General features: G+C 40.7%; 1 protein-coding gene across 2 annotated transcripts; it reads left to right on the top strand.

Moving 5' to 3' along the window:
• Positions 1–23,734: 23,734 nt before the first annotated feature.
• Positions 23,735–143,166, top strand: PARP8 (poly(ADP-ribose) polymerase family member 8). 2 transcript variants are annotated; one of them, XM_059492126.1, is made up of 27 exons: positions 23,735–24,089; positions 24,785–24,839; positions 78,618–78,655; positions 83,679–83,768; positions 85,152–85,222; positions 87,599–87,676; positions 92,258–92,352; positions 95,614–95,674; positions 96,723–96,813; positions 99,661–99,727; positions 101,107–101,232; positions 101,758–101,862; positions 103,441–104,005; positions 106,328–106,381; positions 106,485–106,580; positions 118,741–118,833; positions 124,753–124,878; positions 126,513–126,578; positions 127,867–127,934; positions 128,238–128,286; positions 128,987–129,099; positions 129,269–129,341; positions 130,271–130,340; positions 132,352–132,428; positions 133,385–133,454; positions 136,997–137,081; positions 137,699–143,166. In XM_059492126.1, exons 1-27 carry the CDS (start codon positions 23,999–24,001, stop codon positions 137,799–137,801), a joined length of 2,676 nt encoding a protein of 891 aa, XP_059348109.1. In that variant the 5' UTR covers positions 23,735–23,998; the 3' UTR covers positions 137,802–143,166. The 2 variants fall into 2 exon arrangements, with proteins under 2 accessions (XP_059348109.1, XP_059348110.1); XM_059492127.1 differs by lacking the exon at positions 101,758–101,862.
• Positions 143,167–144,179: the final 1,013 nt, after the last annotated feature.

The following is a 144,179-nucleotide window of genomic DNA, read 5'->3' as shown; positions in this document are numbered from 1 at the left end:
TGGGATAAAGTTATGAAGCACAAACTTTTCTACCAGCTATGTCTGGATGTAAATGAGAAAGTAAACACAGGGAATAATTAGAGAAAGCTGCAAACAGCTACATAAAGAGCTTTATTCTTTGTACTCACAGTGTGAAGCTTGATGCCAGTACACTGTCTTTACTATTAAAAAATATTTCGGGATAATGTAGATAAATTAACTAAATTCTATAGCTGAATACTGCAGCAGCCAAAGAATGAATACAAGTGCACAGGTCTCCACACTCATTTATTCCTGAAGAATTAGGAATGCTACATTACTTTCTTAAAACGTAATAAGGCCATAGGGCAATACATAATTTTTAAAATGTGAAGAATTTAATGGGGCATTTGCTGCTAAAGAAATTTAGTTTCTGAACTTGCGATAAAATGCTTGTAGAGCAAGTAACTATGCCTCTTTTCCCCTGCAATATTTCTTCTGAAATATATTCTTAACAAATGGTGTTTAGAACAATTTAATTGAGTAGTGTTGCCACTCCTCTGTAGATAGGAAGACAAGTGAGTGAGGGTCTTAACAATGTTTGCTTCTATGGATCATCCAGTGGGAAGCTCACATAATCAAAACTGCTGGTACCTCTTTAGATGAGACAGTGATATTTGTTATTCCAGACTGAAAGGAGGCTTGACTCAAGGATCTGTGCCCTCATAAACTGGAACATACGGATCTGTTCCCAGACTATCTGAAAAACAGAGACTGATGTTTGCATTATGAGGACCATTCCTTCCTGGGTAGTTTGTGTCCTTTCCCACTCGGCTGCCTACCCATCTCCAGAGTCCAGGTGTTCTAATCACCTGTATGTTAAGGAGGTAACTGAGACAAGTGCACCATGTTACATGGGCCGCTGTTTTCTAAAACCTCACTTTGTGATGAGTTACTTTGTCATCACATCAAATGTTTCAGCAGTACAGCTCAGCTGGCGTTTTTTAGGACTGAGGTGAAGTGACATATTCTGTACTTCTGTAGAAGGTTTATATTTTAGACCATAATGTTTATGTTCTTGTGCAAGGGGTAAGTAGACTGCTTGGCTCTTATCAGTGTTTGCACGATGACATTTGGACTTGGGAAGTGTTGTGGTTTGACACTGGCCCAGCGCCAGGCACCCACAAGAGCTGCTCATTCACCTTCCCCTCCTACAGCTGGGCAAAGGAGGGAGAAGGGAAAAAAAATTATTGAAGGCTTCATGAGTGAGACAAGGACTGGAAGAAATATTTCAAGGGCAAAACAGGCTCAACTTTAGTTGCAAAGTGAAATTTATTACTAACAGATTCAGGGGAGGATAATGAGAAGTAAAATAAGCCCATAAAACACCATTTCCCCCCAGCTCCTTCCTCCTTCTCACTGCCAGGGATATAGGGCAGGGGAATTTTGGTCAGTTCATCACCAAGACTTTCTTCCACTGCTGCGGGAGAGGAATCCTTCCCCTGTGAGGCCATGGAGTCCCTCCCATGGGAACAGTTCTCTATGAACTTCCCCAGCGTGGGTTTACTCCCACGAGCAGCAGCCAAACCACACCTGCTGCACTGTGAATCCCTCCCACGGGCAGAAACTCCTCCCAAAACTGCTGTGGTGTGGTCACTCTTCTACAGGGTGCAGGCCTGCAAGGACAGGCTGCTCCAGCCTGGAAGCTGGGCCCTTTCTCTCTGTTGGCTCTCCCACTGGATCACAGCCTCCTCCAGGCATCCACCTGCTCCTGCATGGGCACCTCCCCCATGGGCTGCAGGTGGATCTCTGCATCCCCCTTGGATCCCCACGGGCTGTGCATGGATCTCTGCATCCCTTATGGATCCCCATGGGCTGAGGGTGGATCTCTGCATCCTTAGTGGATCCCCACAGGCTGCAGAGGCACAGCTGCTTTGCCATGGTCTCATCACGGCCTGCAGAGGAATCTTGGCACCTCCTCCTCCTCCTCCTTCTTCAAAGACCTTGGTGTTTTCCAAGTTGTTTCCCTCACATGTTCTCACCTCCTCCTTTTCGCTGACTAGAAGCTGTAACCTTATGACTTTGTTTTGATTTTCTTGACATCAAGGTTTGGCTCTGCTGGACACAGTGAAAGCTTCCAACAGCTTCTCACAGGAACCACCTTTGTGGTCCCCCCACTACAAAAAACCAGGCTGTGCCAAACCAATACAGGAAACTTCTCAGGGTAGCTACAACTGGTCCGTGTGGTTTGCTCCATCCAGTCCTGTCCCCTCTCTTGAATCAGCATGTCACTTTGTGTACAGCTTTGCAAAACCCCGTTTCAAGAGTTGATCTAGTTGAAAATCACTTTTTATGTATATTTGATTTTTAGTTTCATTCTCTGCTTCAGCTCACTCTTTGCACAAGGTCAAATGGTGCACATAGGCAAAGGTAGAAGATAAGTGGACAGTGGAAGCTTGAACTGAACCGGTGAAATTTCATCATCATTTCAGGGGAGGAAGTGGGGAGGGGAAGGAAGAAACTGCTTTCTATACTATGCTGTAGTGGCTCTTGTTGACATTCACATTGAAAGTTTATTCTGGATTGTGTTTTTTTTTTTCCTTTTATCTCTTTATTATGTTTTTGCAATTGCTTAAAAATAATGCTTAAAAATTTTGCATTTTACAGTGATTTTGATTGATCATATTTTGCCCTGCTGGTTGTTCTACTTCAAGGAACATGGCCTTGAGAATACTAATGACTATGTCAATCAACAAGTTTCTGAAAATTAAGGACTTCCAAATTCCAAAGGTGCTCAAATTATGCCTAATTTTCCTGGACATTCTTCTTACTTATTCCTTCTTAGTAGAAGGAATAAGAATACCACTTATTCTTGAGAGTGGGATATGAACAATTGCTCTTTTTATCAAGTAACAGAAATGCCTTCTAAGGGAGACTTAAATTTTTTTATTCTGGTTAAATGCATGAATAGGTTATTTTTTTCCCAGTAGAACATAATCTTCTCCTTCATTGAATAATGTGGCTTGTGCATTCACTCCACATATGGGAAAGTAGAACTGAGTTCCTTCCTCTTCAGGAGACAGATTTAGGGTCCTGAAAAGAGTGCCATAAATACACAGCTCTCAGATGAGTGCATTTGCTCTGAGCTTGTAAAGTTGTCTCTGTCTAAACCAAAACACTGAGCAAGGGCCTGGGGTCCTCCTGGGGGATTTCAAAACAGTGGAGCTGAAGGTTCACTGCTCCTCTGTTCCAATCAAGGCAGAAAGAAAACCAAACCTGGATTCTGCCAAGTATTCCAGCTAGGAGCTGATAGAGTTTTCTAGAGCTAGGGTCCTTTGTTGAAGCTATTTCATTTTCTGTAAAATATTTACACACATGCCAATAGGCATTCCATAAATGTGAGGCATTGACATGAGGTCTCCTCAGGCCTTGTAACCCTGTATAAAATGATGTTTCTTCATAGGGCAATTTTATGAAATTTAGTTTTTCCTCAAATGAGTGTCCCAAAACAAAACTTTTTGTTTCAGGCTTAAAAGATCAATATTTTGTTAAATGGACCAGAACTTCTCTATATCCTTTTTCAATCTCCAGAAGGGTTGACAAAAATAAGTTTAGCTTTATAAAAACCAAATATGATTTACTGTTTTTGTTGATTCAACAGCCAAGGTGTCAGATGAAATGACTTCAGAATACCAAAAACCATTGCCCTGCCATTTTCATGAATATATGTATCACTTCTTAATTTAATCACCTTTCTGTGGACATCTGTTGAGTACTATATTGCTTCAAAATAGTTCACTTTAATATTCTTAATAATTTATTTATGGTATTTTTTGTGATTATGTTACATAATACTGTGTCTTTCTAGACTATATAAACAGAAAGGAATAATTTGCTGTCTCAATGTAAATCCTAATACTGGTACCAGAATTATCATGTCTGCCTAGTCAAGGGAGGAATTTGTAAATGTCTCCATGAAGATTTTTTCCCACTATTTACTCAGTGCTGCTCTTGTGACCATGCTTAATGAAATACAGAAATCAGACCTGAATATTTTAGAAGTCTATCCATCTGTATTTCTCTTTTAGCATTCTCTTTTCAGTATGAAATACTGTGGCAAGAGCTACATCTGTGTAGCTTACAGAATTCAGATTATGTAGGAAGATGAAAATCTAATCTAATAAGGGAAAAAAAAACCCCAAAAAGCTGAGAGTATGGAAGTGTCTATAGTGGCATAAAATAAATTCACAAAGATAAGAAAACCAAGGTAAATCTCCTTTTGTAACATTTTATCAATATTTTGCCCACCCTACCTCATACAGCATATGTAAAAAACTAAAATAAAGACAACGATGAGCATATTAGTAATTAATGCAGGCAGATGCAAATGCAAAAAGAAAATTTGCTGACACATTATCAACTGATTGTTTTACCCTTGAAATATTTCACAAATGTATATGTTTTCAAGATTTGGAAGAAAAAGAAAACAAATAAGAAAAAAATGTATTTTTATATAAAAATATAAAACCCCTGAAGTTTACACCTGGAAATCATTAATAATGACCTAGTACCAATTTTGCTGCTTTTCTGTACTACTCCCACATAGCAAGAATAGTATAATTCAGTTAGACTGTTTAGACAACTAGATACTTTATGTTGTGAATGTTAAAATAAATCGGTCTTATTCTATGCAAGCTTTAGAAAAACACACTGTAAGCTTTGTAAAAGAACCTTATCAGTCACAAGACACCTCATCTGCATTTTATAATATATTTAATTAGTACTTATGGGTTTTAGATGGGACAAAGTAAAGACAAAGTTCAACCAAAACAGATGGAGCTACAGCAGGATTTGTAAAATGGGTTACTTCACTGCTGGCAGCCTAGATCTCATTTAAGAGAAAGAATCAAAGCAGAGCTGAGAAAGAAAAGGAAAGCTGAAAAGGTCATATAGAAAATCTGAAAACACACTTAATCAGAAACTTTTTTTGCATGTTTTTCCTCAATATTTTTGTGGTTTTGAATTAATATGACACCCCTCTCTATGAGCTAAGGTAGAGAAACTGCCTACAAGAGTGTATCTTTAATTTCAGGATATAACCATGGTCTTACTGCATGTTTTGTGTATCAGGGAAGAAATGGAGAAGGTAGGTAATACATACACTGCTGTAGGCTTTGCTTCATTAGTTGTTGTGCCATAGAATCAGAATCATAGAATGGTTTGGGTTGGTAGAGACCTTAAAGTTAATCCAGTTTCAGCCTGCCTGCTATGGGACATCTTCCACCAGAGCAGGTAGCTCAGAGCCCATTCCAGCCTGGCCTTAAACACTTTCAGGGATGGGGCATCCACAGCTTCTCTTGGTAAACTGGGCCACTGCCTCACCACCCTTACAGTAAAGAATTTCTTTATGAAATCTAATATAAACAAACTCTCTTTTTCCTGTCACTACATGCTGTTGTAAGTTGTCTCTCTCCATCTTTCTTGTAGGCTCTCTTCAGGTAGGTACTGGAAGGACACAAGTCACCTTCTTATCTTCAGGCTGAATATTCCCAGTTCTCTCAGCTCTTCCTCACAGGAAAGGAGCTCAATCTCTTCAACCATCTTTGTGTTCCTCCTCTGGACTGTCTCCAGAGGTCCCTGTGCCTCCTGTGCTGGGAGCCCAGCTCTGTGTGCAGTGCTCCAGGCGGGTCTCAGCAGAGCAGAGCAGAGCAGAGCAGAGCAGAGCAGAGCAGAGCAGAGCAGAGGGGCAGAATCCCCTCCCTGCCCTGCTGCCCACGGGGCTCTGGGTGCAGCCCAGGACACGTTTGGCTCTCTGGACTGGCAGTGCCATGGCTGGGCCATGTGCAGCCTCTCACCCACAGCACCCCCAAGCCCTTCATATCCCAACTTCTTTTCTAAAGATATTAATGAATCTTTACAATAAGCACACTAAATTATCTTGGAATCCTTTTCAAGACTATATTGTATTTATGAGGGCTTGCTTTTAATATTAATTTAAATTAGATAGATAGATAGATAGATAGATAGATAGATAGATAGATAGATAGATAGATACTATTACTGGAACAGATTTACAGAAAATGCCACCTTTTTTAATACACTCTTTCTTAAAAAAAAATCCAACAAAGTATGGATGTGGCACAACTATGACTTGTTAAAAACCTAATTAATAATTTCATTTTAATTCATAACTTATCTTGCTTGCATCAGTGGGACTACTCATACTGGAAGCTTAGATATGCTTTGCAAAAGCATGGTCTTCATTAATAGTTAATACCCATGGACATTAATTTATTTAATCAGAAGCTAAAGTACTGACTTTACGATCTTTAAAAAACCTGAATTACCTAAATATTTCTTTTCTTCCAAGTAAAAGCCATCTCATTTTCTTCCAGTTATTTCATGAATTTTTATTAATTTCAGTTTTTACCTCCCCTTCTTCTCTTTCCCCTGCAACATTGTACATTTCCCTGGGACAGATATTTTTGTTTTACATATTCCACATTTTCTTTTTATATTTGCTATACTTGTGGCAATCATGAGCATGGCTTGCAAACAAATTGTTTGCATAACTACCAAAAGACATGGCCAATGTGATGAATACTTTACATGTTTGCCTGTGTTTCCTAACAGCTACAGAAATAAGCAAAACCCCACACAATACACTCTCTTCCATGATTTTAATGTTAAATACAATGGCTAAGCTATTCTTTATAAAGGAGGAAAAGCTACCTTAGCTCCTGCCACATGACACAACTGTTCTTCCAGATGAGAAACAGCCATAAAAGATGGCCTGTAAACGGTTAAAAAGATAAAACCCTTAGCTGTTGAGGCACTGGATGGAGGACTGTGGGAAAGTGACCAAGGAAGACACCCTTACGGAGTCTGAAAGTTTGGCTGTTGTATACAAGCTTGGGATGCCTTTGGTAAGAGTTAGAGGAGACAGTTGCATACGCTCATTAATTATTGTAAATGTCACTTTCTTTTATGTTTAGTTCCTTAAGATTAAAGAGAGCCTTGGTTTAAGAAGACTGACTGAACATTGCATTAACTCCCGGTTCCAGTCTTCTGAAGGGAACAAATGCAGGCACCCAAATCTAATTATCTCTGTGAAGTTAAGCAAGGTTGTGCAGCAGTGGTCGAGCAAACACTATATGACTTTGCTTGGCTACAGGAAAGAGTATAGCTGCAGCAGCACAGAGGCTCATCTTCCCCCTTCTTCAGCCTCTCATTTAGGGTTTGGTCAGAGATCAGTACCCCACAGCCTGCAGTGTAAATGTGACATGGTCTACTGATGGAATTAGTCCTCGGTTTTTAAGGGTTAATCTTACAAGGTGCTGAATGCTTCCCACCCTATCAATTCCATCTAAATAGGAAATACTTGACAATCCCTTTCAATTTGGGGTTACAGATTCCTAGTTAAGGTGAGGCACAGGCTGGCTGCAATGGAGGTTGAAGGAAAGCATCAGCACCTGATAATAGATGGTGACTTGGTGAATGATATTTACTATAGCAGAAAATGGACTTAACTGGTTATTTTTAGCAAGGTAAGTATTATTTATGGTTTCAGTACTTTCTGGCATGACTATTTGCTATTAAGAAATTGCAATCTGGATAAGAGAACAGAGTAGATTGTTTTAAGGTTTTTAACCATGTATTTGCTCAGAAACTGAGAAATTTAACATGTAGTAAATGCTTAATGCTGCACTTAATGACCCCAGAAATAGTACAAATTTCAGGAATTGTGTACTCTTGAGCCATTCACTAAACTTTTGGGACCAGTGTGTCCCTGGGAGCAGTGTGTGAACTGGGAGCAGTGTTTACAGGTCTCAGGGTCATAAATTCAGCTATCCTGTGTGCATAGCAAAGCCATCCAGGTTCCCTGTGAAGTGACTGGAAAAAGTAAAGCCCTTGGGAAGTTTATTTGGAAGAGTTGTAAAGAGGCACAGCCTGTGGCCAGGTAAGGGAGGGACCTGAAATTCTGCCTCTCCCCTGGGCTTATCTGCACCCCTGGAGACAGGTGCCTCAGATTGATGGGGAGGCTTTGTTATGCTCAGGCAGGAGGGTGGACCTTCGGCACTGATCACTGCTTGGCCTTAGGCTGTAACTGATAAGAGGCACAGTAAGCTCAACTTAATGACAGCCTATTACACACTCAGGACTCTCAAATTCTAGAGAAATATGCTACCTATCCTGCCGCAGAGTAATCGTGAATTGACGCCCCATCACTTCCATTACAGATCATTGCCTTTGTGCAGCCAGGAATGCCCACGACTTGTAGAAATAGCAAGGTTACTGGAAAGAGGCAAATCTGTTTAGGAACTGGCAGGTACTTAAGGGCTTCCCTCTGGGCTTGATGGTGACTGACATCACAAAGTTGTGTATATAAGGTTTCGAAATATTCCTGCTTGCCTGTCTTTTAAAACTCCAGTTTCTGTAAAAAAAAGTTCAATTTCAGCCCTTTTAATGCAAGCTGCTTATGCAGTGAGATACCACGAGTGGGCTGCAAAAAGGGTACTGACTGTATGCACAGGAGTTCAGAGTTGAAAAGAGGGAATAATGAGATGCACCAGGAAAAGAAATGTCCTAATTGTGTAAGAGTTAGTGAAGAAAGAAAACAAAATAGGGGAAGTGAGGCGAACAAGCAAAGACTGAAAGCTGAGCTGATACTAGTGAAGGAGGAAAAAGAAGAACAAGTTAAAACCATCATTACAAAGTATAAAACTAAGATTTACAATGAAATGTGGTGTCATTTGGGACTCTAATTGCATGCTTTACTAAACATTGCTAGGAGCATTTATCATGCCAGCAGCCATAGGTTTAGCTACTGTGGGCCTCGGTGCCGTCTGGAAAGATGAGCATTCACTTGAATGGAATGTTAGAGATCATTGTCATAGCAATTCAGAGCAATCCACACTACATCTGTGTATAGCACCTGTACATGTTTATGGGGGTTTTTTTGAGGTGACTATTTCGGCTGTTTAATACATACACTTTTTAAAATTATAAATAAATACAGTTATTTTGGACTGAATTGAAAAAAATAAGGCTTAGTCTTCTATCACTTCAATGCTCCCCCCCGCCCCATTACTATTAAAATTTAAAAAAAAGTAATGTGAGTTTTACTCCACAAGCTATGAGATAGCTTAAAATAATTCCTCAAAACTTACTGTGTGGATGTCAAGGGACAGAGAGAGAGAAACGGCAAGTGCTTCTCACAGCGGCTTGTGAGAATTTTTAGGGAGTTGTAAGGACGTGATAACTTGTTAAGTATAAACAATCTGCAGGTGGTGTTTTTCTACTTTGTCTCTCTGTTCTTTTCAAGAATGGTGTATGAGGAAGATGTTTTTGTTAGTTAGCTAATCAAATAGAATGTATCGTATCACTAAAGAAACCGTGTGGTTCTCTTGAATAAAGCCTTCTTTGCTCTTTCTACAACACTGCCTCATGCCTGTTTCTGTGCCGTTCTCGGCGCAAGAGTCAGATTACTGAGGGCTGGACAGCTGATATATATATAAACTATTGTTTCATATTGTAATTGAAAATATTACTTTTTAAAATCAAAAATATTTGAAGTTTTTATTAAGAATTAAACCAATACTTTAGGTCATGTTATTAATTACATTTTAACTTTTTTCTTTAAAGGAAATTACTTTTATCAATGGATCAGTGCTAGCTCACTCCAAAACTCAGTAAAGATGCTTTACTTACAGTGAAATTCAGTCTGAAATCCTGTTAAGTTCACTGTGTTAGTGTGTTTTAAGCCAAGTAATCACAGACTTGCAGTGATGACCCAAAGAAGTCAATATATTTGTAGCTTCACCAGGAAAACATCACTAAGAATTGCATATACATAGAGTGTCATTGACTACTTGGATGGACAGCAGTAATGATATTAAGCACAGCTGACTTCATATCTCCCTTAAAACTCATACAGGCTTAAAGAAAATTACATAAACTCTGAGTATTATTACATCATCACATCTATTACATCAGAATAGTAGAATGTAGTTGGTAATAATGGGTGGCTAGTGAAAATTATACCAAAGATGTTTTTATGCCATGTGTCACTTCTCTGTTAACGTGAACGGGTAAGTGTTGCTCCTACATCTCTCACACCTCAGTGTTGTGTTTTCAGGCTAATCACAAAACCAGAGCATGGGTCAGGCTGGAAGGGCTCATAGCAAGTCATCTGGTCCTCCCTGCCCAAGCAGGGCCATCCTAGACCGCATGGTACAGGATTGCACCCAGATGGATTTTTAACATCTCCAGTGAGGGAGACTCCACAACCTCTCTGGGAAATCAGAAAGCATTTCTTCCTCATGTTCAGGTGGAACTTCCTGGGCATCAGTTTCTGCCCATTCCCTCTTGTCCTATTGCTTGGAACTGCCGAGCAGAGCCTGGTCCCTGCTCTGACCCCTCCCTGCAGTCACTGACATTGATGAGGTCCCCTCTCACTTGTCTCCTCTCGAGGCTGAACAGGCCCAGCTCCTTCAGCCTGTCCTCAAAAGTTATCCCTTGGGAACTTACTAGCCTTGAGCTGGATGTGCTGCCTGGGCTCCATGTCCTTCTTGTCCTGAGGAGCCCTGAACTGGGCACATCTCTGCAGATGTGCCTCACCAGGGCTGAGCAGAGCGGGCAGGATGGCCTCCCGGACCTGCTGGCACTGCTCTTCCTAACACAGCCCAGGACACCACCAATCTTCTTGGCCACAAGGGCATATTGCTGGCTCATGGATGGCTTGCTTTAGAAATTACCATCATTTTACTGTGTTTTATGCCTTAAGAGTGCAATGGTTTTGGTCCTTTAAATGTTCTACCTCTGGAAGTCACTGTCTTAGGACACCTGAGTTTCACTCTACTGGTGACTGACAGATATTCCTGGACCTTGGAGAAAAATTAGAGGTTTGGTTTGGTTTGTACTACAGCTTTATTTGGAGCCTACAAAAGCAGAGAAAGATTTTTGTTGCTCTTTTGGAGTGTCAATAGCCATTTTGTGGTTTTGGATTATTTTTCTAGCCTCTGCCCTTTTGAATGCTCTCCCGCACTAGAGATATTAGATGCCAAATACCTCTGCCCTAAGTTGTAAGTATTCCCTACAATGGCAAGCTTTCAAGTTTGGTTTATTTTTTTAGTTTTCCCTAAGGCTTCTAGTGTGTGTTTATATGTCACATGAACATGTTTAGAAAAATATGTAAAGAGAGCTGGGGGGAGAACAGGGTGTCCTGATGCTTACTGAAATACTTCTAACAGCTTTACTAATAGGGGAGTTCATTTTCTGGCATAAAATGGAAGATATCTGCTTAGTCTAAAAAAGGCAAAACACTTTTATGAGCAGAATTTGTCTGACCTATGCATTTCCTCTCAGTCACTCTGGACACATTACTGAAACACATTCACTCTGTTGCTTCTCTTTTATTTTCCTGTGTTACATTTAGGGCCTGTCTTATCATATAAATTTTCTAATCATGTGCTTCCATTAATTTAATTTCTTTTCACTTCATTTACACCTCTGTAAATATTTTCAGGTTTCCAAATAACATAGAAGTTATTTGTGTTTCTTTTTTACTTAGCTCAGTACAATATAACTGAGCTAAGCTGAACTTGGGACAAAACTAGAAATTACATGAAACAGTTTTTAAGACTGAAAGCAACTGGAAAGCCATATTCTGAATTCACTTGAGCCATGACCATTACTTTCAAGGCCAACTGTTCTATTGCTCATGAAATTACTTGTAAAGCTCTCCAGGAAGTTTCTTCATGGCTGTGTGTCTCTGCTCCAGCCAAAACCAGCACAGAGGGTACATCCCCTGTAGAGGGATCAAAGCATGCATACAGACACCTTTGCCATAACACTTAATGCAGCGGTGCGTATGTGGCCACTAAGGCGAAGTCCGGCTAGCTGATGGTCTGTGGCCGACACCCCAGCTGCATAGAACGCCAGCCCCCCTTGGCGTCTTGGCCTCGGGCTGGGCTGGATCGCGGACTGGACTCACGGCGCTGACGGGATGAGAGGAAGGAGCCGCACACCTTGCTGGGGGTGAAGGTCGGTTTATTTGATGTCACAGGAGCACCAACCAAGGGATGGCACCAACCAGCAAAATGGCCCTGAGGGGCGCGAGAAGCAGGGTTTTAAAGATGGGGGGGTGGACAAGGGAGGGATCTGCAGCAGACCAATAGGGAAGGGTATCGGGAGGAGCTTAACATAATAGGCATACAGAAGTATCCAATAAATACAAAGTAAAGGAGGGGCCCCGGGACCACAGCCAACCACAACCCCCAGAGAGAAGAAGGTTCTCGAAAACTAGGAGGAGCGGGGGGTGATTGACTGGGCCCAGGGAGGAGAAAAAGTTTACTTATAAGGAGGAATAAAGGAGGAGAAATTACATAACTTAATCGACTGACAAGACCAGGGGCAGGGGTAACCATAGCAACAAAACTGTCAGGAGGGCTATGGCGGGAAAACTGGGGAGGGCAGAACTATTTTACATTGGAAAGGGGGGAAACAATACATAAAATGGGGGAGCAATACAAAAAACTTAACAACACACAACAACATCTCCCCGTTTTTTACCAAATAAAATTAAAATGAACGGAAAAGTCCATATGAACTTAAAGCATAGGGACCCGCGGTTGGTCCGGCCAGTCCTCGCCTTCCTCAAGCTGGAGTCCGCCCGCCCATAGATGGTCGAGGGGCGGTGCGGTCGCCCCCTCCTCATCCACAGCTTCTCCAGCCTCCGAGGAGAGGTCCTCCAGCTCGATGGGCTCATTTAGTGGAACGGTGGCGTGGTTCACATTTGGCAAGGCTGTCTTGGCCATCAGTCTTTTCACCAAACCATGGATCAAGGCAACAAAAACTAAGAGTATAATTAAACTCAAAACAACCTTACATACAGATTCTATAACAGAACTGGCCCACCCGCTGAGGCCCCAACCCTTAAAGATGTCCCCCAGCCAGTCAGATGTTTCAAGCTTCACTTGATGGAGAAGGTCTTGTAGACGTTTGATGGAGTGCCTGGCGTCCTCAGCTCTCGAGGACAGGTTCAAGCAGCAGAGGCCCTCAAACTCCTCACAATGATGGTGGTGAAGCAGCAATAGAAAGTCTATTGCTGCCCTGTTTTGGAGCGTCGCCTTCCTTGTTATTTCCTCGTCTGTGAGGAGGTCGTATAGTGCAGCTGAAGTAAGATTGGCTTGTTTAGCCACCCAACACTCCAGGCGGCCCAATTCACCTAGAGATTTCGCCACTGATACCCACGGCAATAAAATGGTAAAAGCGACGGATTTTGAATGAGACCAATGCATAATTTCGTCATCACAGTCCTCAGTGAGATCTTTAAGATCTCTTTAGATCGGGCCAATTCGGATGTGATGTTAGTCCTCTTCCAATTAACAATTTGGGTAATGTTGGGGGTAAACAGCATCAGCCTGCCAAAAGTGCACGGCCCTCCGACCAGACCAGAGGGGATGCCTGCCCACGCTTGGTCGCCGCAAATCAAAAACACTCCCCTGGGAAGGGCGTAAGGGGTCCATCCAGTAGTGGTGGGGCCACTGATCTTCAGCATTGCTCGACACCACTGATTCGCTTGATATTCTTTTCTGGTCTGCTGGACCACCTCACTGCCCTTCTCTATGGGGGTAATGGTGTAATCAAATTGAAAACAAATAGAAGAATTGGCAGAACCGAGAAGGTGTAACTCTGTGGGCTCGGAGGGTGCAGGATCCAGCCTGACCACTCCGTCTCTCCAGGCATTGGTGGAGTCAAAACTGGGGAGTATGGTGACGCTCCTGGCCAAAATAGGGGAAAGGGCAGACTGGAAAGCGGAAGGGAACTCGCCTGGAGAGAATGGGATCCCCACAAGGCAAGACGACATCGGGTCCTCTGCTGCACCGGTGTCAAGGCAGCTATGGTCTTGTCCCAGTGATTGAGCCAAGGCACGCCAGACATTAACCTTTGGCTGGGGGATGACCCACGGCTCCGAAGATGGTAGAAGGAGTTCGCAGGTCGTCAATATCATCAGTAGCAAGCCAGGGTTGGGAGCCAGTGATGACAGTGCGGGGGCCATTCGGGGAGATGTAACTGAAACAAAAGAAAGCAGTAAAAGTATAAAGAATTCACACAGATGGTTCTGCCTCAAACAACCAACTTAAATTTGACATTAGTGGAGAGAGAGCTGGAGCGGAGGAATAGGATGGAGCCTGCCACAAAAAGTCGAGAGGTGGGGGGGAAGAAGGAGGAGAGGGCTCCTCAGACATGGTAGAGAGTTCTGGAGAGAAAGATGGAGTTCGGTAAAAGGGTTTCCTCCGCCGCCGCCAACACGCTTGCCGGACCTGTGGTATCGCCTCCTTTTGTGTCCTCTGTTTCGGGACGAAGGGCCTGACCCATTTTGATGGTATCCACCGGGGACCTGAGGGAGTAGACATGCAAGCATATCCCCTCCCCCAGGTCACCAGGTCGAAGGGCCCCTCCATCCGCCAGGTCTCCGGATCCTTGACAAGAACCAGAGGCCTGTCTTTAGGCTGCAGCTGCTGGTGGCTGCCGAAATGCCGGACCACTGGAGGATTTTGGTTGTTGAATGAGCAGTTTAAGAAATTAAGAGTGTAGAGTGCTCTCGACAACCGGACGTGGGGGGTCTCCACCTTCACTGCCGCTTGCTGACAGGATAAGATCTTCTTAAGGCTCTGGTGGGCCCTCTCCACCATGGCTTGGCCTGTCGGGGAATAGGGGATGCCGGTCTTATGCACTATTCCCCATTGCTGCAGGAAGCTCCGCAGCTCCTTGGATGTGTATGCTGGGCCATTATCAGTTTTTATGGCCCTAGGGATGCCCAAGACAGCGAATGCCTGAAGCAGATGCTTCTGGACATCCGCGGCCTTTTCCCCTGTGTGGGCAGAAGCATAGATAGCCCCGGAGAAAGTGTCCACTGAGACGTGGACGTAACACAATCGACCAAAAGACGGGATATGTGTTACGTCCATCTGCCACACCTCACACCTCGCCAAACCTCGGGGATTAGCCCCTGCGGCAATGGCGGGCATCTGATCTTTTTGGCATTGGGGACATGTGGCCACTATTGCCTTGGCCTGCTCCTGCGTCAAATTAAATTGCCGAACCAGGCCAGGCGCGTTCTGGTGGAAGAGTTGGTGGCTGATCTTAGCCTGGCCGAACACATCTGGGAGTGGGCCCTGCGTGACAGCAGCCACGGCCAAGGAATCGGCACGTCGGTTGCCTTCAGCTATAAACCCAGGCAGGTCAGTGTGCGATCTTACATGCATTACATAAAAGGGATGCTCGCGAGGGGAGACTAGATCAACGAGCCTATTAAGTAACTCAAATAATTTTTTGTTAGTGACCTCTTGTAGAACTGCGGATTGAGCTCTGGACACTACACCAGCAACATAAGCGGAATCTGTGACCAAATTGAAAGGTCCTTGGAATCTCTGGAATGCCCTGACGACTGCGTCCAACTCAGCGATTTGTGGAGAACCCTCCACAACAGCAACATCGGTCTCCCACTGCTGAGTCTGAGGATCCTTCCAAGTCATCACTGACTTGTGGGATGCTCCAGACGCGTCTGTAAAAATTGTCACAGCATCCAGTGGCTCCCTGCTCTGGACCTTTTTTAGAAATAATTTAAACTCCGAATTAAATAATTTGTGGGCCGGCCGATCTACCGCAATGCGCCCAGTGTAACTGTCCAATGCAAACTGAAGATCTTCATTAGTTTGCAGCAGTTCCTCAAAGGTCTTCAATTTTAACTGGCCCGATTCCAATTTAATTGGGATATGAATACATGCAAAATCGCATCCTGCCAGCTCCCTGATCCTTGATCTTGCTTTGAGGATCAGTTTGGCTACCAACTCCTGTGGCCTTGTCATCCTTTTGGACCGGTGGTGGCTCAGAAAGACCCACTCTATGATTAAGAGTTTATCTCCTGAGCCTTGGTCCTTTAAACTTTCGTCCCACTGATGGATGATGCCATGGAGGTGTGGCAACTTTCCCAGTACAATGAATTTGAAAGGCAGACCCGGATGGTAACGGTGGGCCTGCCTGGCCGAAATAGCCTTTTGGATTTTCTCCAAAGCTACCTGTGCCTCTGGGGTAAGAGCCCTAGGGGAACTAAGCCCCTCTCCCCCTTTCAACAAATTGAAAAGGGGGGCCAGGTCTTCGGTAGAAATGCCCAGCCAGGGTCTCACCCAATTTAAAGACCCACACAGTTGGTGGACATCCGCTAGGGTTTGGACTTTAGTCCGAATGGCCAATTTTTACGGAACAGTGGTCCGCTTTGTAATTTCCAGGCCCAGGTACTTCCAAGGCGGCATCTGTTGAATCTTTTCCTGCTGGAGCTCGAACCCTGCAGCAACCAATGCATTGGTTGTCAGGTCAAGCGCATGAGCAAGTAGACTGTGGTCGGGCGCACACACGAGAATGTCATCCATGTAATGGTGAATCACGACGGCATCCCCGAGGGCTGTATGTATAGGGGACAACAGTGAAGCAACGTACCACTGGCAGATCACCGGGCTGTTCTTCATTCCTTGCGGAAGAACCCGCCAGTGGTAGTGCTTGGCTGGGGACTCACAGTTGATGCCTGGAACCGTGAACACAAAACGTGGGGCATCGTCAGGGTGAAGAGGAATTTGGAAAAAGCAATCTTTTATGTCTATTATGGCCAGATTCCAATTTTGGAGGAGCATTGCTGGGGAGGGCATCCCTGGCTGGAGAGACCCCATGTCAACAATTTGATCGTTAATTTGTCTGAGGTCGGTCAGGAGCCGCCACTTATCTTTGTTGGGCTTTTTGATCACAAATACAGGAGAATTCCATGGAGACATCGTCTCCATGATGTTGCCCTTTAGCAGCTGCTCCTGAACGAGCTCACTGAGCGCCTTTAATTTTTGTTTATTAAGTGGCCACTGCAAGACCTGTACTGGTTTATCAGTCAGCCAATTCAGTTTCCAGGTTTGGCGCTCCTCAGTGGCCACTGCCCGAAAAACCTGGGGAGCCTTAGGTAAGTCAATTCTGGCTCCCCACTGGGCTAGTAGGTCTCTCTCGCAGAGAGGCTCGGTGTAATCTAATACGCACGGGCGTACAGAAGCCAATTGCCCGTCTGGCCCTGTAATTTGAACAACGCTCCTTGATTGTTTGGCCAATTGAAGCCCTCCAACACCCTGAATCGTGCCGGCGGCGTTTTGCAAGCCCCAATGTGACGGCCACTCCCGAGAGGGAATGATCGTCACATCTGCCCCCGTGTCCAATAGACCCCTCACGATCTTTTGGTCCCTGCCCAACGAAAGCTGACAAGTCAGGCGGGGCTTCTCCCTCCCCACTACCTGCGCCCAGGCCACTGTCCCACTGTTGGAGGCGATGACTGCTCCGGGGACCTCTTCCAATGATCTTCTTCTGGAACTGGAATGGCCTGGGCAATAACTTGTCCTTTGGGGAGGAAGAGTGGGGGTCGGACACAGTACAGCCCTACCGCGAAATGGTCCCAGTCAGTAGTGACCAAACCCGGGACGATGTAAATGTCTCGCGGCGTGTGCTTCGTGTCCCCGACGACGGTCCACCTGCAACGTCCTAATTTCCTTAGCGACCAGGATGTTGCAGGTCGACAGACACCAGCTGTAAATTACAATTAGGGAGATGGAGGTCCCTAGTGAGCTGCAGCCTGTAAGGAGAAACAGAGGACATGGTGTTAATGGCAGGTTTGGGCTGAATACCACAGGTATAGTGTGTCATATCCGATAGGAAGGTCAAATCCGGCAATGCGTGCGGCGGTTCTCCCATCCCTCCTCCCTCCCCGCTGTATGTTCCATTGCCCGCCACACTTCTATCGTCGCACAGGGAGGGGCTGCGCTCAGGGCCTAGTTTTTCTGGGCCTCTTTCTCGTCTCTCTCCCGCTTCCTCCTATATTCGAGATAGTCCAAACGCATGGGGCATTGGGGCATCCAATGCCCTATTTTGCCACATAAGTGGCAGGGGTGGGTGGCCGCTGATCTTCTGTTGATGGTCCAGCGACGGGGGCAGCTTCCGCTTCATAGAAATCAGGCTCCGAGCATTCGGCAAGGGCTAGTGATGTTCTTTTGGGGCGCGATGTTAAAGGAACCATACTAACCACGGCCTCTATCATCGCCTCCACTGTGGGCCGGGGACTCCGAGGGAGAGTTTTGATGGCCTTCCTGCATTCAGTGTTGGCGTCGTTGTACGCCATCCTTCGCAGCATGCTCTCCCTCTCACTGTCCCCGGTCACCTGCGCCTCCACGTATCGGTAGAGGCATTCGATAAAGGCCATGTATGGCTCCTGCGCCCCTTGCCGAATTTCATCATCCTCCCACTGGGATGTCACAAGAACTAGTTTGTAGAAAGCTCTCTCAGCTGCCCTGGCGGCCTCTACCAGCTGCTGGGGGAATAGAGCCTTGGCCTGAGCTGCCCCATCTGCCCACTGCCCCTCGCCCACCAGATGGTCTTGAGAAATCACCAGACCATCCGCATCATGAGATGTTGAAGGACTCCCCCAAAGAATTGGGAGAACCTCCAAAATCTCCCTCCTCCATTCCGCCACCCAGACCCTAAACTCCATGGGTCTCGTGAGGCTGGAGAAGAGGGCCCTCAGGTCCGCTGGCACCAGATCTCCCTGCGCAAGGGCATTAGGGAGTATCCCCCGGAAGTACTCGGACTCCTGGGAGTAATCCTTCTGCGCCTTGCACAGTTCCTTGATCCGGGCCTGTGCAAACGGCACCCATTGGGCCTGGGAGCTCCCCTCTCCGCCTAGGTGGTACGTGACCGGAGCAGCTTCCAATAAAGGCGCCTGCCCCGGCTTCCGGTCATCCACCCCCACCCCCCCCCACCCCCCGCCACACAAAGCGTGGGAACCGGAAGGGGGAGCGTGGGAACCGGAATAGGAGGAGGTTGAGGCGGGGTCTGACAGAGAGGTGGGACGAGGGCATGGGCGCGGCACACCACCCCACTCCGCCCCCTGGGTGTTGTTCGGAGGCGGAGCAACATGCGAAGGAGGAGCAAGGGAGGAATCGATGGGGGGCGGAACTATGGGTGGGGTAAAAGGAGGAGTCTTGGGAGGAGCCGAGGGCGGAGGAAAGGGTGGGAAAGAGGGAGGAGCCAAGGGAGGGGCAACAGGAGAAGGGGTTGAGTCAGGGGGAAGGAAGGGGTTGGCTTTGGGAAGGAAGGGATTGGGAGGAGAAGAAGGAGCCGTGGCGGGAACGACCACGTGGTCCCCGCCATTTTGGACTCCATGGGAGCCATTTTGTGTGTCATCGACAAACCGGACAACCTTTGGAGAAACAACCGGGGACTTAGGGACAGGGAGAGAGGGAGCGGGAAGAGAACTCCAAGGGGCCTGGCCAGGGTCCCTTGAAGGGGGAGGCCGAGCAGGTCGAGGGGGAGCAGGGGCAGGATGGACCCCCTGCCTCTTGTCGGCCTTCAGGATTCCCCTCGAGGGCTCCTGCCTATGGGTAGAGGGTAAGGACCGAGGGGTAAAGGCAACCGAACTGGGAAAACCAGGGACTAAACTGGAACTTGAGGGACTTTTCTTCAATCCCCCTGAGGGTCGAAGTGCAGCGTGCACTCTGCGCGCCCAGTATGCCATGGTTGCCAGGTTGGTTTCCCCAGAGTCAGCGGCATTATCTAATTTGGCCACAACAGCTGCCCAAAACCGTGGCTCCTTAACAATCTCTGGGGAAACCTCAGGGAATTGAGAAAAGACCCATTTAGTCAACAACTTCAACTCTTTCTTGGGGGCCTGGTAACCACCCCCAAGCAACAAACCTTTAACAATATTATAGACTCCTTTTTGGATTTTTTCTAAGCCAGCACCCATGGCTCTCTTCTAAGTCAGGAACAGCCGCCTTAGAAGGGGAAAAAACCACGGATGTTCTGCCACCCGCCTGGAAAGTAAGAAAAACTAAAACACTGAAACGTCCGCCGCCAGCCCCTGCTCCCCCCACTGTCCCCAAGTCTGGGGGTTCAATGAGAGGAAAGGAAGGAATTTGGGGGGTGGGTCCGGGCCCCAAGTCTGGGGAAGCCGGCCCCACAGGAGAGGAAAAATAAAAAACGCGAGGGGTGAGGACTGTCCCCAAGTCTGGGGTTTCAGCCCTCAAGGGTAGAAGGCAGGGAGTCGGTCGCCAGAGCAGGGCATGAACTCCTAGGGGGAGTTAAAAAGACAGGGGGGAAACCCTGAGAGTCCCCAGGTCAGGGCCAGGGCTTACCTGTCCAGCGGCGGCGGAAATAAAATCCAGGCGGGGTCCTCATCCCCGAGGTCCTCCTCGATGGGTGCGGGGAGTTGCGACCTCGATCCCCAGGGAGCACTGCCCCTAAAACGGAGCCTGCTACAACCTGGGGTAGCTGGACGGCCAAAGGAAAATTGTATTTCCAATCCGCGGGGTCCGGTGGTCAACTGTCCAGAAGTCCACTTTGGGCCCCACGTTGGGTGCCAGCAGCAGCGGTGCATATGTGGCCACTAAGGCGAAGTCCGGCTAGCTGATGGTCTGTGGCCGACACCCCAGCTGCATAGAACGCCAGCCCCCCTTGGCGTCTTGGCCTCGGGCTGGGCTGGATCGCGGACTGGACTCACGGCGCTGACGGGATGAGAGGAAGGAGCCGCACACCTTGCTGGGGGTGAAGGTCGGTTTATTTGATGTCACAGGAGCACCAACCAAGGGATGGCACCAACCAGCAAAATGGCCCTGAGGGGCGCGAGAAGCAGGGTTTTAAAGATGGGGGGGTGGACAAGGGAGGGATCTGCAGCAGACCAATAGGGAAGGGTATCGGGAGGAGCTTAACATAATAGGCATACAGAAGTATCCAATAAATACAAAGTAAAGGAGGGGCCCCGGGACCACAGCCAACCACAACCCCCAGAGAGAAGAAGGTTCTCGAAAACTAGGAGGAGCGGGGGGTGATTGACTGGGCCCAGGGAGGAGAAAAAGTTTACTTATAAGGAGGAATAAAGGAGGAGAAATTACATAACTTAATCGACTGACAAGACCAGGGGCAGGGGTAACCATAGCAACAAAACTGTCAGGAGGGCTATGGCGGGAAAACTGGGGAGGGCAGAACTATTTTACATTGGAAAGGGGGGAAACAATACATAAAATGGGGGAGCAATACAAAAAACTTAACAATACACAACAACAACTTAAGGCACCTGCATGCCAACATCTTGTCAATCTTTACAAATTTAGGGATCAATTCTATGGATTCACCTTGACTTTCCAACACCTGCTTTTCAGTATTTTAATAAATGGAATGGCCTCAGGCTATGATCAAGCTTTTCCTCACTGAAGTCAGCAATTGCTGCCATAACTGTACTGAAGTCATCAGGTAAATCAATGGCCAAATCGACTTAAGAAAATAGGAATTGAAGAGCCACTAACAACAACAACAACAACAACAGAATAAATAACTGTACTTGCAGACTTCTTGTTCAATTTAGTTGATGCTGTCAAGCCAAACATACTAACTTTCTTGAACATTGTGTTTTTAGTTCGTGGATGACTTTTCAATTCACTGTTACCAAGCCTATGAAAAGAGTCTGAGGCTTAAAAAGGCAGTCAAGAATTGTGCTAATTGACATGACACTGAGAAGAACCCTGTGGTAAGAATAAACTGTAAGCAGAATTGTCAGCATATATATTCTGCAACTGGCTAATAACCTCACCTTTCCTGATCCACCTGGGAGGGATAACAGGCACCTTTCACTACAAGGTTCAGGACCAAAACCCCATCAGAATAAATCAAATTCTGATTAAGTCTTTAAACTGTGATGAAGAGGAAGGCAGCAAACATGGCTGCTGATATTCTAGATGGAAGAGGTAGAAAGACACCTCAAGAAGCAGCACTTCTTAACCAATGTTGGATCACTTGACAGAATGACAGTGTCTTACCATATTATAGTGTATTTTGGACTATAGTGACAATTTCTGTATGCCTTGGAAAAGTCTTGCTGCATAAAATCATAGACCCATAGAATGGTGTGTCTTAAAAGGGACCTTGAAGATCATCTAGCTCCAAACCTCCTGCCATAGGTTCCAGAAAAACTTCCTCATATAAATCTCCTGCTGAAAAGCATTAGCCTGGTGCCCCATCTGCTTTACCAAAGCAGAAGTAAAAAAGTATAAGCTTTTATGGTAAAAAAATTGATTCCTAACTGTATGTAAGTTTTATTCAAGGATAAACTCACATGAAAAGCAATCTTGTGCAGTTTCCACACTCATCTGGGAGTCTCCCTTCAAGATAAATTATTTTTATTAAGAGGCAGGAAGTCATATCATGTGATGGATTTAAAGCTCCCTTCTACTCCCTCCTATAGATAGAAAAAAATATGGAGTTAATTTTTCATAAAATACTGCTTGTGTTCTGTGTTTGAAATCAATAATACAAGATTAATAGAGACTTCCTAAATGAGAAAAAATACCCCACCCACTATGAATGAATAATCCATAGGAGCTGTTTAGAGCAGGGTGAATACATAAAACCGGAATTTTTGAATATTCTTTCAATTTTATATCAAACTCGTTTCTACTACTTTCAGACCTGATTTTATTAATTATATGTATTGCACTGGGGTGGAAGAATACACGGTTTTGCGGACTTGATGATTCCTTCCAAGTTATATTATGGTCATTACTTGTTCTGGACTAGAGCCCCAAGCCTGTACCTGGGATGAGCGCTCACTGCTAAGGACTGTACTACCCGAGCCCTCTCCCGAAGCCCTTAGGTCTGCGAGACAGTTTTGCTGAAGAATGAAGGGAGAGGAGCGCAATTAACACCGCGGTGGTCACAGAGATCCTCCTTTTACTGTTTCCATGGGCACGCACACCCGTGGGCAGGTCGGAGGGGGAGGCTGGCAGGGGACGGCACCGGGCCGAGGTGGGGCTGCCGGGCTGTCCTGCCGGCAACGGGCACGGCGGGGCACAGCCCTGCCCTGCTCCCGGCGGGCCAGGAGCGCGGCCGCCGCGGCACGGCAGAAGCGCGGAGGCGGGCGGCGGGAGAGCCGCAGCCCCGGCAGCGCAGCCCCGCCGCTCCCGGGAAGGGCGGCACGGGTCGGCATTCCCGCCGGGGGGCACGGAGAGCAGCGGGCCCCGCCGGCCGCACCCGCCCTTCTCCTCCGCCCCGCCGCCGCCGCCGGCCTTGCGCAACACGGCGCTGCCCGCTTCCTCCCGGCGCGGCCGGGGAGCCGCCCCGCCGCCCGCGGGACTCTTCCTGGCATTTCCCCGTTGCTCGGGAGGCGGCGGCAGCCTGTGCCCGGGGCCCGGGCGGGCGGAGGCGAGCGCCGGCAGCAGGGCCGGGAGCATCGCGCCCGCCGCCGCCTCCCGGGGCGCCCGCACGGCTCTGTGCATCCGCCTCTTCCTCCCCCCGCGCCGCCTCCGCCGGGGGAGCCGGCGGGGGCCGTACGTGCCGGGCCGGGAGCGAGGGGAGGGTCTGCGGCTCGGCGTCGCTGCAGCAAGCGCCGGCCCCGCCGCGCCGCCAGGGACCGAGTGCGGGTGCCGCCGCCGGCTCTCCGCGCTGTGCTGCTGCCGCTGCTGCTGCTGCGCGGCGATCGCCGCTGCTGGCGGGAGGGGCAGGGATGTGAGCGGCAGCGGCCGGGTCGGCTTGGCCCCCCCGCCCTCTTTTTTTTTTTTCCTCCTTTTTTTTTTTTTTTTTTTTTTTTTTCTTTTTCTCTCGCCTCCAAAAAAAGACCAAACCAGCCAACCAACCCCAAAAAACCCAGAGGGCGTGGGGGGGGCAGGGGGGGGATCCCGTGTCGCCGCCGCCACCCTCCGCTGGATCCATTGTGAGGAAATTGCCATTCGCCGGCAGCGGCGGCACATCTGGGCGGGCGCATCTGGGCAAACAACATCGGCTCCCGCCGACTGCCTCCAACGTCCTCCAACCGGCCGAACGGATCTCACCGGGCCGCCGGAGAGGCTCCTGCTCGTCAGCCCCGGGCTCCTTCTTTCGGGCTGAATCTTAAAAAAACCCTGGCAGCGCGGGGGGTGGGGTGGGGTGGAAATAAAGGCTGCTATTTTTTTCCCCTGGGATTTATTTCATGGGGATGTGTTCAAGACAAGAGAGGATTCAGAAGGATATTGACGTTGTGATCCAAAAGTGCAAGGCGGAAAAGGACTGCCTGTTTGCAGGTGAGTTTGTCCCCGGGCGCCAGGTTGGCGGCGCGGAGGCTCCCGTCGCCGCCGCCGCGCCCGCCCCGGACCGCGCTCCCGCCGTGCCCGTGCCCTTCGCCGCCGTTCCCGGCCGCGGGGCCGCTCTCAGATCCCGTCTTCCTCCTCTCCTTCCGAGGGCATATGAGGGCAGAGGAGACCGGGCGCCGGCCGGGCAGGGGCGGGCGGGCTGGGGGGCGGCATCCCGAGGCGGGGAGCGGAGCGGCGGCCGCACGCAGCAGCCCCGGAGCGCTGGGGCGAGCCCGAGCCCGAGCCCGGCGCAGCCCGCGCGGGTTCGCATCGCGGCTGCTCCCGGGCGGCCGCCCCCGGTGCCCGGCCCCGGGCCGGGGGCACACCCAGCCGCACACGGGGCCCGGTCGGTGCCAGCGGCCCCCGGGCATCGGCGGGGCCGGCGCGGTGCCGGCGGCCGTGAGCCGTCGCGGGAGCCCGGCCGTCGGCTGCCTGTTGCCGAGTGTGACAATGGAATTCCCTGCCGTTGCCATAGCACCGGGCACTTGTTGCGAGGGGCTGGGGGGAGATGCTGCATTTCCTCTGGCTCGCCCCGACTCCCTCTCTCCACCTCCCCCGTGTCGGGAGCTGAATGCTGCTCCGTAAAGCCTCGGCTACTTCAGCCGAAGTAAAGATAAGTTGTAATAAAGCAGCTCTTTGTCTTTCAGATTTCAGGTACTCAGACTCCACCTTTACCTTCACCTATATTGGAGGCTCCAAAAGGTACTTTTTTTACAGTAATGACTCCATTTCCTGGTGGCAGTAAAATGCAGTGGTTCGATAACGTGGCAGGTTTTTTTGTTTCCTTGTCTTTTGCAAAGGATGATTAAATCATCAGCCTTCGTGCAAACGTAAACTGAGGAAGAGGTGTGGAGGGAGGTGATGAGAAAGGTGATCCTAGTGGTGAAAGGCTCCTTCCTTAGAGTCCTGCTCTGTGAAGCTTTTTGTCTTTGTTTTTTTCCTCAATTTATGTAGAGACATAGAATTCCTGCCATATGTAGAACTATCAGAAACATTACAAAGGCATCAATGTATGGCGTAAAGTTAATTCATGTTAAAAAACTGGGAAAAGTTAAGATTGTAATGACAAGTAGGCCAAATTTCACATCAGCAGCTTACTTCAGTGCATGAGAGCCATATTTGGTCCCATGGCAGAGGCAAGGCTGTCTGCAGTTGACCAAATTAAATTCCCGAGACATTAAATGAAATGTCAGTATAACCTAGAAGGCTAAAAAAATGTCGTGTTGAATGTTTAAATAGTATTTTTAAGTGGATCCCAGCTTGTGGTCATAAATTGGATTGTACCTGTACACATTTTCAAAATATACTTCAGCATTCATTTGTTGTACTTGTCAGTTTTCAAAAGGAAATGTATGTAGAAACTTGAACACATTTTTCTGCTTTCCCTGATTGTTAGTTATAAGGTGCTAAAATAAAAGTGAATGGTAAGTTGGTCTCTTTTAACTAGATTTTTAAAATTTGATGTAGCAAGAGGTTTTGCTTTTATTTTTTGGTTCTTTTTTTTTTTTTAGATAATTCAGTTTCTCTCTACCTTTGTCAGTTATTTTTCTTTTGCAGGGTTCGTCACATTAAAGTGCTGCATTCTTTTGTATTCTTTGCAAGTGAACCTGTTAGTGGAGGCAGCACTCCCACAGCCATCCATTGATGCATCAATGCTCCCTCTGTGCATACTTTGGGATCTGGCTGTAGGACCAGACTTCCAGATGGTCCCCAGGCTCCCAAGGCTGCTCAGAAAAATATTTTCCCACCTCACTATCCTACCACTTCCTACTAAAGGAAAGGACAACTTCTTTCATTTTCAGTGAAGTAGAATATTTCACCCAGTATCTGAGAACCAATATTTTTTTAGGTTGGTCATAGTATGCTTTTTCCTTCAGTATTTTAATATATACTTTGTTTTGTTGTGGTTTTAAGACAGTTTTGAAAGGATTGATACTGAAACACAGGTCTCACGTGACATAAGCACCTTAGCATAAGTATGAATTCACAAAACCTGAAAGGTGTGGCTGCTCACTTTTGCAAGCAGGGCCTAGCTCTGGTGGGCTAAGGTGATAAAGAAGGAGAGGCATGTTAATTCTCATGAAAGGCAAGAAAAATGCAAAATCGTAAGTTCATAAGTTTTGTTTTAATAGATAGAAATGAGAAGAACGTAATCCATAAAGCACTGTCATGGCAAAGCATTGTATCAGTGGATAAATGTGATGAATGTGATAGGAACTATCTGCCATGTTTGTAACCCTATGATAATGAAACCACAAGTTATGTAAGATCTCAGCCCTTAAAACTGTACCTTTCAGATAAGAAAAAAAAAAGGGGGTATGGCAGAATTGTAAAAGTATAAAAGCCTGTGTAAAATAGACCACAGTCACACATGCATATAGAGGTGCTAACCCATGCATGTTCTCTTGACATCAATAAAGATGTGTGCTTTTCTTTACAGTATCTGCTGTGGAGTAGATTCCTCAAATCAATACAGTAAAAACTATTTAACAGAGACACCATTTATCATTTAACTAAAATGACTGAATTTGAAAGTTGCTTTGGACTGTTCTCTAAACCAAAGATCATAGAAAAAAACAGGAAGTCAAACCTGTCTATTGTTTCCATTTTCTGAGCTGAATAAAGTGAAAAGCCTAAGGGCATAACTGAGGGCAAACAAACTGGTTTATCAATGTTGAAATGAAATGTTGGCACTTGCTCAGTGAGAAACAGAACAGGGCCTTACATTCCTCAGCCTTGAATTTAAACAGGGGTCAGCATTTGCTTAGGAAATTGATGACTGTAAAACAGTCTCAGACCTCGATGATTCAAACAGAATTGAAAAGCAATCGTAATGCTTACAGAAATTGGTGGAAGTGGGTTGTTAGTTACAGCACACTCAAATTCCACTTTCCCTTTCACATTTTAAGCACATTAAGAAAGTGTCCTTTTAGGGGAGGGTTTTGTGTTCTCTGTGTTCCCTGTGTTTGTGTTGTGATTTAGGAAGTTGTTCTGTGTTATTCCTGGTGTACAGTGGTGTGCTGAGTGGCAAGCGTGCTGAGTGGCAAGCTTACACCAGTAAGCTCTCATACATATAAAGGGTGTAAAATGAAAGCTGTTCAGAAAATAATTTCAGCTTTGTACATCAAAGGTGTGTGAGTGGTTTCTTCTTGAGGAGGCTCTCGTGGAGCAGCAGCAGCTCTACTGCAATGTGTGCAGCATTTGGGCAAGTCTCCAGTAAGGGTCAACAGCAGTGACTTATACATGGTGACAGTTTAGGAGAGTGCAAGGTCATCCTAGGACCTTCTTTTTGGCCTTTGGGTACGAGCTTTTTCTTGCTGACACTGCTGCAGCTGTGCTCTTCCTGAGTCGTAACACCATTTTCTGGTTCTTGCTCTCAGGAGTTGTCCCAAAATGATAGAGCCTCTTTCAGATCATGGTCATCAGCCATTGGGCCCTGTTTCAGATACTCAGCCCAATGACTTTTGTTTTTCCAGTCCACAGGAGCCACAGGCATTAGAGTAATGCCCAGAGCAGTGGATGTTCACTGAAAGGATGTTCACACTAAGAAAAGGTCTGAATGAATAAGAGTAGAGGTGGTGTGTAAGAAAGATTAAAGTATTTTAGTACTTATTATTAGCCATGCCTGTAACTAAATTTTTCATGCTTTGTTTCCTTTAAATATTTTTTTTTTTTAGGTCAGTGTGTAATACGGACTTGGTTTAGCCATGGTGGTTACATGGAAGAGCAGAAGTCCTTGAAAAAAGGCAATTTGTTTGAGAAGCAGGATTCTTTGGCAAATGATGGCACTAGCAAGTTAAATATCTCTCTGGGTTTTCCTCAGCATACTGTAGTTGCCTCTAGTGTCCATTATGTTTGTTTATCAGTGGTCTTAAATTTATAAACCCGGAGCTAGACTAACAGTACATCAGGGTAAGTCCATGGAAGTCAGCCTACAGTTGTTTGAGGACCTAAGATTTCAGTTATTATGAGGACCTAAGATTTATTTGTGCTTTTTTCCTTCAAACTGCTAAGTTTACCTGTGTGAGATTTTTTCTTGGGACCAGCTTCTCAGGTTTTATCTGATTTTTCCCTTGTTGCTTGGATTGATTGAATAGCCTCTTCCTGCACTTTTGAAATATTAAGGTAGTACATAAGCAAGCTGCAGATCCATCCAAATAGATAAGTCTGATACAGAGGACATTTATTATTGCTTATGTGGACTTAACTTGTAATCCCATAGTAAATTAGTAGTAGTTCAGACAATCCTTTTAGAGGGTATTCCTTAATGCACTGTGTTCACGCTTCCAAATTATTAGATCTGTTTGTCACTGCAGAGATGTGACCTGTTTTGGGAAGGTTGTAATTAGCAATTTATTAGTGAAAGCATGTCACCATGCATAATGTGGGCACTAAGTAGAGGGCAGATTGTTTATCAATTTAATATGTTTTTATTTCCTTGTCAGAAAGCAATAAGTAGGATGATTTCTTATAAAAAGAGGTGTTCAGCCAGGTGCTGTGACTGTGCAAGATTTATTCTCCTTTAACTATATCTAGAAGAAAATTTAAAAATTAGGGTTTTTTTCCTGCAGGATCTAAAACAGATATTAAATTGTGAACATGTGCAGTTCTCCATTTTAAAAGAATCTCTAGTGTTCTTTTTCTGTCCCTGTATGAAACACTGTTCCTCCAGAAACCAAGCAGACTGAACAGATCTGCTGATCTGTCATCTTTCAGATAAAAATGCATGCTGCCCTGAAGTTGTTTTCAGTTTATATGTCATTTGACATGCTTTACATAGAAACAGTGCTTGGTTGTCCTGAAAAAAGATATTTTCTCTTTAGTATTTTTTCCACCCTGCTCTTTTTTTTTTCCCTGAGGCTAAACAAGGACATCATATCAGTCCTGAAATACTTCTTCATTCAAATACGTTCTTAACTCTCATTGGCAGTGAAGGACAATGACGATAAGGTTGTGCATGAGAACTGATAATGAGATCTAATACTGCAGCATATTGCAACTAGGTAACACCTGAACATGCAGATTCATTTTGCCAGCAAAGTACTCATCTCCTGTTCCTGCAGTGGACTTACATTCTGCCTTCTGTACTTCAGCACAGTGATTGTAACAGCGGCAGTTCTGAAAAAGCAAGGAAGTTTTGGTCTTTTATTTTTTAAATTATTTTTGCTTAAAATAATGACAGCTTGTTATCTTATGTGGTTTTCATTTTGAATATTTGGCTTTTTGTGTTTTACTCAGGAAGTTACTGTAGAATCAGACACTCTCATGTAAAATGATGAGTTACTTTCCATTTCACTGTAGTAGTGAAGCATTTCACAGACAGGGAGCTGTGCCACTGAAAGAGTGACTAAATTACTTGTAACTTTATAGCTAGAGATGAAACCACTATCTGAAGTTCTAGCACATTATGTCCACAAGGTGTTTAAACCACTTGAAAATAAATAGGTGCAGATAACCTTTTTCTCCCCTTTTATGGTATGCTCTATTGATTCTTCTGTGGATTTATAAAACCACCTACATGAGAGATTCCATTTGGTGAATAATTTTGAAATTCTGGTGTAATAATGATAGCACTGAAGTCTTTGGTACACAAAGTTGTAAAGAAAAACATGTTTGGGTAAATGATACATATCTTAATGTTGATGCTCATTTTATGTAAAATACAGGAAAAAAGAGAAAACTGAAAAACAGTTTTTAAACTAGAACATGAAATTGTGTCCATCAGAAAATCCCAAAATGAAGCACATTTGTTTGGTTGGTTTTCTTTATTTTCAAAATCATGTAGTTTTTCCAAAATCAGTGTCTTTTGGATTGGGCTCAGCTCCTCTGTCAGGTTTGTTACATGGCAGTGTGCTTACTGGCTGTGCTAGGATTGGAAGGGCAAGGTTGGACTGTTCCTTTTGGAAACAGTGGTAGCTTACATAAGATGAAAGTATGGCTTACCAAAGTGAGAACTTGATTTTAATGGAATTCATTGCCCTGACTGATTTTAGTTTAGATGTAATGAGTTTATTGCAGAGCCTAGGAAGGGCTGGTGCAAGCACAGTTCATCTCCTGGTGCTGATGGCTGTGTATGACTTTTGTGTTCAGGTTATTAAGTAGGTAATTACATTCTCTTGCAGTAAGAGAAGGGTGAAAACTAGATACACAGCTTTTACCTAGCCATCTGTTAATTGCTGATTCAGAATACCTGGAAATTTCTACATCTTTCAGTTTTAAATTTCCTATCAAATATGGCTTAACATTTTTTGCTATTACTACACCATTTCCTACACTGTTTCCATGAGAGAGAAGTCTGTGGTATGAGATAGGAATCTAGTTCAGCTATAAGATGGCAAGAATTGTGATTTTCATTTTTTCACTAAAGATTCTTTAGATAAGGTAATGTTGAATACAGCCTTGGGCACTCAAAAATAGCAGTTTTGGATCAGGCATTACTAAAACTTCGTGTTTAAAAACTCTTTCTAAGACAAGTGGTTTTTATTCTACAGCTTCTGTTAATATACCTTCATTCTAACTGTATGCTACTTCTAGTATTGTCTGTGTGCAGTACGTACATGAAACCTATCCATACATTTTTGTAGACAGTTTTTTGTTAAATGCTGCAAGTTCAGTTGGTGTGATTTAACAAATTACTCATCCTAGAAACAGATCTGGTAGAACACAATAGTAAGAGGGCATCATTAAGTCCAATGCTAAAAGGTTGTGAAAAGCAAAATTGCCACTACCATTCTACTCATGGTGATACTGAGCTCGACTTATTTTGCTGGGTTTGTGTCTGACAGCTCCTTCTTACCTTGCTATTAAAAAGTCTGAAATTAACTCTGTCCCCGTCACTGCATCATGTAATAAACATATACTTCAGGGGAGAGCATGATCTTGTGGAGATCCTGTTCAGGTTGGGTGAAGCAAGCTGCCCTCTTTCAGCTGCCTACTGTACTGATACTAAGAACAACTGCTTTACATTGTGAACCCCTTCCTTTCTGTGGGAAAAATGTGGTTTTAGGCATTTAAATTAATGGTCTAGTTTTCAGAAGTGTCAAGCTGCCTCACCACATAGCAGTCTTGGTATTACCATGGGTTGTTCAGCACATTTTAAAAGCATCACCATTTTTATTGCAAGTGTTTTTGCCATACAGATGTATGCACTGTTTTTTGAATGGTTTTCCAGCATGGAGTTGGGGAAAGTGCTTGAATGTCTTTACAGAAAACAATTTTAGTGACTTCTTTCTCTACTTTCATCACATATTTTAACATATTAGTACCTAAAAATAAACCTGTAGGGTGTCACTGTTAAAATGTTAATGTGGTACGACAAATAAATTTGAAAGCGGAGTTCACTCTGCCAAAATTAATTTAGATCATTTTCCTCTATATTGGGACTAATGCCATTTCTGCCTTTTCCTGTTAGTCTCTACTAATTTCCCATATATTTCATTGCTCATAAATAAAGATCTGAAGATACCTGTTGGCGTATTTTTTTCCGTGGATTACTTACTGTGTAGAACCTGAATTCTCATTTGAGTCAAACCACTCCCAAGTCAAAATAGTTTCAGCACCTAGAGTGAAAGTAAATTTAAACTTGCTGGAAGAGTTCACTTAAAACTAAGAAAGGGATGAAATGTGAGTAAATCTAAAAAATGTCCAATGTATAATTCTGTTTCAGCATTAAATAAATCCTATGGAAGAGGACAATTTATGTCCTCCTTGCTACGGGAGGGTGAAGATTTTTACAGGTATTTCATGGAATATGCCTCATCTGAGGAAAAGCTCCTTTTTAATGACAAAATTGACTCATAAGAGTAAACCTATTGTCCCATGTAGCAGTAGCTAGAAAGTCTTACTGAAAGAAGAGAGCCCTAGCAAGGTACAGAATTAACATCTCCTTCCCCTGACAGTCCTCTGCACGCTCACACAAGATAGCATCCATCCCACTTCTCTGGGCAGAAGAGCAAGAAAGTGCCTTGAGTAAGGAACGGGGGCAGTTGTTTCTTTGTCAAGTTAGAGTTCTCTGGGGTTTTTGCATCAGAAATTGTATTCCCCTACTGCTAGGGCATCCAAGTAAGCCATGGTCTTGCACATGCTCATGCAAGGCAGCAGCAGAAAACTGCCTTGGTCCAGTGCTTTGAGCTCCTTTCTTCTGTAGCTTGCTTGAAGGCAGAGGATTTGTGTGAGCCTGCCTTGTCTTCTCCTGTCTGTCACAGAAGATGGTGGCATATCCTGGCAATTAGGATGGAACTGAATTGTTCTGAGGGAAAGGTCTGTAATGCTCAGTGGGAGCCTGTCTGGAGCCAGGAATTAAGGGCAAAGGGAAAGCTCAAAGAAACTAGCTAACCCTTCAGATGTTTCCTTCCAGCCTCAAGGCATTGATCAGAAATAAAAAGGGCAACAGCATGTCACCTGGATAATGAAATATACTGTTTGCCAAAACAGAGTGCAAAAAATGGTCACATACCATTTGTAGAAAGGAGTATGTAATTAAAGGATAAATTCCTTTTGGATTGTGTAGCATTCTGCATTTCATCTTGTGCAGGCTCCTATCTTCAAATCATGTTGCTTTAAATAAGTGTTCCATTTTAAGCTTTTAGAGAAGAATTTTTCACATTAAGAGCCAGGCTAGAAGACAGCATTGCTTTGCACCATTAAGATGTCATCTTTCTGCCCAAAAAGGTGTTTGTGACAGACACTGGTTGTTCTCAAGTAGAAAAAATAGTCTATGGATTAGACACAGTATTTCAGATCATTAGCTTTTCAGCAAATTATTTTTTCTGTCTCTGTGTGTGTGTGTCTGTGTCTGTGTGTGTGTGTAATCACTCCTTCTTGCTTATTCTTCTTCCTTAATGCTGAAAAAGTCATCCTGGAATTCTCACCTCAGAATATTCACACACACAGTAAAATATTAAAATAATTAGGATGCTCTTCTGTCGGTCTGGAGTTGATAAAGGTGTTGAAACCAGGAAGAATTCCATTGTAATAAAAGTACCTGTTGATAGTCAGCTTCTTGGTCTGATTTACAGCTCTGAGTCTAGAGTGGTTCTGCTGATGTGATGAGGCTCACTTCTGTCCACAGTGATACTGCTGAATATTTGGCTTTGTGCTGACTACTCATAGTGAACAGTGATTTTTTTTTTTTTTTTAGTATAAGTGGGGGAAATTCTGAAGACCAGAATTCTGTTTTCTGTCACCTTTGCAGATGTTTTCTCATTTTTGTGTACTTTTGTGGATTGGAGAGCTGCAATCTATCCATGGAAAAAACTCTGTTTCATGCATGCTCACCAGGTTGCTGATGTTGCTGAGGGCATGGACAGATGGCCAGTTGTCAAACTCGTGCTCCTCTGTCTTTCTAGCCCTAGCATGTGAAAACCTGGTTGTCACAGAGTCATCTTTTAAGAATGTAATCTTCTGGGACACATAAAAAGCCTCTTTACCTGTCATTCAGTCAGAATCAGTATCAATTCTTAAGCTGAGTCTGGAAATGGTTCAAGATCTTCTTGTAGGTATAACCCATTAGTTAAAAGAGAATTGATGAGTTCTTCTCAAGGACAATTCAGTGAAAAAAACTAAAAGGATCACACTGATTTTGTCTATATTGAAACTGTGTGAAATCTGGTCATTTCAATATATATTTTTGCTGCAATGGAAACATAGGAAAAGAAAATTGTACAGTATTTCAGACCAAAAAGAAAGACATTCAAGTATTAAAATCTTCTGGAAAACCTACTTGGTTTATACTGTAGAGCAGAAGTTATGGGCACTATCAGTAGTCTTCTGTTACAGACAGGGACTTATATGGAGTAGTTTACTGTTTTAATGCAGTTCTATGAATTTTTCATGAACTCTTTCATGCATGGTTGTAGCTATAGTAGAGTTACAGCTGAAAACTGGACATGCTAATTCTGCTCTTTTAAGAAAGAATAATGTTAAAGAATTATTTTGCTGTGAAGACTTTTAACCATTCTGTAGGAGAAAGCTTTTTAGACTTGGCATAAAAATTTCAGTGCTAGGATTTTGTAGGCTCATGCTGAAGTAGGACTACTATTTTATCAGTGGGTGACAAGAATAGTGAAGTTGGATATGAAGTGGCAACATGGGGAACATAACCTTTGCCTTTGGTATGCAGTCCTGCTTTCTACATGTTCTCTGTGCCAGATTTAGCTGTTGATGGAATTTTTGCAGAAAACTTCAGTGTTGATTAAAGCATTAAGTAAAATAAAGTGGGGGTTAGCACCTACCGGTTCAGTTTTTGTTAAACTATTTTGCTGTGTAATCTGAGGACATTTACAGTTCCATGTTTTAGCTGTTCCATTTTATTTGTTCATTTTGGTGTTCTATTTTTAAATTATGTGTTGTGAGTGATTCTAATACTTGCTTGGTTTTAGCTAGATACAGTGAATTAGAAGAATTGCATTCTCCCTGTGAATCATAGATGGGGAGGAGGCAAGTACAGGGAGACTCCAGGCTCTTTTTGTATCTGAATTTGCATCTCATTCATAATCATTTACTTGCTGTGGTTTGTCCCTCTTGTGATGAATAATTGCTTATTATGCTGTTTCTGTGTTAAAATATCAATGATTAGGTATTAAAAAATATTACTTCACTAAAATGTATGCCTTTATTTAAGACATGAAGAAACACATTGATTCCACAGTTCAGCAGAAAACTGACCTTTGCCAAGGGCAGCAATCATAAAGAGATATGTTGGGTAAATATATATCTTCTATATCTAGCTCTGTCTGGCTTCAAGACAGATGTGGATGTGTGGAAGATGCTGGCCTCCCAGGGGGCTCCTAAGGATTAGGCACTGCTGTCTGTGAAGAGAACAGGAGTTGTAGTTAAATGAGTCAGGATAAAAATTACAAAAGCTATTGGTTTTATGGAGCACATAAATTGATCACCATTTGGGATCAAGAAAAGCTGGATACAGTCTTTACTTATTTACCCTATTAAAAAGTCATGATCAGCCAGCAGCACAGTGAGTCGAGTCTTTGACTGGAAGACCACTGTGAAAGGTGGCCTGTCTTGTGTGGCATGGCAATTTCTAAAGCAAATTTCCAGCATATCTCAGCGTGTGTAAGTTGCAGAGCTTTTGACATAAGTACTGAGCAGATCATCATATATTGCTGGCATTAATAAGTGTTTTGTCCTTCTTGTTGCTGCTTAGAAGATATTCCTGTCTTTATTTTGTTACAAGTTAACTTCTCTGTTGTACTTTTTGTGACATAACATTATTACCATATTCTCAGCTAATTGAAATTGACAAATTGCCATGGAATTTGGTGAAGTCATGCCAATTTGCAGCATTGCGGACCTGTCTATAATTGTATTTGTCTTGTTAAGGAAGTGTAAGTAGAGCAAAGCTAAATATAAATGTTATCTTCTTTGACTTCTAATAGAAAAGTTTAGTATATTCATGATTAGTTACATACCAAAGTGAAATTGCACATTATTTGTGTTTGCATTTAGGTGACAAGTAAGGACAAGTTGCATCGAGGCTGATGAAGTGAGATACAAAGTATGGTTTTTAGGAATGGCTTGAAGTGGGAAGGACCAAAATGATGCAGAGATGCCTGAAGTGACAGGGACTTCAGATGTTCTCCCACACAGGAAACAAGTGTTCCCAGCAGTGTGGTATTTGAGTCTCAGGTTTGCATGTGCTCCAACTTGTAGGCAAAGGCCAAGATACCACAGTAGTCTCTTTGTCTCTTTTTTGGTTTTTAGTGCTAAGCTGAACTTGGCAAAGCACTGACCAGTTTGTTTATAATGTTGGTGGTCCCATGGGATACCCCTGGCACAAGGAAGAGTTTATCCCACAGAAAATACCACCTCTGCATTCCCCCTTGGGCAGTAATGATGACTTCAGTCTGCAGAGATTAGAGAAAGTTTGACACCAACTCTGGCTATTTTCATTTTGGCTGTGCCACTGGGGAGCATAATCTCCTTGCAATTGTCTTCCTAATTCTTCCCAACTTGTAATTTTCCACCTTCTTTCTTACAGCCTTTTGTTTTCCAGAAAGAAGTGATTTATTCTAACATACTGATTAATTAATTATATATATACATACATATATATATAGAGAGAGAGAGCATTCTGATTACTGATTTATTCTAACAAAAACTTCTGGTTGTTGCCATTCATATTGTTGAAGCAGACAGACAAAACAGACATGAAACAGTTACACAAGTGTGTAAGCCACAAAGGTTAACAGCACAGAGCAGCTCTAGACCATGCATCTCCCAGTTCTTTTCAGTTTAGATTTAAATTCTGAAATGCTTGTTTCCTTTCTTTGGAAGTTTCACCAGAACAGTGGATGCACATGTTAGTTCCTGTATGGCTAGGAAAAAAATCCCCCAGAAATCACTGCTGAAATAATTGCAGCTGCTGCCTGAGTTGTTTGCTGGTTTAGGTTTAAAAGTCCTTTTAAGCTGGGGTGTTTTTCTGCACCTAAGTAAGTCTAAACTTACTTAGATGTTCAGAAGTAGTATTTATTTCAGATCTTTAACTGTAGATGCTGCACAAGTGTAAGAGGGAATTTTAGCTTGAACCAGTAGAAGCTGCATGCTCTTAGCATGATAGAAATTGTAAAATAGAATGGCAAAGGAAATGAACCCAATGTTGCCTACATGGTTTCCCATTTTTCACATTACAGGCTCCTTATGCTTTAACAAGCAACCTCTGTAGACCTTTGTGAATCTCTCTCCAGTAACTATTTTTTAATTCAGTTTCCCTAAATAAAGACAATCTGATATTTTGATCAGTAACAATGCATGGTTCATTAGGTACATGGTGCTCTTAATTGTCACTTTGGATGTAGAAATGTTCACTCATAGTACTCACTTTGGCAATCATGACAAATGTTCTTTTCATGTATTTGGTCAGTAATAGAACTGCTTGATAGTGACTTTTTATTCACTGTAATGTCTGAGCTTTTCCTTGGTTGGATTCTGCTTTGATTTATAATAGTGTAAGTCACAGATGAATTACTTGTCCTGTTAGTGGAGTCCTGATAGTGGAGTTTGACTAGTGTGAACAGCACACCTTGGGTATGTCTGTGATTTCTTTAAGGGTCAGGCTTGAAAACCAGGTTTGCCTGTTGTGCAGATCACCAGCCCCAAAGGCAGAGGGTGGATGAGGGGTGCCCTGCACACACAGGACCTGTAGTGCCCAGGAAAACTGCTGGGGGTGTACCAGTGTGTACAGCTGGAGGGGTGAGCCACGGAAATGGTGAGAGTGTAAAACTCCTTCCTGTGCGTACGCCCTCCGCAAAGGCTGCTCTGTCACACCTGCCTTAGTGCACTGCCATCCACCTGCAGGGACTGTCTCTTTCAGAGCTTTCAGAGCAGGACAGGGAGCTGCCCCAGGGGAGCCCTGCGGTCTGTGGGACAGAGCCTAGCAGTTTGCCAGGGGAGCCTGCACTTCCAAAAGGCTGCTCTCCTCCATTCCCTGGGCAAGTGGGACTTGAGGACTAGCGGCAGGCTGGCAGACAGCAAAACCCTGCAGGGCAGCTTGGTGGAAGTTGCGTCAAGTAAAGTAAAAATTAACTTCTGAAAAATAGTATTGAGGCTGGGGGAAACCTTTTGTTGTCAGCAAAAAGCTTGCCAGGCAAATAGAAGGAATTCTGTAAGTTCAGTATCAGTGAAATCTGGGAAGAAAGGAGCTGAAGAAGGATCACAGACTCTTTTTATTGCCTCTGCTTCCCAGAGGTCTTGGAGTCCTTCAAGTTAAGCATAAAATATTTGCTACTGAAGAGGAACTCTGCAGAAAGTATCTCTTTGGCATTGCTAATCTTATGCCATAATCCAGCATGAACCAACCTGCAGCACATGCAGCTACTCCAGACCATATCCAGTGTGTGCACACACATTGATTTTTGGCAAGTGGTGTCAGCTTTCTTGTTAGTATTCTGTCCTTTCTCAGAGGATTTATAGATCTGAATACATCTGAACTCTTCATAATAAGTATTTTTTCCCTTTAATCTTTTTTTCTGGTTCAAATCTGTGGTTTTTTTTAAATACTCATGCAAATGAGTTTTGCCCTTAATTTCCCTCCTAAGTTGTCACAGTGGCCCTGAGGCTGGCAGAGGTTCTGCAACATTGCTCAGGGTGTTGCTAATGTGTGGCTGAAGGTGGAAGATCCTTGTCACAGGAAGAGGTTCACTGTTTCCTCTTTGTTGCTGCTGCTGTTGCATGAAGGACTACAGAAGTGAAATCAGGAGGAAGTAGAGCAAAGAAAGACCACAGGTTGATATTTAGCTCTGTTACACCAGTTTAAGGTGCAAGCCTGCCTGTGTGGGGAAGGCATCTTTATTAAAGAGATTGTGTTACACAGCAAAGACAGAGTAAGATGCACTTTCCTCTACAATTAATATATGTTAAAGGACAATAAGGACAATGAAAATATCTGTTTTCTCATTATCTGTTTACCTCTTATCTTCTTTGAGTTATTTTAAATTTATTTTTAATGGCAGTAAATAATTCTGGCCAGAGTTTGAAGCCGGATGTATTACGAGCTATAGCAGTGTTATTTCCTTAAGAGATACAATGCCAGGCTTTGTATTATTTTAATGTGAAGGGCTGGGCATGACTAATACCACTCTTCGTTCAAACTTTCTACCTAAAATTCAAAAAGTAATATTTTTGCATCTGACTGATGTGTATTCAAGGCTCGGATAGGTAAAACAGTTGAGCTGTATTATCTACCCCTAATATCCTTAAGCTCCTTGTTGGGTGCAGCCTGTAGCTCTGCAGTAGCACATTATGCCGGTGATGGGGACATTAACTGCTACTGACTGAGAATCCTTTACAGCTCTCAAACTTCAGTGATTTCAATGTCTAATGATTGCAATATGCTTATGATGAACTAACTACATAATTGAAAAAATACTTGGTTGGTGAGGTGAAGGCTGAGTGGGCTGGGGTGGTGTTGGAACTTTCCTACCTAGATTGTTTCAATTTGAAGTCAATTGGTCAGAACTGCTGAGGTTTTTATTATTGTACTTGATAAGTTTCAGGAGATTATCACAGAAACATTTTCATTTTGCTGCTGATCAGTGTGTTGATTGAAATAGAATATATAGAAGGTATCTTCATTTAGCCTGATCCTCTCCACCTCTGGACTATGAAAGGAAACTGATGAGATGACATAAGATTAACTAAAGAGAAAGCACAGTTTAATTTCTTTTATATGGTCATTTTTTACCTTTAATGTTCCATTTTTTTCAGTTAAAATTTATTGGAGTAATTCAGGAAAATATTTAACTTCTGCCCAAATTTAATTTAGAAATAATCTCATTTACAGTTTAAATTTCTTTGATTATTTCTGTTGCTGCAATCATCTGCATAAAGTTGAAGCAATGATACTGTCTTTATTTACACTCCAAGAACCTAACCCAGTGTATCTATGTGTGTATCTTGGCCATCTGTCTAGCTAACCACCACCCACCCTGCCTTATGTTTAAGCGTAACATATATGTATTTACAGAGCTCAAAGTACTCTCTGATTCCTTAATATAATTTTCATTAAGATTGACCGTATCACATGGTCAATGTCATCAATAGCATTTTGAGTAATTCAGTTTGCATTATTTCATAACCAGCTGTTTCACAGTTACGTTTAGTAAGGTGGCAAATGAGCCTGCCGAGATGTCTTACAAAACAACGTGGTAGAAACATCCACCTTTTGAAATAAAATCTAGAACTTTATTTTCCACTGACAGCGAAGATGGATGAACATGCCATCAAGTGCCCGTGTGCTAGTAAGAGGGCAGTGGACATTTGGTCAGAAAAGCTTACACTTGTTGGTCTTTTGAATGATTTGAAAAGTAACTTACTCAGGTCTTGGAGCACCTGTCTCGTGAGGTGTACTGGAAACCTTTCTGTGGTTCCCTGTGCCCTGGATCTGACAGTATGGGCACCCAGCTCTGGGTGGCACTGTCAGGGTGCTGAGGAGAGGCTTTGCAAAGTTGTCCAGTAGGAAAAGCCGACAGACAGCCTTGTGTCAGGACTTGCACTCCCAGGGAGTTTAGGTGGGTACTTGGCTCCTGTCTAGAGTCATGTAGTGTGGATGTCAAGGGACAGAGAGAGAGAGACGGCAAGCGCTTCTCACAGCGGCTTGTGAGAATTTTTAGGGAGTTGTAAGGACGTGATAACTTGTTAAGTATAAACAATCTGCAGGTGGTGTTTTTCTACTTTGTCTCTCTGTTCTTTTCAAGGATGGTGTATGAGGAAGATGTTTTTGTTAGTTAGCTAATCAAATAGAATGTATCGTATCACTAAACAAACCGTGTGGTTCTCTTGAATAAAGCCTTCTTTGCTCTTTCTACAACACTGCCTCATGCCTGTTCCTGTGCCGTTCTCGGCGCAAGAGTGACAATGTAGCATTAGGTATCTGTGCAGGCCCTTTTTGTTTCAAAATATGACTACATGTTTTGTCCTAGTGGTTGCCCTCCATTCACTGGTGTATAATCTTATCTGTTCCCAGGGGTAGAGGTGTCAGGGTGCTCAACTGTGAGACAACACAATCCAGCCCCACAATTAGGCTGTACCACAATGAAAATAGAGCCTAAATATTTCTTAAAACCTCTTCATTGTCAGGTCCTTTCTCATTTTTTACCTTTTACTTTTTCTAAGCGTAGGTCTCAGGATCCTAAATCCTTTTGTAAGGATTTTTGGGTGTGAGTAATTGTGCAGGGCTGGTTGGATGCTGGCAGCTTGGATGAATGCTTTGGAGCAACAGCATAGGTGCTTGGTGGAGACAGCTGGTTAGGAATGGAGATGTCAAAGACATCTTTTTAATGAGCATTCAGTCTTTTGTCTCCTGGGTCATCTAAAGAGTTCTGTTGGTGAGGTGAAACTCAGCTGAGTCAGTCGACATGGGTTCCTGCATTTTTCAATGGGATTTTGCTCTAAGTCCATCTTTTAATACAAAGCAGTTGTGAGTTTCATGCCTTACTGTGGTGTTTTGAGTAAAATGACGGTGCATGTCCAGCATACTCTCTGTGTGAGATTCAGGTGCCCCTGAATTGTGACATCAGGCCTTTGACATCCTAAGATATATTTCACAGGTGACAGAATTTTCTGGGTTGAAAGGGTTTTCTACCACAAACATGGTAGAAACATGCTTGATCCACAAGGATCCTCAAGTCCAGCTCATAAATGAATGGCCCATATGGCGACTGTATTTAATCATTACAGAAAAATAAGAGTTGATTTTTTTCCCCTCCCCACAGCAGTAAAGTCTGTGCATTGTGATCGCCAAATCTATATATTTCATTCTGCAGCTTCACCTCAGGCTGCCTTGGTACAGTGTGGTTTATAACCTGTTTCTGCTCTTGCATGTTCTCGTCTTCTGATGGTATGTTTTAAAAAGGTTAGAGATAATGGAGGAGAAGGTCTGGATGACTTTGTCTTTCACAGCTGGGTATTGCACTGAGGATATAATGTAGCTTATGAACTCAAGCATCTGTATGAATGCATATAGTTGCGTTCAGGTACTTGAAATTAATGTTTCAAGTGGTGTCTAATAGCATGGGGAAAAGTGACATTGCATCAGCACGAATGTCTGTGGCTCTCGATGAGAAGTGCTGTTGTACCAGTTTTAAAGCAATATGATTATGCAGGTCTTGTCCTAATGTAGCTTTGGTGAATGTCTCATGGCTCAGTGAATGCTGTTGTCTTGTTACAAAATCTACAGATGAAAAGGTTTAGTGACATTAGGGGGGTGTCCTTGGCTTTACTGGAATGCTTTGGGATATTTCAGGAATTATGATCTTTCATTGCCTTTCATGTCCTCACACCTTTTGGCAGCTAGGCAGATTGGAAATGTGAAGTGGCAGCATAGCTCAGACTAGACACACAAAACCAGTGCTCAGGTGGGTGTGGTGGAGCTGCCCTACTGACTGGGAGCCAGGTATGGGTGCACAGAAAGGGTTAATTAGGAGACAGCACTGGAGAAACTGAGGGAAGGAAGATGGCTGGCTATTAGTAGAAAGGGCAGGGGGAGCCAGAGGAGATAAGCATGTGATTTGGAAGGGGAAATGGAAAGATAGGTGTGAGAGCTTGAGTCAGAGAGAAAATGACGCCAGTGTGAGAGCATGTGAAGAAAGACGGTGTCTCTGGGGAAAAGAAAAGTAACACTCTTGAGAAAAAAGGAGAGGAATGTATTATATTCTAAGAACACGTAGCATTCCATATTGATACGCTAGAAATAAAGGGAAGAATAAAGTTGATGCTTTAGGGAGAAAATGGACTAAACAACAAAATGGAGTAAAAATCAGAATCTGTAAGTGCATATGTACTCAGTGCTGCTCTGTAGGATAAGACAGGTTTTTTTACCATGTATTATGGAGAGAAGCCTGTATGGATAGATACCTGGAACATCATCTTGCTCTTAATATCATGTTCTTGATCTAAAGCTTGAGGCCTCCACATCTGGCAAATAAGTATATATTTTTTTCATTTGAGTAAAAGGAAAGTCTTAATTAGTCTCGTTCTTAGAAATAATTGGCCCATTTTAGATTTTACTTTTTTAAAAAAGAAAACTAAAGATAATCTGTTGGAGGAAGTGCCCCCTAAACATCACAGTTTGATAAAATCATAGGATATTTTTAATGGTGGCCATGATCAGATTCAAAATTGGATTTAATTTAATTTGTGTCCCTATAACTTGTAAGTGTGATTGCAAACTGTAATATAATCACTAGATGTAACTCCTGGCTGAACAAACATTTTCATTTCAGGCAAACAAAGTTGAGTTAATTATACAAAACCATTTGGATGTATATAGTGTAGGTTTCTTATTAAAATACTTTACTTTCTTGTCTTCAGTCTGAAAACAAAATACTTGCATATTTGCATGCATAAAGTTGAAGCATTTGTAGTGTTTGTAACATCTGTCAGTGGGATTGTAAATAAGGACTGTAATCCAGATTCACATAAATTTACTCATATAACAGGTTACTGCAGGGAATGATCAGGTAAGGGTTTGCAATGAGGCCTGTGGTGATTGGTGATGCCTTAGGATTTTAGCTTTTATATTTTTCATGTATTTGTTATGCTTCAGTTCTTTAGTGTATAACTAAAATCCATATCAAGTGTTAGCTACTGCTTTCCCATTTTGGTCAGACAAAACAACTCCTCTCTAGGCCTGGGAATCAAGGACACCTCACTCTCTCAGGCCCTGAGAAATGCAAACAAAAGTGATTTGGGGGGGAGCAAACTTGGAAGTAAATGACTGCATTACCTGAAGCTGTAATTGGAAAATTAACTCCCAATATGCAAATGGACTGAACTTATGAAAGTGTGAAAACCTGTGACCCACCATCCATTTTAGGGTGTAGCCCCTGGGTGGGCTCTGTCTGCCCTAAATGTACCTCAAGGCCCTTCAATAAGTATTACTGCTTTTTATGCTCTTATTTTTGTCTGGCCTCTGGTTTTAGGTAGTCCCAAAAAGGCACCAGCAGTAGTACATGGGAAATATGGTGAGCCACCTGGGGTGTGGGTCTGTTGCTGGTGTGTTATGTGTATTTTAAAAGAAGCTATCACAGTATTCCAAAAGTAACACCTGATACAAGCCTGGTTATTGTTGAAAAGATGTTATCCTTAATGGTTTTCAAAGTTCCTTCAAAGCTGAAGGTGCACGGTCGTTCTTGGACCTGCATGAGTTAAAATGGAGAAGGGAGATAAGAAAAGCACGTCGGGATGTCTTTGAAATTTTACATAAGTACTTACACAAGTGCTGTATGAAGTGCTGCTGTATGAAATCCAAGCTCACAGCATATACTCTTAGGAGCATCCTCCTTTTGCTGTCCCAGTGAATGCCACGGGGCAGCTCAGCCCCACAGGGCACTGCCAGTCACTTGGTGGCCCCAGCCAGAGTGACCCGGGGTTGGCTGTGCTGGCTGGGCCCTCTCCCAGACCCTTGCCCACCCCCAGCACTTGGTGCTGTATGAGCTCTGCACAGCAGTGCCTAGAAGAGCCCTGTGTTACCAGCGCTGGTTATATCAGAATCATGGAATGGTTTGGGCTGGAATGGACCTTAAATATCATCTTGTTCCAAGATGGGTAGGGACACTATCCTCTACAGCAGTTTGCTCAAAGCCACACCCAACCTGGTGTTGAAAACTAGGAGGGATGGGGCATCCACCTCCTCTCTAGGCAACCTGTGCCAGTGCCTCACCACTCTCATAGTGAAGAATTTCTTCCCAGTAACTAATCTAAACCCACTGTCTTTTAGTTTGAAGGCATTCTCCTTGTCCTGTTCCTATCTGCCAATGTAAAAAATCATTTTTTGTCTTTTTCATAGGCCCCCTTCAGGTACTGGAAGGCTACAGTGGGGTCTCCCCAGAGCCTTCTCTTCTCCAGGCTGACCTCTCAAATCGCTCAGCCCACACTCATATGAGAGGCTGAGAGGTGCTCCTAGCCCTGTGATGAGTTTTGTGACCTTCTCTGGACCAGTCCAACAGGTCCACATCTTTGTTGTGCAGATGGTTCTTCAACATCTTTCCAAGGAACATGAATTCCCTGTTGATGTTTTGCCATCTCCTTGCTGCACTCTCCTTCAACCCTACATGAAGGAGTTGGACTGGTCTCTTCTGGTCACATACCCAAAACAGCATTGTACAAGGTGTTGTGAAGAAAATTGACTCGAGCCCAGCCAAAAAATGTACAAGGCCATGCTTTCACATGTGCAATTCAAGTAATAGGTAACACATAAGCTAATAGGATATGTGTCAGTCTGCACTGACACTGGCATTTGTGGGAGTTTCTCTTCCTCCCAGAAGGAAATAATTTGGAAATTATTCCCAGCTCAGCAAGTCCCTTTCTGCCCTCACTTACAACATGTGAATTATGAACTGTTTCCTTGGAAATCAATAAAGTTTGGAGGAATTATAACAAAGCAAAAAGAATAAACTTCTTTCACCTTCTGTGCTTTCTTTCCCACATCTTAGACTGCAGATCAGTGATCCTTAATTGAAACCATTGCTACATATCTATTTTTGCATAAAATCCTTAAAATGTTTTAAAGTGAATTGAGGCATATTGAACATTTACTTATATCTGTTCCTAAGATTGCTTTAATTTCTATCCCTCATGTTTCATATAGGTCTAGCCACTAAATCTGCATGAAATTAAACTCTGGTGAAATGAGACACCAAATGCACTTTTCTGGGTTCAGGGAAATGAAGTCAGGTTGGGACATCATTGCGCATTTTATTCTTCAGAGGATTTGTTCATGTGACCAAGAGCTATTTTCCTTACTGATTCACTTTAAATTAAATGTTAGATCACTTCTGTTCAATAGACGTAGCAAAGAATATGTCTGAGAATATTGTTTAATTCAGATCTTCTTTCTTACTTCAAGACTTCTGGTGGCAATGGCAACCGAGAGTTGCATAGCACACCTGAAGGAAAGATGATTGACATTTTTATGTCGTGCATTTAATCCATCAAAGCTGAGACACTTCAGAATTAAAATATATGGTCCCATTATCTGTTTATGTTTCCTAAAGAAAAGAAGTGTCTGCTGCGCATCTTTAGAGCATCGACAGGCTGTGGGTTAGAAACGGCATCTGTCTCTGGAGGTAGCGTTGGGAATATCAACCCCCTAGCTCCTATCCTTTGAAGAGTTTCCTGTTTTCTGCAAGAGGAATAAGGTGTATGTAACTGGCAGCTGCCAGTGCTTTTTTTAACAGCATCCCTTCCAAACTGTTAAAAATCTGCGGCTGAAACTGCGTGATCAGTGAGGTCAGTAGGTAGTGACATTTGCAGGCAGAGCAGCAGCTCTGTTCCAGCTGTGCAGAATGCTGCATCTGAAGGGGAGGGAGGGTGTAATGGTCATGCTCTTAGTGTGCTCTCTGCTTGCATAGGAGTCCCAGATGTATATTTCCTGTACCAAATGTTAAACTCCTAACCTTTCTCCCATTTAACCGTAAGTGCTCAAATTCTGCTGGGAATGTGGCCTCTGTCTATCTGTAGATAGATATATGTTACTAAGTCTTTGGGTTTTTTAAATACTGCACATATTTGGCTACTCTTCCTGTGGAAGCTGAGGCCCTTCTTCACAAAGTAGTTCTCAATATTGAATACTTCTCCTTTCATGAAAACTGTTTCTACTGCCACCTTTTCTGCACAGAAGGCATTTTGTGTTGTAAATGTTGTTTTGGATAGAAATAGAAAATAGTGTTAGAAATACTTTGTCAGGAACAGATTATTGTATATCCTGGACATGCTCAGAATGGGGATTTAGCTGATCTTCCTTAGAGAAGTGAAATGTTCCCAAGTTATTATTTTGTCCTTGTCTTTCATAAAGAAGTCTACCTGGTCATCCGTGGTGGTTTTGAAATGCACTCTTGGCTCACCTTTGACCCAGCAGTGTCTCCCTAGCTGGATCAGGATCTTTCAGACAAGCAGTGTCTTGGCCATGTGCTTTAATTCAGAAGAGGTCTTTTGGAAACAGGTCAGGTGTGGTACTAGCTTCAACTCTTGGCTGGTGTGAGTGCTCTTCCAAAAGCAAGGTAGTGGGGGTGGCAGTGAGAAAATGGTAAACCAGGACAGTGAGTTGGATTCCAGGATGAAACAAGGAAAGCTGCAGGGCTGCTGTTAGCTCTGCTTGGTACTGTACAGACAGTAGGAGATAGTGTTTGGGTCATATAATAATAGCTTCTGCCTTTCTTTGGGTTTTGTAGAGGCTGCCACTCTTTTTTTAATTTACTGTGTTCCCTGGGAATGGCCACTCTGTAGTGACCGTTCCACATTTGGAACCAGCTAGCCTACAGGTCATGGAGCACCTGCTGATGCCTCAGACCCTGCACTGCTGATTAACATCTGTTTCCAGACCTTCATTACCAGGGAATTTTTATGCTTTAATAGGTAGCTGTCGAGTGAGAGGTGAAGAAGCAAGTAGAAGGTAGGTTTAACATGGGTTTCTTGTCTCATTTTGTCTAAATTTAGCCCATATTATACACAGGGGCTCATTGTCTTGTTTTCTTTGCTGCTGTGAACATCCTGTGGCCTTGAATCAGGGTCAGGTTCTTTGCTGATGTATAAACTACCTTCCCAGATTCCAGACTGATCTTGAAACTTGGAGCTTACTGGCTTGCTGGAAAACCCTACTTCAGCCTGACTTTGGCTTGGCACTTCTGTCCATGTGTCCGTCTCCTCAGTCTCCAGAGACCGCAGAGTACAACATTGGAGCCTGGACTCTTTATGCTGTTTGCAAATGATTTATTTCCAGACTTAACACTTTTTCCAGAGAAATCAGAAAAGCCATTGTGTGTTGAAGTAACCATGCTCATTACTTATTAGCTCTTAATTACTGTATTGGCTATTTTTTTCTCCCTGACAAATTAGTAGTTGTCATTTCTCTTCTTTTAGTGGAAGGAGCACAGGTCAGTGTATTTTGAGAGTGAAAAGCAGCTTAGACATAAAAATCTAGGCAGTTCATAAAGGCAGAACAGAGTTCTTATATTTTATGCACACAGATTCACCCACAGCACTGCAGACAGCATTTTCAATTTTCACTTGTGCCCTCTCCTTCCTTCTTTCTTTGCCATTTTTGCCATGCTTTCAGTTTTTGTGCATTTTTTTTATCTGTAAAAAACTACAGGCTTAAGATGCCCAGTGCAGATACTCTTTTTTCCTCACGCTCTCTCTCTTGCGTGTTGCCTCTGCCATCTTGTCCTCCTTTGGATTTTATGTGCCTGCATGGAGACTGTAAATTTGGAGGGGGGTATTCCTAATACTGTGCAGTGCTCACTTCCTCTAGCTGCAATAATTGTCACCCACACAGCCAACCCCACTCGGAATCACAGAGGTCCTGGGTCTGTGGGCTAAAAAGAGGGCTGAAACACTTGTTGGGGAAGGTGATAGCTCTGTGTAGCAGTTTTGAGGAAGGAAACTATCAGTTTCAAAGGCATGTATGGGCAGGACCTGTGTTGCCAGAATTAATGTGATGAACTCAGAAGATGTGTAGTTGTTTACATGACTTCACAACTGAGATTTGGCTGAAAGATTAGTATGTTCTAAGCAGCAGAGTTCCTGTTTTGTAGCACATGATATACAACTGTGTTGGTAAAATATTGTATCTCTTTTTTTTTTGTGCCTCTCTGCTGTCATATCCTTAACCTTTGTTTGGTCACACACCAAATGATAAGTCTGGTGAATTCAGTTTGTTGCAGAAAATATTTGTTCTCCCAAAAGCAAGACTAGACTATATGCCTGGTGGCCAGGCATGTTTTAAGTATCAGTTAGTACTTCAGTTTCACCAGTATTGCATGGGAATAATTTGATTTTACTTCATAGTAGTATTCTGAGATTAATTAGGTTATTTTGTTAATACAAAACCCTGACTGTTATAACTTGTCATTGTTGTGATATCTGAGGTTCAGGCAGCAAGAGCAGTTGCAGTTTCAGCACCAGATGATCTCAGTTTCTCCAGCTGAACACTGGACTCTCCTGCTGTGGCTATTGTGAGAATTGTAAGGTAGTCCATTTATTTGTCTAGCAAACTTTTCTTTTTCTTTTTTTTTTTTTCCTGTCTTTCCTTGAGCAACATTTGCATTCCTTTTTTTTTTTCTTTGGGAATATCTACGAACTACATATGCAGTTGGTACTTTAAATCTCTGTGGATATATTCCTTAGGACCTGACATTTCAGGGCTTAGCTTTTCGATGACTTATAAGGAGAAAATTTCACAGTTCATGCTTGTGGCCATGCAAGTTATTCTCTCAGGGGTTCTGACATTCCTTGATACATCTGAAAGCTTTTTGTTGCAGTTTTGATACCAGATGGGGAAAACATCTTCATAACCAAGATGGTCTCTCATGTGTACAGCTCCCCAGATTGGAAAATTTAAGGCAGATAATGCAAATACAAGGTTGAAATTAATGTAGTATTTAGGGAAATGTGGGTGCCGAGGCTGTGCAGTTTCAGAGTGTGGTTTCTCATTGTACGCAATCGAGCCTAACCCCAGACTGCTGCCCAAAGGGAGCCTTTTCATTACCTCCTGGTAAAGAGGAGTATACAGCTATATTAATTCTCCTTCACTTCCTCCAGTGCCTTGATTTGCTAGAGAACTGGTGATTATGGCTGCACAGTTGTTATATGCAGTACAAGGGAGAGATTAAATAGGTTGCTGGTTCTTGGGAACAGTGAGAGTGATGAGGGGAGAGAAGGGAGACTCTCTTGTTGGTGGCAGCCCAGTGTTTAGGTCAGATTAACCACAGTACAAAACTGCTCTCTTGGGTGTCTAATATTTAATAATATGTGAGATGTTTTAGTAGTACTGTAACTCACTGCCCTTGCTTACTTATCTCCCCTGTCAGTCAGACCATTTCATTCTCCCTTGGTTTCAGCTCGCTTTGCCTCGTCTGTTATATTTATATATTTGTCATTGCAGACATAGCTGTATGCCGCACACATTCTGATAGAGAAAGCCATGAGCCTCTTGCCTTGCTCCCCTGTGGTCTGGTTTGGATTTCATTAGGCATACACCTTCTGGTCCCTCCGATGCCCGGGATGTGATGCCTGCTGTAACATCTGCTCCCTCAGACTCGTGCGTTTGTGCAGAGAGCACATTCAGACAATCTCTCACTGTCATGCTGCAGCAGCAGGACCAGGCACGTCCTTGCTGCACACAGACCAGTTAAGGATTCAGGATCAGTTCTCCCACTAGGCTCTGGTTATAGCTGTTGGGGTGAGAATTAGCTATCAAAAATTTTCATACTCTTCATATTAATCACTGTAGGGCAGCAGTGCTGGCAATATGACTTCCAGCTATTTGTTTGTGTTTGTAAGGCAGGTAATTATGTGAAAACTAGGCAGGCATGTGAAGAGAGAACTGGGAAAGGAGAGGGCACGTTTTATTGATGTGCTTTGGATTTTCCTAATTATAATACTGCTGAGAATGGGATGGACTTTCTGAAGATAATGTGTACTGGTGAGAGATCTGGCTGGAGCTTTGAATGTAAGATTGAAAAGATTCTGTAACACTGAATCCAGCCTATTTCTGAGCAACTCTTTTGTGGTAATCCACTTGGTAAATGTATAAATCTCCAGAGAGAAATTGGTGACATGGGGAGATAGTTTTAGACACTTTCCTTTTAACATTAGATTATTTTCTAATTTCTGACCACACTGTAGTTAGTGAACCAGTATCTCTCTTGTTATTGCAAAAACATATTCCTTACATTAAATAGTTGCCCTTCCTTTTGCAATTTTGCCAGACCCAAGCTACACTCATCACTGCTTTGTTTTTGCTTGGCCTTCCTGGTTAGATCCCTCTACATCATTGTTCAGTTTGGAAACGGCTGTGAAGAGCCTTGACATCTTATTTCAGGCTGCAAAATAAACTCTGATCTTTGTCTTTGTACTTTGGGTTAGTATGTTTTTTGCTTTGGGTTATTGTGTTAGGGCCTGTTAAATCAGTAGTAAATGTTTGTTAACTGCACCTTTGACGAGTGTATATGATTAAATGAAAGCGACTCCTAAATGAGAGGGTTGTAACTGAAAGACGTAACTTCTTGTTCATGGTTGCTTTTAATTTATTCTGCTCAGTCTGAAAGAATTCAGCAGTTTAAAAAGTGGCAGCCATTAATGCTGTGGCATCTTAGTGTTTGCATTTTCTGTTGAACCATCCATTCTTAGTATTAGCAAATAGTGTAAATGCAGGAACTCAGTGTTCCCTAACATTGTGTAACATTATTGTTTCTTGGACCTGGCTGTTCCATTCTGAGAGCTAATTTATAGTACAGTTTAATGTATTGTACATCCACATACAGTAGGAGTGGGAGCGAGAACCTGTGGAGAGAAGTTTCTCAGTACTTTAAAGAAAGTATGTCTTGCACAGGGTTCTGCTAATAAAAATTGGATGAAAAATTTACTGTGGTGATTAAGGGCATGGCTGTCTTTTTATATAAAAATTGGAAATGTTAGGATAAAATTAAAACAAGTGTAAGTATGTAAGAATACGTGATAATCTATGTAGTTTGTTTTCAGACCTTACTGGAAAGTATCAATACATGGAATGTAGACACAGCTCCAAAATGGCAGTAGAAGTGCTTCCTTTTATCACAAGGCAAAAAAAAAAAAAAAAAAAAAAAAGCCACACTGGCATATTTTTATATTTTTTTTTTCATTGGTGTCTGTTTTGTACTTGCCTCTGATACACTATGCCTGATAGACCTATACTTGAATTTATATTTGAATTTATATTTACAGGTTACCAGCTTCTACTTTGCATATTAAAGAGTGCAGTGTACCCAGCTGCAGGCTGGGCCCTTAGCCAAGACTCTTTTCACATGTGTGTGCCTTTCTGCAAGGGCGTGCCTTCACTTCTCAATGCACATCTTCAGATTTGGGTTTCTGTATAACACAGATGTATTCTTTCTAAAGTCAGCTACTTGCTTATAGCAGATGCTCCAATGAGTGGAAATTATTGAAAGGTGTATTATTTAATATAATTCTCTTAATATAGTATTTTTTTCTTTCCTGTATTTTCTGTCTCATATTTGAGATGTTTGATTATGTAAACAGTGAATGTTCAGAATAAGCAGTTTTCCTCCATGCATTCTCTTCTCAACTGTTCTGTTTTACTCATGGAAAAATAACCTGTTTCCCATCTCTGTGCATTTTAGAGAAAGCAAGGATTACAAATCTCCTTTGTGTCTTTCAATACCTGTATTAAATCAATAGGTGCTCTTGCGTTTGAAATCCATTATTTCTGGACTGTTTATTGAAGTGGGACCATTTAGACTGTCATACTCTATCATATGGTGCACTGCTGTAGTTTTTCTTTCAGTTATGAATTGCTGTGAAGATAATTTAGCATTTTTGACATAGTCTATACTTCTGTTTGATTTGTCAGTAAAATATTACCATGTGTAGAAAGATTCATTAAGAAAGGAATTTTAATAATGCATGGAGAAGGTAGGGGTTCTGCTAATGAACAGACTCCAAAGCAACAAAACCAATTATTTAGCTAGGATCCATTTTAATGTATCTGTAAGTAGGCAAAATGTTAAAGTTGTTTGGAACTCTGGGATGTTAGTATTTATTCGCCTTAATAGCTTTGCTCTAATATAATTCAGTTATTATGGAGACAGTGGGATTTGAGTTGTGTGCTTAATTTCCTCACTTGACCAGTATAGCCTGTGTTCAAAGTCTTAGGGGATATACCTCCTGTATCCTTGGTTGTGATGAGATTCCTTTGCTTGCACTAGCATCATCATCATCATCATCATCATCATCATCATTATTATTATTGTTGTTATTATTATTATCAACAACAATAACCACTGGCACTTCAATTGGAATTGTTAATTTGGTGTCCTGATTTGAATTAAGAAAAGAGGGAGAATATTAATTTCATACAGAAGTCTGTGTGTTCTCTAATGAGGCTCATGCATCTCGTCCCTGTTAGTGCTTGTGTGTAAAAACTCTCGAGTACTTGGAAGTATAACCCAGAGAGGATTTTAATTGTCAAGTGCAGTTTTCAGCCAAATTTTGTTTTTGTTCTCCCGTGAAGAGGCAAAGAAGTCCCCTGTTATAGTGGTGCTGACGCCAATCTTAGAGGGACTGACTAAACTGAGGGGATGGAGCACTACTAGGCCTCCCTCACAACTCAGATCAGCCCTGCTTTGCCAAATACTTTGTTTTGTTTTTCAGTCATTGGCATTGACTGAAAAGTTGTGCAGGACTGATCTTACTTGCCTGGAAGTTTTTGTTTTACAGAAATAGTCATGCAAAGCCATTATGTTTCTTTTCACTGTTCAGTCTCCAATGGTATTAGGTATTGTAGTGAGGCTTTATCAGCGATTATCTGCAGGAGATTGAAATGATCGTCTTAGTGCCTCCTACCAGAACATAGAATAGGACTGCTGAATTTTACGTCTGTCACCTCTAGGTCATGTATCCTAGCAGGATGGAAAATAATTGAAAGGTCTAGATCAGTTATCTGTCCAGTGTATGTAGGTGAACCTACATTAAAGTCAGAAAAGGCACATCATTATATGCCTCGTGTATTTGCCAAATCCTGGTATGGCCATTCCCTTCCTGTTTGCCTTCAGTAATTCACACCTAAATCCACAAATTTTAGTCCAGTTTTGCTGTGTATTTGTGTGTTCAAATAAGAGACCTTGACTGAATGAGGTTGTAGCTTGGCTTGGATAGATAGTCTTGAAATATATATATCTATGAAAGACACAGGGAGCCCCATTTTTCACTGAGTTAATTATTGCTGAAGTGTTTAATTTAGACTCTTCATAATAAAACTCACTTAAAGTGATTTTTAATAATAAATTGTCTAATTATAAAAGTTTGTAAACGTTTCAGTTCAAATACTGGCCCAATATTATGTCTTTTCTTCCTTACTTGTTGTTGTTGACAAGGAAATGACAAAGCAAACAAATGTCACTGTTCTGGTGACCCCTGGACTTTTACTGCTGCACCCTTTGCGCTTGGTCTACCTGGCAGCTGAAGGCAGAAAAGTTTAAAATTCTTATTTCAGCCCAAGACATTTTGCACTTTGTCTCCTGTGAGGCTTCTGTGCCTTTTGTCCCTCTAGTGTTCCTTTTATTATCTCTTTGCAGTGAAATGTGGGGTTGGTTGGTTGGTTGGTTGGTTGGTTGTTTGCCTGGGGTGATGGACCATGTGCAAGGGGGACTGACACGGTGTTAAATGTGGGATGCTTACTCTGTTCAGGCCACAAAGGACATGAGGTTTCTCAGCTCCAGTTTCCAGGATTCACTAAGGCTATATAAATGCATTTCAGCTGTAAGATATTTGCCATTTTGATCAAAAACTCATCTGCATGGAGGGTGTGTTTCTCATGAAATTTTTTGTTCTTCTGCAGACATAATTTTCTGTGGTTAAATAAATGATGGGGAGTTTTAAAATCCATTCCATTTTGCATGATAAACTACAGCCCTTTTACAGCTCTGTGCAGATAATGAGAAAAGAAATGGATATAAAGAAAAGGTGACAAAATAAAATGCAGAAGAAAATTGGAAAGAAGGAGAGAATCTGATATGCAAATCAGGAAGAAAGATTTCATAGAGGAGTGAGGGAAAGCAGAACTTGACAGTCATTATAGTAGACTGAAATGAAGTTTGTATGTTATTAAGTGATTAACATAACATAACAAAGAGAAAAATGCCTAAGTAGTATTAAAGCAATGCAATTTTAAATGCACAAATCCTTAGCAAAATTAGTTTTGGTAATTTAATAAGTGAATGTGTATACTTTAAAATTATAAATGTGAACTATTAAAAAATGCATTGGAAATCTTCATTTTCTACAAAACTGGTAAACTCCTATTTGCATGGCCAGCAATGGTTTCCTAATGTTATTTTGTATTTGAAATTCAGTCTTTAGAAACTGTCAAATTAATGCTACCAGATTTTATTTTTATGCTAAAAATATAGTAACTTACACATTTTTAAGTTAAAATTAGTTAGCCTTGAATTTATTGCCACTTTATGGGGATTTTTTACAAGATAGAGAAACAAATTGGCATGAGATATGAACAGTATGTTTTTGGGCTGCTCAGTCCTGAGAATTAAATTGGTAGGGGAAGTGATAAACAAGTAATCTTTTGTTTGCTGGCTGTGGGTGGCAGAAGCCCCAAGTTGCCCAGGCAGAGCCCAACTGGAATTCTTCTCATCAAACTAAATGTTGCACTTCATCTAAACATTCTGCTTGTGCGGGAGAGGGACAAGGACTTTTTTCTTTATTCTTAAAAATAATCTCCTACACCCTGACAGGATCGTGTGCCATGTTTGCTATTGGCTTCTTCTGGTTTTCTTTCCAATGACTTTCCCCCTCTGCCACCTTTTCCTCCTATTAATCATTGTGAAATACACGTCAGCAAAGATGTCTCTGCCAGACTTCTGACCTCACCATATCTAAATGGGGTGTCAAGGGTGAAAAGTTTATCTCTCTGCAAAGGAGATAACAAGCTATCACTGAAAGTACAGGATTGTCATCCTGATCAGTTTGAAATTGAGGGGATGAGAAATAAGCTATTCTCCATTCTTGTTTGTGTTGGGGTGTAGGGGCATGAACGATTAAAAACCCTCTGAGACATGGATGTGGGGATCTTTCATATTCAGCAGAAGGGTTCTGTTCTGACCTGCTATTAAGAGAAATAAAGTATAATACAATACCTTGAAAGAATGATAAATCTTTAAACCCTATGCAGACAAATAGTTCTTCAGTGATAAATTGTTTTGGAAGTTCTCAGCTAAGGAGAGATTTGTTATGCCTGCAAGTATTTCAGATGAGTTATGACTACTCATGACTAATACAAAATCTGGACCCCGAATGAAGACATAGTTGGACAGTGGTCCAGTGACACCCAAGTTCTACTGATCTTCAGAAAATAGTTGTTTCTTATCTCTTGTTTAGCAGAGGATAAGTGCTTCATTATTATTTCTGTACTACAAACTCAAACAGATATGGTCTGTGTTTTTAATTACAGATTTACATGGTGGACGTGTTCCATTTATTGTGGCTTTATTCCTAATCCTGGGAGATACACGAAGAGTAATTTCTTCTGTAAGGTCAATATAGAACAGTAACTCAAACTACATTTTCTTGGTTTCGCACCTGCATTTGTCAAGATTTCAGAAATTAAAAGGTTCACCAGGAGTGATAAAGCCTCCATATATAACAGCTGTCAGTTATTTTACTGTGTCAGGAGTTTCAAGAACATCATGGATGTTTTGGAAATGCAGTGAACTTAGAAAGCCTTAGTACTTCTGATTTGTATTTACTTACAAAGCATAGGATCCCTTGAGGTAATCTGAATTTGGATAGCCTGCTCTATGAAGAGAGTAACTTTGCCTGTTGCCACACCCAGAAGTATTTCTTTTCAATGCTTGCTCCTTCCATGGTGACAGAGAACAAAGTGTACTGGCCTGCCCCTTGTCCAGCCTTATCCTCTCTTTTCTGTGACAGCTTCGTACTTCTGATGCACTAGTTTGCAGTTTGGAACTTCTCATGTGCCTCTGTTGTTTCTTTCTTGCTGTTGCTTGTTTGTTTGTTTAGTTTTGTTTAGTTCCTTCATCGTATCATGCACAGACATTAGTCTGTTTGGTGTTACCCACTTTTAGGACTGCATATAGTAAGAAATCCCTAGTTTATTCTCATGTTCTCTCTGGGAAGTAATCTATGGATGTGTATTTGGTAGTGACATGAGAGATGAAGAGTATGAAAAGGCATTTTGAGATCTGTGCTCAGATCAGCAGTCGCTGGGCTGAGGAGTTTATGCACACAAGAGACTGATTATTCTGTCAACATTTTTAGGGCTGCTCACCCAAGTGCTCCCTGAGAGCACTGCTCTTTTGGGTGTACCTGTGCTTGCTTCTGAACATTTTTGTCTCTGCCTGAAAGCACCTGTCCTCTCTCTTTGTATGATCAGACTTTGATCTTTCCCCCTTATAACTGTAAAATCACAGGCTGAAAGACTGTACTATCTCAGAGAGACATCTATGAACCATGTCAAATATTTGTTATCAAACAGGTTTAGCTGGACACCTGTGTTTTCAGTTGTTTTAACAGAGAATGGACTTGGTGCTGTGTAATGTTTAAACTTGATTAAATAAATACGTTTATCTAGTAAGTAAAGAGAGAACATGGAAAGGAATTCCTGCATTGTCACAGACACCCTTAGAAAGCAGTGACTTTGCAACACAGCAAAGCACTAGAGAAAATTGTCTCAAAGTAACAAACAAGAGGTACTTCAGTAAAATTAATGTATATTCTTATTGCATTGAAAATGAGCATATGTGGCTTCCCTCTTAAGCTAAGAATAAGGCAGATCTTGATTTATCAAGAAGTGTAGGACCCAGGATAGCCTGCTCAATGAAGAGCATAACTTTGCGTCTTGCCACACCCAGAAGTATTTCTATTTGATGCTTGCTCCTTCCACAGTGGCAGGCAGCATAGTGTACTGGCCTGCCCCTTGTCTGGCCTTGTCCTCTCCTGCCTGTGGCAGCAGGGAGGCACCCAGGGTGATGGCAGAAGGGATGCTAGGTGTGCAGGATGCAGCGTGGCTCTCCAGGTTCTGCTGCAGGGATACTGCATTCTGGAGGTGTTTAATAAAGGGGTACTGGAGAGGAAGCTGTGCCCAGTCCCTCTTATAACCATCTGACGAGCTTTCTGATCCCCCCTGAGACAAGCTTCCTCTGCACCCCCGCCTTTCAAAAAAACTCTGTTTTTCTGTCACCCTTTACAACTCACTAGAATTTCATTACTGCCCCTGCAGAATGCTTTGCTATTGCTGGGAAAGACTGAGCCTGTGCTGCTGAGAAACCATGAGTCAGCTTGCTCAAGGGAAGGAGGAGGAGGCAAGGAAATCTCCTTTTATGATGAATCTTCCCACACTTCCTGCTGTTTCTGTTTTGGGCACACTGGTTCAGAAGCTGTGGGCTGTTTTCTGCCTGGCTCTCAGTGTGTGAAAATTGTTCCTTTCCTAAGAGGGATCACCTACTTGTCCTGATATGAGGTGACAGTATCCCACGCCTTTCCCCATCTAGAACAAAAGGGATAATCTTTCATCTCCACTCGAAGCGAAGCACGGTGTCATGGGGGAACTAGGGCAGGAGAAAGCCCTTGCTGAGCTCTGTAGAGTTTCAGAGTCCAGCAATGTTAGAGAGGTTTTCTGAGTCACTCTTTACTCTGAGAGGCTGTTGTTTAGTCTAATCCTGTGGGATAAATATATTCTCATTAAATTCACAGGGGCTCACATCCTAACTTAACTAAGGCGTGACTGGACTCACAACACTTAACAGCAAAGAGTTATTTTGCAAATAGTATACCATACATTTGTGTAGGTTATTCAGTAAAAAACCGAACTTCTGCCTCTTTGCTTGGAAGGTCATATTCTGAGGGTGAGTACAACAGTGCTGAAATGGTTTTAATATAATATGATTCTGGATAAAAATGATGACAAAGAGGTAGCAAAACAGTGCAGTTCACTTGCTGGAAACATCTTGCAAGTGCTTCAATTATATTTCATGCTCGAGTTGAGAGCTGCTACAATAGTGACAGGAGGAGAAAAATAGAGTTGCTTCATTTCTTTTCTCCCACCCACGGACATTTCTCAGTGTGGAAAATGAGTCATCAAGAAGAGGTATTTTTACTTTGCAACAGACATTAGAGAAATGTTGATCTTCAGACAAGCTGTGTGTCAATCGATCTACTAGGCAAGAGGTCTGATCCTGCTTGCACAGACTTTATTTCTTTTGGAACCAAGGAGCAGCCAGCAGAGACTCCCCAGGATTCACAGTCAGCTCAGGTGTGGCTCCCACTGTGGCAGCTGTGTGGCACGGCTGATCTGCGGACTGGGCCAAGTGGCTGGGGTCTGAGTCTGCTTTGACAAAGCTGGGGTAGATCCTCAGCAGAAGCTGATGGTCGCAGGTGCCTCTGCAAGCCCTGCCCCAGCCCATTGGCAGTGCCATGGTGGGTGTGCCAGCACAGGGCCTGCTTGCCAGCTCTGCCTCAGCTCTGTCAGATATGGCCAGGGACATCTGTTACTTTTGGAGATGTAGACTGACGTATCACAGCTTTCAAAAAGGTTTTTAGAAGTCTCCTGTCACAAGTGAAAAGTTAGCATCAACTAAATCATGAGGTGGCCTCTTGGTTTGAGAATATAATCATATGGGATGTCTGGGCATGCTGCTTTTTGCCATCTGAGAATTTGAGCACTTAATCTACTTTTAATTTGTATCTTATTTTGGTGTGGAAGGCTTCAATATAATGTGTAACAAACACAGGGATTTTATCTGTCATTGCTAAAGCATTTTGCAGAAGGGGAATAGGAAACTTGAGGCTCAAAGCCATGTAAGGGAGTTAATCAAATCGATCTGCAAAGCGCAGATCTCATCCTCATTGCTTCTCACTAGACCACACTTTGATTCCTCTAAGCTCTTCAGAGGTGCTGGTGGCTCAGAGGATTGTAAAACAACAAACCTGCAACCACAAACTAGTATTTCTCACACCCAAGCTAGTATTTATCACCCAAAATAAGTTTTTCTGGCAAGCCAGTGTTACTGTTGAACTAATGTTTTTCCCTTTTGCTACCTTGAACTTTTGTTAATATTTACTCTCAGTCACCAAGTTTGCACACATCTGGAGGGCTTTCTGTGTTGTTCTGTCGGGTTTGCACAGTCACGTTTTGGTAGCAGGCAGATCACTACGGGGGGGCTTCTGTGAGCAGCTGGCAGCAGTCCAAGATGAATGTGCTGCTGGTCTATGATGGGCTTATCAGAAAAGGTATTAATACCTCTGTGATATTTAAGAAGGGAAAAAAAAGTTATTGCATAGATGTAATTGCAGCCAGAGAAGAGAGGAGTAAGAAGATGAGAGAGGAACAGCTCTGCAGGCCAAGGTCAGTGCAGAAGGAGGGGCAGGAGGTGCTCCAGGTGCCAGAGCTGAGAGTCCCCTGCAGCCTGTGGTACAGACTGTGGTGAGGCTGCTGTGCCCCTGCAGCCCATGAAGGAATCCAGGTATTCAGAGATCCATCTGCAGCCTGTGAAAAAGACCTGCAGTGAAGGAAATGGGTACCTGGGAGACGAGGAGGCTGTGACCCCATGGGAAAGCTCAAAGGAGCAGAGTCTAGGCAGACCCGTGGAGAGAGGAGCCCACGCTGGAGCAGGTTTCCTGGTAGGATTTATGACCTTTGGGGGACCCACCCTGGAGCAGCCTGTCCTTGAAGGACTGCACCCCATGGTAGAGAACTTGCCCATGGGATGGACTCATGTTAAAGAAGTTCATGGACAATTATCTCCCACGGGAGGGACCCATGCTGGACCAGGGGAAGGACTCCTCTCCCTGAGCAGTGGCAGGAGCAATGTGTGATGAACTGACTTAATCCCCACTTCCCTCTGCACCATTATGAGGGAGGAGGTAGACCCTTCCTCGTAGGAGGAGGGAGAGGTGGAGGAAAGGTGTTCTTAATTTTATTTTAAATACTGTGGTCTGATTTTGATTAATAATGGAATTAATTTAATTTCCCCAGTGCGAGTCTGTTTTGCCCATGATAGCATTTGGTGCGTGATCTCTCTCCCTGTACTTATCTCATGAACCTTTCCTTACATTTTCTCTCCCCTCTTCTCTTGTGGAGGGGAGCGATGGAGAGGTGTTGGTGGGCACCTGGCATCCAGCCGGGGCTAACTCACCATGATAACTGATTTTTGGAAGTTTGTGAGCTGTGAGGATTATAGTAAGGATATCCTTAACCATTCTTTGGTGGCTATATAGTTCTTTTTTGGGTATCACATAAAGAGTTGACACTTACTTGTGTAGATCCAGTGCAAAGACTGTGTCTGCCAGTAGCCAGTAGTTAATTGTGGTAGCCTGCCAAAGGTGAGGCTGACACAGCTTGGTGTCACTAAGTCCAGCAGGTAGTGGGGTTGGGCATGTACAGGTCTACATCTCTCTATGACTGCCCCCCATCCTGCTCACCAGCTAGGCCAGCTTGCTGCTCATGAGAGGCTTGCTGCTCATGCTTACCCAGTGCAGGGCAAGAAAACAGCAGTTCTGATGGCACAGGGCCACCCTCTTTTATTCCCTCGTCCCTCTGTTTCCCCATGCTTGTTGCTGTTACCCTGTTGCTCTGTTTTGCTGCCTTCCTTTGGTCGTTACCATTGCAGGACTTCAGGAGTTCCCAAGTGCACTTCCCAGGAGCCTGGTGAAGTGTCCCCTGCCCTGGCAGTAACCTTGCACTTTGGAAGATAGTGCAGGAAACACGTCCCAGTGACCCATGGTGTTGGGTGCCAGCCCCCAGCCGTGGAGCCAGCAATCCCTGGCTCACCTGTGGCTGCCCTGGGACTGCCCTGGTCAGAGCAGCTGCTGGCCTGCCTTCCCTGGCTGGTGTCACTGTGAATGGCCATGGTCACCCAACTGGCCAGCAGCCCGAGCCCATTGCCAGTACATCTGCTCAGAGCTCCCCCAGGGAGCTGCATGTTGCCACCAGTGGCTTCAGCTCTAGATCTTGTCATAGGTGTCCGTGGTGTGTGAAAGCTGTGGGGATTTCCCTCAGCTGCCGAGTTGTACTGACTCATTAGGCTGTTTCCATATGTTTTTATTTTTCTATTAATAACTTTTATTAATAACTTCTAATAATAGCTTTAATTTTTTCCTAGGCAGAACTGAACTCCTTGAACCCTTGCGTCAGTGTATTTAAATTGTGATTTGAGTGCAAACTGAATTTTTTTCCTCCTTTTTTTTTTTTTTTTTTTTTTTACTTCTTCTTTGGCTAGATCTCAATAGATTGTAGAGAAGACAGCTCGCTTGCATTTCTTGTCCTGTACTTTCACTTACTGAGACATCCCCTTGCCTGATCCTCTGTGAAGCTTTGTAACCACATGGAAGCAGTTTTTCCCTGTGGAAATGGATGTCAGGGCTCACACTGGATTTAGGAAGAGCTCTATTTAGAAATGTAATTGCTAGGCTTTCCCATTTCCTATTACTCTCCATGTCTTTCAGTCTCACATGTTCTCTGGGTTAAAGCATATCCTTTCCTTGCCCCCCCTGTTACAGAAGAGGGGCCAGCAGGGTGTACTCAGCTCTTTCTTTATGAAAGGACGTTAATTTCTCTCTGTGGATTTGAAAGAAGAGGTGCAAATAGAGAGACAAAACAACTTTTGCCTTAGAATTCTGTTTTTCTGAGGTCACTGAAGGGATTGCATGACCCTGAAGAGAAGAATGGAGTCCTGTTAAGTACTTTATATGCCTATAGACCTCCAGTTTCCTGAATCAGCTGTTCCCTTTTTTTCATATTCACATTTAGGTTTAGACTGTAGTTTTTGCTTGCACAAATACTTTGATGAGAACAAATACAGCTCAGTGGAAATACATTGTGAGAGTAGTTGTTGCCTATGTTTTCCTACTTTATTAGGCACATTTACAGTATGCTGCATTCTTGTTTCTCTTCTGATCTAATAAAGTAAAAATAGTACATCAAATTAAATTAGCTTCATTCTATACTTACTCAGTAGTAGATGAAGTGTCTTGCAGGATCTGCTTTTTATTTTTAAAACAAATAAAACAAATGAAATGCAGTTATTTCTCAGTAATTTCATTTCTTTCTAATTATAATTTTCAGAGGCAAGTGGTTTTGATATTAGAAAGATTATGCTGATGTTCACTAGGTTAGAATGACATGGTGAATTCACAGAAGGGGAGGAACAACAAATTGTTTGAGAGGTTGAATTTGAATTACCGTAATTTCTCATTAAAGCCTGGATTCATTAGTGAAGTATATCAAACAAGGGCAGTTTTCTTTCTCACATTTCAGTGTGATCTGTGTTGCAAAGAATGTTTTCAAAAGAAATAGAACTAATTGTGTAAAGCGAAGGATTTGTTTTTCTTTAGATTAAAGTCACACAGTCACTCTGTATGATCTTTTTCTTTCAATTTTGCTTACCAGTTTTCTATAGCATTGCTACATCTGTGAGCTCTGTGTTGGCTTTGCTGCTGCTGCAGAGCATTTGGCAATGTTGGGATGGTGGCTGGGGAAGTGTGCTCAAATTCAGTAAAGTCTTGTGTGATTGCGCTGTCCCAGTTGCAAGAGAGGTATAGCTATACCTCTTCTTCCAGTGGAATCACTTCTTGCTCCCATTGCCTCTTACGCTCTTTACAGACATAACATTACTAAAATGTCAATCTTTTAAAAATACAAACTAGTTACCACACATCTGGCTCTCTTTGCAGTTTAGTAAATGTGAGGACAGCAAAATCCCCTTGCTGTGAGACGCAGTGGCAGTTGCATGATCAGCTGTCGTGACCTGATGTTTAGTGGAAGTTTGGTAAAAATGCAGGAGTGTTCTGAAGGTAAAGCTCAAAGTCTTTATTTTATTGAAAGTGGAGTCGCTTCCATGTGAGCCTTTTCACTCTTCTGAAAAATGGAAGTGGCAGGATTTTGCAGTGTGTGAAGGAGCAAAGCTGTGTTGTCTGCATTACGTGGATTTTATTTTCATTGCATAATGTACTCATGGGTGGATACACCTAGCTAAAGTAGGCAAGTGGTCAATGTAACATTCTGGTTGGGTGTCTGATGACTTCAAAAACTGTAGCAAAAGTCAGCCAACCTACCTATTGGGAAATGGGTAGTAAATCACCTACTGGGATTGAAAGTATCTGTATTTGGCAGGAGACTATCAATGTGAAAGACTGGTACCCTGTGGATAACAATAGTTTTGGTGTCATTGAGGAACGTACTGTGGGGAAGGATGGTTTCTATCTTGTACCTGTGATGGAAGAGATCTTTTGTAATCTATCACAGACTGTCTGTGGGGCTTACGCAATTGGGTGTCATTGCTGAGTATTTGTTTCCCACTTGGAAAACAGAACCATCAAGGAAAATACCTCCAGGTAGAGGCCCAACCAACAGCACAGCACTCAGAAGGTTACAACCAGACCACATCCCATGTGCCACATCCGTGTGCACCCTACATCTCTCCAGAGATGGCAGCCCTACCATCCCACAGGGCAGCTGCGGCTGTCCCATCGAGGTGTTGTCCCAACACCTTTGATAGTGTTTCCCCAAGGGCAGAGGCCCAGAGAGAATGCAGCTGCAAGAACAAGAGCTGTGTCCTCTGGTGGTCCACCAGCTACAGAAGTTGGGAGGAGGAGGGGAGGAAAAGTTTATTTCTGTTCCCTTTGACTCAGAGTTTTGGATCTGAGTAACTTGGGGTGAAATAGTCAGGGGTTTGTGTGGTGGTGGTTGTAGTTTGGGGTTTTGGGGTTTTTTTTGTAAAACTTGAAATTTATTTGCATATACTACTAACTCCATTGTTATTGAATGTTGTTAAATAAAGCTTTTTATCTGATTGAGTAATTTAGGTTAAATTTTGTTTGACTTTTCCTTTGAGCACTGGGGATCTTGCCCTGGAAGGTGCTGAATAACCTTATGCTCCCACAGCCTTCTCAGTAGGAGCTGAGAGCACTGCACTGCCCCAGGAGGTGGCTGGATCTTCATGAGGCCAGGTCACACATAGTCTAGCATAATTTAAAAATAGGATGAAGGTTTTCAAACGTTTTTTAGTTAATGCGTCATGGCCCTCCTACAGTAATAGTTCCTATGGCTTAATATATCACCGTAAGTATTTTGTTTATTAGTAAAATCTTGCTAAATTTTTCAGGCTCTTTGTTACTCATGTCCTTTTGTGAAAGAAGGCTGCTATTTTTCCTTTTAATTTTGCTGGTGCAAATAAGTGGTACTGCTTTACTGTTCCATTTCACCACAGGCAATAATTTCAAATGGTTACACCACTTCTTTTGGGCTTAATGACACTGTCAGATGATGGAAAGTGAGTGACCTTTCAAAATGGAGTGAACTATAATCACTCTGCCACTGAGTTCCTGGTTTTCTGTTCTGGAAGAAACAGCCCCCACAGTGACCTTCTAGCACCCGAGGGGGCTGTGGGAGAGAGGGGGGAGTTTATTGATCAGGTGCTGGCATGACTCACATCACCAGTGCCTCTGTAATAAACAGTCCTGTAAGCAGGTGAGCAGTTTGACCCCTGCATGTCTGCTTGTCACTTCTCCAGGGGAATTCATTTGAGGTGAAAATGTGGTGTACCCACCACAGGTGCCAGTATACTTGACACTATGTTAACAATACTTGTGCCAGCATTACCTGAAGGTTTTTTCATGTGAATTCTCTTTCCTCAGGACCCCAAGCCTCAGATTTGAAAAACAGCCTTCACATGTGCTGATACTTAGGTTATTTGGGCTCTTCCTACTCGTAACTCTTTGTGGTTGGGTGTTTGTATGTTTTGTGTGTCCTGATGTGCCTGAGGTGACAGTCTGTATCTTGGCAAAACTGACCCAGATTTTAAGATGTAGATGGCTGAATCAGATTTTTTTAATCTCTATATTTAGGTTCCTCTGTACAATGGCCTCAGTAAAAACAGGATGACAAGCACTTGCAACTGCATTACTGTTTCCACTGATGCTTTCTGTGGAGTCTGGGCCACTGCTAGCTGAGCAGTCCTTCAAGTCACTGCAAATGTGTGTGGTGTCAGTGAGACATCCATCTTAGTGTCTGATCCTTCCTTCTTTCATTCTGTTGGTTAATTGGTTTTGTTCTCTTCAAGCCATCTAATTTTTCTTTACATTAATTCTTCATAGCTCTGTCTTTATTAAAGGCTCTGAGGAGATCTTCAGATTAAGAGCTCTGTTAGTGAAAGGCTTACTGGTCTTAATCTCACATTAGCAGAAGACTGACATTTTCTGGCTGTGTTTGCTTTCATTCTCTAAACTTACTAGAAATGCTTAATAATAGAATGCCTGATTACAAAACTTACACTTTACAGGTTGTTTCTCATCTTTTGGATGCTTTCCATATTTTGGTGATAATTTTGGTGGGTGAATGTGCTAAATAGTACAGTCAGAGCAAAGAGTAAGGAAGATGAAGGGAGTGCATCATCATGTTTGACAATTTTAAATTGCAAATTTGCTCATGAAGAAGAAGAGAGAAGGATAAACTTTCACTTTTTTTCCTGAGGGTTTTGCCTGTGAAGTTTCATGGGACCAGGATTTCATTGTGTGTTTTAAAAAGCATGTACCAAGTTTGAGTACCTTAGGATGAGTTCTGTTTTGCAATTTTCTCAAAGGTATTTAAATGCTGGTCTCATAAAAGGTGCTTAGGTAGCCATATCCCTTTTCAGATACCTGAATTTCTACTGAAATCTGCAACAGAATGGAAATTTTTGTACCTTAGTGAGTACATTGCATTATCTAAAATGGTGGGTATGTACTGATGGTATTTTCAAGGGAATATGAAGTTTAGTTTTCTAACTGCCTTTTCTGCACAATTATTGTTGACCAATTATTTTTAAAATCTGGACTCTAAGCCTTTTTTTTTCAAAACTGCTGATGGTTCCTGCTGATTTCTCTTGGAGATGTAGTGGTTCAGCACACATGAAAGGTAAATCAATGACTATAAGGCTTTGTAGTTACAGATCGCTTTTTGAGAAAGTGTGCATTTTTTCTTGCTGGGAGGCATATAACAAGACACAGCTGGGAATAGAACTATCTCTGCCTTTGCAAGAATACAGGGGCTTCCTAAACCATTGCTTCATCTGGCATGTAATTAGTTTTTTGAGAAGACTGGGATCTAATTAAGACTGGTAGAGAGTTTTATTAATTTTATCTTTACAAATTAAAATGGTATTTAAAATCTTAACTACATGTTGGGGTAGGGTACCAGTGTTACCTGTTGTTTTTTGTTCTATAGTTTGCTTAGCATTTTCTGTAGGAATGTCTGCCAGGCAATATTCAAATATGGTATGTTTGGATATAGTATAAAATTATAATTCTATGAACAATCATGCGTCTTGAAGCATTCTTTGGCTCAAGAACAGCCCATATATTTAAAATTGTTATTTATTAGATGAGCTGCTACTAAATATAGCTACATTAAAAAAAAAATTCTGTATGCTCCTATTGCTTTCTGTCAGGAAGAAGAAACAGATTGTGTGATATTCAGGATTAGCTAAAATTTGTGAGAAGGTGGAAGAACTGTTTCAGATCCTCGCCAATGCTGCCACTTCAAATGTATAAAAAGCTCTTGAACTGAAATTCCCTGCTGCCGTTATTCTGCACCCTCTTGAAATATAGTACTGGGTTATGCTTTGAATTTTTTCCCTGAGTCACATTGAGAGTTGTCAATGTCGTATTCAACCTACAACTTTGCTCTCTGAGCTACTAGTGAGAAAGAGAGGTAGCATTTTGCTCATTAACATTTTACTCATGGAAATTAGCAAAGGAAACACAGTTGTTAGTTACCTTGCAATTGCAAAATGTTTCCATTAATTTTACTTAAATTCCTTCTCCATTCTGGCTTTAAATGGTTATGTGATTAGCCCTCTACCCATTCCCTGGAAGACTAACTCAAAATTTAACGGGGTTCTCCATTTCTGATGCTCAGTCAAGTTATACCTTCTCCCCTAATTTCACATGGGTACGGCTTGCCATTTTTCCCTGGGCCGTTGTGTAAAAATTACACCCATCTTCATGCTGGCATACTGCAGAAGGTGCTGCAGTAGTCATGACATTTCCTACCATGCTTGCTCAGTGATTTGCCACACTCTGTTGACCCGGCTGTCTGGACCCACATAAATATTTTTGATCACTGTCCGTTCTTCCACATTTGTGGTTGTTTCTTGATGTTGGCTGTATTCCCCTCAATTTACTGACATCTTTCTAATTTTAAGGATATCAGGACTGAATATCGTGTTAGAAGTGTATCTGTGCCCTCAGACTGAAACTCTCGTACCTGAAAAGAAAGGAATAAAACCAATATTTCCTTGTCATCTCATACTGAATTTTCATTTTATTTGCTGTTTGTGAGTGCATGCTCTTCCATGACCATGGTATAGTGGCGGAGATAGGTATCCCAGTGAGGCTCCAAGTGTGAGGAGTGACCTACTCTGCTTTTCACGTTGCACCTTTCATCCCTGTAATTCTTGAGTCTTTTGGGCAGAGGAGACAAACTCCACTGGCATTGCCCCAGCCATGTAGCCCGTCCTTTTGTGTCTCTAACCACAGGAAACAGAAAGGCTTTGACCATGTTAGTGTAATGGGGCAGGAGGATGAGCCAACCCCTCAGGTTTGCAAGCAGTCCTTGCATCTGTGAGCAGGAACAGCAGCTGTTGCCTTGGATTTAAATGCGTGCTGGATATGGGACAGTGCTGTACCACAATATAGACATTTTCAGAGGTGCTGGACTTCATCATAATGATCTGAAGATGGGACTCTGTGTAACTGTAAGCAATAAGCAATAGAAAAATTACTGGCTGTAAATTTGCCAGTGGTCCTGAATTATGTGAATGGATTGTATTGGCATAAATGAATTACTATGGACAATTCCACAGGTAACATGTATTAGAACTCTTGCTCTGTAGGATTTTGTCATGTTGAATGTGTGCACTTTTGGTTTAGAATCGTTTTAAAAGCAATAGTTTGACATTCAAGTAATATATTTGGAAGTTAAACATTAAATTTGTACTAAGGATAATAGAACCTGAAAGCATGGAAAATAGAGAAAAGAATAATTTTAGTTCATAAATACAGTGTTTCAGCTCTACCAAGAAGTATTCATGTTTGACTTTAGAGGTGAGGGGAAAAGTTTGAGTTCTGTGAGATATATCAAAGAATGGATAAGAAAGAGTGTTTAAATTTGTTACTTTTTCCTTGCAAGCAGTGCCTACTGCACACCTCATTAGATAAATGAGCAAAATGCCAACTAATTAATGAATGTGTAGAGTGTTCAAAGGACAATGCCTTAGACTTTCCTCCTTTTCTGAGCACTGCATGCAAAGGAAAGGAGCTCTTCTGCATGTCAGGGATATAATGAAGTTAAACAGTCAATATCTCCAGGGATTTATATGGGCTTAATTTTTGGTTTTCATTACTGCTAAGATGCTGAAAATATAAAATTATCTGGTAAAATTTCCTATGTCAAGATTTTCTCTTCTTGGATAACTATAACCTGTTCAGTTTGTAGTTTACCTTGTGCTTTGGGTTTCTTTGGTGGTTGTTTCTTTTTTGTGTCCTTCTATTTTAGTTTGAAAAATAACAACATAAAGGCTTTGTACAGGGGCTGGACAGGGTGTTACTTGTCAATTGATCTGAATTGAAAATCTGATTACTTGAATTACAACCATAGGACCCTCAAAACAGACTTCTAGTGGGATCAATGTAGATTAAACCCTTATGGCTTTAAAATAAGTCTTAACTGGCTTCAAAAAGAGCATATCACAGTGTCTTCTAACAGCAGTGCTCTAAAATTAAAAGGTGGAAGCTGAAAAGAGAAAAAACTTTCTTCTCGAAAACCACTCCCAAAAAACCACCCACAAAACCATGAAGAGCAGCAAAAAAAAACCCCTGAAACCCCCCAAAAACCTTAACTAAAACAAAATCAGCCTCTAGAAAGGACATGGTGGAAGAAAATGGACCCCGTGATGTAAATAAGGTGGCCAAAGGCACATGATGCTATGTGATGCTCTGGCTGCTGCAGAGCTGGGCCAAGAATTTGCTGTCCTGAGCTGTTTTTAGTGCTCTGTTTCCTGAGGAAGACTGAAATTGGATGAAGAGCTAATGGGGAATACGCAGGAAGAATGCAAACCCACAGGATCTGTGGAGAGAAAGAATACAGACCCCACAAGTACAAAAAGCATCCACGCTGGGAGGAGGGAGCTGCACCTGGTCAAACAGGGCAGCTTTACAAACGGAAGGCTTTAGTAGTTCTCAGTGAAATGGTCAGATTCTGGTGCAGTCTGGTTGTGGGCAACCTGGTTTTGCACATGTAGACATACTTGTGTCACTACAGGACACGAAATAACACGATGCGAACACGGGACTCTCCAAGGTAAAAATAAGAGCATTCCATTTCGGACTACAGCATTTATGGATTTCTAAAAGTGACAGTGGATTGGAGGGTAACAGTGACACTGGACAAACTAACTCCATCAAATTTCTCCTGCTCCATAAAAGAATGCAAAACAATAAGTTATTTACATAAAGTATGTGAGAAAGTTCGTTACAAGAATGCAAACATCAGAAGGCTTAGAAAAACTTTAAAAAACAGAGCAACATACTTTATTGTACCTCCTTCCAAATGACACACAGCACATACATTTCTCCCCCCTCAAAGTGTTCCTGATTTCCTAATTTTACTTTTGAAAGTCCCCTCACGTTTGCTAAAGTAATGATCAATCATGTAGAGTTTGATGTAGTTACTAGAAGTTTTTGTGCCTTCTTCATTGGAGGCTTTGCTAAAGGGGAATTTTGGAGCTGCAGTTTTCTGTGCCCCCTTTATTTGAATGACATGCTAAATCCAGCAGGGCTTTGTGAGTAACATTCCCCATTTGATTCAGGTGCAATTCAGTTTCATGAGAAGACCACTAGCTGAATTATTCTTAGTGACAAATGCAAACTATAATAATTTTGACTCACTGACACTGCTCATCTCTCTTTGGAGTAGGTCTGATCTGTCATCAATAGATGTGCTTGGGACTTTTTGTATGTCACCACACACGCATATTCTCCATCATCCAGAGGAAAAGATTACTCAGAATCACTTGTTGTTCTTTTCTGTATAATTGGTGGTGCATCATGGGGAGTTACGATGTGTGGTGAAGGGGGCTTGTGCACAAATTTCAATTCTTTATGGGTATCTGTCTATATCTAGCAGCAAAAAATAGCTGTGACTAATGCTGGGTCATCAGCTGTTGGATCACAAAGAATACGGAAACTCATTGAACTGCAGTGTTTCAGGAGATCTAAAGTGGCCTGAATATCTGTAAAAAAAATTGCTGAGATGCAGACATGTGCATTCAAAACATTTTAAAGAGTACTTCAAAAAGTGTTTTAGAAATCCATGAAGATTGTTTCAATAAAGAATCTAGAAAATGGTATGGATGTGAAATAGTTGGCAATCCAGTTGTGTAGCAATATGCAAATACTAATGAAAAAAAAAGAAAAAGAGTGCTCAAAAAGGTTTGCATCCTTTGGAATACATACCAAAATTCTTAGCAAAGCAAGGAAGTACTTGTTTCTAGAAAATAACAGAAGTGTGGTAGGGGGCCAGAAGTCTCTTATTTTCTGTGCAACTTGCCTGTAATCTTCTTTGACAAGTACTATAGTCTCCCTTGGACTTCAGTGGGATTTAGTTCAAGTTCTAAATTCTGTAAAAGAAAATAAACCAATCTTTAATATTGTGAGATTATTCTTTCTGTGCTTGACTGACAGTCACTTTTTTCATAGCTGTGCAAATGTATGCATGAAAACCCAAGTCCACCTCCTTTTAATTTTTGTCTCATTTGTGGCTTCTGATGCTTTCTCCCAGAATATAAAGTTGTTTTTCGCTAATCATTAATGTATTTAATGGCATCAGTTTTAAAATCACTGCTTTCAAAAAAGGTAGAAGTCCTGTGCCTTGGTAGCTATTTCCCCATGTGAAAGAACAAAAGCCTGTATAATTATTTGTATTTTAAAAAAACCTTCTGCAAATTTTTATTTCCAGAAGTGTATTATGAGATAGGCTGTCTTGTATGTTTCTAACGGTCGTGACTCTAACATTGTTTGTCTGTCAGTGTGTTTGGAGATGCACATCACTTTGTGCTTAGTGTTTTATGCATCTGAAACATTTACTTAGTGCTGTTGATGGTTTTGTCACATTACTGAGACTTTATTGTAAGGGTATTGTGAGTGAGTGGAGTGCAGCACACACTGATTTGTACTGCCTAAGAGTATTCGTGGATTCACTAAGTGTTGTGAACTTTTTTTATTATTTCCCTCAGCTTTAGCAAGGCTTTGGCTGCTGTCTCTCCCAATACCTTCGTGGCAAGGTCAGGGAGTGTGGGCTGGACGGGAGAACTGGCTGATTGAGGGCTGGCTGAAGAGCTGATCCCAGAGGGTTGTGATCAGTGCCACAGTGTGCTGTCACCAGCGGGGTACGCAGGGGTCAGTACAGGGCTCGGTGGTGTTTAATGTCATCGGTGGCTTCGAGGAAGGGCAGATGCCTCCCCAGGGAGTTTGCTGATGACACAAAGCTGGGGGGGAGTGGCTGATACCCCAGAGAGCTCTGCAGCCCTTCAGAGGGACCCCAACAGGTTGAAGAGGTAGGCAGAGAAGAACAATCCAAAATTCAGCAGGGTCCTGCACCGGTGGGAGGAATAACCCCAGGTGTCAGTACAGGCTCAGGGCTGACCTGCTGGTCACCTTCATCTCCTGTGGAGAAGGACCTGGGGGTCCTGGTGTCCACAAGCCAGCAAGGCAGTGTGTCCTTGTAGCCAAAAATGACAATGGTAACCTAGGGTGCTTTAGGAAAAACATTGTCAGCAGATTAGGGAGGTGATTCTGCCTCTCTTCTCAGCCCTGGTGAGGCGCATCTGGAGAGCTGTGCTGAGTTCTGTGCTCTTCAGGACAAGAGAGACAAAGTGGGGACCCTTTTGAGAGACTCCTGGGGCTGCTCCAGTGGAAGATGACAGAGATGATCAAGGCATCTCTGTTATGAGGACAGACTGAGAAGGCTGGGCCTGTTGAGCCTTGAGAAGAGACCCCATCAGTGCCTGTCAGTGTCCGCAGGCTGGGGTCAGAGCAGGTCCAGGCAACAGGACAAGAGGCAACGGGGCAGGAACTGATGCCCAGGAAATTCCACCTGAAAATGAGAAAGATCTTCTTTTCTGTGCTGGTTACCAGGCACTGGCACAGGTTGCTCAGAGAGGCTGTGTAGTCTCCTATAAAGGAGATGTTCAAGGGCCATTTGGACACAATCCTGTGCCTTGTACTTTGGGGTGATCCTGCTTGGCCAGGGAGGTTGGACCAGATGACCCACTGTGGTCCCCTCTGGTCTGGCCCCTGCTGTGACTCTATGATATGTAACAGACTAATAGCACAGCTGAGGTTTGAAAAGGCCTCTAAGATCATCAAGCTCAACTCTTAACACATTACCACCATGTTCACTAGTAAACCATATTCCCAAGTGCCATATCCGTACACTTTTTGAATACTTCTGAGGATGGTGCTTCCACCACTTGCCTGGGAAGTCTGTTCCAGTGCTTAATCACCCTTTTAATGAAGAAGCAGAACAAAATTTGTGTTATATAATTGTAAATGTACATTTATAAATACATTCTAAAAGTCTCCATATTTTTTTGCTGGAGACAAAAGTGAATACTAGCAAGAGTTGTTTACAAAATCTGCCAGGTAAGAAAATGCAAAATGCTGCCATGGTTCTGTTTCTGAATATGAGCTTCAGTGGACCACTTCCTCAGCTGATGTGTGCCAGGTGAGATACAATCTTTTAAAAGCTCCAGAGTAGAAATCAAGATTATTTTTCCCATACTTCTATTTTTTTAAGAGCTCCACTGAAATGTAATGAAGTGTTTCTCAGCACAGCACTCATATATATCAAGTGATGGAGTATCTTGCTAATTTACTTGTTCATAAGCTATTGAAAAACCTGACATTTATCTTTCACTCATACTTGCAGCAGGTGAACACCAAATGGAGAGGTTTCATTAAGTTTCTTTGTCATAGCTGTAGTAATTTTCCCTTATTTATCATTTATTGTTAAAGTTATTTTGTTTGCTCTGTTTTCAACATAAAATGAAATGGTTTTCTCCAGGCTACGACTTTATAAGACTTGTCTTTTGGTGGTGCCCATCAAACAGGAGATACCTTTTTGCCATTGAAAATTGGTGCTTCTGGCTTGTAAGTCTCTTCTGCTGTTATTTGCATGCATGTAATCTACACACAAATTGGAAGAATGGCTTGACATTGGTGTCTTTTGCAGTGTGTTTAAATATTAGTTTTGAATTGTACTTCTCTTCACATAGTCTAATTCACCTAAGGTCAGTTACAACAAAAAAAATTGGGTTTTTTTCTCTGTTAACGAATCCCATTTTTTGTGTAAATAGTATACCCTAATGTTCATCTGGTCAATACCTAAATACCTTCATCTGCCGGTTCTCAAGGCATTTCTTCAAAGGTCATCTATTTCAGAAATGCTATTTGAAAGTTTTGTTTGGGTGCAATCCCACAGTTTGTCTTCCAAAAATCATAATTTCTACCCTGTATTTGTGATGTGATTTATTGTCAGGTTATAAGGTTTCAAAGTGGATCTCAGAATAGAGAGTGTTGAGAGTGGCTTGTGTTCATGGTGAAAGGCTTTTTGGAACCAGTTTTATTTTGTTTGAGGACAAAGGCTGGTCAGAAGTAAAGCAATATGAATGGTCTGGTTTCAGGATCAAATGCTGGTCTTATTGAAGTAGAAAAGGACACTAAAGGCTGTGACAGTAACAGGAATCCCCTGAAGAATTTGTAAGCATTTTCAAAGATAAGAAAACAAAAACTTGAAGATAGAAGTATTTACTGTATAATTATTGAGCGTTCATGCAATGTTGCTCTGCTGTGGCATGTTGTGTGCAGATACTGAAAATGTAAGAATGTTGTGAGTTCATAGCTAGTAAGTGGTGAAAGAATACAATTCCACTTGCATCTTCTGAGCTATATCTTATTCCTTTCTACAGTTTCACCCAGAAAAGAGTAAAAGCATGTTGTGTATATGATGTACTTTCAGAAATAGTATGTAGATCATTAAAGAGGTCCTTTGGCCCAAAGTTGTCACCAGCATAATTTTTTTTTCTTTTGTATGAAAGTTTCAGTCATATTTTTTTCATTTCACCAACTTGTTCAAAACCTGACTCTGGCATATAATCAATACCACAGTAACATTTCATATTTCAGGTTTATCCATAGCTTGCTTTGTTGAGCTTTAGTATCCTTCTTTAGTGATAAAATTTTGTGCTGATTGCATTACATCATTGATGAGCTAGATCTAAGATTTTGATGTATCATAAACAAAATCTCTTCTGAATTCTGTAGCTTCGGATGTATTATGGTTAAGTCCTATTTACTCCTTCTTTTGTATTTTGTTATAGATTGGCATTACCATCAGATTCCACATGAAAAATAATCTTGTTTTCTTTCTTCATCAAGTTTGCTAGAAAAAATATTAGGACATAAAGATCTGGCTCTAATAGAGATGACTAAAACTGGAATAGAAACTAGATCACAATTTCCACACTTAATAAGGCAGTAAGTCAGTTGTTGCCATGGGACAGAGCTGGTTGAATTGTCATGACTATTCCATAGTCATAAATCTTAGACTTGCACCAGATGCTTCACACTGTTCCTGCTGTGCAAAACAGCTGGAAGTTCAGCTTAAAGGATTTCTTTCTTAGAGAGAAACAATGGGTAGCATGGAGCTGATAACCCGAAACTGATGGGAAGCTGCATCCCAGAGGCAGCATTGCTGTTATGGCTTTAGGATGTGTATCTGATTATGGGGTTCGTATCATGATGGGTAAAACTGCAGTTCAAGGCTCAGGAAGCAATCTTACAGATGGATATAGGGAGGTGAAGCTGGTCGGTTTCCCTTTTATGAATGTGCTTTGCTGCAGTAACTTTCGCTTTGCTCTCTTTTTCGGTTTTCCTGAGTATTTTTCTTTGCCCTGGAGATGCAGTTTTGGGGTAACATTTTGCCTGGGAGTATAATCAATTAAGACTTTCTACTCCTTTTTAACTAGCTTTGAGAAATGGTAGTAATGTCAGATGAAGATGAATCTGCTTATTTTGTATTCAGTTGGGAAAGATTAATTTAAAAAATAGCAATTACATGGCGCATACCCATCTGGTTGATGAATTAGTTCTCCAGTGGAGATGAACTCTTGCATAATAATTTTTCTGTAGAAGAAATAGATATGGTTAAAACACATTGGAAAATTCTTGCAATGAGACCCCTGTGAGTAAAATTGTTACTAAGCCAAGGCTGTCGATGTTAATACTATTTCAAGCAATAAGAAGTCTACATTAAAAACATGAAACATGACAGTTCCCACTAATTTCTCTTGTAGTACTTTACTATTGTTAAATAACAAAAAATTTTACTAGGCCATTTCGAGTATGAAGCTTGTTCTAAGCTTAGGGGTTCAGAAATATATGTATTGCAGGATGTCTTCTGTAGAGGGTCAGAGTAAAACAGAAACAGCACCATCATGGAGGCTTTGTTTACACCCAGGAATTTAACTGTTCCTGTAGCTAAAGCAATATAACTGAATGAGCAATGGTGAACGTGTTTATGGGAATAGGAATAAATTATACTGCTGTAAGCTGTATTTAGTGACTGCAATAAGGGTGTGCTGAGGAGCTGCATTGCCAGAAGGAAAAATCATTTCCCTCACTGGAATAATCATGTTGTACTTCTATGTGAGGGCCAGGCCTAAATTAATTCCAGTTGCATTTGTGAGTTCTTAAATGAAAAAGCTGCTTCAAGAAAGGCTTTCTTTGGCTTTGGGAGGATTTGACACTGAGAGGTGTTGAACATCTGCATCTTCGCTGAAGTCTGTGCTGTTTAAGGTGCTGTAAGTCATCACAGTCGTGTGTTTGTGGCTTGGTTCTAAATCTTGTTCAAGTCAGTGGGAAAATGCTTGGGTGGCTGGAGGACAGGAAACCCTTGGGAGAACTTTGTTTGCCTGGCATATCTTGTTCTCTGACAACCAGGTGTGCAGGCAATAGGAAGCAGTTTATCCTGAGAGCAGAAAAATGTGCTGAAGGGTGACCGTGTGTAACAATCGCAGAGGAGAGCTCAGACAAAAATCCAAGTTTTGTTTTGTTCAGTAGTTTCATTTCCACTTTTTGCTTCCATGATCCACATATAACTAAGAGGAGTTGACGAGCTGAAGCAAAACACTACCACCTCTCTCTGGGGGAGGTGGAGTGGATTTATTCTCCCCGTTGCTGGATTCACTGGGCTCTGGGTCAGATCCCAAGTTTGAACAGTCAGGTTTGAGCCTATTTCTAGCTTGCATTTTCCTTAACCTTTTAATTTATTCCTCCTCACAAGACAAACAGTTATGTTGTTTGGTCACTAGTTTCCGTTTGGCAGCACCACAGCTGCTGCTGGCAGAGCTAACCACATGATGAAGAAAAAGGAAGAGAAAACTCAGTTCCATTGGGTTTCTGCACATGAAGACATTGACCAAGCAGAAGTTAGCTTTGAAATCAAATCCAGCTTCAAAGTTAGGTTAGTTTGCTGATGTCTTTTCCCAGCTGAATTTTGAGTATCTGCACTCAAGAGGTTGGGAAACCCTTCAGTCCCTGTTCTTGTTCTCAGTATTGGGACAAACCCATACCCAGAAATTCTGGAGGCAGCAAAGAGGTGTGCAAGCAGCCAGTCAAAAAAAGTAAGGCTCTTTCACTACCTCTTTCAGTAGTAGAAGGAAGAAGTCATGGTTACAAATGTTTCTAGAAGCTGGGGTTTGCTGAGAACAGGCATGCAGCTAAGTTCTTAGGAATTTTTTTGGGGTATTCTGGCTTTTTATCTGCATCACAGAGCAAAATTCTCTATATATGACTGCACTGAGATATAACATTTCCTTATTTTGGAATATCTCCTTATTTAAAATAGTGATACTATACATGGTGACAGATTATTTAGATTTAAATAACCCAGTCCTTAGGAAAAATACTCCAATATGAGGAGATACAGATGCTGCCTATTCAAAATATCTAAAACATAATTAAACCAGAGAAGTGATAAAATGTTGAATTTTTACAGTGATGGGATTTTAACCAGCAGTTGTGTGGCAAAATCCGTGGTCAGCTGTAATAAATGCTCCTTCTGCTTCAATTTGTGAGAACATTTGCAGCTGTTGAAGAAACAGGCATCTTTGTGTCTTAGTCAAACAATACATAAAATATTCCAGAATAGATGGTGTGCAGAAACAGGTGAGAGAGCTGTGTGTTAATAGATTGACTTGCAGAAGGAAGTGTGAGGGAATTGATGGCCTCTTACAGTCACTGGATTGTGAAAGTGGAACTCATTTAATGGAAATCCTTGAGAGAGAAACATTAAAAATCATACCTGGCTTCAGTTTCTTGTCTACATGGAAGCTGTATTCATGTCATTTAGAAAGATTGTATGAACCAATTTTCAACAATTTTTCAGCAAGTGCAATGCATACCAAAATTTCTCAAGAAGACTGTACTATCCTGCTTTGACTTAACTCACTACAGAGATGAGCCCACACCATATATTATTTAAATGTGTAAGTTGACACAATATATAGGATTTAGAATTGGAGAGAATATGAATTATACAACAGAAACCTTTCAGTGGGCTTCATAGTTGAATGTTTTTATTCCAGAAATTAAGACGGACACTAAACTTAAAATCAGAAGGACTTGGTGGGTAGTTAGATGGCTGAGCAAACCATCACGCCTATTTGTCCTGCTCTCAGCTGCGAGTTGAGTGAAGATCTCATTGGAACATAGGGAAAGCAGATGTAACTGAGCTGCAGAATCAGGATGGTGGTTTTGAGTGGCTGTTTTCTGATGAAACAGATTCAGGGAATCCACGTAGTGAAGTTGCTCTTCAGTGTGACTGTGGCTCTCTCAAATTTTAATTTGAACACAGATTGACAAAAGATATAGATACTATGTAAAATAAAGAGTTTTGATGGAAGGAAGGAGCCCAAGACATCCAGATCCTTGTACAACAATGAGAAAGACTCCTGCTGAGTCTTGAGTCAACTATAGAAACCAGATAGAGGAAAAACTGGGCTTTACGAGTTCTCTCGTTCTGGTGTTCAAAGAGTGACCTTTTTTTTTAAATCAGAAGTGAAATGTTACTCTAAAGGGAATATAATGCAGCCTTGATACTCCTTTTAAGAACACTGAAATCAGGATATGCCAGTTTAGCAAAGTAAGCTTTCAAAATGGGCATGACGCTTTTTATTTTCAGCTGAGCACTTCAAAAGCCATCAAAATAGATGTTACCTTCTGTTCTGGAAACTGTCAGGAAGCTATAAATAAGCATAAAATAATACAGGAGCAGGAAAAAGTGTTGTGCCAGCAGTTAATGTTGTTGTTTCTAATTTTGTTGTTGTTTTTTTTTCTTCTTTTTTACAGTGTGTCCTATTCAGTGCATGTCTCTGAGGATTACCCAGGTACAGTGCAACATCCTTGCCCGTGACACATGCATATACATGTTACCACAGTTTGCTATATACAAATGAGAATATCTGAAAGGGTGTTGATGTCTTCCGGGTGCATCTTGTACTAATCATTTTCCATTAGTTAAGATTATTTTCACGGCCACTTCCCCTTTTCAGGCATCATTTATCACCTGGGTCAGGGTGAGAACACAGGTTCACAGGTTGTAGCTTGGGGTGCTGGTGCCAACGGGGGTAGGAGTGAGAAAGTGCCTAGCTTCTCTTTGGCATGCTGGATGAAGCTGTATCTCTGAGGAGCCTGAGGAGGCTGGCGCAGGGCCAGCAGAGCAGTTCCTTGTGCTGGAGGCCCTGAGGAGGCTGCTGGTGCTCTCCAGGTTAAGCCTGCAGCTCTGTGCCTTCGGGGTCAGCCCGAGCCAAGCGCTCATGTGCAGCTCCTTGGTAGGACTGGCTCACAGAGGGGCTCCCAGCTGCCCAGCACAGCCCCCCTTCAGCGCTTTGAGCTGGGCTGGCAAAGGTGTTTGTGTACCCACGTGGCCAGTCTCCATGTGGTGTGTTATTCTTAGGAGACAGAAGCAGGTAAGGACAAAAGCAAGCTCTCCGGGAGCCTATTTCCCCGGTTTCCTTCACAAAGACACTGCACAGATACTACAGGCAGCACAGGCTATCAGAAGCAGAAGAGGGAAGTGGGGATGACCGGTGCTGTGCAAGTAAAGGTTTATGGTAGTACTGTTGGACTGCAGCACATTGTGCACCTGTGATTATTTAACACTGTAAGTACTGTGAATGATATGAAACCCTCTGGCCTTTTTTGGTCTTTATCTGTCGCTTTTCTGAAATGTTTCTCAAAGTATTGTTTCATTTAGAAACTCTAAAAAAGTGTGACTTTGATCTTCTTCACTGATAAGCAGCAGATTATGTCTCATCAAAACACCAGTGTTTGAAGCAGATAGACAAAGAAATCAACAGTGGTGCCAAATAAATGGATTCTGTGAAAGAATGCTAAAACCTCTATTAGATTTATTTTTCTTACCAGTAAAAACTGTGGAGGGGAATATTATTAGTCTATTCAACATTTAGAAATGGGAGAAACTGAGATTCATAAAATGCGCAGTCATACCAGTGATAAATGGATTTACAGTTTACTGCATTGAGCTGACAATGAACAGAGGGACAAATAGTTGAAAAAAATCTTCACCGTGTGTTATTAACAGTTTATTCCATTAAATATCACAAAATTTGACCTCTGGGAACTTCTAAGTAAATGGTAAGGTGAACCACTGAAACAGCAACAGTTACTTGCACAGCACATGGGAGCTCATTTCCTGGCCAACTCTTCTGTCTGATAGACCTCAGAATTTCCTTCTGAGTGTTATTTGCAGCATGTCCTGATAGCCAACAAGCTTGAGTGACTTTAGTGTCCCTAAAACCTGATGAATATTCTGTGCCATCAGGCCCTGTATTTTAAAGGCAGATAGCAATTGAATATTTCACACTGTAGTTAGTTTGGAGCAGAGAGTAAATCAGTACATGTTTACTGATTAAAATCCAGCCCTTCAGGCCTTTAGAAGAGCTGACTTCATTCACATCTCAAGCTTTTGCAGGATATATGTGTGCTTTATGATGATGATATGTTCAGTGTGTTGGGAGCAATAAGGACTTTCTGCCATTTTGCAGCTTTGATCATAAAAAAAACTCATTCTGACTCAATGAGCCCAAATATTTGTCACTTTTTTTTGTCCTAAATTTCTAACCTAATGTTATTGCTGACTGTGTCTTCCTTCTCTGACATGTGTCTTAAGGAAGGTTTCAGGAATATATCAGGGTGTGATGGTGTCAAGTCTGGGAAGCTCTGTGCTGATGTCCTCAGCTGGAAGGTGTTCTTCAAGTACTGCTGCAAGGTGATAGAGTTCAGAGCAGCATGTGCTCTCAAATTAAATTTCTCACAGGATAAACCTTTACAGATTAAGGTTTAAGTCCATTAGTGCATAGCCACAGCAAACTTTTATCCTGTGTAGATTAAGACTGTGTAGTACAGAGTGGATCAGATTTGTAAATCCAAGACAAGGCTGCCAGAGTTGATCATCTGATAAATTGCTAATGTGTGCAATAAAGATATGAAAGTAGGTGACATTAGGCCATGATGCAATTGATGCAATTCAGCTAAAATGCTACGACCAAAAGTAAATTTGGATACTAAATGAAGAGCCTTGGGTAGTATACATACTCCCACAGCCTGCTTTGCTGTAATGTATGCAGCATCACCACTTTGGTACTGACAACAGTGTGTAGCTGTTGCTGAATTACTTATTGAAGCATCAAAAAGAAGCAGCTGGGTTTTAAATTGTACCTATGGAAACCGTAATGTGATGTGACAACTTTCAATAATGGGAGGTATTTGAATGTTTCATATTTAAGAGTGAAAGCTAAAAATGTGCTCACAAAGGCAGACTGAGGACTTAACGGTAATAGTGCTGGGACAGTAATGTCTGAAAGTTACATATCTATTGCTGGAATTGTGAAAACATAACTGGAAAGTTTAGAGCCAGGTAATAACAGTTTCAGCAAAGTATCACTGTAACAATTTTCTCATAACATTGACACAACTGGAGAAAATAATCCTTCTAAGGAGCAGTTATAGAATATAACATCCATGAGTAGACTGCAGTCCCACTTGCATGAGTGTATCATGACTCCTGTGGGAACCAGCAGTGCAGCAAGCATTTTGCTAATGAATTTATGTTCAGAATTATTTGTGTTGGCTGACAGAAACTTGTAGAACTGCTATAGTCTTTTATCCCAGTGATTTGTGGGTTACACACCTTTTTAGACATTGCAGCAGAGATGGAGAGAACCAGTTTGGCAGCTCATAGTTTGCTGCATTCCTCTGCTAGGTCCAGACACTGTGTCCTCCAGTGAAGAGGGTAAGTAGTCCTAGGTGTCAAGTGTTAGAAACAGGTTGTTGAAGAAAGCAAATCAAAGCTATTATCTTAATTTCAAGTCTCATCATATCGATGGAAGGAAAAAAAAAACCCAAATAGCTGCTGAAAAGCAAAAGAAAAAAACCAGCTTGGCAGTGAAAGTCATGTTATCCAGCTGCCAAGAAAAAATTACAATGGATGTAAAAATACAGTTAAAATCTATAAAACCTGTAGCTGAGCAGTCCTTTTCCATATATGTATGTCTGTTCTGTACAGAACATACTCTGTTCCTAGTTTTCTGTACAGCAACAGGCTGTAGCACAATGATTCCCACTCTCCCTTCCATGTATGTGGTGTTAGGTCTTTTTAGAGCCAAATGATGGCCTCAGTTATCTCAGCTCATTAGACTCTATAGCAGTAACTTACACTCCCAAAACTGGGAAACAGATGTGCTTGTGTGGTATGTGCAAGGTGGACACGGATGTGATGGTGTCGAGATGGAGAATACAAACAGAGTCACGGCAGGGCTTCTTGCAGAGGGCAAGCTGCAGCTCTCCTGTGGCTGTAGCTCACAGCCCCTGCTGCCAATGGACAGAAGTGGGAGAAGGAATGAATGCTGACACAAGGCACCCTGCTTTGTTCACACAGTGCCATGGCTGTAAAACATGTCCCCGTGGCCAGTGTGTAGCTGAGCAGCCCCAGATGTTTTGTTGCGCCCACAGGAGTGCAGGCCTTGGGCCTCAGTGGTGTTGGCCTCCTGCAGCATTGCCTGCACACCGCCTGTGTGTGTGGAGCCAGCCCCAGATGCCTCGGATTGCCTCGCAGGACAGCATGGGCGTGGGAGTAGGCGAAGGTGTGGGGCAGGGTCAGAGCTGGTGGATGTGTGTGAATGTGGCAGAAAGGCTGTTTTGCAGTGGCAGCCAGGAAAACCCATCTGTGCGCAGGGTGTAGCTGCTGCCCTGCCCGGCCTGGCGCACCGTGCGAGGAATGGCCGCAGCCCCGTGCTCCCTCTTGAGAAAGGTGGCCAAGAGCTGCTGTGATGCAAAGGATTATATTATAATGCTTTGCTCCCAAGTAATGTTAACACCTGCAACATTTCACTGGGAGCACTCAAAAGCTTTTGGGCTGCAGCAGTATGCCTAAAATTGCGTGTGATTTCGTGCACGTTGCTGGTGTGGGACACAAGTGTTTAAAATTATAATATGTAAGTCACTTTATCTGTGATTATCCTAATTGTTGGCCTTTTTGCTCTAGAGCATAGGTTTCAATTCAGCCCAGACCATTAGAAAACAAAGTATCATTACTTTCATAACCACTTCAGCAATACATACAAAATTAGCTCCTGCAGACAGTACAGAAGACCCCGCTGCTTCTTGGTGTTTGTTAGGAAACATTAAGTTGGAAAGAGAAAAAAGAAACCAAAAACAAAACAAAACAAAAAAAAAAAAAAAAAAAAAAAACCAAACCCAACAGACACATTCCTTGGTCTAATCCCTACATTTTTAAAGAAAATCTGGTGAAATAGTTATAATATTCATACATACCAATGTTTAGGTTAAGTGGGAGGGATTTCTGTTCTCCCTGAATCAGGGTGAAGAAAGGTTATCCACAGATTTGAAGACACTTCAAATTACCTTTATGAGACTAGGCAAAATGAGGCACAGGTATTTGGCATAATTGGCTGTTAACACCCAGCTCTCAGTGCAGCTTTCACTCTGCTTATTAGATCTAGCTTGAGTTTTGGTGTCAGACATAGCAAAAACCATAGAACAAGTATTAATTTTGGGAAAAGTTGGCCACCCTAAGCCTTATGGGTTGGTTCAGAGCAGAGTTTGGTGTGATTCACAAAAGCCATGACATCACACTCTATGGTTTTGCTTTATAAAGTTTGGGTCTGAATCTCCTGTACTTATAATATTTTTCTTTTTGTTAACAATTTCAAGGGATGAAATCCAAACACACCAGGAAGGTGGTAGTGCTCAGCTTCCCTAAGCATCTGGGGAGTGGTTCCTTGTGACAAAAATCTGGGATAGGAAACATTGGAAGGGGCTGACAAAACACAATGGAACTTCACCATGCAAAGTGTTTTTCTTTTGTAGATAACACTTATGTTTCCAGTTCTGATAACGATGAAGATGTGTTAGTTACAACAGAGCCAATTCCAGTAATTTTCCACCAAATTGCTACAGGTAATCCTATATCTATGGAGTTTTATCAAATTCATAATTTTGGAGGAAAGCAAAGATGTTGTCTGAATGTAGAGGGATATGATGTTAAAGGGTTCAGCTGTACAGTTTGCTGTTTTCTCCGGGCTTGTTCTAGTAAGTTGTCCAACATTTTAGAATAGAAGAAATGAAAATATTTCTTCTGGGGATCACTACAATTGTGTGCAGAATGTATTTTTTGCTTTTAATGTCTTGCAGCCTGTGCTAGAGCAATTCCCCTTGAATACAGCTAGAGATGCTGAATACTTTCCAATTATGAGTTTTCATGATCACTTGCTTAAAACTTCATTAAATCTTCACCACTGCAGATGAAACAGTCTGTAACTGCTACTGCCTCTGGTGAATTACTTCAGGAAATGGTTCAGCTGCTTCACTAAATTCCGCTATAGAAAAATTTTTTGTTTTTTCCCAATGATTTTGGGGACCTTCTCATTATAAATTATTTCCTTATTTTCAAAAAGGTACATGAAAGGGTACATGTCTTGATATATGAAAGGGTATGCTTGTCAGACATACAGACACATTTTTATTGTATTTAATAAAGATTTGTGCGCACACTTCGTGGAGGCAGTTTAGATTCTAGCAGAAAAATTCTCTGATTATTTCAGGCTGCAGAATAAACTGCAAGAGCACTCTTAATTCTGGCAGGTCTTCAGATAGGAACACTTGACTTTGTACTAATATTATTATTATTATTATTATTATTATTATTATTATTATTATTATTATTATTATTATTATTATTATTATTATTTAGGACATTTTTTTCATAACAGATAATTATTTTGAATTCTACTGTGGGACCAGTATGATCTTCACTCTCTATCTCATTAATACTGATGTAAATCAAGAATAATCTTACTGAAGTTATTGCAGGGGGGCACACAATCTTGCTATTATCATCAGAAATTTGTGATAAATTTTACTTGCAAATATTTCTTTACTTTGAATAGAAATTAAGCCTGTAATTTACAATACAGTAAAAACCTATCTTTTATATAGAAGGTTTTGTTTTCCTGAGGGGTTTGATTTCTCATTCTTTTATAAATTATATTAAATTAATGAATGACACTAAATTGTAAATCACGAATTGGGAAAAACAAAAATCCTATATGGATCAGCTGAGTTTCTATTCACACTTTAAAGAAGTCTTCTGGGAAGTAGAGGCTTCCTAATTTTAGACTGTTGCATTGTCAACTCTTTGATGCATTTCATATCTGTAACTTTTTGTTCCTTAATTACTCTACTACTGCAACTAAGGATTCCTAGTCTGCATACATATGCAAAACTATTTTCACTTTTTTTTCCACACATATGTTCCTTGTTTTCCTTTTTTCTTTTTTCAAGAATTAAGAAAAACCAATGATGTCAACTATTGCTTATCCATAAAGTCAAAATTACAGAGGGAGAATGGAGAGGTATGTATTTCTTGTATGTATATTTAAACAGAAATTATTTTAAGGAACAAAAGAAAATAATTGAATATGAATATTTAGCTTAGACTTCCTATCAAAATGTGCTTGTTCAATCTGTGCATGTTTACATGTTTTAGAATGTTACCATATTTCTCTGGGTTTCATAAATGGATTAACCAGCAATTCACTTAGTTGGGATAGAGATTCTCCTTCTATCCTAGGAAATATGTTTTTGGTGTTTCATTTTTTTGTCCAACAGTGTTATAGACTCTTTTGGCCCTAAATATACAGCTGTCCTGGAAAGATGGATAGTGATTCCATTACCTTTTAGCCTACTCTGGCACATAAGACCACATCTCAATTACTTCCTCCTGGGTGCTCCTTCAAATATCCGCCAGCAATCCCACTGCAGACTCTAGACCTCTGTAGGACTCCTCTCACCACGAGCAGGGTCTTGAGTGTTAGAGTCTTCCAGGCATGGTGGCATTTGCCCTGTGCCTCTCGCACAGCTCTCTGGCCAGTCTCACTGAGGAAGAAGAGGCACAACGGGGAAACCCACACTTGGGGCTTGGCCGTGTCATGGCCTCAGAGAAGGCACCCAAGTGCTCCTGCCTCAGGTGAGGGGTTGGGCGTTTCAGGCCTTCAGGTGCTTGACCTAAAGTCTTCCTTTGGTAAGAGTGGGTGCTGAGTTTCTTAGCCTGGAAATGGGAGGTGAGCACGCCTGGGTGCTATGTGTATCGGGTTTTTTAGTAAATGAAATGTCATTTGACGTGAAAAGCTGCACTGAAAATACTTTGCTTCTTCTGCCTCATCGTTGTATTCATTGTATGCTCTGTGAACATAAGAAAAACAAGTGTGGGAAGAATTTACCCATTTCCTTAAAAGCCTGAAATATAGTTAGCTTCTGTGGCACTGAGTTTGAGCTTCTATTTTGTTTCTAGTTGAATGAGGGTACTTAAATGTGAAAGTACTGAGAAAAACACATTTATAAAAGAATCTCTTAACACTGATGATTTCTGTTGGCTAGACAGTTCAAGGTTTGGTTAGGATATGATGGGCTTGTCACTATTCTAATGTGAGAGTTCTGTGTGGAATTTTTGTTCAGTTGATTTCTGTTTTGAAACATACTTCCCTCTGAAGTAATTTTGGTATAAAACAAAGAAGACTTAAAGTTTTTTTTTCTATTTTCAGTGAAGTAGAAGCAGAAATTATTTTTCATGTCTTGACAGAAATTGCCATGAGATTGGGTGAATATACCTTTGCACTGTACGTATACATACAGTGAATAGAGCAGGAATTTAGAGGCAGAGGTAGTAAGTGGGATTACAATATCTGACCACAGAAATTGGTGATAAGTGTGTATACCTACTGACGTTTATGGATATGGAATTTAAGGGTAACTTCTGCTTTTTTGATTCATATTTCTGATTTCTATTCCATTATGGCATGTCTGTGTAGAACATGAGTAAGAAAAAAGGGGTTGAATGCATTATGTTCAGGTTGAAGTGAAGAATGATGATTTTACTAGGTGTTCTTTGGGGGCTACTAGTCACCATAGGGCCTAGAAATAACACGTGCATTGTGGGAAACAAGAATTACTCTCTCAAGCAATTTTATAGTTATAAGTAAAGGTTCTAGTGGTGGGAAACAGAATATAACATTTTATCTCATGCTGAGTTGCAGTCAGTACCAGGATCAGTTCAGTTTACTTGATATTATTCACACAGCAGCCTATTTGGAGCAGGCTTTACTTAGGTAAGCATAGGACTCTCTAATCCTTACTTTTCACTGTTTCAGAGAAGAGCTACTCAGAAAATTAAGTTTGAAACTTTCCCTGCAACAGGATGGAACTTCTGTTAAAAATAATAATTAAGCAGCAGAGTGTCAGGTTTTCACAGAAGGAACCATAAGATATTCCATGTTTGGACTTGTTTCCTGAAACTAGTAGGGTTTAATTATGAGAATAAAGTAAAATAAAGTTGTAGTAGGTTGCTGACACACCAAAAGATCTATGTCCAGAACCAGCCTTGATGAGAAAGTTAGGCTTCGTTTAGCAAAAGCACAGAGTAAAGTATCCCCACAAAGTCTGCTGAATTATCCAGTTCTTTAAAATACCATGCTGTGTTTCTAACCACACAAGTATTATTTCTCCAACATATATTCAAGGTGTTTTTATGTACCCTGTATTAGGTGCTTTTTTTATGTGATATTTCGTTATTCTTAAAATGGGTCCTCTGGAAAAATTATATTAAAAGATCTCCTAAGAAAGGATGCTGTGGGCTTATTCATAAAAGCATAATTCCTGTAGTTACATTTAGATCTGTACATGCAAGGTCAGCATATTGTTTCTATCATTGTTAACTTTCCTTTTCCATTAAGGAGTCACGTCACAGCAGCACAGTTGAAGAAGACTCTGAAGGAGATAATGACTCTGAGGAATTTTATTATGGAGGACAGGTAATGCAGGAAATTTTTTGCACAAGTTCCAGGAAAGTAATATTTGAGAGTTCTTATGCTCATTCCATTACAAATTTATGATATTTATTTTCTTATGTTTTTTTCAGTGTTGAGTAGAGCGGCATGTGTATGTATGTACAAAACATAGCATTTTATGGCATAAATATTGAATGTGTTCAAAGTTATAATTGCAACATTTTCAAAATAACATTACTTGCTTTTGCAAAGCTATAAAAATGGAAAAAGCAAATACCCTCAGAAAGCTTGAAAGTAGAAGCTACTTGCTTACTTCCAGGAAGCAGATAACTGACTCTGTAACCGCTTTCACCCCATTATTAATACAAATGGGAAGTCAGACTGGATCCAGATCTGTTTCCTTTTTGGAGAATGGCCATTTTTTAAAGTAAAGAGCACTGCATTTTTATGGTGAAAATCGTTATTACAAAACAATTTAGGTCTAGGCAACAGTCCATTCTTTTTCTGAGCTCTAGAGTAAAATTCACCTTGAAAAATGCTGCATATTTTAGATGATTGCACTGCTCTGTGTCTTTCCTTCTTATTCCCTCAGCAGAATTAATTCTTACATTCTCTTGTGTATTGGGCAATAAAATCTTTTCATGCCTTTTTCTTTTGCAGTGTGCTTTGCCCTGCTAATCTCTTTATTCAGATTTCTCTTGTTTTTTAGCCTCAATGTTGCCCCAAGGAGTCATTCCTCGCTGATGTTTATTAGAACTGTTTATTTCGATGAGCGCTTTAGTGAATTACGGTCGCTGTGGGTGAAGGTTGTCCCTTACCTCAGCCTTGAGGCTGAAGCCATCCATGCCCTGGGTGCAGAGCCAAGGCTGCAGGATCACGGCAGCCGTGCCAGCGGGGTGGGTCGGTGCAGAGAGCGTGGGATGCTGACGGGCAGGACATCGCTGAGCCTCCTCTCCTGCAGAGCCAACAGTGCGCTGGGGCTAGCACACAAAATTCATGTTGAGGTGCTGTACAGTTCAAAAAAACCAAACCAACAAAGCCCCACAAACAAACAAACAAACAAGCAAACAAACAAACAAACACCATGCCCTCGAAAAGCTATTAAAAGTTATATTGAAGCTTGAACTGAAACAATTTATTTTCATTGTTTGAAATAGCCAACATGGGGAATTGGCTCATGTTCGCTTTAGAAATGACTGCAGGAATTGCCTCCCTTCAGCTGCTGACTCCTACAGCCCCATGCTGGGGAGTGCTGGGGAGGACCATACACATAATTCACTGCAAAGAGAGAGGTTTTATTTTAATCTGCCTGAGAGGAAAAAGCTTCTGATCTTGTCCTGTAGTGATGAGTTGTGTGTACTCGCTTCATTTTTCAACTCTGAAGGAAGGGCAGTAACCTCAAGGTGAAGGAAAAGGCAGAAAACAGCTGGGAGTGCTTATTTCTTGAACCAGGGCTGATACATTTGGTGAAGGATGCCTGGCAGCGCCCAAATGGATTAGTAAATATTAGCACTGCCTGTGAGATACGAACACAGATAGCAGTACAGCATTTTGCAAGGCATAAAAGACCTGTGTAATAGACAAGACTGGTTAGAATTTAAGTGCCTGATATTAAAATGGAAACTAGATTATATTGCATTGTCTTCACTAGGAGGTAATACATGTAATGGAAGGAATGGCAAAAAAGAAAATCAGGTCTGCAATAAAAATAAAATATCAGTTGATTATTACTGTTTTGAATATAAAATATCCATAAACAAAATACAGTGAACAAGAAAATAAAAAAGGCCTCACAGAAAGTGTATTTAAAAAGAGGGAAAAAAGACATGTCTAATTTAAAATTTCATGGTCAAAAAGATAAAAGTCTAATGAAGATATTTGGAGTTAAAAAATAACACTGAGGACTCAGAAAATAAATAGGAAATCAGGTAATGAGCAAAGTTCCTTGAAAGACAAAAAAGAACAGTCCTTTCTCAAGCAGAGGGATTGTAGGAGTTACCAAGTGAGCACCAGGTGTATTGGGTAGACAAAAGATTTGACCATATACATGGGGAGCAAACAAGACAGGCTCCTTCCTTTGAGAGAAGTGCCCACAGAGAGAGAGGGGGCAGAAATACTGACTGTAACAAATAGAAGGGAGAGATGCCAGTGTAATTGTGTGCAGTACCGTTGGGAAGGATGGAGATCAGGATAATTCTCAGCATTTCTAAGTGGCTGCAGCTGGAAAGGCAGGAGAGCTGCTGCAGATGGAACAAGGCCCATGGAAGATGGCGTGTGGCATTTGATGGGCAGTGTAAAGAACATGCAACCTTTTGCTTGTAAATTAAATGTTTGTATCCACTTCCTAAGCACCTGCTTGTAATCCTCCCTAAGGATTTAGTGGATAAATACTTTAAAGTAGCTAAGTGGTTCAATAGTCTAAGGCCTATTGATTTTCAATGGGATTTAGGTTTGTAAATCGCTTAATCTCCTTCTAAAAAGCAACCTTTTGTAAAATAATCTGAATAAGGTCTTAGATAAAAAACAGAGACTTTCTGAACATAGACCTTTCAGTCACAGCAGAGTTACCAGATTTTTTTAGCTTTTATATTCCCTTTTTCTGCAACTCTGCTAATTCTTTCTTTGAATCACTATCTTCTACATTTGCAAAAAAGAACAGGACATGAAAACAGAAATACTACTGCCTTTGGCTCTCTCTCTGCATGTCTGTTGTGCTTCTGCTACAAGACATACTTGAAAATGCAGAAATACAAAACCCTGACAGCCTCCTCTGTGTACATCAATATGTCTGTGGCACTAATTCAGGGGTGGGAGGTACCATACTGTGGTCTTAAAATTTGCCAGAACAGTGTTTTATTTCCTTTTTGAGTTCATAGCCTCTTGCCATGAGAAAATAGATTAGAAAAACATTATTTTAAGCAGTGTGGTGTTCTGCATAATGTTACTTTTGTATTTTACTATTATTGAAACATAAGACTGATTTAAAAATCTGGTTTAGAACCGACTAAGGTGGCAAGTGCACCACTGCTACGATTTGTGAAATGATTGCTGTGCTTTCTTTGGAAGCAGGACAGCAATTATTTACGCATCTTTAAAGAATTCTTCTTTGAGTAATGAGCATGGAAAAAGGATTGGTTTCCCCCTACCTAAAGTGAAAAAAATTGCAATAACAATTTTCTTCCCATGCTCTTCTACTTGGAAAATTGTTCTGACATGCCTGCCCAAACCAAAGAAGAATACTTTTTTATAATCTTCTGGTTATGGATAGCATTTATATCTCTGACAAATACATGTCTGTTCCATACTGATGAATTTTGTGCCTTATACTTAAAGAATTCTAGGTATAAGTCTAATCAAATTGCTCTCTGCTGATTTTCAAATGTAAAAAGGTGATCATCTGATTATTATTTGAATACTACTGACATTTAATTAAATTGAAAAGCACATCCCTAAATATCAGAGCTGAGAGTGTCATAGAACTGGTTTCCTATAGATTTGGGTGTACAAATGGAAGAAATAGTACTGCATGTGGGTGTGGCTCTGCAATTGCAAGAATTCTCTGCAGGATTCCTGTATAAGTTTATATATATAATGTGTGGGTCTAAAGGGATAAATTGTATTCTGCTGCTTTGCTTTCTGAATTTGTCAATGCTACAGACCAAATCCTACGCTCATTTCTGAATCTGTTCAAATCTAGGGAGTTCATTGACTTCTATGGAATTACTGTCATTCTAATTGTTCTTAAGACATAGATTTAAGTTCACACAATCAGGATCATTTTGCTTGAGAAGAAGGTAATAATAGACAGATGATGAATAGATTGTTACATGCTCAAAGAGGTATTTTGGACCTTGTAGAAGGTAGAAGGATATTAATTATTTTGACTAAATACAGTCCAACCAAACCATTTCACAAGTTTTGCTTTTTGTTATAAGCACAAAGATAGCTTTCTCCATTTTTCATGTAGAGTTTGAAAAAAAAAAGGGAGGGGTTGGTGTTTAGATGTATAGTTCTTTATACCTTCTCTGGTGTAATACTTAACACGATAAAGTGTTCTTTTAATTTTACTTTTTTCATCTGATATTATTGCACTGGTGGGCAGAATGTAGCCAGTGAGTAACCTAAAAATGTAATTTAGATGCTGAGGTGCGGGTATAGAAAATAGTTTCATGCTTCTCTTGTGCCCAAGCCATTCTGTATCTAGTATATTTGAGAGTGTGACAACAAAGCAAGAGTGAGCAAACCTTTGTGCTGTAGTGGTTGGACTAGGATGACAAGACTGGGGACATCTGGTCCTTACCCTACTTAACATTTTTAAAATACACAAGAACAAACCCTGGGACAAAATAGGACAGATGGATGAGTCCTTTGCAGCTTCTTTTCCCACCAACAGGAAGACAACCCTCAAAACACTTCAAGGCAAAGGTGCCTGCTTTGAAAATCTTACTGCTTTAGCAGATGAGGTGGCCTCAGGGCTTCAACTCGTCTTTCTAAGTGTGGCATTAAAGAATCTTAATGCAGTGTATTTTACAGAGAGTAAATAGTCTGAATCAGGTGCCAGAAATGAAATACAGAACTCTCAAGATATTTTTCTTTCCCCAACAGGTTAGCTATGATGGAGAACTTCACAAGCACCCACAGCTGGAGGCTGATTTAACAGCAGTGAGAGAGATCTATGGACCTAATGCAGTATCTCTCAGGTATGGCACTGGCCTTTCTGTATTGTGGAACCTTGAATGTTTTGGACTTTGAGTTCTCTATGGACCTTCCCTGACTGCCAAAGCACAAGTCTTTTCTGATCATCTCTGCACGTTGTGTGACAAAGGAGGAAGCACCGCAAACCAGCATCAGTGCTGGGTTTTTGGGGGTTCTTTTGTTGTTCAGCATGGTTGCAAGTAGCTGTGCTGAGAACAGCCCTGTTCTAAAACATCGTTGTCTTTTGCAGTTCTAGTCAGGCAGCTGTGTTTTGTTGTAAACTACTATTCAACATTTCTCTAAACCCTTGTTAAACTCTTCTTCTGTCATATTCTGTATTTTGCCCTGGAGGTGAACAAGAGGAAGGGTAAGAGATTTAATAAATACTTTCCCTAGGGAACAACTGAAGGAATTGGATTTATCTAGTCTAGAAGAAAAAGAGAGAGAGAAGACACAATAACAGTTTTTCTTCTTCAGAAAAGCTGTTTGCAGATAGAATGAGTGATCAAATACTCTGTATTGTCATCATGAGAGAGACAGTAAGAAGCTAGGATTTGATCAGAGATTAGGGAAATTTTCAGATTGTGGGGATCTAAAGTACCCTACACAGGGAAGCAGTAGAACCTTGGTCAGATGTGAATTGCTAAGAGTAATTACACACTGATTCTGTTGGGCACATATGAATATGCACGATTCTGCCATAGTGCATGTCACATATGTATTTTAATAAGCATCAGGTAGTTTATAACTTCATTTCCATAAATGTAATCTTAATAATTCCATGAAAACAATAGGTAGGTAGGATGTAACAGACTTGTCCTGTATTGCAAGGAAAATACTGAAGCTATCATACAAACCAAGTAAGAAGAAGAGAGACCCTACCTACAGCTGTGGTGTACTATACCTTTTGAAATTAAATGGAAATTTATCACATGTCAAAAACCTGAGGAATCGAAATCTGAATAGCTGTATATAGGTTTAGGAAACGGATAAATGTGTATTTGCTAAACTGATAACTATGAAATTCCTTCAAGTTCCTAAAATGGAAACATTATGTGTAACCTTTCGAAAACTTAAATGCATATATTTTATTGAATCAGCTGTTTCACTGGAAACACTGTGGTCCCCCTGGGCTCACTCTAGTAGAAACTGGTACCTGTGGCTGCTTTTGGCATGTGTAAAACTTTAATGCTTTATCCACTCTATTGCAGCTGAAAATATTTACAAATTCTTGGAAATACACCCCACAGCTTTAAGTGTTCCTTTTCATCCTCCTTGTGCAGCTCCACTTCTCTAAGAAGAGACAAGTTTGTCTGACAAGGGTATTGACTGAGAGTGGATATTTCCTAGACAGTGGACCCTCCTTTCAGTAATCTTTTGCTGTCACAGAGTCAGTTTTACATGCAAAAGCGAAGTTTCTGTATTTGCACACTTTTCACCACTGCCCTTAGAAATCTGGCCACAAAAGCCCTGAGAAAGTGATCCATGCAGCTGATCTCTTTACATTGCTTATTCATTTATGAGCAGAGGACCTCTGGGAGCTTCAAACTCAAGATGTGTTGATCAAGCTATTGTAGAAAGCAGATCATAAGATGCAAGTGTTCGAATAAAACAAGATTTCCTCCTCATGTCAGCTTGGGAAACTAAAACTTGTATCATGTGTCTAAGATTGGTAGTGGGGTGGGGGCAAAGAGATTTCAAGTGAATATGGAAATGTCACTGTTAAAACTAATTTTTATCTTATTCATTCTTCACTAATCTTTCTATTCCATTAGTTTAACCATTCCTCAGTTTTGTTTATAAAATTTTTCTTGTTTACAGCCTTTTGAATCTCAGTTTTGTGAGTAACACCAGCCTGCATTCATAAGAAATTACTTAAGATACCATAACAATGTTTGGATCTTCTGGAAAGTGAACAAAAATTATGCCACTGGTGGGTAGGGTAGTGGCTAAGCCATTTAGTAGGCTTCCCTGGAGAGCTTCCCTGTTTCAAAGCCAGGTTTTCAGTGAGCTGTAGGTCACCTCTGGGTGAGGTGACGCTGGAGCAGCCAGCCCTGAAGGTGGCTGGGAAGTCTCCTGTAATACAGGAGGTCCTGTCCTGCTGTTCACCTGCCCTGTGTGTGCAATGTGTGGGCAGACCTGATCCAGAGAGTGATCTTGGGTTTTCCCTGACCAGAGAGAACCATTGGGTTACTGAATTTTGGTGGAAGGGGCTCCCTTCATCAAACTGTGCAAGAGCTCAAGCGATTTCTAGTGCAAACTCAGCCCTACCACAGCCGAGAGGTCACTTTGGTAGGAAACAGTTGCATTTTACTGTTTCAAAACTGCCTTATTGACTGATTTATGCACAACTGCTGCTGTTCTGCACTTAGTCAAGTTTAATAAATAAGCATGAAAGTCGCTGTGACAAGAAGCAGAGAAATGGAGTTTTAAAGTTAAAAACATCCTAGTGTCTGGAAGCTAATCTGCGAAAATTTGAGAGATAGTACTTTTACAACATTGCCCACTTAAGTAATGTAAATGAAAAGGAAAACAGATTTTTGTTTAAATGCATGAATAAGTATTTTCTAGCTCTGTTTTTCAGAAGTCTTCAAGTACGTTGGGGAAGGGCTGTCAGAGTGAGTCAGAAAATAAGAGACAGAAAAGTTGCAGTTTAAATGTAAGATTGCAGATGGCAATGAAATACCTGTTAAATCTGAATCTTGCAATACTACACATAACAGATAAAAAAGGTAACTATTGCCTGGAGCACATTACAGGGCAGTCTTTATTTTTGACAAACAAATGCTTGAATGTATGAAGCAATCCCCCAGGTGTATCATGCCATCCTCTAGGCTATGTTGTATTTGTCTGCAGTGGTTTATCTGAAGCCTGTTCTTAGGTTACTGGCTGTTAACCCAAAATAGTTTTGAAAATTAACAAGGGTTTTCTTGTGTCATAAATGGGAGTAGCATGTGACTATTAGTTTTTCTTTGTTTATCTGCACAATAAGTGAGACAGAAATACATAACAGCAATAGAGAGATATTTTGGAGGAATCAGTGGAAAAGCAAGCCTGTTAAAGCAAGATCCTCTGAAAAAAGCTTTTAAGTGCAGGAGATGGTCACCCACTGGGAATATTGATCCAATCTATGTAAAATGTGTATTTTATAACTATTCTGATTTTACAGATAAGATAATCCTTTATAAAATCTTCCATGTTGTAAGTACTCCTGGATTGAGGAGTATCTTAAAGAGCTCTAATGTAATGTAATTATTTCCTTTCAGGGAATATGGAGCCATTGATGATGTAGATATTGATCTACATATTGATGTTAGCTTCCTTGATGTAAGTAATCTGATCACAGAATTACGTAATGAACATTAATACCCCTTTAATTTCGCTACACATCAGACTCTCTAGACAACCACTGATACTGTCCCTTTTTTTGGGAGACTTGATCTTCACAAGTTGGTGTCACATTATTGATTGATACACGGCGGAAAGGTTTTCTTCCCTTTTATGACCACATTGTTAAAATGCTGTGTTAGGCTTTTATTTGCCATGTGTGTATTTCCTTCCAAACATTTTTTGTGAATGGTAAATGTTTTAATAAATATGAATGAAACACCATTATTTTTATGTTAACCTAGGCATGAGTCAGGAGGAAGCACTTCTTACACTCCTGAAGGGAGGAGGACTCTATCAGGAGTGCTCCTGTACAGTGATTAGAGCGAGGGTTGACTGGCAAAGGGACAGTAGTGCTGTTTCTTGGTTGGCAACGTGGCTTCTCTAGCTGTTGTGCTGGCATTCAGCTTCACACCTCCTCACCTCATCTGTGCAGCAACTTGCTGGCCTCTATATAAAGAACAAAAATGAGAACTTTTAAGGTCATCATTAGCTTCTGCACAGGTATGTCTTATTTGCAGGCCCACACAGAACATAAGACAGTTACTGAGCCTTACTAAATTTTTAAGAAAATTTGATCATAGCTTGAATTATTTAGACCAGTTTTAAGGAGCTAAAGTTTCCTTAGCCCTTAGTTATGGGGCTAGTTTCTGTTCTGGTTTTTTTGGCTCCTTTGCTTCTCAGCTTTGAAGCAGTACCTGTTGGTAGATGGGAGTGTCTCTGCCTGTATGTGCAGTGTTGTGTATAAACCTCTGCTTGGTTTAAATGAGCTCAGCCAAGAACTGGAGTAGTCTGACTCTGCTCTTCGGGGGGTGTTGATGTGCCATAATTTGTCCTGAGTCTGATGTGTTAGGTTGGAGTAGATGCTAAACAACTGGGTGAATGGATGGATGGTGTTTATTTAGCAACCCTAAGGCAGACTGACAAAAAGCAGTGGTTCTTCACAATGGCTAATGATGTCTGTTGTTTTCTTTTTGTCTTACACTAGGAGGAGATTGCTGTGGCCTGGGATGTAATTCGCACAGAGCCTATAATAGTGCGACTGCACTGCTCACTTACACAGTACCTAAATGGTCCAGGTGGGTCAATTTTGTGTTACTCTTGTGCCTTGTGTGGTGCCCAGTCAGAGCCATGGGGCAGACACTTACTCACTACCACCAGATCTTTGACCCTGCTTGTGCTCGCTTCTACTGCTGAGAGGAGTCCTATTGATTTGAAATCAGGCTTATGTGTATTTGCGTGGCTGGGCCCTTCCTAGTGACACAGGCATCTAATTTAAAGTTTCATAGGTTGATTTTGGGAACTTGTTTTCCTGATATCCTTTGAGATGCAACTGCTTCCCCTAGGAACCAGGGTTAAGCAGTAAAGATTGAGAGTTTCTAATACATGATTTCCTCAATTTTGAAATAAAACATCATCTGCACCGATGAGATATGACTGGCAATGAAGACATACACAGACCTGTGCAGCACATTAACGTGCCCTTCTTCATGCAGCTCTAAAGAGTCAGGCCATGGTAATTGCCCTTTCAGCTTCTGGTTTCTACATAAGTATGTGAACTCTGGAAATCTTCAGATTTGAAAGAATTTTTAAGTGAGTAAAGTTTCCTCTTTAGAGAAAAATGGTCAAGCTCATGAAGAATGAACTGGTTTTGAAGATTTGGAAGCATTCATGTATGAGAGTGAGCTCCAGATATTTTTTTACAGTGCAAGTCAGACTCAGTTTGGATAATAACTTGCCCGCCCTCGGAGACTTGCAGTGCAGGCTGTCAGTTCATGCTTTTATCTGTGGGAGAATTCTGCCTCTGGAAAATGAATAGATATTTCCAGTCCTGTTTAGCAAAATCCGTCCCAATGAGCTTTTTCTATAGGATATGTTGTCCAGAAATTCTAACTATAAGCTATATTCTGTTCATTCAAATAAGCATTTCATTATACCAATCTTTTTTTTCCCCTTGACTGTGGTCTTTTTGTCAGTGGTTTATTACTTCAATCATTTTTGTTAATATAGGGATCTTAAAGTACGCATTTGCGATAGCATTAAGCAGTGTTAGTGTTCAGAACATTCCTCTCAAAATGTAATTTAAAAAATAAAGACGTACAGCAAATATGAGAAGGTGAAGTGTATAGAGCAGCGTGCAGTGAGAAATGAGGAGTAACAAGAATATCTATTCTGCATCACTGGCAAGGTTAAGGTGGCAAGCGTAGTTCCCAGTGCTGCAGCTGGCTGCTTGTGGGAGTGCCGGCGTTCTGAGAAAGGCAGGAGCAGGGCCACAGGCAAGAGCTTTGCTGACGTTGGCTTTATGAGCTCAGCTGCTGTTGCAGCCATGTCTCTTTATTTACTAGCAAAGCACAGTGAGATCCACCGTCTTTTGTGTTAATTATGTGAATTCCTCTTCTGTTTTCTTGAGAATACAGAGCCAGAATTTTGTGCTGTATCTGTTTCTGCTGTACAAGGTTCTATTGATTGAGAAACTGGAACACAGTACATTGCAAGGCACACTGGGGGATATGAGCACCACCCTGTAGCTGTGTAATGTACCGATTTTAGGTGGCTCTTCTAGTTAATAGCTTGTCTTAGCAGTGTCTGCGTGGGCAGCTTGTCCCTCATGCCTTAGAAACCTGTCTTAGAGAGGATGAATCAGCCAGTGGAGGTATTGGCATGTCTCATCTGATTGTGGAGTCTAGACAAAAATTTTGGTCTAGATGTCAGATTTTAAGAATGTTGATTGTAGGTGTAATAATATTTAAAGTATTCCCCATCCCCCCAGCCCCCTGTAGAGTGTCTGAAATTTGACAATCCAGAGATATTGCTATACTTAATGAAATCATTCATCCCTTTTGAAAAAAGTCATTGGTTTGTTTTTAAAAGATGAGTTTATGTTTTGATGTTATTTGAATAATAACTTTAGAGGAGAGGAACTACTGACCTTTGAACTAAGTTAAATTGCATGGCAAACTTAGATATATTGTATTTTATTATCAAATTTAATCTATTAAAGCAAAACTAAAGTGCAACTTGGATATTCTGAATAAAATTCTGCTGAATGGTCAAAATAATACCAAAATATTGATTTTCCATTTCTAAAAAAATTTGAACAAACTCCAAATTTTTGTTTTAATTTCTTTTTTATTTTACCTTGGTCATTATCACCTTATGCGATACAAAGTATGCAGTTTGTTTGTGCTTGTAATATGCTTTGGTTGTTGTCCTGCCTTGAGGCCCTGTGGCTCTCAACAAGTACTGGCTTCCATCTGCCACTTCTATCTAGCAACTGTTATTGAAGGATTTTAGTAATGCCACTAGCTAATTGCCGTCCTTTACCCTGAACGTTTGCCATTTCTGACGTGAATATGGATATACTAGTGTTAGGACAGGCCTTGAGGACATTTCAGGGTAATCCTTAGCCACTGGAATTCACATATCAGGCACTTGTATGATGGTTTTTGATCTTTATTAAAACACCCTCAAAAACAAAAGCCAGATACAAATGAATTCAGTTTCAGTTTGGACTTTCTTTGTAGCCACAGGAATTCTGCTGCGTATAGACTACTTACTTGGGAAAAGAGTTTAAAATATTGGGTGAGATGAACTGCCAGTCCGTATACATTTAATCTGATGCTGCTTGCCACTTGCATAGTGTATATGTATAAAACGACATATTTTTGTAAATAAAATGAGCGGGAAGACATACATTTGGGAGAATTCCATGTGTAAAATTTTAAATTATATTGGCTGAGGTTTCAAAAAGGACCATTCCTTTCTTAATATGCTTAGACGACATGTCCACCCTTGCCATTGCTTTAATTTAATTGTCTGTAGTCAAGCTCCACAAGGAAGAAGGTCCTTAAATAAGAGTTAGGTGGTCACCAGTTTGTCATTACTGCTGTAAATTCATGTATCAACGAAATATCCTTTTTCCCTAGTGCCAACTGTGGATGTATTTCAGATTTCTACTAAGGAAAGATTTGGGCTGGGACATCAGCTGAAAAAGTAAGTCTAGAAAAGTACAAACCCACGTTTATAGGCAAATATTGCACTCTTTTAGTTACTGGAGCATGTCAAGTAGAATAAAATTCATATTGTCAGGTTTGTTTTTGGATCAAAGTATCTTGAAGTTGTTTATCTTTAAATAAAAGTCAACATTTGCCATACTGAGTTTGGATTTGACAGCTGTTGATGAGAACCTGATTTGTGTTACTTGCCAGGGTTTTCTGTCACTTTGGTACCTTTTAGGAGGTAAGCTATAAAAGGTATAAATACCATATCTGGGAATGTTCAGTTTCATGTTTCTGCTTAGATGGTGAAGCCTCTGGAACAGGAGTATTTTTGAGCCCCGTGCATACCCTGAGGGGGCTATGCTTTCATGGTTACCTCTAGGATATACCACAGAAATTAGGCCATCCCTGTTTTGAGGACAAGGTGGCAGGATAGTCCAAAAACCTGGCAGTTTCATGTGGTTATAGTACAACTCTTTTTAATACAATTTTGCTGAGTCATCTCTTTGCATATGCTTTTATACATGTGATAAATTTTTAAGTATATAGGCTTTAGTATCTCACCATTACAACGTTAAGAAGCCCCTGAGGGGGAAAAAAATCCTGTTTAGTGTTTTAAGAAATTCAGTGCAGCATTTTCATATTCTTACAAATGAAGCAAGTTATTAAAATCTCTATGGTACATGACTTTGAAGAAAAAAAAAAGAAATGCTTCCTCAAAATGTTCTCTTAAAATGTTTTGTTTTTTACCCTGTCTGTGATTTTTGCACCAGGTAATTACTAAAAGTTCCCATGTGACATTTTCAAGAACATAGCTGCACAGTTCACAACTGAGCAGGAGTAAAAATTCCTGTGAGCCCAGTGGTCCCTCATGTCTCTGGCAATGGGATATTTCTTTTTTTCACCAAATTCAGCCTTGACTTTTATCCCCATTAAGACCCCCACTGCCAGATTAGTCAGAGAACAAGGTTCTGCTTAGCCATGCAGATGCAGTAGCCTGTGGTCATGTGAGAGGTAGAACCCTGTAGCTGGATTTGATGCCCTTGACTCAGTTTGTCTCTAAACCTCCATGATAGGAATAGTCTGCATAAATTTTGCAGTTGCAGTGGCTTTTTACACAGACTGTATTCTCATTAGGAGTCCCATATTAAATTAGTTCTATGTGTAAAAAAAAAGCTTTTTGAGGATCTGGGGCACCCAATCACTAGTCTAACTAACACTGTTAGTGTTCTGCCACATAGATGAAGGAAAATTCCAGCTGTAGAGTGAGAGCACTGCATTGTCACCTGCGTGGTGACCACTGAGACCATAGTGTTAAAATGAGTATGTCCTGGCTGGGATAAGAAAACCTTTCTTTTCTATCCTAATTTGCAGAATCATGCAGACATTTGTTACACAACAGTGGAAGAACAGTAAAGAAAAATCTAACTGTACGCACAATAAGAAGGTGTCTGACAAAAAGGTGAAATCCCCTCTGCACATCTTTTCTACATTGCGCAGGTAATAGCAAGAAAAATGGGCTTTTATTACCATAAACTGTTCAAAATCCACAGCAGACTTCACAAGGTGAAATCTTGACTTTTCTCCACAGAGAAGTTCTCTATTTATATCTTACCTCATGGGTTTCCTGTCCTTGCATTGCATCACATCAGGAGTGAACTAGGTACTGTTGCAGCTTCTAAGATTATTAGAAGCCAGAGCATTTCAGTGCCCTGCTGTCTGAAACAGCCATGTTACAACTGGAACTGGAAATAAGTAATTTTATTTTAACTTGTGCTGGAATTTTTATTTTTATCTTTACTTGAATAGCAAGAATAAAAATACAAGTCATACATATGTATAGCATATGTTATGTATATTTTAAAAAACTTTGTTTTTCCAGCTCTTCTTTATACAGCAGTTTGTATATTTAGGTTTTTTTTAAACTGGAATGATCATAATTGAAAAAATGATTTTTAAAGATGCTGAGCACCCTGCCCTCTCCAGTATTTGACTACATTAATGTTTTCCACTTCTGAAATGCAGGCACAGAATTTCAAAGAGAAAAGGCATTACAAAGCGTAAGAAAGAGTTTATGAATAGTTTGAATGAATTTGAATTTAATACGATTTCTGCCAGTTGCTCATACTCGTAAGTATATGTAGAATCAGGCTCTGATTTTACCTCTTTCAGGGTTGTGACTATTTACTCTAGTGTGTTTTCCTGATTGTGGAGGGTTGACAGATCACTCCTTCAATTCAGTTACTGAATTTGAATCGAATGCTTCTTTGAATATTCCTTCTTTTTGATGAATTTTACTGTTCTGAATTCAGAGTATGAAAAACAGATAGAATAGAGCAATTGCTCAGATTGAAAAAGGAGGGAATGCCCAAAGTGACAAAACATTGTTTATACAAAGGTAGAGGAGGAAAGCGTTTTGAGTAGAAGTCTTTTCCATTCCCTACCAACCAACACACCGCTGCCAAGCACAGGCTGTAGCTTGGGGCTTGTTTTTATTCAGAATACAAAATCAGCTCATTCTTTTTCCTCTTGGTTTGGGAGCTTAAGTCTAGAGACTTCAGACTTGGCTCAGCCCAAGCGCAGGGGTCCTCTCTGTCCCATCTGAGAGGGCCAGCTGCTTACAGTGAATCAGCAGCCGCCACCTGCATCCTCCACTGTCAACACTTGCTAACAGGGTGGGGAAATGTGCCAGCCTCTCCCCTTGGGTTTTGACTTCTCTATTTGATGCAAAAAAAAACCCACCAAAACCCCCCACCCAAAAAAAAAACAACAACAAAAAAAAAACAACAAAAAAAAAAACAAACAAACCAAAAACCCACTCAGCAAAAGAAACCAAAAAAAAAAAAAAAACAAAGAAAAGCAAAACAAAACAAACAACAACAACAAAAAAACCAAAACAAAGAAAAAACCTCCTAAGATTGGTGTTGCTTATAAAACATAGGAAAATGATTCAGCATACCTGTTACAGGTTCTTTGCAAGGACGGGGAATGTTAACCTCACAGAAATGTGACAGTTTGTGTGAATGTTGTTTCATTAAAACCTTTTGTTCTTTACTTCCTGCATTTGTAATTTAGGTCTCTCACATTCTCATTTCTGGTGGTACAGGTGTAGAATTTGTCTATAACCAGAAAGAAGGGTAAATTTGTCTTTCACAAAGTGCCCAGATTATTAGGATGGTTTTAAAATAATATACTTTTCATCTGAATTAAGTTTAATGTCTCCAAGTTTCACTGGTACTTCATTGTATCTTCCATTGGATCTGAACATAGAATTTCTTATGCTGCTTCCAGAATGCAATAACTTTCATGGGATCATGCTGTGATCATTACATAGAAAATACAGATTTTGATAAGGAAAATCTGTTATAAGAGGTGGATTTCATTTTGAAGATAATTTCCTGAATAATTGGTTTGTTTTGAGACACAGAAAACCTTACAAAAAGCTGTAAGGTCACAGATCTAACTTCTACTTGAATAGTTGATTGTCTTTTTGATTGATGAGCTCATGTGTAAATAGGAGTAAGTTGTTTGTTTTGATATTCGAAGATGTTTTATATACATTTTTTTATTAAAAGTCTGGGTTGCCTTTATCACTAGTGAAAAACATAAACCCAGGTGACACTTAGAAGTCTTTACATTTGTGTGATCTTGCTTGATTTGCCCAGGATTTTGATTATTCTCCAACTTTTCCATGTTCTTTATGCTAAGGTCGCCAAGTTATCCTCCACCTGGCTGTGGTAAAAATAAATCAAAACTGAAGTCAGAACAGGATGGCATCTCCAAGACCCACAAACTACTGAGAAGGACTTGCTCTAGCACAGTGAAGGCGGAGGATGTGTGTGCCACAAAATCCCACCGAACCTTTGGCCGCTCGTTGTCGAGTGACCCGAGGGCTGAACAGACAATGGCTCTCAGATCGCACAAACTGCTGAGCCGTGCTTGCTCTGCAGCTGTCAAGCAGGAGGAGTGCATCTCTTTAAAGCCCCATAAGGTGTTAAATAGGTCGTGCTCTGGGGATCCTCGATGTGAGCACAACAGCACCTTGAAGCCCCACAAACTTTTAAGCAGATCCTACTCCAGTAACCTTAGAATGGAAGAATTGGATGGGTTGAAGAACCACAAGTTGCTCAGCAAGACTTACTCCAATGCCCCTAAATCATCCAAAATGGAGCCTTTCAAGGAGTCCACCATGGCAGAGAGCAGGAGGCTCTCTCTTACCTCAGGGCTTATTGGTATCTTAACACCATCCTCATCATCACCTTCACAAGCTGCTGTGCGTAATATTTTTTTTTGTATTTTGCTCATTTTCCTCCTATTATTTTCCAAGTGTGCTATTATGCTTTTTGTGTGAAGGCATTAATACTTAGGATATATGATAGTGACTATATTAGATATACTTGGAGACAAGAGCAATGAAGTCAGCTTTTTAAGGAGGATTCAAACAGCTGTGCATACACGTATACTTAAGTTACAAAATCAGAATCTGCTGGGGTCAGGACAGAGATTTTATGTGTCGTGTTGAAATGCAGCTCAACGCACAGCTGTTGGCCATGGGAAAAATTCAGTCACCCACTTCTTCCCTGCATCCTTCCTGCAGCAAGAAGGGAGAGTGTGCACTGCTGTGCTGCAGAATTATGCTGGTTGCAGAGCAGAGGACTTTTATCATTTCCCTGCTTGTTTCATGAGAGAAACAACTGTCCATTATATGGTTTGAGTGCCACGTCACCTCTCCTTCTAGTCTTTGCATCTGCCATCATCATCATCATCATCATCACCACCATCATACTGGAACGAGCTCAGTCATGGTTCCACTCACCTCTTGCACATTTGTGATTTGTGAAGGGTTAAACTTAAACCTTCAAATGTGCTGGGGGACCACGCAAGGAACTGGGCCCATGCTCGTCCTCTTATTTTCCTCAGACACATGATCAATTGGGAAAACAAAGGGCAGCATATACTCTTGCATTTAAGAAAGACCTTTCAAAATCAATTATTCTACCTATACCTCTTCAAAGATGGCTTTTTACTTTAGAAGGAAGAGTGGGTTTGTTTGCAGTCTTTCAAGGCAACAGCCTGTTTTTTGTGTTTGATGTGGGGAGAAGTATTTAGAAAATAGTTCTCTCTACTCCTTTTGCCTGGTGGTACCTTGGAAGCTGATTCTTCCTTCAGATGTCATACATACATTTAAAATAGGGCATTCTAAATAATGAAATTACATTGAATGTGCTATATTTCATGGTAATTTAGTTTAGTAAGATTTAAGCTGTACTCTTCAGATCTAAAGTCAGGGATACACTTTCATAAGATCATTTATATGTACGCCGTGTGTGGTTGATTTATGTGATGTGCACAGCAAAATTAATTTAAGATGAACCATCAGACTTTATTCTTGTTGCAGTTTAGACATGCAATTTTTTTCTGATTCAGCAGAGAATGTATTACCGTAACAAGACTTTTCTCTCCTGACATTGATAGGAAAAGTCCCTTTGGATTTTAAGATAATGAAAAGCTGACCAGGTTTCATTACTGATGCTATCACCTGGTAAAGAAAAAAGGCAAGCCCTGTTTGGCAGCCTATAAAAACTACCCATAATTTATTGCTTCAATGCACTTACTTTGAGGGGAGATCATCACATACATGGTCAGATGTAGTTTGACTTTAGTGGAAGGGCATCAAGTGTCTTATTTCACATTTTATATGCAGGCATCAGATATATGGGTCATCTAGGTGCCTAGCTGCAATTTGAAGTCAGTTGAATATAGGAGTGATGAATTAAGATACTGAGTTCCCTTCAATTCTCAGCTAAAATGTGAGTCTCATATATGAATACAAGGAGGATTGTTTCCCAGAAGAAAAATGAAAAAGCAGTTAAAAATTAAACAGTAGAAAAATGAAAGGAAATAACCCTATTTAAAAAAACCTGCCAAAACACTGTAAGTGGAGCTGATGTAACTCTGTTCAAAACAATGTTTGATTGAAATAGGTTTCATTTATAGATAGATGCCTCCACAATAGATGCCTCCCTTCTGGAGGGAAGTCTGAACCTTACTGACTCTTGTTAACAGAATAACAGAAGTTACTTCTAATTTATGTTGTTGTGTGCTGAAAGAAAAATGATTTGAGTAGTATCTGAGCCTAAAGATCTGTTAGTGCAGTGTTGCAGAAGTGAGACCTTAGTACATATAATATAAAAAGGTTTTCAGCCTTACTGAGAGTTACAGAAGTCTTTCAAGCCTTAACATACAGCCCATGTTTGGATAGGCAATACGCAGTGAAAACGCAATGGAAGTTGCCAAACTTTAGTTTATTAGGATGGAGTGAAGGCACTGGTGTTTTCATTTGAGATTAAAGTTACTCAGGTGGTGAGATACAAATCTTCATTAGATTTAAGAACTAGAAAGAAATACTAGAAACCTACGCCATACTCAGTAAACAGTAAAAGGATTGATTATTTGTAATGCATGGTTCACAAGTGAGAGATCTCTTTAGACGCAAATTGTTTACATATTTACATGCAAAAACTTACAGATGCTTTTACCATTCCCTTATAATTAGTCTGCCAGCACTGAAATTGCCTCAACTTTTTCCTTGCAGCAAAATTATGGTGCAAAATGCATTCCAGTGCGAGACCGTGGCTTTCTTGTGCAGGTAGGATGTCATATCCTATTCATATATGAAACACTGTGTAGCATGAGCTGACTGTTAATTATTTTTAAACAGATGCTGTTATTCTCATTTTCATTGTTCTCAGACTATTGAATTTGCTGAGCAGCGGATACCAGTATTGAATGAATACTGTGTGGTTTGTGATGAACCTCATGTGTTCCAGAATGGCCCTATGCTGAGGGTAAGTGGTGTGCTGGTAAAACAATGCATTTTATAGTGCCTTGAATAGCTGTGGACCATACAAACCTGTTGGAAAACCATTAAATTATTTCAGATGGGTTTCATCCTAATTCTCTTTTGAGATGCAGAAATATGAAGCATATTAACTAGACTTTGCTGTAAATTTGGAAACAAAAAAAGTCTTACAAGGAAGGGAGAGAGAAATTAGGCTTGTATCATATCACCGAAGGGGTATGTGTTTCACTGAACACTATTGTGCTGCAGTAGTCACAGCCAGATAACACAGAGAACTGCATTAAAGTGTTTTTCCCAGTGCTCTGGCATTCTTCTGAAAGCTTAGGGCACCTCATCCTTGAGCTTTTATCAAGCCATGACCACGGTATTTGCATACACTGGTGTTAATGCCAGCGCTCTGCAAAATTCTTCTGACCTTGTTTTGCTCACAGGCTGCTGGAATGAACCATTCTCAAATGTGATAAAAAAGGCAGTAGAAGGAGATGTTCTGTGAAGTGCCTGATCTAGCAGTGACCCAGCCTAGGAGCGCTGTTGTGGCTCAGTATGCCCCAGTCTGGCCAGTTAGGCAGCTCTTCCTTTCATTCCTCTATGACTGGGAACAGAATTTTGCCTGCTGGTCATTGTAGCCTCTCTCATGCTGTTGGTGGAACAGTGGAAAAAAGTAAGATTGGTCATGAGGGACACGCTGCGTGGAGCTGCTGGATCAGTGCAGCTTTGTGAAAGAGTATATTAACAGAATACCATTCTTAGTTTAGGACTGGTCTTGCAGTTTAGAATCCTCTTGTTTCACCTGCCCTTTTTCCAGTAATGAAACATGAGTAACCTAAAAAGATTAAAGCCATGGAAAACTAACTCCAGTGAATAAGTGGTCTGATACAAGGCAATTTCTCCACAGTGTGGCCAGCAGCTCTGCATAAGCTGAAGCAGACCTTGTCTATGATAGTTCCATGGAACTAAATTCATGAGGACTATTGCTCTAGCTGGTAGCAGAAGTCACTTCAGTGTCACTCCCCATGGCACTGACTGGCACCAGGGTCAGGCATTCTGACTGCATGCAGGGTGTGCAAATGGGCTGCTGGTAGCATTCAAAAAAGCATATACATACCCAGTTAACACTGTTTAAGTAATTGGATATCCAAACCTCTATAGTTTTGGATATCCAGTCAGAATTACTTTTGCCTCTTCAAGCTCATATCTATCTTTTAAAAGCAAGGCTTTCTGATAGGTTTATCAATAGCCAAAACTGATTAGAAGCCTGTAAAAAATGCATCAGTTCCTCACTGTTTGTCTTTGAATACACTGCTATGTATATTACCCACGACAGAAAGAGATAAGACAAATTCAGCAATATTTGGAGAGTGATTAAAGTTTGGAAAACATAATTATTTATGTTATTGGACATAATATAATTATTATGTTATCTATTATCAAAACAAACGTAATTATTATGTTATCTATTATCTATAGGTCAAAGCAAAGAGTAGGATTTATTCTACTAAAAAGAACCAGAATGTAAAGTTATCTGCTCTAAATGAAAAAAATCTAAATTCCTTCTTTCCCACCATAAAGATTAAAATCTCTCAGAATTACTCTTTTGTATCTTCAATTTAAAGGATAATTTTATAGCTATCTGTTTAAGAGTTTGTCAGCATTTCACAACAGAATAAGCTGCAACCATCTTTGCTTCTGAACATATATTCATCAGTGTCTTTGAAGTAGCATAACCTGACAAGCTTGGCAAAAACGAAAGAGTGTCTTATATAACCTAGGAAAAATTAGATACCAGGAAGAAATCTAGCATACTCTGTGTATGCTTGAATGACTCAATAAGCAACATAGAGCCATTAATGAGTTTGCACTTTTGTAGAAGGTGAGAAAGGATCTCAGTGTGAATTGAGCACTAGCTTGCCCTGGAGTGTGTTAAGGAAATTTATCTTTCATTCTACTGAGAGCTCTGGTCAGGGGCAGCTTGAAGAAGTCAGTTTGTGGGGTTTATGTATACATGCTTCAGCTGAACACACACATACACATACATGCATACATATATATGTGTATATAAATAACAAGTATGAGGAGAAAGAGCATTTTCTTTTTAGTACTGCTGCCAGAGCGGATCTCAGAAATTGAGTACTTTTGTTACAAGAATGCAGCAAGCTTTCATTTAAGCCAAGGCTGCACGCAGTGTAGTTTTATTGAGGATCCCTGATCTTTGTAAGGGTTCTCTCTTTGGATACCACAGTAACCTCACCAGGTTTCAGAATGGTGGGTGCCTTGCCATGGTGTGCTTAGGAAGAGTGTCCAGATCTCCTTTTCTACAGATGCCTGCATCCCAAGGGCATCACATGAAAGGCTCAGGTTGTGTCACAAGGCGCACCACAGGCTGTGTAATTCTGGGTCATTCACCAGTTTCCCCCATTAAAATTTAGCTCCTCCACACAGACACACATGAATTCTTGTCTAGGTGTGGCTACTCTTAATGGTGATTTTCCCCTCTACATTTTGGACCTTTTTTTCAACAGCAAAGAAGACCTATGAAATTATAAAAGCATAATAAAGTTACTGCTTGAAAAGTTACTTTAATATGTATATAGGTTTGATTTTCTAATATTTTATGGAGTTTTATGCAGTTATAAAGAAGCTGCAGAGAAATTTGATTCTCTGTAGCTCCCATATGTCAGCCCCGTGCCTTTCCTGAACTTTAGTGTATTTATTAATTGTCTTAAATGCAGTTAAAAAAATTGAACAATTGCCATCACACAACAATTACAGTCTTTTAATACTATGAAGTGCTATACCTACTCACAAACTCTTACGCTATAGTTTTTTGTGCTAGTTATTACTGACTTGGGAAGTTCAGATGTCTCATCCTCACAACAGCTGAAGAAACCATCTGAAACTGAGAGATAAAGCTTTTTTCTTTCTGCAGGCTATCATTTTATCTTAGTTGTAAAGTATCTTTCAATCAATCTCTCTCAGCAAGCTTTCTTCTCAGTATTATGTTTCATTTGCCTAAATAAATTTTTCTGGGGGAGTAGTCTGGCTTTAATATCTATTTCAATTTAAGCTACTTTTTAAAAATCCCGACATGTTTTTTCCCATAAGATAACAACCATTTGATGACAACAAGATGTTTCATTTTGTATGGCTTTGTTTAGGCACTAGATCCACATGGCAGACGTATGAGTGTGTGGAAGATTCTGTTGCAGAACAGCTGCATGACACGATTGCATATGTTTGACTTGATGATTTTACAGTGGGCATCTGTCTTGGTCCAGAGCCCTCAAAAATTATCTGATCATGCAAATGTTCCCTGCTGGTTCAGGGATCCTTGTTGTACATTGAAATCTTGTTTTTAGGCCTTCTTAGTCCTTTATTGAGGATAAATAAAGGGGCTGCTTTATTGGCTTACTGAAGACGAATAAGTAAGAAATTCTTATATTTCTCTTAGGAATTTCTTTACAGAGCGAAGTGAGTATCTGTGAGAATAACCAGCTTTCTTTTGAGATCCAAGATTCCCTGAAATTTGGAAGACCAGACTTAAATACTGAGTTCCTCTGTGTACTCCACAAGTTTGTGTGTGTGGAAAACAAAACAGATTGGGTAGATGGGGTGATCTTAGAACATGCCCAAACCTAATGCCCTCATGAGGAGCTGCACCTGTATTACTGTGAAGGAGAAGAAAACAGGTTCTCTTGAATGGAAGAAGGAATCTTGGAAAAGTACTATAACACATCATGAAGTTGTAGCACTCTTCTTTATAAAGGCTGATGGTCTGCTGCTTCATTCCATCTGCTTAAAAAAAAAACAGTAGTAAAGCAGGCAATGTTTTCCCGTAAGTATTCACACTTTCCCCAGATAAGATGGGGATGAATGAAAGTTCTCATCATGGCATGTTTCTTTTGTATTTATTTCAAAAGCGCAGTGAGATCTAAGTATTATTTGCAGCGCACCAGAAGTTATAAAAGCCAAATTGGATGTTTTGGTGGTACATAGAGTACCACCAAAATTGGAAAATTATTTGAAATCACTGCGTGGAATGATTTGCAGTTGTTCTGCAAAGCAGAAGAAAAATGCAGTGAATCCTAAGAATAAAAAATATTATTTAAGTTCTTACATAACATGGACCAATGCTATTTCATGCAGTCATTTCTAAGGATGATCAGAATCCCACATGTTTCACTTTTCACAGAAAGGTTAAGAAACAGTTTTAAAATCATTAGCAAATGTTGGGACTGCAGTCTGTACATCCAAACAACTCCCTTAACTTGTATGAAGAATGACAGTGCATCTTCTTGCAAGGCACCCTGTGCTACAGAGCTCTCAGGAGCTCTGCCATCTTCTGAAGTAGCTCCATGCTCTGTTTTGAAAAAGGGGGAAGTGAAAGGTCAAACAGAGTTTGATGGAGGAGACACACAGAAGGCAGACATGGCAAATCTACTGAAAAAAGTAAGGGTCTGGTAATTTGAATTATTAGCCTCATGTTCCCATCTTTGTTTTCAACAGAGAAGTTGTTTAGGTGAGTGAGAATGGACTATTATGTGTTTGTAATAAATGGCTAGATTTGAATTGTCTCAATAGCACTGTGAAATGCTTTTTTTCCCCTAGCATTTTCAAACAGTTCGTATTTCATTCACATCTGTGTTGTTTAAATAGTTACATAGGTTATCCTGATTTCCGTCAAACTACAATACTAGATTAAATATTAAAAACTAACCTAGGAAAGTTGAATGACTTCCACAAAACCCATTATGAAGTACTGACAGATTCTTGCATGGGGCATGTGTCTCTAGTGAAAAATTTCTGAAACTGGAATTTGTGTCATCCACTGCCTTACACTGGCTTTTGAAGATCTCCAAGGATGGAGACTGCACAGACACTCTGAGCAGCCTTTTACATTGCTTAAAAAAGCTTTAGGAAAAACTTATTTTAGCTTTATCTAAAATTTTGGCAAAGTTTAGATAAAGTTAGTCCTGTATGAGAGAATAAAAGTACTGACTGACCTCTAAAGGTCCTTTTCAACCATCTGATTTGGTTCATCTATCTCAAAAATGTATTTTCCAAAGCAGATTTAAGAATGTAATAAAGAAACCTAAGGATTATTTGATTCAATGTTAGAAGGCTATTAACTTCTTTTAATGCTGTATGAAAGTCTTCCTTTTATTATTACTAGAATATTCTAGGGAAGGACTAAGTTGCATTTTAATAATGCAACAGTTTTGCTGCTGTAGCAGTAGAGAATAAGTTGTTTAAGGAATTCAGTTCTGTTACAAACATTTCATGTAATGAGATCACGAGTCCTTAACAAAAGTGGTTATTATATTTAAAGATCTGATTAAAAGAAGTGCAGTGAAAAATGTGATATCATATTTGAAGACTGGAGTTAAGAAAATGTCAGTCCTCTCTTAAAGAAGGGCAAGAAGGAGAGGATCCAGAGAACTCCATCCTCACCTTCATCTCTAGGAAGGTGATGAAGCATCTAACCCTCAAAACCATCTCCAGGCACATCCAGGACAAGAAAATGTTCACAAAGAGTCAGCATGGTTTCCCCCTGGGAATCCATACTTGAATGACTTGGTTAAACTTGTTTGAGGAAGCGACTGGTCAGGTACATGAGGAGAGAGCAGTGGATATTGTCTGCTTGGACGTGAATAAGGCTTTTGGCAGTGTCTGCCATAAGATCCTTTTAGACAAGTTGTTGATGTGGCCTAAATGAGGAGATGGTGAGGTGGGATTGTCTGGGCCTCAAGTGTGATGTTCAGGGTAAAGTCACTTAGAGGTCAGCAGCTCACAGTGTACCCCAGGGATCAGCAGTGGGTCCAGTCCTGTTTAGGACCTTCATTAATCACCCAGATGATGGTGCAGAGTGTATCCTCAGAGAGTTTGCAGATGATGGAAAAAATTGAGAAGTGTGCAGTACTCCTGGGCAATGGGCACCGTTCAGGGGGACCTCAACAGGCTGGAGCAGTGGGATGCCAGGAATATAATGCAGTTCAAGAAGGAGAAGTGCAAAGTCCTGGAGCTGGTGAGGAACAAACCCAGGCACCCATGTATGCTGAGGGCCACCCAGCTGACAGCAACTTGGCTTGGGCAGGAAAGGACACCAGCTTGGACAGGAGAAATCAATGTGCACTTGTGGTATGGAAGGCTGCTGGTGTTCTGGGCTGCACTGAACAGTAGGATTGTCTGTGTTTGTGGAGGGATGTGATGCTGCCCCTGCACACAGCCCTGGTGAGGCCACTCTGTGCCTGCTCTGTGCTCCTGAGCACAAGACAGGGACGGTGCTACTGGGGAAAGCCCAGTGAAGGGTCACTAAGATGATTAAAGGGGCTGGAGCACATCACATAGGAGGAAAGGCTGAGAGCCTGGAAGAGAGAAGGCACAGAAGGGATCTTACTAATGTCTGTAAATATTTGAAGGAAGGGAGCAAAAAGGACGGGGCCAGGCCCTTTAGGGTGGTATTCTGTGGCATGACAAGGGGCAGAGCATATAACCTAACACACAGGAAGTTTCAGTGGAACAAGAAACACTCCTTACCTTTTTCACCTTTTCTGAAGGTGACTGAGCATGGGAATAAGTTGTCCAGAGAGGCTGTGGAGTTCACATCCATGGAGAAATTCAAAAGCTGTCTGTTCAGGGCAGCTGGCTCCAGGTGACCGTGCTTGAGCAGGGATGTTGGACTAGATGACCTGTGGAGATCCTTGCCAACCTCAATCTTTCTGTAATTCTTTGATCTTATTCAGCTTTTACATAATGTAATTTGTAAAGCTAATGTCCATCTTGCTGTTCTGTGCCTTCCCAAATTCCTCATCTGCAAATACCAAGGCCATTGACAGAACAGTGTGAGTGAATGAGTTTTAAAGACCTGTGAGACAATTATACAGAACAAAATAATCTCAGAATATATTCACCAAGGTTAATAAAAGACCATCTGTGTACCAGTTTTGTTGTTTTTAGGAAAGAAGTTTCTGTAGAGTGCCATCTTGTGTTGAAAGCTCAGACTGAGACCTCCTTTGAACAAAGAAAGGATTAGTAAAAAAAATCAACAAAATTAAGTATTACAACTAGTTTCTTTGAAATTTGTACCCTGGTGCATACATTTCTGCTGTTTAATGTTTTTCCCATCAAGTATGAACAGTAAAATACCATTAAGTAATATTTGAAATACCCGCTCATATTATTTAGCTGTAAAAGTAAGTGCAGTCTTGTAATTCTGATATATTTCTTCCATTAGTAAGCTTAAATTTTTTAAATGTTTTTCATCCCAAAGTGCTCCCAGTTATGTTTTATTTACTATGGGTGAAATCTTGACCTTGGAGGGTTCTTGTTGACTTAAAGAGATCTTGGATTTCTCTGTGCTTTGAATACAAGGGTCTTAGATGCTACTGAAAACACAGGAGCATTGAGTATGCTGCTTAATCATGGGAAATTTCTTGAACAAAATAAACATCACTGAACTGTGGAGAAAAGTGTAGGTGTACAAATATGTTTAGTCAGACTGGAGTTGAGCCAAGATGCTTATGGAATTCCAAGATTTTTGTGGAATAACACTGTGGTCTTTCTAATCCTTATGCCACAAAATAGGCTAGCTTTATCTCTTTTTATGAAAAAAGCCTTTCCAGCTACAACCTGTATTTTAATAGAATAGATTTAAATTAATTTATATTTTACTGACAGAGTAAAATGACTGCAGTATAGCTTTTCCTGTTGCCAACAAGTTACCAAGTGCATCATGCCCATCTAGCATTCTATAAAGCTTGTTTGTGCACCATTTTTTTCTGTATCTGTGAAGTAAAAATGTATTTTTTGAAAGTGTGTAAGGTGCAGAAAAAAAAAAAACCAAAAACAAAAAGCCCAGAAAATAAAATTTAAATCACTAAATTTAAATCACTAAACAAAGCCAAACAGAACAAGTGGCATTTCTCACTCAGCTACAGACTACTCTCATCTTTCTTCAGGTTGTATCTGATCACTACTGTAGTATCTCCCATGTCTTTGAGCAGTGAGTTCCATGTAACACATGATTATTGAGAGACTGTTCAGAGTTTACCTTACAGTAAAACTAAAACTTGGCATGGTGGAAAGTAGGAAGCAGAACAGAGATTTGAAGTTCCAATTTGTCTCCTTGTCTGTTGCTTTCATTAGGAAAAGTGGGGTGATCGCTAATGGTTTCACCTTCACCATTTATTACATTTGCTGTATGTCAGGCAGTCAGCCTTGCCTGAAGCATCTCATGTTAGATCAATAGTTTTTAGGTGTGTCAGTCATGTTACAGCCTCTTTAGTGTCTGTGTGATATCCCTGAGAATGCAGGAAAGGGTGACACATTGCTCTGAGCACAGCTGCAGCCCACATTAGAAAGTTGCTAGATCGATATAGACTATGAAACTTTCAGTTTTTTGAAATTGAAAGAATGTCTAGAAAACATTTTACGTAGTGTATTAGTCCAGGAACCAGGATATGTCCTAGTGTGTAAGTGGTTTGTGTGTCTGCCAGTCTCAGTCACTGCAGAAAGAAACCACACTTGCATTGTAACACGCGGGAACTCGGTGCTGCTTTCACCACAGCAGCAGTTGGGTGGGAGCTACTGATGATGCAAAGAATGGGGTGGCTAAAGGAGAAATCTGAAGACTTCAAGCATTTAGAAGATGCTGTCTGGTTCTGTCATTGTCGTCCGCCTCCAAGCATTTGCAGTCTCAGGTTAACGGCCCATTATTTTTTTAACGGTTTTATTTTTTTATGTTTTTTTTGCCACTGGAATAATGATCCTCATAACGGTGTTTCAGCACCCAGTGATCTTCACTAAGCTAATAGTTCTGAGAAGACCAATGGCTTTATATTAATTTTCTATTTTCAAGAGAAAAAATAAAGTCTGTGTGAGACCCTGGTAGCTGCTCTTTCTGAGAAGAATTACAGTTGCCTTGTTCAGGAAGCAACAAAGTTCCCCAGCCAGTCAGCTCATATCCTCAAAGTGGTTGTTGTAATCTGTGGAACTATGTGCACCGAGGATGAAACTCAAATTCAGAAATAAATGTTTAAGTGTCTAAGCCCTATTTTGTTGTGTATTTTCCCCTTGAAAACAATGGGAGATAGTAATCCAGGAAGAGGTGATTAATCTGCACATGTGTGGCTGTGAATTTCGCATCAGTAAGAACATATTTATTGAGTATTTCAGGTACAGACACAAAAATTCTTGGAAAGTTTAGCTGGATGAGTGTTACGTATAAATGAACTAAAGTGAGAGTATCCAAAGATGACATTGGAACAACGTAGCTTTTATAAATGTGTCAGTTCTTGTTTGTTTAGTGTGGCTGGGGACATTTCTCATATTTATGATCTGAAGTCAGAACAATACTGTTCCCACCCCAAATCCTCACATCCTATGACAAGAGAAGAGTGGATGCCATATAAAGGGAAACACACTATCAATATGCAAAACATTAACAGCAGAGTAGGATCAGCCTTGAATCCCAGTTTCCCCATAAAGCTTGTGGTTTTCTTTAAACTCTGCTTTCTAGAATTGATTTATTAACTTAGTTTTCATATGTTTTCATTGGTTCTAGCATGCACAATTGCAGGCAAAACATAAGGAAGGAAATGTAACACTGAATAGGTAAGGCAGAGTGTGACAAACAAGAGTCCCTGAAACATTTGCTTCCTAATTGCAAGGTAGTTTTTTCATTTTGTAGGGATTTAAACAATACAAATGATTGAGCTTAACTAGTGACCGGAGTAGAGGATACTGAAATGGCCATACCAATGTCTCTTGGAATACATTGCTAACACCTGTGGGAAATTTAAGTTAAAAACATCTTATTTTGATAAATTGAGACAATTCCAGAAGCAGAAATCAAAAGTACTTTTAAAATGACTGTAGGGTGGGCTGAAAGGCATTCAGACTAGATAAATGAGACAGACTGTTGAAATGTCCCTTTAGCTGCAGGGTTGGGATTATTTTTCCCATTTTATTGTATTGACAGAATACGTAGTGGACAGAAAGCTTTGCCAAAATGAGAATAATTGTATAGATCCTAACAGAAGTATCTGTTCCACTTCAGGGCTGAAATTCTGCTGTCCTGCTTGTCAGTATATCTATAGTTGTCCAGTGTCAGCCTGAGGCAAAAAAACCCAACCATCCTCCCCCCCACAAAAGAACCCCAAAACCAAAACAAAGCAAAAAAGCCACCACCACTCCCCTCAAAAAAAAAAAAAAAAAACCAAAACAAAAACCCTACCATAAAGACAAAAAATTTTCCAAAGTCAAGCATAAATGCAATGTCTATTTTCCTAACATCCTTCTCCAGATGCTCAGACACTTCTGGGATCATAACAGAGGGGCAGGAAAAAGAGAAATGGTGACAAAATGTGTGTTCCTTTACCATCATTAAGTTTCAGGATAAATTACTTTGCTGAGACTGTAAACAAAATATCAAAAATAAATATCTTCTTACAAGTTTTCTTCATGACAAGCATGGCCAAATTTAGATTGCTTAGTTATTCCAGAGTTATTCCTTGCTTTGAAATAAAGGAAGTCTGTATATTCTGTTGATTATGATAGTTGCCCCACTGAACAAATGATTTAACCATCTTCTAAATGTGAAAATCCCAAGAATAATGACGGCGGTAGATACCTCTTGTCCAGCTTGCCATGGCACAATGAATTTGATCATGTTTGGCTTCATCTGCTGCCTAATGCAATGTAACATGACAGATAAACTAAATCAAATGGGTGACATTATCAGATTTGAAATATGATAGCTCTTGTAAAGCAAATGAAGTGAGACTGTATTAGTCCAGAAGATTTGAGATGCTTATTGAGGTATTGAATCTTTGAAACGTAGCAAGTGAATGTTTTAAGTTCTGCAAAGCAAGTGACTGCAAGGACAACAGTATGCTTATTACTGGCAAAGCTGTTGCCTGAAATAGAATTCAGTTAAATTTTAGGTTTCCTTTGTGTGTTTAATTAATTTTTTCATTTTTGCAAGTGCTTTGTAGAGGCAATGGCTTGAACTTCAAAGCATAGTACTACAAATACTCTTGTATTTGTTGTGATTACTAGACTCAGAACTTTCAGTTACAAAGATGAGTTTAAGTTTCAGTGAGCTGGGATTTAATACTGTGCATTCAAATAAGTAGTATCCAGGAAGTATTTTTGATTGTTTTTAGCGTTGTCATAGCGGCTTGTGTTTATTGGGTAGTTTTAAGGAAGGTTTTAATTCATATTTCTTTCATCTGTTTGTTCATTTTGAATACTTGCAACAATTCACGGTGTGATGTTACTTGAGCCTTTATAAAGTTGGTCTACTAATTATCTTTCAGTAAATAATATGGAGTTGCTGTAAGGATTGTAAACAGTTAGGAAGCCCATGAAGACATGCCTATTTTCATTACCTAAAGCTGTCTTCCTATTTGTTTCTGCTTTGTTTGCCTTATGAAGGCAAAATGTTCCATTCTCAATTTGTGGTTTAGATAACGTTTTTTTATTTGTGATTACATCATTAATTACTTTTTAATAGGCAAAAGCTGGTTCAACAAGAAGGGGGTTTTTATTATTTAATACCTGAAAAAAGACTTGGAATATCTTTATTTCTTAAAATAAGTAGGTTTCAAAATAGTCTTTATGCTGTAAAAATTTAATGGATTTTCTTACAGTCTACCAATAATTTGTTAAACTGTCAAAAAACTAAAAATAACCTCTTCAAAAAATTGTTTTCCAGATCAGATTTTTATGTGTGTTCTGAACAGCAGTGTAAGAAGCTCTGAAGAATAAACCTGCTCCCATTAGCTTCATGATTAGTTCTCCATTAAGTTTAATTATGTAGGAAGTTTTCAGATAGGTAGTCTTAAGAACATTTGAGTACTATGCCTGTAATTTTGGTTTTGTAACAGTGCTGGGATTTCTTTTAAATTTAGCCTCTCTGAGTACTTAGGAGTTTTAGAATTCTTCACTTTTGCTCTTCAGGTTATTAAAATGTTTCTCTAATGTATCTTCCTCAATAATTGATATGTATTTATTATTTAAAATCAATCTTGCAGTTAAAATATGAAGAATTAGAATTAATTGTGTGGGTTTTCTCATAGCTCATAACACGCTAAAAGCAAGAATTCAAATTAGAACAGAAGTAAAATTAACTTTCTTTCTTTGTATAGCCCACTGTTTGTGAACGGGAACTCTGTGTATTTGCTTTCCAAACATTAGGAGTGATGAACGAAGCTGCTGATGAAATTGCAACTGGGGCACAGGTAGGATTATCTAAAGTTTTCTGTAGTTTACTCAGTCCTCTCTGTCTCTTCTAGTATGTGTTTTGACTTGCATGCACCATATGAGTACTGTTTGGTAAGTATTATTTATTTGTCCACTGTTATAGCTGTAAATGCACTGGATTTATGCACAGTGTATTCAAATAGTACTAATGAGGTGTTTCCATTGTTTTGCTTCCTTGTAATTAGAGTAACTGTGGTTTTGTGCCCTGTTGTATTCAATTAGGTCACCTGGGTTGTTAATAAAGGCAGCCATTGTAATTTGGAGATAATTTACATTTATTTTCACATAATGAGCCATTACTACTCTCATGCAATTAATAAGTTACTTCCTGTTCATGGTCTTGGGATGCAGGGGTCCACTGAGCATCTGTTGTTTCCATCATTAGGTAGCAGTGGGAAAGTCCTTACTGATATTGCTACATAGGGTTCTTTCTTCTTCTCAAGGATCAGGAATTTAATATAAGCCTGCTTCCTAACTCTAAATTCAGTTATTGATGTAGTTACAACCCTGTCATTGTTTTCTTAAAGTATTTTAAATTACGCTTCCAAATCACTAACCTAATGTTTCATTAGGAAAAAAAAAAGTTAAAAGATTTTACATTTAAGTTCCCTTTAAGATCTCATGGTAAATGCCTGCACATCTTAAGGAAAAGTGCATTTGTGTCCCGTTTTCTGGTTACTGTGTTTCTACATAGTAAGCAGCATGGGTTTTTTGGAAGAACAAACCTTCAATTTATTTAACTTTAACTAGCACTAGTGAGTATAGTCACTGGAAATAAACTATTCAGGTAGGTGCCTGAATACAACCATGAGCATATCCTCAAAGGTAAAAATTGCAGCAGTGTAGATTAGCTTCCTCACTGAGAATATGACTGGAATCAGAACAGCAGCTCTTCATCTGTTGTCTGAAGACCACTGGATTTGTAATATATAGATACTGAACAGTGGGATAACAGTTTAGGCTTGTAAGAAATGGAAGGAGGTGTGCAGATGAAGCCCCACCTCTTTATCAGCCTGAAGTTCTGTGAGCATTTAGTTTTTTTAATTCAGGCACATGTTACATTACTTGTACATTTAGAATCATAGAATCATTGGAGTTGTAAGGGAGCTGTGAATGTCATGTAGTCCTGTGCCCTGCCATGAGCCAGGACAACTTCAACTAGATCAAAGCCCTGTCTGACTTGACCTTGAATGTTTCCAAGGATGGGGCGTTTACCATGTGTTTCGTCAGTGTTTCATCACCCACAGTGTAAAAGTCTTCTTTATATCTAGTCTGTATCTCCCTCCTTTAGTATAAAACCTTTACCTCTGGTCCTATCACAGCAGGTTCTGCAAAAATATTTTCCCTATCTTGTCATCCCGCTTTAAGTAGTGAAAGGCTGCAGTAAGGCTTCCTAAAAGCCTTCTCGTCTACAGGCTGAACACACCCAGCTGTTTCAGCCTGTCTTCATCAGGGAGGCATTCCAGTCTTCTGATCATTTTTGTGGCCTTCCTCCGGACTTGCTCCAACAGGTGTTGGAGCTCTTTCCTATGTTGGGGACCCTAGAGCTGGACACAGTACTCAGGTGGACTCTCATGAGGGCAGAGGGGCAGAATCCCCTCCCTGCCCTGCTGCCCACGGGGCTCTGGGTGCAGCCCAGGACACGTTTGGCTCTCTGGGCTGGGAGTGCCATGGCTGGGCCATGTGCAGCCTCTCACCCACAGCACCCTCAAGCCCTTCTGGGCAGGGCGGCTCTGGGGCTGCTCATGCCCTGCCTGTGCTGGTACCTGGAGTTATCATAACCCAGGTGCAGCACCTTGCCCTTGGATTTGTTGAACTTGGCGAGATTCCCATGGGCCCATTTCTCCAGCTTCTACAGGTCCCTCTGGATGGTTTCCCATCCTTCAGGGACATCAGCTGCACCACTCAGCTTGTGTAATGTGCAAATTGTGGAAAGAGCACTTGAACTCACTCTCTATGTCCTTAAAGAGCACTGGTCCCAGTATTGCTCCCTGGGGGACACCAGTCATCATCAGTGGCCATCAGGACATTGACCTCTACCATCTGGATGCAGCTAGGCAACCAGTTCCTTATCCACAGAACTGCCCATCCATCTAATTGATCTCTCTCCAATTTAGAGGAAGGGATATTGGGAGAGGTTGTTTTAAAGAATATAAATGACATCTGTAGCCTTTCCCTTATCCACTGATGTGGTCACTCCATCACAGAAGGCCACTGGGCTGGTCAGGCAGGACTTGCCCTCAGTGAAGCAGTCGTGGCTGTCATGAATCTCCTCACTGTCCTCCATGTGCCTTAGCACAGCTTCCAGGAGAAGCTGTTCTATGATCTTCCCAGGCACAGAGGTGAGGCTGACAGGTTGGTAGTTTCTAGGGCCCTCGTTTCTACCCTTTTTAAAAATAGGTGCAATATTTCCCTTTTTCCAGTCACCTGTGACTTCACCTGGCTGCCATGCCTTTTGAGTTAGCATGGAGAGTAGTAGCTTGGCAACTTTATCTGCCAGTTCCCTCAGGATTATGGGATGCATCTTATCAGGTCCCATAGACCTTTCTATGTTCACATTCCTCAGGGACTCTAAATGTAATCTTCACTGACAGTGGGAAGCACTTTGCTTCCGTACTTTCTGTCTTGAGTTTCATCAACTCGAGAGGTGTGTGAAGGGGAGACTGCCAGTGAAGTCAAGCAAAGAACTGTCAAGTTCCTTGGCTTTCTCATTGTCTGCAGTTACCATTTTCCCAGTCGTGTTCAAAGAGGGGTGAACTTTCTTTGACCTTCCCTTTCTGTCTCACATGCCTTCAGAAGCCTCTTCATTATTCTTTGCATCTCTTGTCGAGTTGATCTCCAGTTGCACCTTGGCCTCCCTCACCCCATTCTGACACAAGCTGGCTGTGTCTCTATATTCTTCCTAGAATATCTATCCCTGCATCCCTTGCCTGTGCATTTCCTTCTTTCCTTTTAGTCTTACCATCAGGTCTGGAGACATCCATGCCGACATCTTGTCTTCCTTTCCTAATTTCCTACACATGGGTATTGAGAACTCTTGCACTCTATGGAAGGCATTCTTAAAGATCTGCCATCACTGATCTGCTCCCTCCTCTTGAAAACAGTTTTCCAGGGGATCCTATTGAATAGCTCTTTGAATAGCTGGAAGATTGCTTTCCTAAAATGAGTAAAGAATTAGGTATGAGCCTTTTTAAGTAGAGCTGACTAAGCTGAGGAGAGGTGGCCCTGGTTAGCTCTCACTCTGTTTTGTATACGTGTCAGTGGTGCAGGCATGTGCAGAGCTTGCTGTAGATCTCTGGAGTACCTCTACATTTACAGAGCTTTACTGTAGAATTCTGAAGCAATTGCAGCCTTAAGAGTACTTAAAAGAGTTAGATAAGGGTTTTTTTCTGTTGTCCCATTGGACCTAGGTAGCTAAATTATGCTGTTTCTAGTGATAACATTGCAGCCAGCTCACTATATTGGATCTGACTGAGCACCATGTTCCTGTTTGCAGAAAAAAAATCATCAGTTCTAGAGCTTGATTCATCTGAGTTCTTTTTGTCATTAGTTTAGGACAGTATGAATCACAGCATAGACTGTCAGCACAGTGGTTATTTCTCCAAGAGTCTAGCAAGCTTAGGCTGACTAGTAAAAGGTAAGTGTTCACATTTTGTCTGATTAATCCTCTTCCAAACCATTTTGTCTAGTGAGGAATCCTAAATACAGCTTCCCATCATTAGAAATCATATCCCGTTTTGTCTTTTGTGCTTTCAGCTCGTTTCCTGAGGTGCACAACCCTACTTTGTCACTCTAAATAATCCGATGGCTTCTCAATAATAAATGCTTGTGCTTTCTAAAACTTTCCATCCTGAACTCAGGTTGCCTTGTGTTAGTCATGTAGGCAAAATGCTTGAAAATTAGATGACTGATTTCTTGATAGTTCCAACTCCCTATAAAGAGTCTCTTGAGAGTGAGAGGCCCTGTCTGAGGGATTGATGTCATAAGAGGAATTGTCATCAGCAAGTGTTGTATTGTCCTTCACACAGCTATTTTAATCCTTACTTACTTCAGTACCTCCAATTGAGGAGTTCACATCCAGTTTTAAGGACATCTGCTTGATCCACAGCATCTCCTATTCCCAAGGAATGCATATGCACGGCTCTATTATAGGGTTTCTATTAGATTTACCTCCCAGTTTGTTTTGCATTGCATCAACTCAAAACAGTGACCTCAGGGGAAATCAAGTGTAAAAAAAAAGCAGAGTAGGAAACAATCTAGGAGTCAACAGTTTGTTTAAAGGAGGGCTAGGGATGATGCTGTCTGAGTAGAACTGTGCCAGTTTTAAGACAGTGTCCCATCATGCAAATCATAAGGCAATACAACTTTGAATCTCTGCATTTAAAGATCTGGGGACTCAAAAAGCTCTTCCCTAGGAGTGTTTTGTGACAGCAGACTAAGAAGCGCTTCTCAGTAGCAGGGTGAGCTCATGCTCAATTTCACGGTAATCCATTAACACAAGGGCAAGTTTGCTGCCTGATCTGGCTGCTGATCTCCTTTGTAAATGCCAGTGCATATGCCCTATTTCAAAACATTGATCTCACATACAGATAGTATAAACTGGAAAGTAATCAGAGAAGCATTGGGGAAGGAAGGGATCATTATTTAAGTAATTTCATTTTTCAGTATATGTGAGATATTTAGTAACTGGAACTAACAGAATATATTAAAACTGATGGAGAAAATTGTCCATTAATACTGAAGGAGCAGAGGAGGAGAATGGCAGCTATATGACTCACCACAGCACAGTTCTTTTTCCCCTTTCATCATTATTCTTATTTTCATTCTGGTTCTCTAAAAGACTGTAATTTTTTTCCATCCAAATGATCAGTTATAATGACAGATGTAGAAAATCTTCTAGATGAATATGAGCTGTGAGATGAGATCTGATCCATGTGGACTTGTGGGGGGAACCAGGAATACCTATTAAGTCAGCTTGTCTCAGCTTTTCCTTTCTTTTGTGGAAAAGTCGTTTTCACAGAGGAATGTTTTCAGAAGGCACATAAAAACATGAGGAAATGAGTTAATCTGCAGCTACTTTTTAATGTAGCAATTTTGGATTTCATTATGAGCTGAATTTACATTTCACAGCTGCCAGAAAGCTGCATTCTCTCATTTTTGTTATTTGCTGAATTCTATTTTTAACCTCTGAATTACGTATTTTGACACAATTGCTTGGGGAATCTGTATCTAAGTGGTGTATTTACTTACATACACCTGTCTATGTGCACATTACATGCACAATCCTGTGGGGAAATTGTGAAAATCAAAGATAATCAATGAAGTGTTGTAATTTTGTATAACAGGAAGGAAAGAAGAGAATGCCCTAGTGTGAGCTGTGCAGATGACTGTTAAACCATTGCAGTATTATGGGTTTAGCAGAAACAATATTTTCAAGTGTTTCTGTGATTACAGTCTTCAGGAAAAGAGCAGAAAGTGGTACAAATTTGATAGACTATTCCTTGTTCTTGAGCAAAGTTTTTACTGGTGTGTCTATACAGAGATACACTAGTTTAATTTCCTTAATGAATAAATTTGATACAGGAATTCACATGTGTGCGCAAGAGAAAGCAATACTTCAAGCAATATATTTGATGTTATAATACTTTTAGGACCAGAAACTGGTCCTAAAAGTGTATATGCACATGGAATAATACACCATGGCTGACCCCAAACTCTGTTGAGGTCCATGAAAAAATTTAGTCCTGAACTATCTCCTTGGATAACACAGTTTCGGCAATATAGGTATCAATGAAATACAATATATCTATAATGTGTAAAAAAGGCAGATTGGAAAATATACTATAAAAACGTTTATTTTGAATAAACATAATAAATATGTCTTTCTTTATCCCCAGGTAGTTGATCTGTTGGTATCTATGTGTCGGTTTGCATTAGAGTCACCTAGGAAAGTTGTCATTTTTGAGCCATATCCTTCTGTAGTCGATCCTAATGATCCTCAGATGCTGGCCTTTAACCCCAGGGTAAGTAGTTACCTTTAATTTTGTCATCACTTGGTTTTAATCATACATGAGATTTCAAAGCAAAGATTTCTCATGGAGGAGTCTCTTTTATTATGTGATACAGCTCCAGAATATAGCACAAGTGTGTTTTCAAAACTTTGCATCTTTTTTTTATTGTCTCTGAGAAAGTACTTGAATACAGACTTGTCCTGGTTCTTGCCAGGACAGTGTTAATTGCTGCAGTAGCCAGAATGGGGTATGGCTAAGACCCAGAGGTTATTCTATACCACCTCACATCATTTCTGGGAGCAGGGGGAGTATCTTCCAGGGAAAAGCGGGAAAAGAATTCACATTTTACTTGGCAGAGGGAGCATTTGGATGTTGTTTGTGGCTGGTTTTCTTATCTCATTGCTGTTTCCAGCTGATTGTTCTTACCTTGACCCGTGATCTTTACCTTTGTCCTCCCAATTCTCTATCCCACAGCAGGGGGGAAGTGTAAGGAAGAGAGGGAGGAGGACAGTGAGCAGTGCTATGTCTCAATGGGAACAGTAAATTGGAGAATACCATCCCTAAACCATGACAAAAGTGTAGGTTATGTTAAAGCCAAGAAACTCTTCTAAGGAACAAATTCTGGACACAAAATTTTATATTCTAAGTGTTTTTCTGTCAATGTGCACATTGGACACAAAAAGAAAGATGGCTTTTGAGAGATAGAGGTCATGTAAGCCAGGGGATTTCCAGTCCATCTTTTCATTCTTAGAAGTGTCATTGCTGTCATCTCATTTTCACACTGCAAGCAGTTATTTCCTGGTATGTAATTTTATTAACTGGTTAATAGGTTAATAGGTGAGTTTTTTACAAGCATCAATTTTGAAATAAAGAAAATTGTGCTTGTGTTACCTGCTCCTTGGGCTCCAAATGCTGCCTTTCAGGAATGCCCTCAGGCTGTGAATATTCCATCTCCCTGAAGCCATTTCCCCAAAGGCATAGAGGAGAACTTGGCTTGTCCTGCACTGGGATGCATCTCACTCTGAACAAAGGCCAGCTAGCAGGAGTTCTTTGTCAGGAGAGGCTGAGGTGTTCTGTAATGTGTTGGCAAGACCCCAAGATGGGGAGCAGTGGAGCTGCTGTGGAGTGGTGGAGCATGGACTGTTTAGCCTGTTCACTCAGGTGGAGCTGCCTGGTAGTGGCTCCCAAGCAGCAGGTCAGCAAAGATCCGGGTGAGGCAGAGGGACCACTGAAGGATCTATGAAGTTTTATAGAACTGCTAGCAAAGGAAACACATCTGTTTATATGCATTTTTTTTAAAATCTGTTTGGGTCACTGCATTATTTACCTCAAGAGCATGTTGTCCAAATAATTTAGTTACATTTAGTTACAAGTATTTGTTGAAAAATAATCTGATTTTTGGAGTGTTTTGGAGATCCCTGTCAGCTTCAAAGAAGAAAGATCATAACAATATTTTTTCAAGGATTTTTTCTGGATGATGAATGACAGTCTGTGGAAGACAGCTAATGGTTTGAAATGTTTGAAAGAATTTATTTGCCCAACATTTCTCCTAGCTTTCGTTTTATACACACTCAAAGAATTCACGTTTTTTTAGAGCCGAATACTAATACTCTTTGAACTTATTTGTGTATTTTATGCCACATTAGAAGAAGAACTATGACCGAGTCATGAAAGCATTGGACAGTATCACTTCCATCAGAGAGATGACACAGGTAAATGTAAAAATACTTACCTAATTAATCACTGTTTCTAGAACTTGAAAGATGTTTGCATTGCCTGCCTATCATGGGTTGGGAAGTCAATAGTATAATCTCTTTCCTATATAACTGTAATGATATTGAAATGTTTGCTCAAAATAACAAACCTATCCCTAATGCCAATTAAATAAAAGTAATGAAGTATAACTCAGATTTTTTGAAGTTTAAATAAGAGATAATAACAATAGAGTGATGAGACCTTGTAATGAGGTAATCACCAGCTGCTACCTTTCTGGAAATGTTCAAAGCCAGAGACTTTACTTCCAAAGCAAAAGAAATTGATCATGTGTCAATGTTCTGAATGGTATTCTGAATGACATGATATTTATCTCTATTATAGCAAAATTCTTGATCAACTAAGTATAGTTGGGGACTTGGATTTACTGTCATATTATTTCTCATGGCATATCTGATGGTTGTATTTCTGTTATTTTTATGTTCCTTTATATCTGTTTACTTTTATGTTACTTTTCCAAACAACACCACTGATTATAAGTTGTTGTTTAAATCTATTCCATATATCTTCCTTTTCCAACTGCTATTTAAATGCATCCTCAGAACAGTTTTCTATCTTGCTCTGTGTATTAACAAAATACTTTGGGATTCTTGATTGAAGAACATACAGAAAGGAATAAAATAAATGGAAAATTAAAATTCACCTTTTTTGTTAATTTGTGTAACATTTTGTAAAAATTTTAAAAATCAGGCATTTCTGTGATTTCTTATGATGTCTTTTAAAAATAAAAAATAATTACCATTCTGCTTTTTTAAAATGTTAAAACACTTCTTGACTAATGAATTTTAAAGGGATGCTTTGCAATGTGATTGAAATCAAGAACAGTTTTAAAGGAAATTATAATATGACATGGTACTTATACATTGAAACAGTTGAAAATACCAAATGGATTATTTTGGGTTTCTTTGAGAACCTTGATTTTGTAAAGTCCCAGTTTCTTAATCAAAAGCCACACAAAAATAGATGTCTTCTTCTTTCTTCCCTGTGATCACCAGTGTTTGCTATAATATAGTAATTTTTATGCTAATTATATGCTTATTATCTTACCCTAGGGAAAATAATCGCTATATTAATTCTTGTTGTCAAAACACATTTATAACTCTACTATGCTGTGTGTCAGTAAAGCTGTGATTTCAACCTAATAATGTATTCATTTTAATAGATGAAATCATGGGCAATGTAACATATAAAATTCAACCTAGAAATAACATAATTACTCTTTTCTAGGCACCTTACTTGGAAATAAAGAAGCAGATGGATAAACAAGACCCGCTTGCACATCCTCTTCTACAATGGTATAAAGTTGATTCACATGAGATAATAATTATTAAATTATCATTTGTAATGAATAATCACTTGACCAGTGTAATGTGATATAAGGTCAGCCTAATAATTAACATTGGTATTCTCAACTGCAGCTATTCTGAACTGTTTCTGGACCTCATCTGGGTCATCTGATCTAATTTTCTAGTTAATTTTTGGCCTACTTCCATCTAATAGGTTTAGAGGCCTGCAGCTGGGTGCTTTGTGATGGCCATTCATAACATATTTTTAAGTTTGGTTTGGTTACTACGTCTAATACATGTTTCTTATTTTAGGGTTATATCTAGTAATAGATCGCATATTGTGAAGCTACCGGTGAATAGAGTAAGTGTCTGTGTGTTTTCTTATTATTTTCTGGTCTTTTTTATGCATTAGCATTTTAGGTGGGAGTTTACTAGCAAAACGTAGGTGTATGCATTTTAACTGATTGCATGGTGTCCTTTAATAAACAAGGCAGTTTTAGGTCCTGATTTTTAGAAACATGAATATCTGAAACAGGTCAAGTTCATAAAAAAACCTATGAGGTGAGTAGCTCAAATTCAGGTGTCTACCTTGTAATCATCTAGAATTAGGTGAGAGAAACATCACCTTTTGGTTTTTCACCATATAGAATATTAGATGCAGAATTGTACAGAAAACAGTGCACACAAACATTCTGTATCAGGAGATCCACATATAAGTAACTTCTGATTAAGGGCGCAGTAATATGCAGCCTTCCAAATAACCTTAATTCAAAGTCAGCTCTGATAGAATACTACGATGAAATTGTTCAGTTTAATTACTAAAGCCATTTAAAATTTTCCAAAAACTTCCATATGTTTCATAAACTGAAAGTCATTCTTACTGTTTGATTTCAGCTTGAAACTGTGGAAGTGAGACCAGTTTCAACTTAGTTCATGTAGTTATTTAGATGCAGTCATGTGTGGTGTGGAAAAGCATGATATCTTAAGGATTGCCATCAGAGAATTACAATACTTTCATATTAATCAACTTCTCTTCACATGTGCACTCTTACATTTGACAGCAACTGAAGTTTATGCACACTCCCCACCAGTTCCTTCTTCTCAGCAGTCCACCAGCCAAAGAATCCAATTTCCGAGCTGCTAAAAATCTATACGGAAGTACCTTTGCATTTCAGTGAGTACATATATTCCTAATAACCAAAGGTTATTGAAATGCCATGCTATATTTTTTACTTCTGGCATTTGAGGTTTGCAGCTGTGAATCTACTGTCTTAAAGGATTTCTGATGTAATTTTTGCATTTTACACTGTGAATTTTATGGCTTTCTTTTTCATTTTATTCAGTGGTTCACACATTGAAAATTGGCATTCCATCCTGAGGAACGGCTTAGTTGTTGCTTCCAATACGAGGCTGCAGGTAAATAAACAAAATAGATTTTAGCTAACCTGTGCATACTTGGTTACATACTAGCTTTGACAAGTTTTCAAGGGGTTTCATTCTGGTAGCCATATATAGCTAGAAAAAGAGATAATTTCAAATACTATCTTGTTTCCTGTGAAAAGTACTTTTCTGATGCAATTAAGATGAAGTAATGTTCTGCTAAAACGTCTAGAAAATCTCTGTGGGAATCAGTGTTTCAGTTTTATGTTGCAGAGCAGCACCTCTAGGAGGCTTCACTCGGTACTGCTTAAAAGCAGTTGCAAGTGAAAGTCAGAGCTGCCTAAACTGTCTTGGTGTCTTGGGATCCAGAAACATGCTAGAGTTACAGGAACTGGGCTTGCAGCACTTTGTCTGCCTCTCTGATTTCTTTGGCAGTGGAAGCATGAAGTGTGCTGGCCATAAGGGATCTAATGCAAACTTCTCAGACCGAATCATCAGAACACCACTATTGCAGAGCAAAGTAGGCACTACAGAGGGACTGGGGAGCTCTAATGCAGAGTATTTTAGCATTGTGCTTAGCAGCTCTCCCCAGAGCTGAGTCCATGTACCTTGGAAGAGCATCCCAGGGCAAGTACAGAAACACTCTTTGGTCAAGTACAGAAACACTCTTTGTAGACATCCTCCATCGTAATATTAGATTTAAAAATAGAAACCACAATTTTATGTATAAGTCTTATGTAAAATTGTGGGCATCTGGTTTTTTGTTTGGACATGATTTCCAGGATATATTTATAAAATAATTTTATACTCAGGGCATGATTTTTAAAAACACTTATTTGAACACTGTTAATTAACTGAAATAAATTAGTAGGGTGGGTAAGCATGCTATGACCTATTCCTGTAATTATTATTATTTTGTCCAGGTAACCAAATTAATGCTAAGTAATCACTCTTCTCTTTTTCAGCTCCATGGTGCAATGTTTGGAAGTGGAATCTACCTTAGTCCATTGTCAAGCATATCATTTGGTTACTCAGGTGATATTTATAGATCACTCTAAAGGTGGACAAATATAGGGGCATATCTTATTCTGCTGTTTCTTCGTACAGTCTTGCTGTTTAAAACATTATATTCAATTTAATCTTCATTGACCATGATTAAATTTATTCCAAAAAGATAATTTTTTTAAATAAATAAGAAGAAAATAGAAAATTACTTTGTTAAACACTGTCCTTATTTTTCAATGTGCTTAGAATTCTTAAGCTGTGCTTGAAGTAAATATTAGCTAATACTGAATGCTATATGTAGTCGGTCTTGATGATTCAGCTGAAATCCAACTTTGTGATTTTTGTCAATATCTGCCTAAGTTCCATCTAACTTTACCCATGAGTTCATGATCTTTTATGACTTTATCTGACAAAACAAGTATTGATCAACAGACATGTTCAAAACTGTATATTTAAGAGTATTCCCAAGTATCACCATGTCAAGATTACATTAGAAAGTACAGTTCAGTGTGTTTATTTTAGCCTGAGAAGGAACATAATTTGTTCCACTATTGAATCCTAAAGTCAGTTATGCCGAGTTTTCCATGTAAGAATTAAATAATAAACAAAAGCATATTAAAACAAGACAATGGATATGTACATTGAGAAATTAAAGGGATTTTAAAATATGGTGGCTTTCTTCTTTAGGTGTGTAGTATTTACCATTTCCTCACATATGAAAGTGCAGGTATATAGTTTAATGTGTGTTCATGTGCATGTAGATGATTCTGAGAATTTTGGTTTGCTCTCTGATATTCAGGGTTTCTAGCTCATGTTTTAGGAGCTCAGCTTTTTGAGCTACTATTTGAGGAACTTCAACTTCAATTATGTCTAGATGTACTTTTAGCTTGTCAGAGGTTACATGAGTACAAAGGCTTCTTAGGTCTCAATAATTGTGCTGGTTGAAGTATCCATATTTAACAAAGTGTCTTTCCTTTTGGACAATACTGCTTTGTCACCTTCAATGTGCTATTGCTCCTCTCTCTGCCTGTCTTGGCCTCTTCCATCCTGTCTCCTCCAGAAAGGAGGCTTGTGTTCCACTGAAGTGTGTAATCCTTGCCAATAAAAACCATGAAGGAGTCCTGCACATTCACATTGATGCAGGAGTTCCTACACATTCCTTCAAAGAGTTAAGCTTTGCCACAATTCAGTCGTATTTGTAAAGTGCCAAATAATGGAAGTGTTCAAGGCCAGGTTAGATGGGGCTCAGAGCCACCAGGTCTAGCAGAAGATGGGTGTCCTTACCCATGGCAGAGGGGTTGGAATGAGATGATCTTTCAGGACCCCTCCCAACCCAAACTATTCCATGATTCTGTGAAATACAGGATGCTGGAAACTCAGGGAAGCCCATAGTATCATGCAAAACAGGAATTTTATATAAACCAACGTGAGGGATATGAATGAAATCTGAGGCACGAATGTAGATGTTTCAGTTTCTGAGATGGATTTGGATCAAATGTGACTAATAATTTAATATTTTGTGTGTAGATAAGGAGATCAAACCAAGGTGGATTTCAAAACTTAAATTGCCTACTCATACAAATTAATTAGACTTTTAATAAAGTTCCATTAAGTGCTAAAGATGTATATCTAAAGTTCTTTCTCTCATAATTTTTGCCTTCCCACCCACAGTAATCAGAATTTACTTCAGCCTGAATAGGGTAAAGTGGACTGAGCACATGCTGACCTACAACGCCATTAAGTCACCACATCACAATATTCCTGATCTGAATTCAGTAGCATTTAAGCTCAGGTTTATCTGCTTTTGCACCTACTCAATGCTAACTTGACTTTGCTAAAGTCTTTGCAATACATGCAGAGGTACCTGTAATTTACAGGATTTATATTGTGATGTGCTGTGACAGAGTTAACCAGCTTTTTGAGTGCCATGCAAAGGACAGACTGTGATTCTCACTGTGCTACCTCTTCCATTCTCATACTGAACTCTGCTTTGTATGGTATTTGTAGGCCAGGGTACCTTACATGTTTTTAATATTCCTAGGGATGAACAAGAAGCAGCAGAAGGTGTCAGCTAAAGATGAACCAGCTTCAGGCAGTAAGGGCAGTAATACATCACAGGTATGGTACATCAACCGTCTCTGGAAGACTTGTGGGATTTATTATTGGGAACTCAGTAGCTGAAAGAGAGGTAATATTTCCTTTGTGCAACTTACCAGTGTTATTGCATTGAATTAAATCAACAGCTTCAGAGACTGCAAATATCAAATACAGTTCAACTGCTCTAGTAAAAATTTGCAGGGCATATTGCAGACCTTGTGCCGTTCTTTTCCAAGCAGAAGAATTTAGGAAGAGAATGAAGATGAAATACAGGTTGCATTATGGCTCCTAGCAACCCCCTGCCTTCTGAGTTTTAGACTTCCAGAACAATGACGCAAAAGAAATTGAGAATGATTTTTGCTGGGAAATGAGCAGAATTTAACTTATAGCAAGTAATTTTTTCCTTTTCACAAATTTTACATGTTGAACCATTACAATTCTGCTGTATCTAAAGCAAACTCACTGCATCTGTGCACAGGGCTAAATTTCAACAAACTATCTTATATCTGTCTCCATGATTAGCACATAGAAATTACAGAATAATCTGGCTTTAAAGGTAGTTTGGCATGTCCCAGTAGAAGCTCTCAGAAGTAGGAAGGAAAATAAAATATCAGGGTAGTGACCAAAGAATTAGTGACTATTTACCTTTTCTTTCTTTTTTTTTTCCTGATATTAATTTGTTTTTCAGTAACACTGATATTTCTGATAATATTTTAATTTTGCAATAATTAGGCAGTTTTGGATATTATTTTTCTGGATAAAAGAGTTCAAATATCTCCTACAATAATGCAAATAAGTAATAGGGTTTTTTTTATAAATTCTATCGCATTTAGAAATAAAATAGAGACATTTTAGAAAAACTGCCTCTACTTTTTTCATTAATAAATCACTGAAAATAGCAGCTGTCTCTTTTGTTGCTTTTTGTCTCTGTTCGGTTTACTGTGCTAATTCTATTTTCTCACTTTTTTACATCTCAGTCCCAGAAGAAAGGACAGCAGTCGCAATTTTTGCAAAGCCGTAACTTAAAATGCATAGCCTTATGTGAAGGTAAGCTGAAAGCCCTTGTGAAGGTGCTTTAGTCATGGCCACAAGATGCACACGTTACAGGCTGCAAATCAGTGGGAGCTTTAGTTGGTTGTTTAGGTAAGAAAGCACTGGTAGGTGTAGGAGTACCTGCTCAGCAGCTGACCTTTATGCTCCAGTAAGGACATTTCCCCTCTTTGAACAGAATGTGTAGCAGATGCTGAAATGTCATGGAATATCATATACATATAGTGACTGATCATCCGGTCTGTGTTTCAAATGTGATCCTCTTCCTAAACCATCAGAAAAACCAAAGTCACGTCCTTTATTTGAAGCACTGACTTCTTGCACGCTCTTGACAAACACCTTAAACACATGAAAGTCAGGAAAAAAACACCTTTTATATAGAATTTCCAAACAATTTTTCGCTGTTCAAGCAAGCATACTGATCATCTGGCAACCAGTATGTTCTCTTTGTTTGCTTCAGAAATTTTGGGAAGTTAAATCTAATGCTTGAGTACAGTCATTCTTGAAAGAATTGGCTGTTCTGTTAATAACTAGTGAAACCTCAGCAGGTTTTAAGAACAAATTGTGGCATTTGAGTAAGAAGTGCGCCTGTAGTTAGGAGCTAGTCTCAGAAATTACATTAACCCAATTTGTCTATCATTTGGAGCATTTGTTTGTTTTAAAAAGTGAAAATTAAGAATGTGGAAAATGTAGTATTTAAAAATAGAATCAGTGCCTCACAACTGTCACCCAAGTCCAATCCTGACCAATTCAGGGTTCCCCAAACTTAAAGGCATATCATTAAGAGCATTGTTTAAATGCCTCTTAAACACTGACAGGTTGGGCACACCAACCACTCTGTAGGAAGCCAGAGTTTGACCAGCTGTTACGGTTAACCCCAGCCAGCATCCAAGCCCCCCAGCCTTTCCCCCAGCAGGGCTGGGGAGAGTCCAAAGGGTAGAAGCCCGAAAGCTCATGTGTTAAAGATAAAGAGATAAAGATGTGTTAATAGGGAAAGTAAAAGCCATGCATGCAAGCAAAGCAAAACAAGAAATTAATTCACTGCTTCCAAAAGAGCTGTTCAGCCATCTCCAGGAGACCCTGGCCCCATCACATGTAGAGGTTACTTGGGAAGACCAGCACCATCTCTCCCATTTCCTTCTTGTTTCCCTCGCTTTGAATGCTGAGCATGATGTCACATGGTCTGGAATATCCCTTTGGTCAGTTTGGGTCACCTGTCCCAGCTGTGTCACCTCCCAACCTCTCATTAATCCCCAGCTTTCCTGGAGTGTGGCAGTATGAGAATCAGAAAAGGCCTTGGCCTTTTCTGTGTAAGCCCTGTTCAGCAATAACAAAAACATGTCTATACTATCAATGCTGTGTTCAGCACAAATCCAAAAACTGCCCCCTGCCAGTCACTGGGAAGAAAATTAATTCTACCCCAGTCCAACCCAGCATGCCATCCTCTCAATTAAGAAATGCTTTGAAATGTCCAGTCTAAACCTCCACTAGCACAGCTTTGAATCATTCCCACACTGTGCCCTTGCCCTCCTCAGGAAGCTGCACAGTTGTGAGGTCACCCCTCAGCCTCCTTTTCTCTGAACCAGACAAGCCAAACCCCTCCATTAGCCCCCTCCATTAGTGTCCAGGACATGTTTTCCAGCCCTCCCACCTGCTGTTTCCCTCCTCAGGAAGCACTGAAAGACCTTCCCATCCTTCTCCATCTGCAGGGCCCAGCAGGCTCCAGGCGAGGCCCATCTCCTCCCTGGGCCGGCTCTGCCCCGCTCGGTGCTGTGGGATGGGCTTTGGCCGTGCCCCACTCGGTGCTCCGGGATGGGCTTTGGCCGTTCCCCACTCGGTGATCTGGGATGGGCTTTTGGCTGTGCCCTGCTCGGTGCTGTGGGATGGGCTTTGGCCGTGCTCCGCTTGGTGCTCTGGGATGGGCTTTGGCTGTGCCCCGCTCAGTGCTCCGGGATGGGCTTTGGCTGGGCCCCGCTCGGTGCTGTGGGATGGGCTTTGGCTGGGCCCCGCTCGGTGCTGTGGGATGGGCTTTGGCCGTGCCCCGCTTGGTGCTCCGGGATGGGCTTTGGCTGTGCCCCGCTCAGTGCTCCGGGATGGGCTTTGGTCGTGCCCCGCTCGGTGCTGTGGGATGGGCTTTGGCTGTGCCCTGCTCGGTGCTGTAGGATGGGCTTTGGCAGTGCCCCGCTCGGTGCTCCGGGATGGGCTTTGGCCGTGCCCTGCTCAGTGCTGTGGGACGGGCTTTGGCCGTGCCCCGCTCGGTGCTGTGGGATGGGCTTTGGCCGTGCCCCGCTCTGTGCTCCGGGATGGGCTTTGGCCGTGCCCCGCTCGGTGCTGTGGGATGGGCTTTGGCTGGGCCCCGCTCGGTGCTGTGGGATGGGCTTTGGCTGTGCCCCGCTCTGTGCTCCAGGATGGGCTTTGGCTGTGCCCCGCTCGGTGCTGTGGGATGGGCTTTGGCTGTGCCCTGCTCGGTGCTGTAGGATGGGCTTTGGCCTCAGGGCTGCCCGGGCACTGCTCATCCACCCTGAGCCACCCCTCTCCCACTTCACCACTGTGCCCGGTGTCACTCCTTCCCAGCTGCACAATCCACCATTTGGACTTGACAAATTTCACCCCATTTAAGATTTCTCAGTGCTCCAGTCTATCTAGATCCCTCTGCACAACCCTCTTGTACCTCAAAAGAATCCACAGCACCTCCCAGTCTGGATCACCAGCAAACCTGCTACTGGTGCACTCACCTCCAGCACTGATACAGAACTGGCCCTGGAATGGAGCCCTGAGGACACCACTGGTGTGACCAGTCACCAACCAGATGTTGCCCCATCACTACAACCCTTTAGGCTCAGTCCCTCAGCCAGTTCTTCACCCACCACTCCATGAACCTGCTCATCACACAGCTCAACAACTTGCTGAGAAGGATGCTCTTCAAATGCATTTAGATATCTTCCAATGTGGATTGATGGTAATAGCTTCTAGTTAGCAATGGAAAGCTTTCTCTCCTGTGCTGTCCTCGTTCTGCTGGTAAAAAACCTATCGTCAAATCTGTAGAGCAAGCTTTGGCAAGCTTTTTGAACCTCTTGAGTCATAATTGCTTTTGTTTTAAATATTCGGTAGTATTGCACATCCCATGTATAGCAATTTCAGGCTTTGTCTTAAGCATCTTAGTTTCAGATCAACCATCACTAAACGCAAGTATCTGTTCCAAGTGCTGATTAGATGTCTCAGACCATCTTTAACAGCCCTATGGCTTTTTAAATTCAGGTTTTAATAAGTGCATTTTTAAGCTTTCATTCAATTTAACAACTTTGTCCCATACACCAAACATCTATTTTTTCAGAAAAGTATATTTTGGAAACAAGAATCAAGTTCATCTCCCTTCTTGCACTAGCAGCCAATTCAAAATCTGCACTGCAGCACAGACATGTAGAGGAAAGCTACACATTCCCAAAAGACCATTTATGATATATAAAACTCAAAATCTTTTAGAGCAGTGTTTTCCAGGCATGTTTTCATCACTATGAAATTTGTTCTTTCTCTGATAGTGATAACCTCACCTGATCTGCACAAACATGGGGAGGTATGGGTAGTTCCCAACACGGATCACGTGTGTACAAGATTTTTCTTTGTGTGAGTACAAAGCTTTTCTTAACATTCAACTTCATACTGGACCTTTTTCTTATGTTTCCTCCAATAGCTGTAATTAAAGTAGATAAAAGACATTTCTTCCTAATTCTGTTCAGTATTCCTTCATTTTTTATCTTTTACTGTACTTACTTGTGCTAGAAATGTATGGATAAGCTAGTGTCAGAAGTTTAGTAAATGTCATTAATACAAATGAACGGAGAGTTCATTATTTTTCCTGTTCAATTGCATTACTTCATGTTATAGTAAGTCTGTCCATGTATTGTGAAGCACAATTTTTGTTTGGCTGTCTGTATTTAAGCTGAGGAATTCATTAAAGGCTTCCTGTCTGTGCTGTGAGCATTTCCCCTTTCACCTAATATTTTTCCCCTTTGGGTCCTAGTGGCTAATTCAGCCTCGGGGTTTCAGTGACAATGGCAGCCTTACCACCTCCTAAACTCTTCAGAGTTTAGGATCTGCATAAAGATGAAGCATGGCAGAGCACCTCAGTAGAAACATGTGAACATACAGAATAAGCACTCAGAGAATGAGATTTTTTGATGTTTTTACATAGATTAATAAAACACTAATGTGATATTATTTTCTGTACCTTTTTTTTTTAGTTATGAAGATGGTCAAGTGGGTGATACAAGTATAAATACACAGGAACCAAACATTCATAAAGAGATTCTTCGAGTCATTGGCAATCAAACTGCTACTGGTTAAAAGGACCACTCTTATTTAATTGATGTGAAGCCTTCCTCAGTCTCAAAGCTGGATTTTGAACTGAAGAAGATGCAAAAAACTAATTTATTATTACTACACTAAGCAAATTAACCATTTGAATACTTACTTTTTTCTTACTTAGTATTTCGTATCTCATCAAAATACCTGAGATGATATCAATTAGCAACTGTAGGGGTGCAAAGTCTATTATTATACTAAAACAATTAATAATTAAATAGGCAATTGGTTTGCTCACGATAAACAGACATTAAAAAGGACTTTTGTGCTGATATTTTTATACTAAACTTCAATTGGAAGTTTTAGTACTGTATACTGGTATTTTAAATTTAGAATGACTGAATTACAAGTAAGAGAGAAGATTTTATAGCGGAGCACCTGTATTATGCAGGATACTTTGCAATAAGTAAAATATTCTCGTATTAAAACACAATAAAAGGTTGTCTGGAATATGTAAAATTGAAGAGATTGGTTACCTGCAGCTGTCTTTGATTCTTTTTATTTTACTCAAATGCAGTTAGAATTTAGACTCAAAGGTGAAAACAACAATGCATTTTTTATTTACTGGGTGCAACAAAGCAAAATGAATGTGATGGTATATGTTAATCTTTCTTTATTTTTTCTGGAACACTGTCTTACCCATTAAGCAGCTCAGTTGCATTTTTTAATTATACAAGCCTCAGAAACACCTGGAAAACCTAAAGCTGTTAATTTTCGTTTTAGAATTTTTGAGTTTATATACTAGATTTTACAATTTCATTAGATCAACAAGGCATCTTAACTTCAGTGAAATTGCTCTGTGATGAAATTTATCCACATATTTTAAAGTATGTGCTGAGTTAAGGCTTTTACATGGTTGAGTTGATTGTTGGTACATCAGAAAATATATACAAATGCAAAATTCTACTGATTTTTGTCTTGGTGAAATAGTTTTATTAGGTAATTTCTAAGCTATAAGAAATCAATTTAAATATCTCTGTCTTTTAAATTAACTACTGTTTTTTCCAAGTGAGTACGATGGCAACACAGATAGAGAAGGGTCCAGTCTCCAAGACAAAAAGCATACCCTGTGCCCTGATGGATGCCATTGGCAGCCCTCATGGTGGCTATCCTGAAGCATCAATCACACCCTTGAATAAGGAGAGCAGTTGAAATTTCCCATCTGTGCAACTACTGTGAGCCACCTCAGAAGGCAAAAACAGACTGAAACCTCTCTTATGTTACTTTCATAATAAAGATACTAAAGCACCAAATAACAGCACAAGAGAGCACAGCTGTGTTTGTTTCTTTTAAAGAGAACTGAATTAGATATGCTGTAATGGATGATTCCTTCTTTCTAGTTCATGCTACACTCCTGTATTACTTGCTGCAGTTGAAGTGCCCTACAAGTTAATAGTGGTATTTGGTCTAGGAGCATATATGGGATGTATTTTAGCATTCTACACTTATTTGCTTTAGTGTTAATTTTTCTGGGTTCATATCCAGACTTGTAAAGCAAATTCTGTTTGCATATCCCCATTTTGCTGTTAGTTCTATTGATTTGGGCTCTCTTTTGGTGGACCTCTAAATTAGAGAAACTACTCCAATTGTTGTCTTTCATGTTGGGACACAGGTTTACTTCTTGAAACAAAGAGGTTTCCAGAAATTTGTCTGTCTACATAACGACTGCCATAGGTTGTGTAACTGCAAAAAGTCAACATAATTCAGAAGTGGAGCTGAAACCCTGGCATGACCATCTCTGTAATGGTGCTGCCATATGTGTCTGAATCATTCTGTTTTGCCTAACAAAAAGAAACTGGGAAGCAAGTCCACAAAGATGTTCTATGATTATTTCATGAGCTGGTAGTCCACCACTCTGGGATGCCTTTTGTCGAAAACAACAGGAGAAAAGAGAGTTGAGAATGAGTGAACTGGAGAAGCCAAGTAAACAGTCATCTTCCCCATCCCCTCAAGTTTATAGCAGGGTCAGAAATTAAACCCTTGAAGAAAGGAATCTGAAATGTAGCTAATGAGTTGACCTCTGTTTGCATTGTGGGGTTGTGATACTGGTCATGCATGGTGCCATCATAAGTAAAACCCCAGGAAAGGGAAGAGAAAAATACATTGCTGCCAAATTTTAAGACTGCTTTAAAGGTTTGCTTTAAATGGATGAGCCACAGCAAGGGACAATGTGGGGGAAAGCAGGACTCCAAGTTGTGTGGAGGCCTTGCTGTTGTGCCTGTCTCGGGGAGAACTTTGGTGACTGACTTTAGAGGGGAGAAGAATAGTGAACAAAAGGTAGAATGTGACAAGCACAGGGGTTACAAACCAGTTGAAGAGGGCAAAGCCTTTCAGGGAGAAAGGTAGTTCTGAAGGGACAAGATGGCATTAGCAGGTCAGGTCCCACGTGGTGCATGGCAGGAAAAGGGACTGGCAGAACCAAGCTGCAGCGTGGGGATACACAGCCCATAGCAGTATGAGGCAGTCCAGGCATGCCCCAGCATCGTGCTTGGGGCAACAGTGCCACTTGAAAAGCTGTCACTAGGCTACAGTGCAGAGACATAAGCCTGGTGTCACACATAAACAGCAATTGAGCTAGAACAAAATTCTTTGGCCAGAAACTCAGTCACATTTTTCATTAGCCAGTATATTAATGAGAAACTTCCAAGGCTTTGTATTAATTTTTCATTAGCCAGTATATTAATGAGAAACTTCCAAGGCTTTGTATTATTTGCAGGGGAATTTGAATCTTCAGATCATTTAACAAAGTATTAGTTCTCATTATTTTCAAAAGATATGGAGAAGGAGGCATGTTCATTTGGCATCTGTTACTCCTTATATAGGAAACCTCAAAGCCAAAAGACTTTATCACCAAGAACTGGAATGAAAAAGCCTGAGGATAAGATTTTCTTTGAAGGATTTTCCTTTGAGGTTTTTTGCAAAGGTGGCAGTTGCATGTAGCCAAATGCTTCCAAATAACTTGCATTAACATGGAATCCAGGGGATGAAAAATAAAAATCTTAGAGCAGGACCCTGTGTTATGCCCAGAGCCCTTGCATTTTCCTTCCTCGCTTACCATGCTCACATATTAGTGACACACCAGTCATTGTAACTCCTGCTGTAAAAGATGCAGGCTTTCCAAAGATGGCTTTTAATCAAAGCAAGTAGAGCCCCAGGCTCTGCCATCTCTCTTGATAGAAATTTCCATGAAGTCATTGCTGTCACCATACCCAGTATGGAGCAACCAAGGGAGTTATAGGTAAATAACTTTCTAACTTCTTGCTACATCCTACAACAAAATGCAAGCACTCCTCACAGTAGAAAGGTTTGACAAAAAAATTGTGTTAGTCATTTGATGTTGCACCCTAATTATGAATTGCTGTATTTATACTGCTGAGTATTTAAATATTGTGAAAGGAATTCAGAAATTGCTTTCAGAAAGTGCTTTTAAATCTTCCTTGAGATTCAGGCAAATATTGAGCATTCAAAGGCTGAATTAAGCAATTTGAAGTATCTTTCTCTATGATATGAATCAACCTGGCCCTGTTGTCTTCAACAGTACTACACTGCTTTGATAACCAAATCTTTGGCTTCCTATTACTTACCATAAAATGGCCACGTTGTGTAATATCTCGGTTGATGTTTTGCAGGAACTAATCAATGACACCGGAAATTTTTAGGCTTAAATTTTTATTTCTACAGCCCTTGAAAAAATTCTAAATGAAGCCGAATGATTTTAACATATAGCTTTTGGTACTAAAAATGCATCTGATGAATTATGCTAAGATTGTCCTTTGTTAATAAAAATAAAAAGTCACTCCAAATTAAGACTTTGTGCATAGATCAATTAAACTTTGCTTATAATCACTTACTACTGTGAAAACAATTAGCTTGATTCCTACAAGGATAAATACAAAATGGTAAAAGAAATCCAAAAGGGAACAACTGAATGAAGAGATTCATGGTTAAGAAGGAGATACAAAAAAAACCCCCCAAAACCTAAGCAAATGCAAAAGTAGTATCTAGTTACTTAAGAATTATAATAATTTAGACAGATTTTTTTCTTGGCTCTGGGAAATGAAAGTGAGATACAAAGAATATGAGCCATGACTCACCCCATGCAGCCTCTGCTGGCAGTGCTGCTGCAGCTGGAATGGCCTTGGCCACCCATTCTCTTCTCTCCTGTGGCACACAGCATCCTGTCGTGTTTTATTTGCAAAATTCAGGTGTTAATCTGGTGTCTGTGCAATTTCTTCATTACAAATACCACCTCAAGGTGAAGGATGAGCCTGTTGAGTAAACCGAGCAACGTCTGTTGCTTGTAGAGCAGTTAGGATTCTGTGAAGCACCTGAAGTTGTCCAGAAAGGGTCTTGAGTACAGTCAGATTAATTTATTCCTTAAAAAAATTCCACTCAGGAGTGGAGTGACATGTGCTTCAGAAGGGGATAAATAAAAGGGGATAAATAAAAGGGGATAAATAAAAATGGGAAAGTTTGCTCCAAGCAGAGCGTCATTCAGTGTGCACTGTTCTGTGTGAAGTGCACAAGGATGTCGCCAGGAGTTTGAATTTCCCGATTTGTGTTTGGAAACCGGTCTGAAAGCACTGACATCCTCTGTCTGTCCTGGCATGTGAGTGTTGTACTCCTGCTCACTGGCTGCAGCAACAGCCACTGACAAGAGCCGAAGGAATAAGACAGCTTGAACTGCTGTTCCATAGCGTTTTGATTGCATGCTCGTGCTAAGTTTCAGTCTGACACAGAATAGCTAGGGTGTAAACTACTGCCCATTACACTTTGCATTGGGATTTTGTACATGTACTAGGCATAAGGCTTTTGTAAAGGGGAAAAAAAGATTAGTTTTTAGATGAACATATCTACTGTGCTAAAAACCTATTGAAAAGATTGCATTGATCATTTATCACAAAGTCAGTAAAAATATTCCTTATACACAGACATTTAATTTAATGTTCTAAAAATAATTTTTGAGCTTACCTAGTATATATTGTATCTTTGAACTTTAACAAACAGCCAATGTTTTATGTAAGCATAAAATATGCCAATGTTTCTTTTAACACCATTTTTAACAGCCTTTTTTTCTCCAAATAAATTTATTAAATTTTGTGCACAAAAATCATACTGCAGCCTGCTATTTAGCCTATGGTGCCTTAGAGTTACTCAAATATTTAACAAAATGGAGATAATGTAAATACTGCCAGAAGATCACTAAGGCCAAATATTTTCTCTATTCACTTTTTACTGCACTTGCTTTTTATTGCTATTTAAGCCTCTTTTATTCAGCTTTGTAACAGCTATAGCATTGTAGCCAATGTAAATGTTTACCTTCAATAAATCAGAATTTGTTCAACAAGCACTGGGCATTTGGGCACTATTTTGAGAACTCTGTTGGAAGTTAAAACAGCCATCTAAGAATTAAACTGCATCTGAAGCAGTTTCTTGACTTTTGCTAATCTCAATGACATCTAAAAGTTATGCCATGCTTTTACACATGTTTTTGAAGTAAAATTTTTTTGCAGTGATCTTTTTAAAAACACTTAGATGAACAGTAAAACCAGCTTTTCTTGCTATGTTTATCTGAATGGGTTACCCAACTATAATAAAAACATTATTTTGCATGTACAGTATCATAAAATGCATAAAGATGTCTCAAGATGCTTTTTATAATTGCTTTTAAAGAAGTTCTCTGTGTTTCTGTAGAGCTGTTTTTGTCATGAAAACACAGCAAATATATGACAAATTGTGTCATACTTTAATGTGGCTATGTTTAAAGTATAAATACACATCTGCAACTCATAAAATATGCAGATGTTCGTGGGACTGGTTATTAATTTAGTGAGTGTGCTGTTTTTTTCACTGCCTGTGAGCTCATTTTAATTATATGGGTGGATGTAGCTTGAAACTTTTGAGAGTTTTACCTTTTGTTTGTTAAATTTGTTATTTTGTGATTGCAGATTTTGGATGGAAAGAGTCAAAGGGGTGCTTACTATTATTTTGACTGCTGTGAAGCGTATTACACAAGTATGACTGTCAGAGAGACAAAAAGACACATCATTGCTTCTCTAAATGACTGATAGTTTTCCTTTGATTTAAAAATTCTCTAATGGAAGAGATATTTCAAATTTTGGGGATCTTGAATGTGGAAGCAGTAACCTCCAAACTCACAAAAGAAGAGCTGAATCAGTGGGGAAGTCTCAGATCTCTCTAGAATTGGTACCCATAGAGAGCACAAGGGACAGAATTTATATTTGCTTTGGTTGAATTTACTTCATTTCCAAGTGGCTGCATCACAAGTTCTTTCAATATGCACCAATATTAAGTTTTCCACTGAGAAGCTCTTTGGTACATTGAATTCACCTCTTGAAC

Source organism: Ammospiza nelsoni, chromosome Z (assembly GCF_027579445.1).
Source record: "Ammospiza nelsoni isolate bAmmNel1 chromosome Z, bAmmNel1.pri, whole genome shotgun sequence".
In the NCBI taxonomy this organism is placed as follows: domain Eukaryota; kingdom Metazoa; phylum Chordata; class Aves; order Passeriformes; family Passerellidae; genus Ammospiza; species Ammospiza nelsoni.
Note: the sequence above shows the minus strand (reverse complement) of the source record. Positions and strands in the feature narration are given on the sequence as shown.

What these genes read in the sequence shown, in the direction of transcription:
- PARP8 (XM_059492126.1), top strand. Translation starts at nt 23,999, where the DNA reads ATGGGGATGTGTTCAAGACAAGAGAGGATTCAGAAGGATATTGACGTT. An exon ending in TATATTGGAGGCTCCAAAAG is followed by an intron (nt 24,840 to 78,617) that starts GTACTTTTTTTA and finishes TCTTTTTTACAG; the next exon opens with TGTGTCCTATTCAGTGCATG. An exon ending in CTTCCAATACGAGGCTGCAG is followed by an intron (nt 129,342 to 130,270) that starts GTAAATAAACAA and finishes TCTCTTTTTCAG; the next exon opens with CTCCATGGTGCAATGTTTGG.